The sequence below is a fragment of the Salvelinus sp. IW2-2015 genome, linkage group LG18, assembly GCF_002910315.2.
Source record: "Salvelinus sp. IW2-2015 linkage group LG18, ASM291031v2, whole genome shotgun sequence".
Classification (NCBI taxonomy): domain Eukaryota; kingdom Metazoa; phylum Chordata; class Actinopteri; order Salmoniformes; family Salmonidae; genus Salvelinus; species Salvelinus sp. IW2-2015.
In genome coordinates, this window is record NC_036858.1 from 42696870 (window position 1) to 42837318 (window position 140449).

The following is a 140449-nucleotide window of genomic DNA, read 5'->3' on the forward strand; positions in this document are numbered from 1 at the left end:
CCCCTCTGTATCAGAGAAGTGCAAGGGGCTGCCTTAATTAACATCCACAGCACCTGGGGAACAGTGGGTTGTTAACTGCCTTGCTCAGGGCAGAATGACAGAGTTTTACCTAGTGAGCTCAGGGATTCGATCCAGCAACCTTTCGGTTACTGGCTCAACACTCTAACCACTAGGCTACCTGCCACCCTAAATAACTGTTATTGATCACTTTGTATAATCGGATCCGTTTTATTTCCTTCAAAATCTTAAGCTAACAAGGCATAGGCTTTTTGCCATTTTCTTTAATAAAAGGTAGGCCTATGACATACCCTCTCTTACCCCATCAATTTGAGTCTTGTTTTTAACTTACAGCCCTTCACTGACATGGAGGTCAGGTATTTAAAGAGTGCATGGTGGGTGGCGGAATTGACCTACACATCTATGGATATAGCAGGCTATAGCCTAATTTAATCTGTCAAACAGGCAGATTGATTGTGGCACAGCTGCTGCTGCTTCATGTTTCAGAACCAAAATGTAAGTTACTCGAATCTGGCTTATTGTGAGGTCAATAACGCTGATAAATACATCATGGGCAAGAAACCTATTGATTTTAATCAAATAAATTATAGTAGTAACAAGCTATCAAAGTTGACCTTCGGTCCTCCTCATCTTCAAGCTCTCCTTCTCAAACTGAACATTAGGCAATAGGCTAGTCCGCACGCAAGAGAGTGAATTTTTTGTACTAGCCCTTAATCAAAAATGTTTTTCAGAAGAAGCCTTTGACTCTCCTCCTGAACTGCCACCATAGGCCTACACAGCAGCCAATGGTTAGGCAGCACACCACATCGTTTTTGATCAGCAAGAGCAGAGCAGGGTTTAGAGTTGGAATATTAATTGACTTGTATCATTTACACCATCCCAGCAGCTATAATAGAAATATAATTTTGCTTTGTGCTTTTCCCGAGCATGCACTTCGTAGCCTATTGCATATAGGCAATGAATCACTTGATTGAGAACACACGAAATAGCCTATAGGCGCACTTGATATTGCAGAACCAGCTGAGAATCAGAGATGAGGGGCAACATCGAGCACACATCAATTTATAGCCTAATTAGTAACTGATTCTAAGACACTGAGAATAAATGACAAATTACACGACCCTCCCCTGAACTAGATTGAAAAAAATACTAAATCCTCCCCTTGATTGAAATTGAAAAAGCATGACCCGCCACCATTTTTCTCCAGGTAACCATMCTGTAAATTTCAATTCATCCCTTAGAATTAAATGTGGAGTGGAGCTTTATAGTTAGGGTAGGATACTTGTTGACATCATGTGACCTGCGTACCTTCAAAATTATTCGGCAATCCTAATTTATTCGAAAACACCGTTTACATCATAATTTGTCGCAATGAAAAAAGTTTGTCAAAAGACAATCAACCCCTCGAACGAATACAAATGTTGTCGATCTATAGAACATTCCTCCTATACCTATCTTCCGTTTTCATTACACATTTTCAAACGATTTTTTTTTGTTGCGACGTTGCTTTTGTCGGATAAACCTGGATCAATGGAAAATAAACCTGTTTATTGGGACAAATGAGAGGAAGGAATAGTACATGGTAAAGAAACTACATTTGGGAGGAGTCCCACATCTTCGAGTTGTGTCTGACACCTGAAACTTTACTTGTGTTCTAGACTCCGCAAACCGCCACTCAATGGGGAAAACAGAGGGGCTCGAGGAAACGGTCGAGGAAGAAGTCACTGCGCAACAATGAGTCTGGACAAAATCTCAAAGTGAAAGATAAATAAGGGAAAGTAGGTTTTACAATCCACAACGTGGTAGTTTACATTTTTTTCGAAACGCAGTGGCCATTGGAAACGTTGCTGTGCAGCGCAATGGCTGCCCAGTGCGACTCTCTGAGCGGATACTTGCAACAGTCGGACCAGGGCTCAAATAGCGAGTGTAGTATTGACTCCCCGGTCCCCGGCTCCGAGGATGACTTGAGCGGACCCCATGCCTTACCAGACCCGGAGTGGACGGAGGAGAGATTTCGAGTGGACCGCAAGAAACTGGAAATCATGTTATTAGGTAAAGAAACAAATACAGAAATATTTTTGCCATGTTTTGCAAAATGTTAAAACATTCCTTTGTTTGAGAATGGGAACGATGCCAACATTATGCTTCCAAAAACTGTTTTACCCTTCATATGGTATTTGCAGTTTTTTCCTTCACATTCAGTTGCTTATTTTCGTGTCCAGTAATTTGTAGGCCTATGTTTTACTTTGTAGCGTATCCTGCCGTTAGACTGTCCAGCATATTTTTTTTGTCATCGTTTGAAACATTTCTTTGTACTTTCTTTTGACCACAGAAAGCAACTTGACATTTGTGTTTTCTACTGGGATGGTATTGAGATATAATCAATGTCATATCATAGTTTCCCCCCCCCCCCCCCCCCGATGGGCATATAGTCTAATATAGAACGTTGCCTCAATCAATATTACATGCATTAAAACAAACTTTATAGACACGGTACAATAGTTTGTAGTTTATTTAATTCTGACTGAAGTTTAGTATTGTTACGTGTGGTCACGGTCACCACTATAGCCGCGGGAAGTAGGGGTGCTGAGGGTGCTGCAACACCCCCTGTTAAAAATGATATATTTATTTATTTATTTTTCTTCACAAAAGTAGTGCACTGGGCCTTTACTAGTATTAGCAGACTGATATAGAAGTCTGTAGCAGGAGCAACAAAAAAAATCTGCATATCCACAGTATCTTGCAGGATTCAAAAGGTGGAATTGTAAGAGTTGTTGCCCTGTCCCTGTCCCTTTCTCTGCGATTGAATACCATTAGAATGACAGACAGAATAAAAATAATTCCTCAAACATTTACTTCAAAAGGTGTAAAGTTATGGGCAAAGACACAACATCCACATTAAATTAAATATTTTTCTTGATCAAACAAACACTTTTTGTGCAGTATTAATTTACCATCCTTACAAACCACTTAATGCAAATGTACACTACTGTATGGTCATGTAGGTTTGTACCCATAGACTTTCCATCACCATGAAGAATAACAATGCACAATACAATATTTGAGTACATTGAGACATCAAGTGGTTTGTGACGATGATGTGGCTCATTTGGTAGATCATGGCCCTTGAAATGCTAGGATTGTGGGTTTGATTACCATCGGGGACCAGTACGAAAAAGTATGAAAATGTATGCACTCTACTGTAAGTTTCTCTGGATAAGAGCATCTACAAGTACTATCAGATTAACTGTTTTGTACAGATAATTATCAGACCCAAGTTACAAATGCTGGGGCCTCCCGAGTGGCGCAGTATTCTAAGTCACTGCATCGCAGTGCTAGCTGTGCCACTAGAGATTCTGGGTTCGAGTCCAGGCTCTGTTGCAGCCGGCTGTGACCGGGAGACTCATTGGGCGGCGTACAATTGGCCCAGCTTCGTACTTGTGAGTGCACAACATTTTAGAGAAATAAGCTTTTTGTGTGTATGGAACATTTCTGGGAACTTTTTCAGCTTCAGCTCATGAAACATGGGACCAACACTTTACATGTTGCATTATATATTTTTGTTCAGAATACATTTAGTTTCYATTTTTTTCAAAAAAGTAGTGCACTTGGCCTTTACTAGTCCTGTATTAGCGGACCGATATAGACGTCTTCAGTAATGTTTCTACAGCTCTACCCCACCCCCCCAGAAAAACGATCGCAGCAACCCCGCAACCAAACTACTTCCCACGGCTATGGTCAGCACACATGCATCAATAATGTTTGTGCTGTGGTCAGCAGTTGAGGAGCATGCACACGACTCAACCAATAGGAGTCGCTATGAGCAAGTGTGTGTTATGGTGATGACTCAAGTTTTACCTTCCTCAATAGCTGGCGAAAACACTTCTCTCAGTAAGACCCCTTAATGAGATCAAACTAGCCTAGAAATATTTCCTGGTCATTGGTAGCATCACCATTTTAAAAGCCTACGTTTTTTTTAATGCTTATTAAACCTCATTAAAAGTGTCTATGAAGACCATTTGAGTTAATAGATCATATAGTCTATATTTGCTGTACTGTACTAACCTAGAATCATAGATCTGGCTGAGATACAAAGCGGACCTGCATCCAATGTTATAGTTTTCCAGGTGGTGGTCGTTTTCTTCACTCTCCTATCTAATCATCAATCTCTGTCACTGTCATGTCAGTGAACAGTTAAATGACTGTCAGGTTTGTGTGTGGTCAGTCTCTAATGAGACGTCCCTAGGAGTGTGTAAAGGATGAGATCATCATCCGTTATTGCAACACACAATCTTGTAGAGGAAGATTCCAGCGTTATGTAACTGAAGAAGATTCTTTATCAATCCCACATGAAGATAGTGAGTCGCCATCAGCTGGAGAAACAGCCAAAGGAGACCATACGGGGAACATTAACAAGATATGAGATAATCAACCCAATGAAAACAACCCATGAAAGCTCAAATAATATCATACAAAACAAGGGGGTTCATATTCAGCTTGACACAAGACAACCCATGTCTTAGTGTGTCATGACTGTTCTTTCTTATCCTGTTGGATATGAAGATATCTAGTCAGTGGGATTCTGTTTGCTCTACTATCCCTTGATTATTTTCTTCATTACGGTACTCTTTTGATTATAATGAGTTAATCTCCGATTTAATGTTTCATGCTCTAAGCCTCTCCTCGGTGTATGAGTGTGCCCATTATAATCCAGGTCTGTTTGGGTGGACGTTATAATAAAAATCATTGTTTAATTGGAGCACAGTTATCAAACCTGCTCTTAAATTATGTTTTGAAGTTTAAATAAAAACAGTTTTAGGWTAATTAGGCGAGCCTGAGGATTTTGAGGATGCACTCTTTGTTAATTGAATTTAATGGCCTTGTTTTCTTTTTTTGGTTAAAAGAAAATATGTAGTTTGTCTTTTGTATACAGGAATTATGGCAGCTGGTTTTAAAGTAACCCCCATTTCTCTGTCTCTCACACTCACTCACTCACTCACACACACTCACAGCTAGCTCAACTCCACCTGTTTGTGGCCCCGTTGCTGCTACGCTGCTCTGCATTCCTTAAACTCCATGTCATCCCTGCCAATTCCAGGAAAACAACTTAACAAGAGGCCGTCCCTAAACCCAAGTCTGCCGGACATACTGTATGCAACGTTGTGCGTGTGTGTGCGTGCACAATCTCTTTTAACATGTTGTTTTCTAGTGCCTTCTATGACCATGGCAGGAATTCTCCATGTTAACATTCAGCCCATGGCATGAAGTGAATATTACTCTTTGTTTCCATCTCTGGTCAGTCATTGGCCTTTTCTCAATTGGGAGAAGTCAATCCTCCTCAACTCATCCCTTCTTCTTTTCCTCCTTGACCCGGAAACCYATAAGTGGTCGCCATATGTATGAGCGTGTCAATTAGTTAATAGGTAAACGGAGGAGTTTGCTCCTCTCCTCGAGTGCCGCCTCTGGTGGAATAATTTTGAAATCCGCCACACCCCCTTTGAAACAGCTGTTGTACTCTCAGGAGAAAAGCATGCATACATTAACATTACTTGTTGTTTTATCAATAACATGTCTAGCACAACTAGTTACATTTCTTTTTTTTACCATGTTACACGTGTATTTGAGGATTCCACCTCTAACCATAATTTGCCGTAGTGGAAAAGGATAGTTTTCATTTTATACAAGTGTATTTGTTTCCTCCTTGATTACCTTTCACCTTTTTCAAAAAGGAGGGGAGGAAAGGATGCAAGGAATTAAGGCAATCCAATTGAGAATCTCTAAGTGGTTCAGGGTGAGTGGTCACACAATCTCAACCGTGAAACAGCAATAGTCTTTATCTAGGAGTTCCAGGATGTACTCTATCCCATGGGGCGTGTCAAAATTTTTTAAGACATTCTTTCTTTAACATTAGTAAGATTATCCTTGTGTTTTTTTAAATATATGCACAATTAACCAGTGCATTCGGAAGTATTCAGACCCCGTGACTTTTTCCACATTTTGTTATGCCTCTGCCTTATTCTAAAATTGATTAAATCGTTTCCCCCCCCTCAACACACAATACCCCATAATGACAAAGCAAAAACCTTTTTTTAAATAGAAAACTGAAATGTATTACATTTACATAAGTAATCAGACCCTTTTACTCAGTACTTTGTTGAAGCACCTTTGGCAGCGATTACAGCCTCGAGTCTTCTTGGGTATGATGCTACAAGCTGGGCACATCTGTATTTGGGGAGTTTCTCCCATTCCTCTCGGAAGATTCTCTCAAGCTCTGTCAGGTTGGATGGGGAGCGTTGCTGCACAGCTATTGTCAGGTCTTTCCAGAGAAGTTAGATTGGGTTCAAGTCCGGGCTCTGGCTGGGCCACTCAAGGACATTTAGAGACTTGTCCCGAAGCCACTCCTGCGTTGTCTTGGCTGTGTGCTTAGGGTCATTGTCATGTTGGAAATTGAACCTTCACCACAGTCTGAGGTCTTGAGCGCTCTGGAGCAGGTTTTCGTCAAGGATATCTCTGTACTTTGCTCCGTTCATCTTTCCCTCAATCCTGATTAGTCTCCCAGTCCCTGCTGCTGAAAAACATCCCCACAGCATGATGCTGTCACACCCATGCTTCACCGTAGGGATGGTGCCAGGTTTCCTCCAGATGTGAGGCTTGGCATTCAGGCCAAAGAGTTCAATCTTGGTTTCATCAGATCTTGTTTCCCATGGTCAGAGTCATTTAGGTGCCTTTTGGCAAACTCCAAGCGGGCTGTCATGTGCCTTTTTAATGAGGAGTGGCTTCCGCTGGTCACTCTACCATAGAGGCCTGATTGGTGGAGTGCTGCAGAGATGGTTGTCCTTCTGGAAGGTTCCCCCATCTCCACAGAGGAACTGGAGTTCTGTCAGAGTGACCATAGGGTTCTTGGTCACCTCCCTGAGGAGGCCACCTCCCTGAGGTGACCAAGCCTTCCTCAGATCTGTACCTCGACAATCCTGTCTTGGAGCTCTATGGATAATTCCTTCGACCTCATTGCTCCAATCAAGTTGTAGAAACATTTCAAGGAGAATCAATGCAAACCTGAACTCAATTTCGAGTCTCATAGCAAAGGGTCTGAATATTTTTTTGTTTTGTTGTAATTTTGCAAACATTCAAAAACCTGTTTTCACTTTGTTATTATGGGGTATTGTGATTAGATTGAGGGGGGAGGAAACAATTGAATCAATTTTAGAATAAGGCTGTAATGTAACAAAATGTGGAAAGGGGAAGGMTTCTGAATACTTTTTAAATGCACTGTATATGTACCTCCAAGCCTGTTTAGGATGCTCTGATTGGTCCTTACATGTTATCTTCAGCGTTGTAACATCTGGCTCTGTTTTCATTAGAGGAGAGGGCTTTGTTGATGTGGGACTCTGTCCTGAAGTGGACACAGCCCAGAGTTTGACCCATAATGAAATCATTGTGTGGGAACTTCCAGTATATGTTTACTCCAGGTTTTATTGTCTGTGACCGTATCTCTGGACTCCCTTGCTTTGAAACTTGTGTAACCTGCACTATGCAAAAGGACAAGGATCTGTATAAAGCCTTGCTAATGTTTTAAAGGTGCTCAACAACATTTCCTCCCATCTCAACCTCCAGTCTTGAGAAGTTTTGGAAGTCTTCATTTAGAGTAGTAAAAAAAAAACACCTGTTAGGAATGTGTGTGGGTTTTTATTTTGTGAAGTAATGAGACATCTTATCTGAATAGCTATACATAGGTCTCTCTTGGCTTGCATTGCAGTGTGACTTCTTTCCAATCCTCACTATAAAATCCATTAAGCCAGTATCTGTTGTTCCAGATAGTCATGAGGTGTTGAAATGCATATATTCTCCAACACGTTCACACACATGGATCTACTGTATGTCAAGACTGTTTTTACTATGAGAGGCATTATATCACTTCTAACTGGATTGATACGTGTATACTGTAAGTGGGGCTGAGGATCTATACGTTTTTATAGTGTCCTCTGTTTTGTCTGTTTCCCCTGCTCTCTGTATCAGAGTTTTTGAGCTGAAGGGAGTGTGTAAGATTTTAAGTTGGAGGAGAGTAGGGGTTGTTGTCGGAGAGAAACAGTTACCCAGAAACATCATGATGACTACACTGTACATCACCACATTAGAAGGAAATACCCACTAACACTGTTTAGGCCTATGTGGCATATTTTCCCTACCAGTTTGGAACAGATCCTTTATCCGAAGAATTATGGGAAATAATGAGCTGAATAGAAATTAAGGTCCCCCGACCGTGGAGAACCTCCGTTACAGATTATTACAATTTGTTTTGGTGCCCTACTTCTAAATAAAATTACATGGTCATATTGAAATGCCTCAAATTGCCTGTCAAGGCATTACCCATTTTAAATCCGTTAATGATTGTAAGGTGTCAAACTGTCTGCAGCCCTCAAGTTAGGATGACCAGACATCCCTGATTTCCGGGGTAAGTCCCCGATTTTGGTGGCCTGTCCCGAGTTAGTTGTCCCCGGAAATGTCACTGATTAGCCCTCAGAATGAAAAAAGCAACTCGAAGTTAAATTGAGGCTGCTTTTTAAATAATCTAACCCTGTGTCCAATCAGATTTGCATGTAAAACTCGTTTGCTCAGACCTTATGAGACCTTCTGAGAACGTTTGATCAGTGATGGGCTACAATTGAACCACATGAACAACATGCCCAGCATTGGCTARAAAACATGGGTGATTCTATAATTACTAGAAAGGATAAGATAACGAAAACTGTGGATGGGTTAGTACATATCTGTGCTATAATTAATAAAAGCGAAAATGGATAGCTTTATTGTTCCAAACAACTTTTTTTGCATTTCATTTCCAAAATCTGGTCACCTTACCTCAAGTACTTTGGTGCAGGAAGAACTTGAATGTGGTGTGGAGTAAAAAATAAATAAATGTTTTTATGGTTCTCTGGTCACAAACTACCAATCTACTCTAAATAAAAATATAAAAGCTACATGTAAAGTGGTGGTCCCATGTTTCATGAGCTGAAATAAAAGATAATGTTCCGTATGCACAAAAAGCTTCTTTCTCTCAAATTTTGTGCACAAATTTGTTTACATCCCTGTTAGTGAGCATTTTTGCCAAGATAATCCATCCACCTGACAGGTGTGGCATATGAAGAAGCTGATTAAACAGCATGGTCATTACACAGGTGCACATTGTGCTGGGGACAATAAAAGGCCACTCAAATGTGCAGTTTTGTCACACAACACAATGCCACAGATGTCACGAGAGAGTTCACCGGAGCTGTTGCCAGAGAATTTCATATTAATTTCTCTACCATAAGCTGTCCCTCCAACATTGTTTTAGAGAATTTGGCAGTACTTCCAACCGGCCTCACAACCGCAGACCACATTTAAGGCATTGTGTTGGCGAGCGGTTTGCTGACGTCAACCTTGTGAAAAGAGTACCCCCATGCCGGTGGGGTTATGGTATGGGCAGGCATAACCTACGGACAATGAACACAACTGCATTTTATTGATGGCAATTTGAATGCACAGAGATACCGTGATGAGATCCTGAGGCCCATTGTCGTGCCATTCATCCGCCGCCATCACCTCATGTTTCAGCATGATGTGGCGCAAGGATCTGTACACAATTCCTGCAAGCTGAAAATGTTCCAGTTCTTCCATGTCCTGCAAACTCACCAGATATGTCACAGATTGAGCATGTTTGGGATGCTCTGGAACGAGTGTATCGTGTTCCATTTCCTGCCAATATCCAGCAACGTCGCACAGCCATTGAAGAGGAGTGGGACAACATTCCACAGGCCACAATCAACAGCCTGATCAACTCAATGCGAAAGAGATGTCGTACTGCATGAGGCAAATGGTGGCCACACCAGATACTGACTGGTTTTCTGATCCACACCCCTACCTTTTTTTTAAGGTATCTTTGACCAACAGATGCATATCTGTCTTCCTGGTCATGTGAAATCCCTAGATTATGGCCTAATTGACTGATTTCCTTATGAACTGTAACTTTTTGTTCACTCTTGGGTGTCCACTGAGCGCCCACAAAATTTGCCCAAGAAGAGGCAAACAAAAGAAAAACACAAGTTAAAGACAGGAAGCAAAACGAAACCAGGGGATTTGGATAAAGGATTGTTTGTTTAGAAATCAAAATAGGGAGWGCCAAATAAAGGTGTTGTCCTTCCACATCTCTCAAGACAATTGGAGCACTGGGCCAGCCACTCTTAAACAGCACCTAGGCCAGCACAGGTGAAATACCCTCCCACCAATGAGATGYCAACCAGCACAGGTGTAACACACTGACCAACGAGGTGACACCAGTCGGTGCGCCCCACGGGCCAATGAGCTATACGTGCTAAAGTTCAACCTCAAAACATAAATGGGAAAAAACAAAGCCTGTGACAATAACTAACCGTACAGTGACACCAAGTAGTCCATGCCCTGCAACATTACCCACTCTCGCCCAATAGGAATGGAACAGAGTACGTTGATGCTGAGCTCATATGTAAAACATTCTGTATGGAAAAAGGCAGACTCACAAACTGGGTCAAAATACCGAAAAAGGGTATGTCTCCTCCCTGTTGCACATGTCCACATTCTGTCTTGAAACAGTGTGGAGTGTGCGTGTGTATACAGGCCACCATTCTTGTCTTCCTCCTTGGTGCTGAGTAAGAGCTTTTGACAGGAAGTGAGTGTGGTGTGGGGAATGTGCTCCGGGCTCTCTCTCTACTGCAGGAGAACACAGGCCTGTTGTTTTAACCTCCAGAACCACATACTGTCAGACATTGAAAGGGTCCAAAGTCATATACTATTGAACTAATGGGCTATTTTAAGTGGTGTTTACTGTGGACATTACTGTAATGGATCATGAGGGAGCTCAAAGAAAGTTGTGTAAACCTAAATATACCATAGTAGAATAAAATAATTGGAGCTTTAACAGCATGCTGTGCAGTGCTTCTCAACATTGTGGGGAGCATACATTATGCCAAAATGGTATGTGATTAAAAATGATTTAATTGATTTTCTAATCATACTGTTATTTTATCTGGATCTGTGCCTTTTGTATACTGTAGTTCCCCTCTCTTCCAACCTTTTCTGAAAAATGGTGATACAATTATATTCAACTTTTCTTATGCAGTGAATTCCTTTCTCCAAAGCATAATGAAGCTTTCAAGATCCTCTAATATAATTTAGCTTTGGTCTTGTGGAAAAAACCTGTTTCTTTACTCATGAAAATTAAACATGGAATTGTATTTCAATGGTCTGACTTGACTCGAGCTCTCTGACCCATTTCTTTGCTTCTGAAACTGAAAATGAGGTGAAATGAATYCCTGTTTTTATTTTTACTTCACTCAAAGCCCTTTTTCTTCTGCACCTTCAAAGTGCAGATTTACATTTTGTCTGGTTTACGGCTGCTATAAAATGCAAAACAAGAAGTTTGGGGTGAGACACACTCCTCCAGCCCCTCTGATGGAGCCAGATCTCACACGACATACCAGGTACTAGGGGAATGCTCAGGTTGTGAAATGTTTCTGGAAAGTTTGCAACAACTCGCTCACAATTCACACATGGGGGTGAAATGGGAAAATGCGCAGGATGTGATAACGCATTCCTGCACCTGATTATCTTGCCTTTTATTTAGCAATTAAACCAACAAAACCAACAGACTGACTCAATGGTTGTAGATATGTTATGGGCATTTCCATGGTAATGGAATTACGCTGAAACTCAGATTTTCACTTTAAAATGTATACCAAACAAAAACCATTGATTTTCAAAGTTTAACAAACCATACAACTCTATGGACAAGGAGTACTTTTAACAATTTCCACAGAAGATTTTACAAAAACACATTTACAGGAATAACTGTGCAGATAAAACTTTGATAACAGAATAAAACTGAGGGAGATTTTACTGTAATTCTGTTCGAAAAACATATCTGCAAATTTTTTCCAGTAATTATTTTTCTTACTTTAAATTGTTCAAAGTTGTCATTGTGCATAGAGTTGTATAGTTTGTTAAACTTTTTCAAATCATTGGTTTTTGTTTGGCATACKTTTTTTTTTAAAGTGAAAWGTCAGAGTAATTCCGTCACTGTGGAATTGCCCTTATTTGACTTGTATTTATCGTTGGAAAAAGGAAAAATGTTATCTGTGTGTTTTATTTTTAACTGTTTATGTGGGATGTCTTAAACTGTCTAGTGTTTACGGATGTTGAGTTGTGAGTTGTGTAAGCTCTGTATCATATTATTTTCTCAACCTGAAGACCTTGGTAACTGAGTCCAGTACTGGCACTATGTCAACTCCACTGCAACATTACACATCTGGGAGTTTGTTTATGTATTTATTATTTCACAGTTGCTTGGCAACTGCACATACTTTTTTCCCCTGTGAAAGGAGCCATTTGGAGATGACAGCAGTCTGCGTTCTGGACAGGAACACAATAAGGGCTTGGGTCTTCCTGGGGCATTCGGAAAGAATTCAGATCCCTTTACTTTTTCCAAATGTTGTTACGTTACAACCTTATTTCTAAAATGGATTAAATAAAAAATGTTCCTTCATCAATCTACACACAATACCCCATAATGACAAAGAGAAAACAGATTTTTAGAAATGTTTGCTAAATTCTTTCAAATAAAAATCAGATACCTTATTTACATAACTATTCAGACCCTTATGTTATGAGACTCAAAATTGAGCTCATCCTTGAGATGTCTCTACAACTTGATTGTAGTCCACCTGTGGTAAATTTAAATTGATTGGACATGATTTGGAGAGCAAAAACCAAGCCATGAGGTCGAAGGAATTGTCCATAGAGCTCTGAGACAGGATTGTGTCGAGGCACAGATCTGGGGAAGGGTATGAAAAAATGTCTGCAGCATTGAAGGTCCCCAAGAACACAATGGCCTCCATAATTCTTAAATGGAAGAACGTCCTTGAGTGGCCCAGCCAGAGGCCGGACTTGAACCCGATGAAACATTTCTGGAAAGACCTGAAAATAGCTGTGTAGAACCTGACAGAGCTTGAGAGGATCTGCAGAGAAGAATGGTCAAAATACAGGTGTGCCCAGCTTGTAGCGTCATACCCAAGAAGACTCGAGGCTGTAATCGCTGCCAAAAGTGCTTCAACAAAGTACTGAGTAAAGGGTATGAATAATTATGTACATGTGATTTTTTTTAAATGTTATTTTATTTGTATTAAATTTGAGAGAAAAAAATCCAAAACCCTTTTTTTTCATTATGGGGTATTGTTTGTAGATTGATGAGGGGGAAAAAACGATTTAATCAATTTTAGAATAAGGCTGTAACGTAACAAAATGTGGAAAAAGTCAAGGGGTCTGAATACTTTCTGAGTGCACTGTACATATATTTAAAGGGTTGGCTACACTTCCAGGATTACAGGAGGTTTCTTGGGCGATTCGATGTTGTAACTTGTCACACTGATCTTAAAAGTGCATCTTGCAGCGTTGTGCCGCTGCTAAATAAATATAGGGGAAACACTGCTACTACTTCCCATGGTTCTTCTGTCCTTACTTATGTTAATAGTGTGGGAGTTGAGAGCTACCTTGGAACTGAAGTTTAGTGAATGGATGCAAACCTGTGTGATTGTTTGTCTAAGGACCACAGAAGAAGAGACTAAATAATACTCTATCTGTTTTCATTTTGCTTTCCCACTCAAGTGCTGCCAGCAACCTGTCTGTTATAACGTGATACTGTATACTGGATGAAAATATCAGGTCTTTGATCCTGCTCATTTAGAGTAGATTTATTTGAACAAACTTGTCAGTGACACATCCTTCTGTTTATCGTCCGGCCTAAACATTCCAGTGGTCCTTTATTATAGCTTTACATGTAGATACATCTTAACCCACTGTCATATCATTTCTCAGAGATGGATGGGGATGGCAAGATTGAAACGGCGTAGTATTGCATGCAGCACGTTAATGACTGGTGAATTATTTTTGTCTTAAGCAATAACTGAAGTGTGTGCAGTGTGGGGGAGTGAGCAGTTAGGCATGTATGCAGGTGTGTTTTAAAAATACTCCCCTATATGCGCACTTTGTCGGGTCCATGTTGAATCAGCTGATAGGTACTGAAGTTCATAGTGTTCAGCTTGAGAGCCTCTGGTTGGTGGAGAATCATGGTGAGAAAACAACATCCTGCTCTTTCTATATTCCACTCCATTCTATCTGTGAGTGGTAGTAGTTCGTTCAGACTTGGCCTAAGGACATACAGACAGCTCACAAGTACATACAAGAGAGTTTGGACAGAAATTTTGGAAAACTGAAATTTCAGAGGTTCAGAACTAGAATTTGTTTGCTCCAGCATTTGGCAGATCCAACTCAGTCTTAATATACTGACATTGATTTCCTTGTATCTGTGATATATTAGCTGTTGGTAATTAAGCCACCATAAGCATTCATTTACCTTGTATTAACGGTCCTTCTCTTTTTAAACCGGTGATTACTGGTCATTTAGTATTTTTTTAACTATTTGTGTCAGAGCAAAGAGAGTTTTATGTGTTTCGCTTTAGTTCTAATGTCCATAAACACACTAAGTAGGCTACCAAAGCCTTACTCTTCTAGTCTATACCCCAATGTCATCTGTGCTTAAGTCACTCTGTTACTGCTGCCCGATCAGGATTTGTCTCACTAGGCCTAGTGATTTAGAGTTTTAGCTGGTGCCTTTGGGTTTTCCTTAATTTTCATGCCCCAAAAAATCTCCAAACATAATAATTCCACTGCTAAAGCCTTATGTGACAGTATGACACTTATTTTTCATCCCTGTCCACTTTGACATGTCAAGCCTATGCCTATTCTTACTTAGTTTTTTGTTTTCCATGGTTTTTATCCCAGAAGGTGATGCAACATAATATAGTTTAACACATGCCCTCCTTGTGAACCCTCAGCAATTTTGTGKTTTTTATTTATTGATAAGATCTCAGCTCATAATCTACGTGAATGGGGACTACTGGTAAACTTCCTAGCAAAAAATTGTGACAGGTGAAATGAAGAACGGGATCTTTATCTCCTAACGTATTGCACAAGTTGACAGCAGATATTTACCTAAACTGTACATTTCAATATTTGTACCTAATTTTTTWGTCGAAAGTTTACATACACCTAAGCCAAATACATTTAAACTCAGTTTTTCACAATTCCTGAAATTTAATCCTAGTAAAAATTCCCTGTTTTAGGTCAGTTAGGATCACCACTTTATTTTAAGAATGTGAAATGTCAGAATAATAGAGTGATTTATTTCAGCTTTCATTTCTTTCATCACATTCCCAGTGGGTCAGAAGCTTACATACACTCAATTAGTATTTGGTAGCATTGCCTTTAAATTGTTTAACTTGGGTCAAATGTTTCAGGTAGCCTTCCACAAGCTTCCCACAATAAGTGGGTGAATTTTGGCCCATTCCTCCGACAGAGCGGGTGTAACGGAGTCAGGTTTGTAGGCCTCCTTGCTCGCACACGCTTTTTCAGTTCTGCCACAAATTTTCTATGGATTGAGGTGAGGGCTTTGTGATGGCCACTCCAATACCTTGACTTTGTTGTCCTTAAGCCATTTTTCCACACCTTTGGAAGTATGCATGGGGTCATTGTCCATTTGGAAGACCCATTTGCGACCAAGTTTTAACTTCCTGACTGATGTCTTGATGTTGCTTCAATATATCCACAATTTTCCCGCCTCATGATGCAATCTATTTTATGAGTGCACCAGTCCCTCCTGCAGCAAAGCACCCCACACATGATGCTGTCACCCCCGTGCTTCACGGTTCGGATGGTGTTCTTTGGCTTGCAAGCATGCCATTTTTCCTCCAAAAGAACTATGGTCATTATGGCCAAACAGTTCACCATAGTCCCTCTGCCCAAGAACACAAGGCAACCTGCTTAAATGACTACAGACCCGTAGCACTCACGTCCGTACCATGAAGTGCTTTGAAAGGTTGGTAATGGCTCAAATCAACACCATTATCAGAGAAGCCCTAGACCCACTCAATTTGCATACCGCCCAAACAGATCACAGATGATGCAATCTCTATTGCACTCCACACTGCCCTTTCCCACCTGGATAAAATGAACACTTAGTGAGAATGCTATTCATTGACTACAACTCAGCGTTCAACACCATAGTACCCCCTGAAAACATCACTAAGCTAAGGATCCTGGACTAAACACCTTCCCTCTGCAACTGGATCCTGGACTTGTTGACGGGCCCCCCAGGTGGTGAGGGTAGGTAGCAACACATCTGCCACGCTGATCCTCAACACTGGAGCTTCACAGGGGTGCGTGCTCAGGCCCCTCCTGTACTCCCTGTTCACTCATGACTGCACGACCAGACACGACTCAACTCCATCATTACGTTTGCAGATGACACAACAGTGGTAGGCCTAATCACCGACAACGACGAGACAGCCTACAGGGAGGAGGTCGAGAGACTGGCCAAGTGGTGCCAGAATAACAACCTATCCCTCAATGTAACCAAGACTAAGGAGATGATTGTGGACTACAGGAAAAGGAGGACGAGCACGCCCCATTCTCATCGACGGGCTGTAGTGGAGCAGGTTTGAGAGCTTCAAGTTCCTTGGTGTCCCCACTCAACAACAAACTAGAATGGTCCAAACACACCAAGACAGGCGTGAAGAGGGCACGACAAAGCCTATTCCCCCCCCCCCCCAGGAAACTAAAAAGATTTGGCATGGGTCCTGAGATCCTCGAAAGGTCTACAGTTGCAACACTGAGATCATTCTGACTGGTTGCATCAGCTGGGTACGGCAGAGTCTCGGTCTCTGACCGCAAGGCACTACAGAGGGTAGTGCGTACGGCCCAGTACATCACTGGGGCTAAGCTGCCTGCCATCCAGGACCTCTACACCAGGCGATGTCAGAGGAAGGCCCTAAAAATTGTCAAAGACCCCAGCCACCCCAGTCATAGACTGTTCTCTCTTTTACCGCATGGCAAGCGGTACCGGAGTGGCAAGTCTTGGACAAAAAGGCTTCTCAACAGTTTTTACCCCCAAGTCATAAGACTCCTGAACAGGTAATTAAATGGCTACTCGGAGATGAGTAGCACACTATTTGCATTGTGTTCCCCCCCCCAACCCCTCTTTTTACGCTGCTGCTACTCTCTGTTTATCATATATGCATAGTCACTTTAACTATACATTCATGTACACACTACCTCAATTGGGCTGACCAACCAGTGCTCCCGCACATTGGCTAACCGGGCTATCTGCATTGTGTCCCGCCACCCACCACTCGCCAACCCCTCTTTTACGCTACTGCTACTCTGTTCATCATATATGCATAGTCACTTTAACCATATCTACATGTACATACTACCTCAATCAGCCTGACTAACTGGTGTCTGTATGTAGCCTCGCTACTGTATATAGCCTGTCTTTTTACTGTTGTTTTATGTCTTGACTTACCTATTGTTCACCTAACACCTTTTTTGCACTATTGGTTAGAGCCTGTAAGTAAGCATTTCACTGTAAGGTCTACACCTGTTGTATTCGGCACACATGACAAATACATTTTGATTTGATGTTTCATCAGACCAGAGGACATTTCTACAAAAAGTATGATCTTTGTCCCCATGTACAGTTGCAAACCGTAGTCTGGCTTTTTTATGGCGGTTTGGAGCAGTGGCTTCTTCCTTGCTGAGCAGCCTTTCAGGTTACGTCAATATAGGACTCCGTTTTACTGTGGATATAGATACTTTTGTACCTGTTTCCTCCAGCATCTTCACAAGGTCCTTCGCTGTTTTCCTGGGATTGATTTGCACTTTTCGCACCAAAGTACGTTAATCTCTAGAAGACAGAACGCATCTCCTTCCTGAGCGCTATGATGGCTGTGTTGTCCCATGGTGTTTATACTTGCGTACTATTGTATGTACAGATGAACGTGGTACCTTCAGGTGTTTGGAAATTGCTCCCAAGGATGAACCAGACTTGTGGAGGTCCACAATTTTCTTCTGAGGTCTTGGCTGATTTAGGCCTTGAAATACATCCACAGGTACACCTCCAATTGACTCAAATTATGTCAATTAGCCTATCAGAAGCTTCTAAAGCCATGACATAATTTTCTGGAATTTTCCAAGCTGTTTAAAGGCACAGTCAACTTAGAATGTGTAAACTTCTGACCCACTGGAATTGTGATACAGTGAAATAATCTGTCTAATCAATTGTTGGAAACATGACTTGTCATACACACAGCTGATGTCCTAACCAACCTGCCAAAACTATAGTTTGTAAACAAGAAATGTGTGGAGTGGTTGAAAACGAGTTTTAATGACTCCAATCTAAGTGTATGTAAACGTCCAACTTCAACTGTATTAAAGAAAATAGTTTCAACAGTGTTGACGGTATTGAAAAACCATCCCTTGGCTATTTCCAAACACCCCGCTATACGGTATACTACCCAAGCCTAGTTTGTATGTGGAATGATGCCATAATTATACAGCTCAAACACTGTTACATTCCTCTTACCCCTCAACCCTCCAAAACAAGTGAGAATATCACTCTCTGTACTCATAATGGGTACCAGACTTAATTAATCTGTCCAGGCTCATGATGCATCCTCCATACTGCTCCCTGGAGCTATTTTATAGTGACAGAAATGATGCTTTGGTTTAGCTGGAATGTAGAATATCCACATGTTAAACTAATGGGTGTGTGGGTATGATTAATTTTGATAGCGTTTTTTTCAATGGTGACATAGGCGATTACTAATCATAAATTTACTTAATATTTCACATACACCCCAGACATTTCAATGTTGAATGGTGAAACCCATAGATTCCTCTAAGAAGCTGGAAGCATGAGTCCATGGCTTGTCCTCGTTTAACCTAATCTTCATTTAACCCAGTCACACATTGTTTTGATACACATTGCACTCTGATACACTTGCCTGCTTGCTGCAGTTGCACGCCATGCATCTGCTGTCAGGATGTTTTTCACTCCTCGCATAGCCTTATGTCCTGTACTACACTACTGTCTCCAGTCATACCACCAGCTCCTCTGGCTGGAAATGCTGTGTTGCGTTCCCTATACAGTACATGTGTTATTAATCCTTGACACTCGTGGGAATTGGCCTATATGGATAGGGCTACATTGAAATGTTTCTTACGGAATAAATATGGAATGCATATGCATAGTAGCAAGCAAAAGGGAACAGTTTGGAGATTATGGGGAAATGATTCGAGCAAAGTTGAGTACACAATAATTCACCTGACACAAGACTGAATCCAAACATTACACTGTTGATTTTATGTGCATTTGACATTTACTGATAAAGCTCTGACGAAGGCCGTGTGGCCGATACGTAAGCTTATTAAATATCGGTGATACTATCAAGAGCAGTGTGCGGTTTCCTRTTCCTTCACATTTACTGATAACGAAATCAGAAAATACTCTGGATACATTCAGTAACATGAGAATATTCCTGAAAAATGTGGGGTAGGTGCAACATAACACAAAAAATGGCAAGGGGTTTGAGTGTGATGACTAACTGGTGTCTTCAAGTGGCCGCACACCTCTCCAAAGTGTGCCCGTTCCTAAGTAATTTCAATGTATTTTTATGACTCAGAAGAGACTTCAACTATAAGGTGCTATTTTTAGCTCTCCTAGCTGTGTCGTTGAGGAACTAAGCAAGCACACTTAGTTTTGTTTGGAACACAATCCTGCATCCCCGCCATCACACAATTACTGTTGTTTACGCAATCCAAAAAATGCAATCCATCATTTGAAAGCTTGTCCTATTGCCATGTCTAGCTAAGATATAAAATATGATCTTACAGTTTTTGGATTTCACAGGGAAATTCAGAGAGAACCAATCGTAATTTTGGTGCGCATAGAAAGGAGTCCGYTGCGTGTTCTGCAGCAAATTTTCTTCACAATAGACAAACAGTCTCATTCTGTTCGGAACAACCCAGGGCATGATGCCATGTCAACTTGTCATTGTAGATCAAACATGTGATCATAAATGTTGACGCTATATGACATGAGTTTTATGATATGGAAATGTGAAGCACACATTTGGACTTGTTTGGCTTGCTTGTATGACAAAGCGATATTCATTATAGTCTTCAACATCTACAGTTGAAGTCGGAAGTTTACATACACTTAGGTTTGAGACATTAAAACTCGTTTTTCAAACACTCCATATATTTCTTGTTAACAAACTATAGTTTTGGCAAGTCGGTTAGGACATCTACTTTGTGCATGACGCAGGTAATTTTTCCAACAATTGTTTACAAACAGATTATTTCACTTATCATTCACTGTATCACAATTCCAGTAGGTCAGAAGTTTACATAAACTAAGTTGACTGTGCCTTTTTAAACAGCTTGGAAAATTCCAGAAAATGATGTCATGGATTTAGAAGCTTCTGATAGGCTAATTGACATCATTTGAGTCAATTGGAGGTGTACCTGTGGATGTATTTCAAGGCCTACCTTGACATCATGGGAAAATCAAAAGAAATCAGCTAAGACATTGGGAAAAAATTGTGGACCTCCACAAGTCTGGTTCGTCCTTGGGAGCAATTTCCAAACGCCTGAAGGTACCACGCATACTATTGTTTGTACAGATTAACAAGTGTAAACACCATGGGACCACGCAGCCGTCATACCGCTCAGGAAGGAGACGCGTTCTGTCTCCTATAGATGAACGTACTTTGGTGCGAGAAGTGCAAATCAATCCTAGAACAACAGCAAAGGACCTTGTGAAGATTCTGGAGGAAACGGGTACAAAAGTATCTATATCCACAGTAAAACTAGTCCTATATCGACATAACCTGAAAGGCCGCTCCGCAAGGAAGAAGCCACTGCTCCAAGCCGCCATAAAAAAAGCCAGACTACGGTTTGCAACTGCACATGGGGACAATGATCGAACTTTTTGGAGAAATGTCTTCTGGTCTGATGAAAGAAAATAGAACTGTTTGGCCATAATGACCATCGTTATGTTTGGAGGAAAAAGGGGGAAGCTTGCAAGCCGAAGAACACCATCCCAACCACGAAGCACGGGGGTGGCAGCATCATGTTGTGGGGGTGCTTTGCTGCAGGAGGGACTGGTGCACTTCACAAAATAGATGGCATCATGACAGAGGAACATTTTGTGGATATATTGAAGCAACATCTCAAGACATCAGTCAGGAAGGTAAAGCTTGGTCGCAAATGGGTCTTCCAAATGGACAATGACCCCAAGCATATTTCCAAAGTTGTAGCAAAATGGCTTAAGGACAACAATGTCAAGGTATTGGAGTGGCCATCACAAAGCCCAGACCTCAATCCCATAGAAAATGTGTGGGCAGAACTGAAAAAGCGTGTGTGAGCAAGGACGCCTACAACCCTAACTCAGTTACACCAGCTCTGTCGGGAGGAATGGGCCAAGATTCACCCAACTTATTGTGGGAGGCTACCGGAAAAGTTTGACCCAAGTCAAACAATTTAAAGGCAATGCTACCAAATACTAATTGAGTGCATGTGAACTTTTGACCCACTGGGAATGTGATGAAAGAAATTAAAGCTGAAATAAATAATTCTCACTACTATTATTCTGACATTTCACATTCTTAAAATAAAGTGGTGATCCTAACTGACATAAAATGGATTTCCTGCTAGGATTAAATGTCAGGAATTGTGAAACACTGAGTTTAAATGTATTTGGCTAAGGTGTGTGTAAACTTCTGACTCCAACTGTATTTTTTGAACATACATTGACTCCTCCTAATTTACAGTATTTCCCTCACTCGGACAACAAAAAAATTGCAAAAATTGCCCAATTTAGCGGGAGGGATGGGTGCAGTTTCTTGTTGAGTGCGGTGCTCAAGTTCAGAACGGCTGTCAGTCAAGACCCATACAGCACTGTGAAGTGCAGAGACTGCGCTCTGACGTCATTTGTAGCATGTTGCAGTAGCCAATGCATTCCAAATTAGGCACTTATTAGTAGGGTTGGGCGATATCCAGATTTTCATATTGTCATACTTTATCTCACACCGGGATTTACGTTATTACCGGCTTAGTACACAAGGTGGCGCAAAACAAAATGAAAAAAAAGCCCTTTGTGCTTCTATTACCAGAATGCTAACAAAGTTAGCACATGTGAAATATGCTAACCAGCAGAAATGAAAATAGACAAATTACAGTGTACAGTGTATATAGATAGGTAGGAGCAACCGAATGTCATTTTTGGTGAGTTTGGACACTTACAAGTGAATGTGAACAAGAAAGATTACGATAGGCCTAAACGTTAGAAATATGATGACCATGCATCGTTTTTGCAAAAAACACCTTGCTTTTTCATTGTAAGCTCATTTACTTGTGTGGCTGCCAACAAAATAGCGCAGCACTTATGTTGTCGTCTGATAAATATTAAGCTATTTTCTGCCGAATGTCTTGCACTAATGTATTTTCTGTGAATGAAAACTATAGTTGCTTGTCCATGATCACTCTATTGAAGCATAACAATACTGACTTTCAATATAAAACGCAACCCCTGTCAATACACAGCTGGACTCACCTGCTCCCGTTTTCTCCCGTTGTGCTATTTACAAACAGATACATGACTGGCTCAACTGTTCTGGAGAACTATGTAAGCTTCATAATGTAAAATAATGTCACATAAAGAACGTGATCTGCTTTATCTCCTAATGTATTGAAAATGTTGACTGCAGGTATTTACTTTTAAAAAATTGCTACAAATATGAAAATGTATTGAAAAACTTCAAATAAATAGTTTAAACGATATTGATGGTATTGAAAAACCATCCTGTCGGTGGTATATATTGTACACTGCCCAAGCCTACCCAAATCTGCCATTTTCAACCCGTATACGGGTATGAGTGTAAAAGGCTACGGAATAAGGTATTTTAGAAAACACATTGTATTTGTTTTCCTCCACTGAGGCTGAGTTGAAGAAGTGCAACACATACCCACTTGTGTGATTAGTAAGCCTTTTATCTCAAAGCATCATAATCTGTTTATATTTGCCTGCCAGCATCTTTAGAAAACCCTGATGTTGCACACTGTTTTACAACAGTCTTGCATCATATGCCAGAGAATGTATTTTATTTCTCCCACTTTTTCATAATAGAAGGATGGAGTACATTTGAATGGCCAATAACTTCAAACATGGTGACAGGCCTGTTGATCTAGTGGATTTACGGTGTAGGGGATTCAAAGGCATTTATAGTTGGACTTGGAGTATTTTGGTCTGATGGTCCTTCTTGTGCATTACGGATGGTTGTCATTAGTACTTTAATCATTCGATCTAGTTCACGTTTTATTTCAGACTGTTTTTAATTGGGGTCTGCCGGAGGATGAACATTTTTAGATGAATGTGCTTTTGTTTAAGGGCAATTCCACGGTAACAAATGCGCRGAGACTCAGATTTTTCAGAAACGGAAACCATTTATTTAAAAGTTTAACATACCTAACAACTATGCACAGGGACTACTTTTAACAATTTACACTGAACATTTTACAAAAACGTTTTTACTGGAAGAACTGTTCAGATGCAAAGTTTGGTAACAGAATTTTGGCAATATCTTCCTCAGTTTTTTTTTATGTGACCATGTTTTCCAAAAACTCTTAAATATCTGCTTCGAATTAAGATTAAAATATGTCGGCCTCCAGAGTGGCACAGCAGTCTTAGGCACTGCATCGCTAGAGGCATCACTGAAGACCCGGGTTCGATCCCGGGCTGTATCATAACCGGCCGTGATCGGGAGTCCCATAGGGCGGTGCACAATTGGCCCAGCGTCGTCTGGGTTAGGGGTCGGTTTGGCCGGGGGGGGGGGGGCTTTACTTGGCTCATCGCACTCTAGCAACTCTTTGTGGCGGGCTGGGCGCCTGCAGGCTGGCCTTGGTTGTCAGGTGAACATGTTTCCTCTGACACATTGGTGCTGCTGGCTTCCGGGTTAAGCGGGCCGGTGTTAAGAAGCGTGGTTTGGTGGGTCATGTTTCGACGGAATCATGACTCGACCATTGCCTCCCCAGCCCGTTGGGGAGTTGCAGCGATGAGACAAGATCGAAAATGGGGAGAAAAAAGGGGCTAAAATACAAAAGAATGTGGTGTCAGCTATGAATAATTTTTGGGTTATTGAACTACAGTAAGTGAAGCGGATTTACATCCGGTAATGGGATTTGATCATGGCTCCCTGATCTGTACTGTACAGAAATGCATAATTATGGCTAAGAATGCCATTCTCTTCATGGTGACATATCTTAAGTAGGTACACAAAGCTAAAAGTATGCCATATCCTTTGCATTTGGGGCTATTATTCTACATAATGGCTATTATGGTTGGTGTGGACCGGACAAAATCAAAAACCAGTCGTAGACTTCTATGTTTTACAAGTATGGATATCAAAGTAGGACACACTAAGTAGAGTTTAGTACAGTAAATGTACACTACTGGTAAAAACTCTTGAATGAGTAGAACACCTCATTAAAAGGTTTTTCTTTATTTTTACTATTTTTGTAGAATAATAATGAAGACATCAAAACTATGAAATAACACATATGGAATCATGTAGTAACCAAAAAGGTGTTAAACAAATCAAAATATATTTGAGATTCTTCAAATACCCACCCTTTGCCTTGATGACAGCTTTGCACACTCTTCGGTAAGAGGTTTTTCAACTGTATGGGCACGTTAAGTGTTTTCTTGAGGCAAGCTGGAGTTTCGGAGCTGTAGTCTACACCCCTTCATCTGTGATTGGTCAACGGTAGGAATTCTTCAATAAAGTCTTTGTCATTCAACGAGATATTACTTGTTTTCATGCGCATTTTCTCATTGAGAAATACAGCACCAAACATCTTAGTTAGATTGTAAAATTGCGCGACTAAGGTCTCCTCCGCAAAAACTCAAGAAATCTGTCAAATGTTGACATTATCTTAGATTCATTCTATTTTGAGGAAGTGTACTGGCTATGGCATCTCATTATGGACAAACAGTACTATTGCCTATTTTATTCTCATTCTTCAACCAAATGTCTTTCGAGAGAGTATGTGAGCACACTTGTTTGGCTAGCCGAGTTCGGCTAGGCGCCAGCGGAACTAAAGCATGCTGATGGCTTTAGTCATGCTTGCATACATTTTACGTAGGGGTGGTCCTGGGAATTGAATCCACTATGCTGGCATTACAAGCGCCATGCTCTACCAACTGAGCTACAAAGGACCAGAAGACAGAAAGAGGAAATAAAAAATGTTATCAGCTGAACATAACAGTATGCCATTGGAAGGGAGGATCGTAGCAGGTGACCCAACTGTGGTTTGTGACTACTATGAATTCCCTTTGTATCCAATTTGATTGCAGAAATTGCATTACCAATTTGTCTGAAAATTTGTTAGCGATTTGGTAACAGAATTGAGTTTTTATCACGTAATAATTCATAAACAAAATGTATCTGTAAAAAATACTTTACCTAATTGATAGGTCTACCTTGTTACTTCTATTCTCCTCATGAGGTACATACATTTGAAAATATTTTAAAGATATGTGTGTTTTTGGTAATGGAATCAAGGCACAAGGCAATGTTTRTTACACTTATATTTAGTTCTGCTTTCTGTAAGTTTATTGGCAGGGTTCTTTACTTCAACATTATTGTTTTTTWGTGTATTTGTAATACCTTAACTTTTTCTGGTAGATGTTTTCTAAGACCACTTTTCCATCTGTTTGACAAGTAATCAAAGCCTTTGCTTATTCCACATTTTTAGGATGGAAAATGGTTGAATTGATCGAAAATAGTGCTGAGCGATTACTGCTTTTTGAGGTTGTTTCGGTTCGATTATTAAAAAAGTAATCGTGGTTTTTGGTTTCGAGAATTTTTTAAACATTAAATGTACTTTGAGTTATGTGGATTGAACGCTGTAACAACACAGAATAAAACTATTTAATAAAAGTCCCATGATTGTAGTGTGTCTGCCCATTACTGCTTACACTTAACAATAATTTATTCACATTACTTTACTCTTAGAAAATATTTTAGTTGTGTACATTACATTTGTTTTATTTTTCTGACTTTATTTAATTTCAAGTCATCTATCTATAGAGCTGCTGTCTATGCTCTCTGACAATCACTTTTGTAGTTCTTCAATGTAAATAAGGCATAATTTTATGACTGCTGAATACCAACTATCAATCACTTAGGTCATGTATTTTCAGGTAGAGATACTTCCCGAAGCAACAGCTGCTTTCTATATCACCTCATTATCGGGCATTCTTCTGTCTTTTCTGTAGCAGGCTTAAAAGAAACACAGACTGGACAAGTAGATGCGCAATGGATTATGGTCATTGTAGTTAATTACCACGTTTTATGTGCTAAACTATGTAGAATATTGGCCTGTTAGAAACTCCCTACTACATTGCACAGTTCAGGCTGGATCTGATTCATTTCTAGAGAAACTGTACAATGTGTGCATTGAGCTCTCAGAAAAAAAACGAACAAAATGGAATTCAAATAATTGTACCGACTTTGGTCAAATAGTTGTTTAAAAACTGAAAAATAACAGGATTCTCAGTTAATCGCTCAGCACTACAAAAAAAGGCTTTCATTTGACACCCAATTTGATATTCTCCTATGAACTTCATGTTAGTGCTCATGGGTCCTTTTACATGGAAATTACCTTAAATAATTTACAGTCACTGAGATTTAGTGGCTTTCCTTCACGGGCCTGGTTTTTGACCCCTGTTGTTTAAATTCTCATTCTACCACTTGAATAAAAATGTTATGTTGTGGACATTGAAATTTGATCAACACATTTTCTGCTTGAGAGCCTTACAGAGCGGAGTTTTGTGTGTGTCTTTAAAGAACTGTTGGCTAAACCTGAAAATGCTAAGCTACAGTACACCTGCTGCTATGTCTCCATTGTCTTATAATCTACAGAACTAAGGCAATGTTAGTATTTTGTTGAATCAGAGTGTCTATTGTTTTTACTGAACAGTATTCCTTTCTGTTGGTGTTATTCTGTAATTTGATACTGTATGTTTCCAATAATGCTGGCCCATCCAGTACCAGAGGCTTAATCTTTCCCAAAGTCAGACATGCTAGGCCAGTATCATCCCATCTCCTAGTGTGGCCCTAATAGGCTGTACCATCTACCTCATCCCTTGGACCTCCAATAGTAATACTCCCACCTCCTCTCAACTGTGTGATTCACCACACTCCTCATCTACAATGACCAACAACTCCCACAGGGCATGCTGACCCCAYCCTGCGCTTCTTTTTAAAATTCCAATTTGAGGATTTTAGCCTATTATTCATACACAGCATACTGGCAGCGCCGACATGTCTTACTGGTATATTAGCCAGGCTCCCTGCAGTTAGACACTTTTTTTTAAAACACAGCATTTCCTTACAGCCACTGAACATACCGATTTGGCATGTGTTTGTCTGTTGGACATTAGGAAAATGAGATTCCAGTCTTGGAGGTGTGTTTCTGACCGATTTCGCGGTTTTGTTTAATGATGTTTGACACTGTAGACGCGGAAGCCTATTTCACTTCCTCAAAATCCCCAGAATGAATCTAAGATGACTCAAGAAATCTGTATTTAATTTTGACGTTTTTGCCGAGGATGTTTTAGTTGCGCAATTTTACACTAAGGTGATTGGCGCAGTATTTCTCAAGTAAAAAAATTGTATGACATGTCTTATGTAAACAAAGTTGGAGCTGCTGGACAGGTCTGTCTCTGTCTATGCTATCTGGATAGAGTGCAATCACCGCAGCTGTTCACCCATGTTATTGGGCAAATGGACATTGTCAAATCAAAACCCAACCTTCATTTACCCTTTGAGACGCACGGATGTTACAAACTCCGTTTTAAACGAGACTAACTTTATGACCAATTTTTGACACTAGAATAACTGTTTCTGACTGGAATCGATGCCACATAGGCCGTTTTGTTGCTTTTGATAGGCAGTCGCTCTTTACGTCTGTTAAAATATCAAACCCTTAACTATTGGTACTTTCTTTTAAAAATATTGTTCCCTGTAAGAAAGCTGCCACTTTCAGACTAATCTAGGGACTGTGAGTGTAAAAGTAGTATTTCATGTGAAATTTATGGGCCACATTGTTCTGAATGAAGCAGGCCCTCGTGTGAAATAGCTGCAGAGGTGTTTTTGCGGGGGAGTAAGTACAAGCATGTGTGCAATGTACTTTATGAAGGCATTACTCCATCACCAAGGGCCAGTTTGTGAGGAATAAAAAATAAAAAAAAAACAGTTGGTCATTAGTCTTATTCCTACATTTTTTTTTTCTTACCGAGGAAATGTTATATTGAGAATGAACAGTGAAATATTTGTTTTCTTTCAAATCATGTCAAGCCACTAGTATTGCATTTCACCACTCCTTATGGATCACATGGTGATCATGACTGGACAATTAAGAAGGTACCTTTGCACATGTCTGCATATTTAAGGTTTAAATCTAATGAAACTGGCCATGTTTCAGAGTGGGGAAGCAACTTGGATCAATCTCAGGACCAGATATATTGATACTCAAGTTGTCAAACCCTCCACACCATTATTTACATGTTGATATCAAGAAAGCAAAAGTACTGTATTTCAATAGAAAATCATGGTGACGTATGACTAGGGTTACACAATTCTGGAATCTTTCAGAAAAATCCACAGGTTTAAAGAAATCCTGGTTGGAGTATTCTGGTTAATTTGCTTATTCTGTGAATCTTCCAACTGGTATTTCTGTAAAACCTGGACATTTTGGGAAAGTGGATGTATTTTTTTGTATTTTTTTTGCAACCCTACATATGACATTGTCCTACAGTATTTAGCCAAGGTACATACTGTGTGTTTCCATGGACCAATTATAGCCAGTTAATAATTTTGAATGTTGACATTTTCTGTAATTTTTCTAAAGAAAATGCATTGCAATCCAYAGGTGATACTAAGCAGAACATTACATTAATTCTTGTCATTACATCAAGGCCATTATTTATCACTGTACACCAGTTCTGTGGTGCTCCTCACCCAGTTCCGCTGAAAATGTGGTAAATCCATCAAGTGAATACAGAAACCACCTTAAATGACGGATAAATGCTCTGCGGAGACAGAAAAGCCACAGGCCAGACAAAAGGACTTGCAGAATAATCTGTATCAGAAACAAATGATTGTATATTTACTGTGGTTGGGAGACTGTTCCTTGCCCATATTATATAGTACCAGAAGCAGAGGTCTTTAGTATATTTTCATGGCAAGTCTTTCAAATAATATTTCTTATACTCATGGATATCTTTACAAAATTGTGTGCTCTGCCAGGTATCTGTCAGTTCTCTGGTAGCTAACATTCCTCATGCCAGCCTTATGGCACCATACTAATACAGGAGGAGACCTTGTCTGTCCAAAAGTGTGAATATCCAAAAAAGATGGATCACCCATAATGGTAGTATAGCACTGAGACCTTTTATACAAAGTTCAGCAATTTGTTAAAAGGAAGCTGTATCTAATTATAAGGATTATCAAGAATAAGTTTGACGTCTATCTAAATCCCAAAATTTGATATACTGATGTGCCAATGACAATCCCCAAGGAATGGAGATCCACTGAAAAGTATATTTTGGGATTTAGTCATGGTATCCTCACATTTCCAGGACATTGGATAACCGAAGCGTGATTTGGCTCTGTGAATTTTATACAGTATTGTATATTTAACAGTTAATGGTTTCATGAATTGTTTCTTTTTCCTCTCCTCTACAGCGGCCGCTGGGGGACGGGTCAATGGTGGTGAGGATTTCTTTCAGAAGGTAAATCTCTAATCTGTATTATTAGATTATGTTTGGATTGTGTTCAAATCCAGAGGAGAGCACTTACCTTCAGGTGATGAAAGTGTCTGGTGTTCGTTTAATAGGGTCCTGGTTGCAGATACGTTAGTATAATTTTGACTTGAAACAAATGCAGCTGACACTATCGTGGCCCTTGCACAAGTCAGGCTTGTGCTTGACAGGTTGAGGCTGCACATTTGATAGGCCAATGTTGGACCACTCTCCACACATAGAGCATCTACAGACAGAGATGGATACAACGCATTCATACACACATGCATCCGCTTTGTTGTCATACTTTGTTACCATCAAATATTTTCATTTTTTTCTAAGACTCAGTTGAGTTTGTACTAGTCTGCTCTACGTTATTGCATAGGCATCCAAGTAATTGCCTGAAAGAAAATGGAAAAGTGTTTGAAGACACTGCTCCTGTTTAAAGTGCTGTTTCCTGAAGTGTTTGAACTCCCTCTATAGTATGTTAATATACTTTTAAATTAACTAAGTGATGGACATTGGTTTATTTTAGAATTCTTTGTTTATTTTCCATCTCTGGTTTTGAGGGAAGTTAAATTGCCTACTGCTGTGTCATTTAATTTAACTGTCCCTACAGCCATTTCATGTCCAAGAAATGCAAACCGGGCGCCTTCCCATAATTTTTTTTAACCATAAATTCTAGACATGTGTTTTGTCTCTAAYTACAGTGCCTTCTGAAAGTGTTCAGACCCCTTGACTTTTTCCACATTTTGTTATGTTACAGCCTTATTCTAAAATGGATTAAATAAGTACAAATCCTCAGCAATCTAAACACAATAACCCATAATGACAAAGCAAAAACAGGTTTTTTGAAATGTTAGCAAATGTATTACAAATATTCAGACGCTTTGCTATGAAACTGGAAATTGAGCTCAGGTACATCCTGTTTCCGTCGATCATCCTTGAGATGTTTCTACAGCTTGATTGGAGTCTACCAATGGTAAATTCAATTGATTGGACATGATTTGGAAAGGCACACACCGGTCCCACAGTTGACAGTGCATGTCAGAGCAAAAACCAAGCCATGAGGMGGAGGAATTGTGCGTAGAGCTCCGAGACTGGATTTTGTCAAGTCKCAGATCTGTGGAAGGGTACCAAAACATTTCTGCAGTATTGAACGTCCCAAAGAACACAGTGGCCTCCATCATTTTTAAATGGAAGACATTTGGAACCATCAAGACTCTTCCTAGTCCTGGCCAAACTGAGCAATCAGGGGAGGAGGGCCTTGGTCAGTAAGGTGACCAAGGCAGAGCTCCAGAGCTCTGACAGAGCTCCAGAGTGCTTCTGTGGAGATGGGAGAAGGACAACCATATCTGCAACACTCCACCAATCAGGCCTTTATGGTAGAGTGGCCAGACGGAAGCCACTCTTCAGTAAAAGGCACATGAAAGCCCGCTTGGAGTTTGCCAAAAGGCACCTAAACGACTCTGACCATGAGAAACAAGATCTGATGAAACCAAGATTGAACTCTTTGGCCTGAATGCCAAGTGTCACATCTAGAGGAAACATGGCACCATCCCTAACGGTGAAGCATGGGGGTGGCAGAATCTTGCTGTGGGGATGTTTTTCAGAGCCAGGGACTGGGAGACTAGTCAGGATTGAGGCAAAGATGAGCGGAGAAAAGTACAGAGGGATCCTTGATGAAAACCTGCTCCAAAGCTRTCAGGACCTCAGACTGGGGGCGAAGGTTCACCTTCCAACAGGACAACGACCCTAAGCACACAGCCAAGACAATGCAGGAGTGGCTTCGGGACAAGTCTCTGAATGTCCTTGTGGCCTAGCCAGAGCCCAGACTTGAACCCGATCAAACATCTCTGGAGAGACCTGAAAATAGCTGTACAGCAACGCTTCCCATCCAACCTATTTTTATTTTTTATTATACATTTGCAAACATTTCTACAAACCTGTTTCTTTTTCATTATGGGGTATTGTGTGTAGATTGAGGAGAGAAAAAATATTTAATAAATTTTAGAATAAGGCTGTAAGGTAACAAAATGTGGAAAAAGTCAAGGGGTCTGAATACTTTCCAAATGCACTGTATGTAGCTTATTCAATTAAACTTATCTGACATAATTGTAGGTGGTGCCTTGGCTTGCCAATTATGCTTTTCAAAAGCCACTGCCCCGTCTTCACATGCAATCGTTACTATGCCAATGTTCCATTCCAAACTATGCTGGTCAGAAGTTAAAAGGTCAATAATTGTACATTCATCGTAGTTATGTTTGGCYATAGGAAAAGGCCAATAACACAGACTGAAGTTTTTATTGAAGAATTTCCGTTCAAATGGGTCTGGAATTTCCCTGCGATAGCATGACCACCACACAGACCCAATTAATGTCTGAAAAATAAACATTGTAGACATCTGGAACGGTTTATTCTAAATAAAATGTATGGGGTGTCTGGACTATGTTGAAGTCGATGAAAATGGGAAGTCTTACTTACACCATTTCCTTCCCTCAAACACACCCATGTACCACACACACGTATGCAGTCCCTCATATATCACACAAAATGCACACAATGATTCCCCCTCCACACACACACACACCTGCACATACAGTTTTATAGTGCGGAATGCAGTTCCTTGGAAATGAGCTGCAAGTTTTTGTGAGGTCAGTAAGAGAAAAACAAAACACTCTTGCAGGCATTTCCCTGTGGTAGATCACTCTCTTACTCATTGTCTGTTTGTTTTCCGTTCAGGCCAGCTCTCAGACCAGACCCAACCACATCCATCCCCATTTTCTCTCTCCCCCTCATGCTGCGTCCAAGCATTGTTTCACACTCAGATCAGTGTATTAAACCATTTGTAATGTATTGTGATATGGACCTTTTGGTGTATTTGACTGTTGGACAACATACTTTGTGTAGGCTATTATGTATTGTGGAAACTACTTGACAATTTAACTCAAAGACCATGGACCATTGAACAGTTCGACAGGCTGTTGGACCATACGATGTTTGGACGGTGAATAGTTTGACTGGTAGATCGTGGACCATTAAACCTTTTGGCATGTTGGATTGGTGGGCTATTGGACTGTGAAGAGTTGGACTGGTAGACTATGGACCACAGAGCTTTAGTGGAGGCTTCAGTCACATTCATTTGAGTGCTGAGCCAGTCCCTCCCTCCCTCATCCCTCGGCTGTGGTTTTGTAAACAACGCCAGCTTGATATACGAGCATTGATGCACTCTGATCTGAGGCCAGAAGGATTCTACTTCATTATTTTAGAAGTACAACACCGCCCTGTAGTTTTGTGCTGTCTAGTGGGTGAGAAAGGAAAATCTTTTGATTATTTTGGTAGAGACTTGAGGGATAGCAAGGTAGAGGAAGAAAGTGAAGAAAGGGTGAAAATTAGTCATCACATCGCAATGAAGGAATTAATTGTATGATTATTTAAGTGAAGTTGCTGACTTTGCGAGGTGTCCATTACAGCAAACCATTCTAAATTGGTTGGTTCCTCTAAGTACTTGAAAACGTTTTATGTTTTAAAAAGTAGCAGATATTGTGCAGTTGCTCCTAATTTAGGATAGTCTTTTGAACTATGCACATATTAGTTGAACACCTTAAGGTAAAGGTCTTCTCCCCAAACATAATGGAGCTCGTGAGAGTTAGCACATGGATTGTTGGCACATGTTAAATTCATGCGATCAGTCTCATGGGAAGAAAACAGTGGATGGATCACTAACTAAGACTCTCAGCTGAAACAGGAGAACACCCACCCCATCCCTTTAACCCCTAAACCCTCTGTCTATCTCTCTCTCTCTCTCTCACACACACACACACACACACACACACACACACACACACACACGCACACACGCACACACGCACACACACACACACAGCTGAATCAACAGTGATACAGGAAGACAGTCCACTCCATCCATGTTGATTGCCACCGTGCCTCACACACACACAGAAAACTCTACAGAAAGTCTACACCCTCTTGAACCTTTTTGTTGCATTACGAAGTGGGATTGAAATAGATTTCATTACTCCATGATACACAAATTACTCCATGATGTCAAAGTGAGAAGAACATTCTACAAACGTTTACAAATTAATAACAAATTAAATAACWAAAATATAGTCGTTGCATAAGTATTCACCCCATTTGTTTAGGCAAGCCTAAATTAGTTTAGAAGTAACATTTTGCTTAATAAATCCCATAATAAGGAAGAGTAGCTGCAGCAGCTAATGGGGATCCATAATAAATARAAATAAGTTATATGGACTCACTGTGTGAAATAATAGTGTGTGACATGATTTTGAATGACTACCCCTTCCTCTGTGCCCCATACAGTACATACAACATCTGTAAGGTACCTCAGTCAAGTATTGGATTTCAAGCACAGATTCAACTACAAAGACCAGGGAGATTTTTAAAAGCCTCATAAAGAAGGGCAGTGATGGGTAACAATAACAAATCAGACATTAAATATCTCTTCAAGCATGGTCAAATTAATAATTATGCTGTGGATGATGTATTAAACCACCCAGGCACATCAAAGATGCAGTTGTCCTTCTGAATTGAGTTGCAGGACAGGAACAAAACTGCTTAGGGATGTCACCCGAGGCCATTTTTTAAACAGCTATGGCAGAGTTCAATGGCTGTGATGGGAGAAAACTGAGGATGGATCAACAACATTGTAGTGACTTTACCTTAATGACCTATATGACAGAGTGAAAAGAAGAATACAAATATTCCAAAACATGCATATGTATGCATTAAAATAAAAGGCACTAAAATAAAACTGCAAAAAAACACAACTTTTTGACCTAAATTCAAAGTCTTATGTTTGAGTCAAATCCAACACAACACATCACAGAGTAACGGCCTCCTTATTTTCAAGCATGGTGGTGGCTGCATCATGGTATGTGTAGGGCTGTGGCGGTCACGAAATTTCATCAGTCGGTGATTGTCAAGCAAATAGCTGTCGGTCTCACGGTAATTGACCGTTAATTATCATAAAAACATTTAGCATCTTCTGGCTTCCACACATAGCCTACAAGCCACTGATGCAGATCTACATTTTAAAAAGTCTAATAAATCCATGTAATATAGCCTGCACCTTCACAATAAATCCATTCTTTATTTTCGACAGGTCTAAAGAAGCATGATATGAAGAAAATGTAGTCTATTTCAGAAGAACAGAATAGCATACTCTGAATTGTTCTTACGTTTGGTCCTGATCTGGCTATGCCAAATGGCTGTGGGCTACACTAGTTCAATTAGAGGGATGATAGAGTGCTGAGTACCAGGGAGTTATCAAGTTTGGCAGGCTACTAATGACCATCAGCAGCATCACAGCTTGGAGAAGCCTAATTACCGTGACTAAACGGTCACATGGAATTTGACTGCCTTCATGACTGGTGACCGCCGGTGTGGRGGTAATACGGTCACAACAGCCCTAGGTATGAGTATTCTTGACATCTGCAAAGACTGGAGTTTTTTAAGATGAAAGAAACAGGATGGTTTAGCACAGACAAAATCCTAGGGGAAAACCTGTTTCAGTCTGCTTTTCACCAGATACTGGGAGAGGAATTCACCATCAGCAGGACAATAACCTACAACACAAAGCCAGATCTATACTGGAGTTGCTTACCAAGAAGACAGTGAATGTTCCTGAGTGGCCAAGCTACAGTTTTGACTTAAATCTGGTTGAAAATCTATGGCAAGACTTGAAAATGTCTATCTAGCCATGATCCCCAACATCTTAACASAGCTTGAAGATTTWAAAAAAATCATAATGGGCAAATATTGCACAATGCAGGTGTGTAAAGCTCTTATGAGACTTACCCAAGAAGAATCACAGCTGTATTCGCTGCCAACGGTGATTCTAACATGTATTGGGGGGGTGAAGACTTACCTAATCAAGGCGTATTAGGGTTTTATTTTTCCTTAATCTTTTAAAAATGTGAATTTTTCATCCACTTTGACATTCAAGTATTTTGTGTAGATCGTTGACAAAAAATTACTAAATCAATTTGAATCCCACTTTTTAACACAATAAAATGTGAAGAAATCCAAGGGGAGTGTAGACTTTCTACAGGCATTGTATACTCTCACGTGCACAAAGCACATGTGACTGTTTTTGATGACATTCCCAAAATGACATCCAGTTCGATTTGGGTTATAGCACTACGTATGTATCTGACCCTCCTGAAAGATCCAATCAGTGTAATATGTAATGAAACTGATCACAATGCTAAATGTATGCATTACTTGAAAAGGGCACAGTAGCAGAAAGACTGAAGAGTGGAACGTTAAATGTATAGTTAACCTAATTTGTGCAAATAGCTGACCCATTTGAGAGGTATTTGCTGGGCCCTTCATAAAAATAAACGCTATCCACCCTTAAAATGGTGTGTGGTCTGTCAGAAATCACTCCCATCTGTATGGCCTTGCCAAGAACCGCAACTATGGAAAGGAAGCAAGTTCCTGAACAAGACCCTATAGAGAAGAAATAGAGGGTGGCAAAAAATGTAATTGCCTGTAAAGTTTGGACTTAGGGAATCTATATAATTGCATATATCTATAAACATTTGGTTGTRAGTTTCATCACAATTATTTGACATCCCTTTAATAGGGTTTTGATCTGATTTGTATTAACTGGCTTTCCAAACATGCCTGGCCTTTACTGAGGCATACATTTCCTGATTGGATGCAACAAAGGGCAGTGATCATCTCATAACTTTTGTGTTGCATTGCATGTTGCTATGCTACAGCATACAATCCCTGTATCCATTGTATCATGTGATATCATATCTGATCATAGTCCATTCCCTMGCCTTTCCTGGAATGTGTCTAGTTTTGGAAATGTCTATTTTGGAAGAAATGCATAAATCTGCATACTGTAGTTGCTCTGGTGTACCTGAAGAATTTCAAAGCACCATAGAGAATAAAAAGGCGAGTTGTGTTTCTTCACCGGGACAAAATAATTTTGTGGAATTAAGCAGAAACCCCATTATTGGCCCATGAGACTGATAAAATTGGGGAGGGAAAGAGCCAAAGGGGGGAGGGGCGCAGAGTAAAATTCCTGATGGATATGATGAACAAAATGTTCCAGAGATGTGTTTGTCATACTGTTGAGTGGGAGCACATAGTTTTGTTTATAGAGTGAAAGTCTACTACGGGGGTGGTTCATATAAAATGTATGATAATATGCTCACTTGTATCATGATGGAGAGAATGTGCTAAAAAGACAGTCTCTCTGATGCAGTGCTGGTGTGGAACGTTGGTAAAGGTGGGACTTATCATATATGTGGAATTTGGAAATCCCTGGGGCTAGATTGTAAAATGTTATTTACAGAGTCCTAGATTATTGGAGGTCAACTGTATACCATGTTGTCCTCATAGTTGGAAGCAAAACCGTTTCCACATTTTATTTGAACTGACTTGCCTAGTTAAATAAAGGTAAGGACAAATTCTTATTTTCAATGACGGCCTAGGAACAGTGGGTTAACTGCCTTGTTCAGAGGCAGAACAACAGATTTTTACCTTGTCAGCTCGGGGATTCGATCTTGCAACCTTTCAGTTACTAGTCCAACGCTCTAACCACTAGGCTACCTGACGCATCCCACATGAAGTCCTAGCAGTTTAGAATCCTATACATCAGTATCTGTTCGATTCAGAAAACAAACTGCTCTATTCTGTTCGTTAGATAGGAAGTCCATCCAAAAATATGTAGATTTTTTTTTTCTTCACCCAAAAGACGACCTTCTTGGTTCTCTATTTTATTTGTATTATCTTGTGAAATGGTTAGAAGTGCCACAGCCAAGGGCTTTCATGAGAACTCTAGCTTGGCAGGGCTTTTCTTGCCATTAGACAAAGATAATATCCAAGACCAGTAACATGAGCCAAGGTCTTTAGTGAGAGAATGAAAAATGCAACTCAACAAGACACATTTGTTATACTGTAGGAATGGGTTTTATATCGTTGAAGCATTTTTTGGCTGCCAATACTGTAGTGGATTTGTTTTATTGGTTTCAATGAAGAATGCAGAGACATAGCAACTGGATTAAATTGAGACTTTTTTAATAAAGAAAATAGTAAGTCTTTTTTTTTCTTCCAAAACCTATGTTTGTAAGGTTTGTGGATAGGCCCCACAATCAGTGATGCTACATAGCATAATTATGTGCTTGCATGGCAGTTCATCAGCCCATATGTGGTGTGTAAACAACGGGGATGGATAATTTAGCCTAACTCTGACCAGATATTTGAGTTATGTTGTATAGGCTACATTTTCAAAGGTTCAATAAATCTTATCTTTGCAATTTGAATTGACCAGAGCAGTCAAATGTGCTTATAAATAGATATAATCATTATTCATGTTTACATGGGGCCCTCTAATAACTGCAAAAATATTTATCCTCATCTTCATATTGTTGGCCCAAAGTAAGATTGTGAACTATTCTTTATGCTCCACTTCACTTTCCATATTTGTATTTTGATTATAGTATGTTTGAGACACTCAGTGATGCTTGAAGGGCCATCCACTCAACCATCAGTGGTCTTTAAGAGTCTATCATACTGGAGTGAAAATGCACATGTTCAACTAGCACTGCCCAACAGGTGTTTCAGACTGGCTCTGGAAAGTCTGTCGGTCAGTTTGGAGGATGCCAAGCAGGCCTACACTTCCCAAACATATGGAAGAATTTTGACATTTCCTCTATGAATAATGTACTGGATTAAGATAGAAAATTGCAGAATGAAGGRTGTGTTCTTCATTGAAATAGTGTTCATTAACTAGGATTCAGCCACAATCTTTTTCTTGAGCGGTTGATCAGGGGGCCGGAACATAATTACGAATAATTTGTAGACTGCAAAAAAGCCCAAACTGATATAATATTTGACTAAAACAATCATTTCAAACCTTGCTTACATTTGTATATGATCACGTGAAAAAGCATTTGTCCCTTTTCCCCACTCATATTTTTGATACTGAATTATCAGATCTTCAATTTATTTAAAAAACAAAGTTATGCAACACCCAATGTCCCTGTGTGAAAAGGTAAATGCCCCCTTACACTCAATAACTGGTTGTGCCACCTTTTAGCTGCAATGACTAAAACCAAACGCTTTCTGTAGTTGTTGATCAGTCTCTCACGTCGCTGTGGAGGATTTTTGTCCCACTCTTCCATGCAGAACTGCTGTAACTCAGCGACATTTGTGAGTTTTTAAGTATGAACTTCTCGTTTCAAGTCCTGCTACAACGTCTCAATTGGGATTAGGTCTGGACTTTGACTAGGCCATTCCAAAACTTCAAATGTGTTCATTTTAGCCATTTTAATGTAGACATTAGACATGATTGTGTGTTTTGGATCATTGTCTTGCTGCGTGACCCAGCTGCGCTTCAGCTTCAGCTCCCAGATGGATGACCTGACATTCTCCTGTAGAAGTCTCTGATACGTTGGAGAATTCATGGTTCCTTCTATTTCATGGTTCCTTCTATTAAGGCAAGTCATCCAGGTTCTGAGGCAGCAAAGCATCCCCAAACCATCACACTACAACCACCATACTTGACTCTTGGTATGAGGTTCTTACAGTGGAATGCAGTTTGGTTTTCGCCAGGCATGATGGGACCCACGTCATCCAAAAAGTTATACTTTTGAATCATCTGTCCATAGAATATTCTTCCAAAGGTCTTGATGATCATCCAGGTGCTTTTTGGAAAACTTTGGATGACATGGGCTCCATTATGCCAAAAACCAAACATACTTTTACCACCATGTGAAGTTCATCGTAACTTATTTCATCTTGAGCCTAATAAACTGCATGCTTTCCTGAGTCGTAGTGAGAGGACCACAAAACATATCATTGCGTGAATCTAAGTTCCCATCAGGTCTGTCATTAKATTTTTTTATTAGACTTTATTCACATAACCAGGTTTCCATCCAAACRTTTTATCGACATGGACATCTGCTCAAAGCATATTGTCTCTCTCTGCATGGGTTCCCATGTGAGGTTTGGAGGTCCTTGCATAACCACTGGAGTCAATGAAGAACATGGAGCAGCTTCATACTGTATGAGGGAACATTCATAGGGTGCTCACGTGTCCAAGACAGTCTGAGTTCATTCCTTTTCCACCTAAAAACACGAGCCCCTGGTACGCGTTAAAACAAATAATCACGACAGGACCTTTGTGAAAACAAGGAAATTGAAGGACAAGGACAGATCTCTGTGTTTTGGAGATGGATGGTTTTCTGAGATTTTAGTTTCTAATGTAAACCACCAGTCAGCAGGTCTCCATTAGGCGATGCAGATGGTTCATGTTTCTCATGGCTGAACTGTTTGATCCCCAGTCTATGTTCAGGAAGTTATGTGACGGTGAGCGGCCTCATGAGCGTGTGGACGATGCCTGTAGTACCTCAGAATAACACACTCTTTCCTCTCTGACTTTTTTTTTTTTTGCTCTTTCTTTTTTTGTTTCACATTCATGCATATGCTCCTGGTTACGATGGGTAGCTTTGTCAAAGGGCTCTCACATAGATTGCAGCTGACACTTTTCACGTGTTCCTAAGCCAACAACACCCAGTCCACTTTCAGAAAATATGGAGATGTTGGCTTTTTTTGTCACAGAGTACATTTGTTTCAMTAAGCTTATATCAAAAGCCATGTTTTCGCTGGATCATACCATTTCTGGTTGATTTCTCCCCAAAATGTGTAGATCGTAGACCTCTCTTCATAGGTGCGTGCTCTCCAAAGTCAGCATGGCAAGAGGTTTGAGGAGGTGTAGGGCAGTAGAGGCAATGAGGCATTGTCCAAAGTTTAGACAAGCCTCGAGCCACATTRAATCAGCCATAAACACAGCAGACGTGTGAATTTTTCTGGCTAGTGCTTACTAGWACGTGGTCCTCATTTATACTGTTTATTTGAAGTGAGGCAGGATTTCTGTTATGTTTAAAATGACACGTGTTAAGATTTGTATATATCAATGTGTACCAAGTTATCTGTCATGTAAAATTGGTCATTTAAACGGACTACAGTATAGGCAGTCTCAAGAAGAAGCATTATGGTGTTATTGTTTTCCTGATCTCCATTTTTGTTCAGTATATTAAACATAGATATGTAATGACACTTTCTTTTTCCTTTTATTGAATATGACCAATATCTGTTTCAGGTCATGGATGAAACCAAAACACAGATAGCGTGGCCTTCCAAATTGAAGATCGGAGCCAAGTCCAAAAAAGGTGAATGTTGTCTGTTTTGATTCTACAACAACAGTTCAGCGGTGGTTATATCAAAAGTAACAGAACATCCTTCTTGTTAACTGCTCTACATTTGACTCCAATGTTGCTTTTTCATTACCGGATGTAAGTCTTAAGTTTTGTTTTTGGAAGATATTTGCTGATGTCTGTACATGAAGACTATAAATCAGTTAATTTGCAATGACAACATAGGTTTGTTAGTTTTAGCGCTGAATGACCCCCCTAAGTCATTTTTATAATCGAGAAGAATCAGTGTTTTATTTTTAACTGAAAGAATGTGCTTAGTGAAGTAATCAGTGGTGGAAAAAGTACTCCTTTGTCATACTTGAGTAAAGATGCCATAATAGAAAATGACTCAAGTAAAAGTGAAAGTCACCCAGTAAAATACTACTAGAGTAAAAGTATCTGGTTTTAAATGTACTTAGGTACAGTGGTAGAAAAAGTACTCAATTGTCATACTTGAGTAAAAGTTATACACCAAATGTCTTGTTTTTTAAATTTTATTTATGGACAGACGGGCACACTCTGACACTTGGACATAATTTACAAATGCAGTATTTGTGTTTAGTGAGTCTGCCAGATCAGAGGCAGTAGGGATGACACAGTTATAGGTGCATGAATTGTACCATATTGCTGCCCTGCCTGAGCATTTGAAATGTAACGAGTACTTTTGGGTGTCGGGGAAAGTACATATTTTCTTTAGGAATGTAGTGGAGAAAAAGTTGTCAAAAATATCATAAGTAAAGCACAGATACTATTTTTTTAAATATTTTTATTTTATTTTTAATTTAATTATCCCCRTTTCTCCCCAATTTTTCGTGGTATCCAATCGCTAGTAATTACTATCTTGTCTCATCGCTACAACTCCCGTACGGGCTCGGGAGAGATGAAGGTCGAAAGCCATGCATTGGAAGCCAGCCACACCAATGTGTCGGAGGAAACACCGTGCACCCGCCCCCCCCTCGGTTAGTGTGCACTGCGCCCGGCCCGCCACAGGAGTCGCTGGAGCGCGATGAGACAAGGATATCCCTACCGGCCAAACCCTCCCTAACCCGGACGACGCTATGCCAATTGTGCGTCGCCCCACGGACCTCCCGGTCGCGGCCGCGAACCCAGAGACTCTGGTGGCGCAGCTAGCACTGCGATGCAGTGCTCTAGACCACTGCGCCACCCGGGAGGCCCCGTACAGATACTATTTAAGTTAAAATACTTAAGTACTTAAAGTACTACTTTTAAGTACTTTACACCACTGGAAGTAATTATAGAGGGGACATGTATATCAAAGTCGCAGCAGCATTCATCGTTTCACCACTTACTTTAAAAACATTTATGTTTAAAGATGAAAGCTTCTACTTTTCTCTCTGGTCAGTAATTTCAGAGTTTGCCATTCTGGTCAGAATTTGCACCAATTTGTGAGTTTGTACGAGGGATGTTGAGTTAGGAGTTATCTGCATGTAATGTCTGAAGTTCCAGTGCACTGCCAATAAAATACTACTGCTATTTAAAGCTTGTTTGGGGGGGGGGTTTCGACATGCCCCCTTTGTTGACCCCAATGGAATGCCAGTGTGCATGAAGATGTGAAATCCCAAAACAACTTCCTGAACTTGACCCAGAAGTTGAAGTTTACACTGGAATGTTTTTAGGGCTGACCCCATTTAGTCGATTGTTTCGTCAATAGGCTGTTGGTCGACCCAGATTTTTTTGTTGTCAAGTGTATATATATGTTTTTAAATGATGGCACATGAGACACCTGTCTGATTCACGCCTGTCTCAGTGGACTAATCCATTGTGAAGGCCGCAGGGATGGCACACCAGTATCACCAGTAGTACATTTACCGTTAATTCCCATAATTTCGAATCATCAATGTTTATTTGGTTACTGTAATTTCTGTTAGTGCATTCAATATATTATTATTACCGTCTTACCGTTGTCATTGTACTGTAGGAGTGGACACGTCGTTTGCAGAGCGCACAACCTAGGCTATAAGTTTTGGTTTATTTCATTCCATTTACAATTTGTCAATGTGTTCATTGTCTTTTTGTTTGGAGCGCTCCTGTCCATCTGGAGTAAGGACACGCACCTGATTACGCATATAACTAGGCCTAGGCTACCTGGCCTGCTCACAAATGTAGGCCTATAAATGTGCCCATTTGAGGATCTGATACTATTTCTGATTGTCTTAACTCACCATCACTGTGGAGCTTTTCAAAGTATTTTTTCTTTGCCTCAAACAGCAAGTCAACAAAGCCCGTTTTTATATCCATTGAGAAAGGCTACATTGTAAACTATTGTCAATTTGAAAAGTCTTCATGCTCTGATTTGGTGGAAAGATCATAAAATAGTCCTACCTGATTACTTCGTATCCCTTGCGCAAATAGCCTACAGCTGTGTGTCCGAGCTCACTGGCAGGGAAACTGAGGGCCCAGCATATTTTATAGAATGTTGCAAGTTTGCTAGCATGAGCTTTGGGCTGCACCAATTAATACAATAGTTAATACAATGTTTCAAGTTCCTTGCAGACAGGCCATGCTTAGCTAATGTGATTTAATGGGTATTTATTTTTATCAGGATATTTTCAACCTGCTGGCTGCAATGTTTTTATTTGTTGGCTTTATGTAGACTAATTTACATGTTGGCAATGGCAATAGAAGTTTATTTTAGATTTGTATCGTTTTCATTTCGATAATTTTTWTTGACATCACATTGATTTTGAGATATGAAGACTTTATTAAATGAAATGTAACTGTTCCACGAAAATGTGCATATGAAAATAATAACTGGCATGTAGAAATGGTACAATATTGGCACTCCAAATGGAAAAGTTTGCAGAACGAGGAGGGTCGGGAACAGATTTTTGTTCTTCTGGTTAGGCTATATTGATCTCGGCTCCCTCCCTCTAGTAATTTGTGTGTCTTCATTTTTAATCGCAGTGCTTAAAGCATTAGAAAAACTCAGTAGCCTACAAATAGTTGATTTTATTGAAACACAGGTTGTGTTGTGTCTATGTAACCAGTGTGAAATGGCTAGCTAGTTAGCAGGGTGCGCTAATATCGTTTTCAATCGGTGAAGTCACTTGCTCTTGAGACCTTGAACTAGTGGTTTCCCTTGCTCTGCAAAAGCCGCGGGGCTTTTGTGGAGCGATAGGTAACGATGCTTCGTGGGAGGCAGTTGTTGTGTGCAGAGGGTCCCTGGTTCGAGCCCAGGTAGGGGCGGAAGCAAAACTGTTATATCTATATATTGAAAAATAAACGTTTTTAAAATGTTCACCAATCGATTGGTTGAAAGAACAGACCACTCTCGCTCGACTAAGATTTCTTTGAGTCGGGGACAGCCCTAAATCTTTTTAACAGCTCTTCTACTCCTAGTCAACCTCTTAAGCTCATTCACATTGGAAGAACAGTTTGTCCATTTATATTCAGCCCTATGATTTGTTGGCTATCAGCCTTTTAGTTTTATATATTCCAAAAGGAGGGGTATGAACAATGTCCAATAATATCTTCCAGTTATCTCATGGGTGTATGCACTGCATTTTTGTGCATTTGGAGGAAAAAATACATGTATTTGTGACCCTTTCTGCTTAACAGCTAGAGGGGAGAGAGTACTCTGTCTTCTAGGTACTGTAATCAACCCTGACATCTACCCACAATGACTGGATATCGTACACCTGTGAGTTTGAGCTGAGGTTAGCCATCAACACAACTACAGGAGACAAATTATGGGTACCCATGCCATTCTGCTTCTCCATTACGTTTAAATTTGAATCACCAGCTATCTGAAATTCAATCATTTTTAAATTGGGGGTTGTCAAAACTCAAACTATTTGTACCACTTTCTGGAATCATGAATATTCTGTCAGTGATTCATAGGAGAAACAGTATCTTAGGCTAATATTACACTTTACCAGAACATTTCACCATGAGAATAAATGGTCACTGTCCTTACACATTTATGTATGACCAGTGGGAAATGCTCTAACTATCCATCTTGAATTGACAGCATTGTAATGTATTTAACTCTTCTTTCCTACATTGTTTTATACTAGGTGTTACCCAAATGAACGATCAACTTCCTTCTGTAGAGAATATATGGTATAGTAAGCTTATCTGTGGTATTACAACAGTAGTCTATCAATTGTTCATTAATGACATCCAGGTATGAAAATGGAAGACTTCATTCATGGGTAGCTTTTTAAACACCGTTTTGCCCTTTATTCCTACACTCCACACATAGCCACAGAGTGGTGACTTGTCATACAGCGCCTTCAGAAAGTATTCATACCCCTTGATTTATTCCACATTTTGTTGTTACAGCCTGAATTCAGTAGGGATTAAATCGTTTTTTTCTCACCCATCTACACACACTATTTGACTTGGTGGGAGATTTTTCGACGTGCCCTTGGGCAGGGTGCTTGACCCTGGTTGTTTTAATATTCAATCAACATTATAAAAAAGTAAAGGGGTTTGAATACTTTATGAAGGCACTGTATACACCTGTAAAAAGTTGTCAATATAAAAAACGATAGAGCATATCCGCAGCGCCTAGGTCAGACCAAGCCTTGTGTTCAAGACAAAAGAAAGTATTTGGCCTACTCATTATGAAGTTGCGCAGCGAAATGTCACGCAACATACATCAGAACAACATTTGAAATGGCTACATACAGATTAGTCAACCTCCACACACTTAGGGAGGGTGAGTGTGGGGTTTGCTCAGGTAAGCTAAGTTTCTTGACAAATGAATACTATAAATCTCTCTTCGCGATGATATGACAAATTAAATGTTTCCAAGTTCGCGAAGCAGTGTTTACAATGTCTATGCACGTGTATAACGCTTGGCGCCATTCCTCTCCTGCTGAAGTGGACTATGGTCATGCTTGCACTTAAAGTTTAGGAAAACATATTCGTGTCCTGCCAGAGTGCTCAAAGGCAACACGTAGCCCAATCAAAGGTATAAGTGTAAATATGGCTTTATTCTCTTCTAATCAACACTACTCGGGGGAGTAGTCTAGATTCATGGCATTCGGTCAAGGCGCACGCTCTTTACACGCGGAAATCATTTTGAAAATGTTTCGCTTTTCGGGACAGCAGCACAACGATTAAACAGATATCAACTTCCAACTTTTTACGTTGGTTCAGCCCCCATTCTTTCCCCAATCTTTCTTTGTCATTTTGCGGATATTTTAAAAAGGTGTACCTTGAGCCAAATTCACTTAATTCCAAGCTTTTGAATGGTACTTTAGGGAAATGGGAGGCGAAAGAAACGTCCACCTGTTTAGGCGAGGTGCTGGCTAGCGGAGTAGAAAAGAAGAGAGCCGCATACTCTAGCAGCTCAGATGCAATAATTGAATAACCCAATATCCAACGCTTCGACAGASAAGCTGTCTTCTTCAGGGTATAATGACAAACACTGCGGGTCACTAGTTTTATATAGTGTCAAAGGGCACACACAAGTGTATGTAATCATAGCCGGATGTGGCCTGATATCATTGGTTAATTATAGATATAAAAATAACATACAAAAAGCGTGAATGATCGCATATGATCATAGATACAATTTGGCTACATAGGCCTACAAACATTTACAATGAATAGCAGAATCACAAGAATGGCTTCAGATCAAAGTCTACGTTGAGACCGAAGGGGGTAAGGGTCTTTAAATTACAGATCCAGGCAGCCTCTCGTTTTAACAATAAATTGTCAAGGTCACCACCTCTCCTAGGGAGGGTGACATGTTCAATGCCGATATAACATAGGGACAAAATCGAGTGGTTTGCTCCACTTTAGGCAAGCAGCACAAGTCCTCCCCCTACACAGATGAGATCCTTCTGACTTAGATAAATTGGATGGTAGTTATCTTGCCTTTCCAAAGTTTTAGAATCACAGGCCAACTCTCAGCTAATAACTTCTGAAACTTCCTATTCTGTTTTAAATGTGTACCAGTCAGGTTTTATTTGTTCAAAAGTCTGCTATATGTGTTCTAGATGATGTGTTAACTTACATTTCTTAGATCATAAAAAAACTTTGTGCTGCCTTATTTATAGACCTTTCCAAGGCTTATGACATTGTTGACCATTATGCTCTAATTCAAAGGCTGGCTCAAATAGGCCTGGATCGGGCTTCTTGCAAGTGTTTGAGAGTTATCTGTCAGATAGGACACAATGCGTGTTTTCTGATGGTGCCAAGTCTAGTTTCCTGTATATTGCTAAATGTGTACTGCAGGGGTTGGTATTGGGACCTGTTCGCTTTACTATTTATATAAATAATATTGGTCTATCTATTAAGTCTGTATGCAGACTACACTGTTATGTATGCCATTGCCCCAACTATTGACCATGCTATGTTTGAGCTGCAATCTGACTTTGTTGCCTTACAGAAAGCCCTGGTTGGTTTTAAACGTGTACTTAATGCGGGCAAGACTAAATATATGTATTCTAATTCTCGCAACTAAATATATGTATTCTAATTCTCGCAAAAAATTGCTGGTCTACATATTTATTCATTGCATTGTTCTCTCAACGATCGGATTCCCACCTATAAATATCTGGGCGTTTGGATTGAAAAAGATTTTCTGTTTTAAAAAGCATACGAATGAGCTAGTTAAAAAGCTACGATTTTAAAGTGGGCTTATTTTTTAGAAATAGATCTTGCCTCTCCCTAAATAGCAGGAAGCAGATTGTACAGTCAACTTTCCTGCCAGGTCTTGACTATGGTGACACCATTTACCAGATTGCAGCAGCCACTACTCTTAAACCTTTGGATGCTGTCTACCATAGCGCCCTTTGATTTATCACAGGTGACAGTTTTAATGCTCACCACTCTGTCCTGTATCAAAAGGTTGGCTGCTCCTCATTAAAGTCCTGTACATCACTTCATTATTCCCTTTTTGTTTACAAAGCTCCACTACACAAGCTTCCGACTTCCCTAACTTTGCTGTTAAAATATAAAAACATGAAATACCAAACCCATTCACAAGGTTGGTTTACTCTTGAGGTTCCTCGGGTCTTCACCGAACTAGGTAAATCCACTTTTTTAATTTTAAAGGAGCTCATTGCAGGAACCAACTACAAAATACAATACCATTGGATGTTCTGGTGCCGCTCAGGGAATTTTAAATATTGATTGGGGACCTTGTTATTAAGGAATGTAGTTGTTTTTCTTGAATATTTGTCTTGTGCTGTATTGTGACACAACCCGGGATTGAACACGGGTCTGTAGTGATGCCTCAAGCACTGCGATGCAGAGCCTTAGACCGCTGCACCACTCGGGAGGCCCTGGTCACTCCCTTTTAAGGCTAGGCACCACACCCTAATAGGATAATTTTTCCACTTAATCACAATCAACTTTTACCAGTTGAATGTAGACACAAGTATAATGCTTTTTTGTATATATGTTTTCCTGAAATAGTATACTAATACAGTGGCTTGCGAAAGTATTCACCCCCCCCTGGCATTTTTCTTATTTTGTTGCCTTACAACCTGGAATTAAAATGGATTAAAATATTTTTTTATTGTAAAACAAACAAGACAAAAAAACAGAACTTGAGTGTGCATAACTATTCACCCACCCATAGTCAATACTTTGTAGGGCCACATTTTGCAGCAATTACAGCTGCAAGTCTCTTGGGGTATGTCTCTATAAGCTTGGCATATCTAGCCACTGGGATTTTTGCCCATTCTTCAAGGCAAAACTGCTCCAGCTCCTTCAAGTTGGATGTGTTCCGCTGGTGTACAGCAATCTTTAAGTCATACCACAGATTCTCAATTGGATTGAGGTCAGGGCTTTGACTAGGCCATTCCAAGACATTTAAATGTTTCCCCTTAAACCACTCGAGTGTTGCTTTAGCAGTATGCTTAGGGTCATTGTCCTGCTGGAAGGTGAACCTCCATCCCAGTCTCAAATCACTGGAAGACTGAAACAGGTTTCCCTCAAGAATTTCTCTGTATTTAGCGCCATCCATTATTCCTTCAATTCTGACCAGTTTCCCAGTCCCTGCCGATGGAAGAACATCTCCACAGCATGATGCTGCCACCACCATGCCTCACTGTGGGGATGGTGTTCTCGGGTGATGAGAGGTGTTGGGTTTGCGCCAGACATAGCGTTTTCCTTGATGGCCAAAAAGCTAAATTTTAGTCTCATCTGACCAGAGTACCTTCTTCTATATGTATGGGGGAGTCTCCCACATGCCTTTTGGCGAACACCAAACATGTTTGCTTATTTTTTCTGACTGCTCTGTCATAATGCCCAGCTCTGTGGAGTGTATGGCTTAAATGGTCCTATGGACAGATACTCCAATCTCCACTGTGGAGCTTTGCAGCTCCTTCAGGGTTATCTTTGGTCTCTTTGTTGCCTCTCTGCTTAATTCCCTCCTTGCCTGGTCCATGAGTTTTGGTGGGCGGCCCTCTCTTGGCAGGTTTGTTGTGGTGCCCTATTCTTTAAATGTTTTAATAATGGATTTAATGGTGCTCCGTGGGATGTTCAAAGTTTCAAATATTTTTTTATAACCCAACCCTGATCTGTACTTCTCCACAACTTTGTCCCTGACCTGTTTGGAGAGCTCCTTGGTCATCATAGTACCGCTTGCTTGGTGGTGCCCCTTGCTTAACGGTGTTGCAGACTRTGGGGCCTTTCAGAACAGGTGTATATATARTGAGATCTTGTGACAGATCATGTGACACTTAGATTGCACACAGGTGGACTTTATTTATCTAATTATGTGACTTCTGAAGGTAATTGGTTGCACCAGATCTTATTTAGGGGCTTCATAGGAAAGGGGGTGAATACATATGCACGCACCACCTTTCTGTATTTTTTTTAAACAATAAAAAAAATTCACTTCACCAATTTGGACTATTTTTTGTATGTCCATTACATGAAGTCCAAATAAAAATCTATTTAAATTACAGGTTGTATTGCAACAAAATAGGAAAAATGCCAAGGGGGTGAATACTTCTGCAAGGCACTGTATATGCAATTTAGGTAATCTCATAAAACAGGAGCGTATTTGCATATCATGCAAACACATTTTTCTGGACACTAGATGAATTCAGCCTAAATATTTAGGTTTTATTTTGTTAAGACACTCCAGGACTGGATTTATACATAGCAGATTGTGGAATAGTTTTTTCATTTTTCTATCTGTAAAATAATAAATGTACGCTTTTAAAAAGAAAATGTAATTGCTAAAAGTGTTTTGACAGCATATCAACAATTCCCTTTGTTTACGTCTGGAGAATATGTCTAAGAATAACCACTTAGAAGTTGGTTAATGTAGATGCTTTTGAGACTGAGAAAAATGTTTTGGCATGTGGGAAGAGTGACTTTTGGGAAATGGCAGTTAAAGGGGCAATCTGCAGTTGCTACATCCATTTTTGGTTGCTAAATATTTCGTCAGGGCAAATCTGACATTTTTAAGTGGAAATCACAAATTGTAGAAGCCGTATTTAACCTCTAATACACTACAAGTTTGCATTTCCTGCAGTGCAGGAAAATGATCAGCAACAAAAGAGAGATCAAGCTTTTTACCGAAACAGGGTGAGGGAAAATACTTCATTGTTTCAGCTGCGGTGATTGCTGCTTTAAAGACCAAGTACAATGGATTTACACTACCAAACGCGAAACACCTATTAGACTCAATCAGTCACCATCTCTTCAAAGTAAGTTACTAATTAATGTATGTAGTCCAGTTTGTTACATTCTATGAAATTATGGATGCATGTCCATTTAAAAGTGGTTACAATTCCTGAAAGTTTGACAGTAGTATAAAACTTAAAACTAGTAAAATAAATGTATATTTAACTTTTTGACACTTATTTTTTTCTTCTTGAAAATACTCCTATTAATGGACCAAAATACCCCGCAAAAAAATCAAAATGGATAAGTAGATGCAAAAATGATATTTTAGCCTGTGGTGCCTGGCTTTAAATAATGGAAACCCATTCTGGAAAAAGTCATTAGCGTTGACGGTAGGCAGAGGGGGGTCAAATGTTTTCTTTTGTGTCAAGTGTCAACTTCCAAGACCTTTCTTCTCAGCTGTCATATTGTATGTATTTCTGAGTGTTTTGTGTGCCAAATTAAGACTTAAGGTGTTCATTTTCTATTCCACAATCAATCATAAGCGTACACGCGTCACACTTAAACAATGTGGGGGTGTTTAACATCACACATAGCAACACTAATTTAGCCCCCTAATGTAATGAGTGCCAGATGGGTAGGGGAGCGGAAGGCCAACACCCTCTGCTGGTCTCTAGTCACAGCTGTGTGTTTGGAACGTTTCCTGAAACCAAAGCTGTGAGGGTCTTTTCTAATACTGCTGTGTTTTTACTTTGTTTTTCTGTCTCAGACGGCACCCACTCCTATCGTGATGTAACCCATTGTGGACTTGAGAGGCTTTTGGGTTGTTTTTGTGGGGAACAAAATATCGTCTCACAGCTGTTTTTTCACCCTTCTGTGATCTCACCTCAGRGTTGAAGCCACGAAGGTCCCATGTCACACTGACGAGATCCACACAGCCTTCCACTGCTCCCACAATCCCCCCCATAGGCCCGTAAAACGTGGAGCACAGAGGCTCCTAAACGCTTCCCTGCAGCAGCATTCCAGAGCCTAGCCAACCCAGATCTCTCCTCAGTGGGGATCAGGGCCAGTTCATGTGCTTTCCCCTTACTTTTTGTTTTGTGACTCTTTAAAAAAAAAAAAAAAAAAATCTTACCTTTATTTAATTAGGCAAGTCAGTTAAGAACAAATTCTTATTTTCAATGACGGCCTAGGAACTGCCTTGTTCAAGGGCAGAACGACAGATTTTTACCTTGTCAGCGCCGGGATTCCATCTTGCAACCTTTCGGTTACTAGTCCAACGCTCTAACCACTAGGCTACCTGCCGCCCCAAACTCTATGGAGAGTTTCTGTTTGGTTTATGTAATTGGAGTTTGTTGTGGTGTTAGGCCTATACAGCGCAGTATAACACACTGTTCTGTTTCTTTCAGTGATTACCTACATTTCCATGTACTATTCTGTTTAACAGTATAGGCTTTTATCTGCATTTTCTTGCTCAACAGCTCTAAAATCTCTAAACCCAACAAATGTCAATAGGTTAAAAAATGTCCGTAAGTAAACTCTAAATAGAAATATTTTCTTCTGTAGGAGTACAGTAAATCTGAGCTATTTGTGGGGGGAGGGGGATTCTTGGAAGGAGCTTAACTGACTTCCTGCCCTTCCATACAGTCAACACAGGGGGCTCCTAGGACCTGGCTCGCCGCACGGCCAAATGGACTCTACAGTCATGAGCATTGAGCATACTTCCAGCTGTTTTTATCGACACAAGATAGTTAAACGGAAACGCACCCTAGCAGGCAGTTGTTGTGTCTATTTTCTATGCAAACTTTCTAAATGTCGGGGGGGGGGGATTACACATTTGATCCAACATTGCTGTGTAACAGCCCATAATGAGAGTTGGCACATCTGAAATTAGCATTTACCTCAACAGTGTTTTGTCTGATGTCATAATCATGAATGCCATCAATGCATTCTCCTGATGTATAGTCTTGGGAAAAGGTGATAATATAATCTCTTCATAACCTCTTTCTGTCTCCTTTTGTTCTCTCCGTACCTCAATCTCAACCTCTCCATCACGTCTCTCCCTTCAGATCCGCACATTAAGGTTTGTGGAAAGAGAGACAATGTGAGGGAAGCCAAAGACCGAATCATGTCAGTCCTCGACACAAAGGTGCGTATGAATGATGGAAAGGTGTTTGTTTTGTTCTCATGGCAACACCAACACTGACATCGGTAATTTATCAACTAGGGGATGGTAGTCACAGATGTATCCAGTGAGTGTCTCTGGCTGTCATTTCATGCTCTAGGAAACCTTGGTTTACTTCCTAATTGGTTCTGTTTCAATTTGAGTGGCTTGGTAACACACTGAGAAATGGAGTGATGGAGGCAAAGTGAGATGGATGGAGAGTAAGGGGCCCTGTGGATCTCACTGAGGTGGCAGGGGTCCACCATTTTAGAAAATAACTCCCTTCTACATCTTTCCCAGTCCATTCCTCTCTCTCACACCTTATTTGGCTCACTCACTCCATCTCCAACAGAGTTCAAATGACAGGCGGCTTTCTCAGACGTATGATATGAATTGCCACCAAGATGGCCAGTACTTAATTTCCTGAGTGTGTATTGGCTCGGCATGGTGCATATCCTGTCTCTATGGCAACCAACATCCAAAATGGGCACACCATAGCACCCCCTGTGGGCAGGTTTTATCCTAACACTCTAAACAAGTATTTTCTCTGCACAGTCACACATGATTGCCTACATAAAGGGGATACCTAGTCAGTTGTCCAACTGAATGTATTCACATATTGCACCCCAATGAGTTCAACATGAAACAACCATGATTAGTCGGCATTCTATAGCAATGGATTTGTCGAATGAAACTTTTTGAAATATTTAACATACTTTTAGGCTCATCTGCTTTAGCTCTCTGTGTAATTAGCCATCTGAAAGGGTTTATGTTTGATATGATTGGTTATAGTCCTCATGCCTCTCTAAGTGGAGCTTCTCATGGTGGAACCATCTGCCTGGCAGTGGTGTCGGACCAGAGCCAGGGTCTTGGTGGAAGAGATGCATCCTATTTGTCTTCGGCTTATTACGCGAGGGGCATTCAAGATGTGTCAATATTCACAATATTGCCATGGTTTACATATATGTGGTATAGAATTGAATATTTATGCATGTAAGATTTCTATCGTATCATTCACTAAGTATTATTAAGTACATTGTCTGGCAGGCCATGCTTAAGATGAGTGTCTCCCCCTCCTTCCTCTCCTCCAGCAGACTAACAGGGTAAKCCTTAAGATGAGTGTCTCCCCCTCCTTCCTCTCCAGCAAACTAACAGGTTAACCCTTAAGATGGTCTCCCCCTCCTTCCTCTCCTCCAGCAAACTAACAGGGTAACCCTTAAGATGGTCTCCCCCTCCTTCCTCTCCTCCAGCAAACTAACAGGGTAACCCTTAAGATGAGTGTCTCCCTCTCCTTCCTCTCCTCCAGCAAACTAACAGGGTAACCCTTAAGATGAGTGTCTCCCTCTCCTCCAGCAAACTAACAGGGTAACCCTTAAGATGAGTGTCTCCCCCTTCTTCCTCTCCTCCAGCAGACTAACAGGGTAACCCTTAAGATGGACGTGTCCCACACAGAGCACTCCCACGTCATCGGCAAGGGAGGCAACAACATCAAGAAGGTGATGGAGGACACGGGTTGCCACATCCACTTCCCCGACTCCAACCGCAACAATCAGGCGGAGAAGAGCAACCAGGTACGGAGAGATACACCACTGTATATGTTCAGTTAACAATGTACACAGGATCTGATAGACTGAATACGAATGAATGTGCTGTGCCATCATTAACCACATTTGTGTGGGACTGTCAAAGGTTCTCTATTTGCACAGGCTTTATTCACCTGTATTTACTATTTTAACCACATATTAAACTGGTTTGTTCTCATTTGAGTATGTCCCATTTGTTAGTTGCTAGAGTGGCTTTAAATGACCATGTTGCTGTAATTGGTTGTTTTGATTGGCTGTGCCGTAGGAAGCCAGTGTGTTTGGGCTGGATTGGATAGACAAGCAGTTGGAAGCGGCTGTAATTTCCATTTACATACACCTCTGGAGGAGGCAAGCTGCCAATCTCTTCGCATGTGTCATGCAATCACACACCAAACTTTGCAAGCTATCCCTTACCTTAAACACCTTGTACCTCAAACCCAGTGTGTGGGCATGCATTTGCGTGAGGAGGAAGTGCTGACCCAAACTAGATGGTAACAGCTGGTCTCAAATACTGAGGCTTAATTTGTTCAGAAGTGCTGATTAAAGTTGGCAGAAGTTATGGTTCTTTGGGTCAGCGCTTGCCTTACTCCATTATGGTGAGTTACAGATGAAAGGCTTGAAAAGGAAGAGAGGAGGAGAGAGATTACCGCTCCACTGGCAGGATATCTAATGAAGGCATTTATCTCCTTTTTAGATTTCTGTCGCAATTATTTTAATTGCAGGCACGCATTCAGGATGTGAAGTGTTGAAAGGCAATTTTTGAAATTACGGGTTGGGGTTTTTAAATATGGTAAAAGCCTACAAACCATTTTTCTCTTCATGATGTTATTCTGATTGGGTTTTGATAAAAACATAACATAAGCTATGGAAATTAGAATGACCGGACCAAATGGAAATATTTTTATTTTTCAGTTTTAGATTCCAGTTTTGATGTAACCYTAATAGCTAAACTATAACAATGACTTCTGTCGCTCCTTCTGAACAGGTGTCCATTGCAGGTCAGCCAGGAGGGGTAGAGGCAGCTCGCGCCAAAATCAGGGTAAGTTGGATGTCATTTCTATGAAGGTCTCTGAGGTCTGAACTATAGAACTCGGAACAGGCTGTTATATTGTAAGCCWGTGTCACTACAGTCATCCTTTAGTTGTCCTATAACTGCATGTGATAGCTGTGGAGCCTGTGAACTCGGAGGTAATGCTCTGGCCGTAGCCCATGTGGCACAGGGCACATAGGAAACAGTTCAAACCCAGCACAGGGTGCGTCTGGCCTTGTAGAGTGTGCTCGGCTCGCCTCAGATTCGGCTCCAGCTCAGAGGGCGGTGGGCCATTCCGCTCGTGTGAGCCTCTGCTGTCCAGACCTTCCTTGTGTTTRGCCGCCATCACAATTCTTCACACGCATGTGCTTTTTTTCCAAGTGTACCAAGACAAATAAGCTCAATGAGAGAGGAAAGAAAGAGGGAGAAGAAAGTAGAGCGCAAGAGTGCGAGCACACGTGATTGTGTTTTCACAGACAACAGGGAGCAACCGAGTTCATGCACTTCCTTGATTAAAAAAAGTTAACCAATTGAATTTAGAAGTAATGTTTGAGCATACCATTGTTGTAGGAAGGGGTTTAGAAAATAAGCTGTAATAGCGACATGAATCCTCTCCTCCCAAAGCCAAACACTAGCAGCCATACTCCCAGTCCACCCAATCACTCAGCAACCCTCTTTTCAAACAGCAGCCCAGCTACTGCCCACTACCCAAACCTGTACACTGGACTTACTCATACCACTTAGTACAACTACTCACCAACCATAGGACATCTGTACAGCCACCCCACATACAGTATTAACACCTGCCCAGCGACCCTCCACTCCTTCACCCAAATACAAGCCCTACTTTGTTTCGCACTGATATCCATGTTGGCTGCCATAAGAAATGAATGAAAAGGAACAAATCACTGTCAGTTGCCACTTTGATATAAACCTTTCATAGTTTGTTTGCTCCGGATCTGCCTCTGTACTGTTTGGGTTAAAAGTAAATGGTCCTGGGTGGCCTCACCCCTCTCTGCCTGTGACCAAAACAGTGATTGGATGGGTTTTTACCTTCGCTATAGTTTGTTTGTGCCAGGTCTTTGTTAGAGCTGTTTTGAAGGGAAGGATAAAGTTGAGTTGTACTGCAGCCCTTGAAGACGTGATGGTGTATGATGAAAGTTTTAGTCTGTAGCTTTGTCCGTGATTTATGTAGTCGTTATACAGTCTTTATACAATATTTGCCTTTCTGCCCTTGTCTGCAGAAGTCACGCACACCTTCAGATTGAATAAATATGAAGCTTAAAGTTGCCAGGAAGACCTGTTTTAAAAAGCTTATGTCAGCTCTGTCTGAGCCATTCTTCATTCATAGCCTGGTCGGGCCGTACTGTTTGTCCTCTCTGTGTTTCCCTTCTCACTGACCTAAATATCTCTGCCTTAACAGTGGAACCCCTGAAATGTGATATAAAAGTAGGCCCAGAAACATATGGGATTAATCATGGGCTCATTTCTTTGGTCAGTGTAATTCATGCTGTTTGCCCTTCTCTGGCAGCCTAAGCTATGGCGCACTGCCCAAGACGGAGTGTTTGGATAAGTGTGTGCGTGCGCGTACACGAGTAGACTTAAGTGTATGTATGAACTTTTTGGCAAAATCTGGCCTCTCCAGGCTGTTTGAATGACTTCTGTGATTTGAGTGATGGGGTCCACTTTTAGTCAGGTCTCTTCTCTTTGATGGCGTGACTTGATGTATGATTTAGTGACTTAACCTTAACATTTACAGTCTGAATATCAACAGACCGTCTAGGAGCAGACATGATCTGCTACTACAGCATTGTACTGTATGTTTAATCGGCTCCTAATGGAAGTGTGCTGTAGCATGTGCCTGATGAAGGGCGTAACGCGTTAGGTCCCTTCTGAGTATTGGCACAGTTCAACCCGTTGTGATAGACACCAAGGGGTTTTATTGAGTTAAAACATTTCTATGCCGTGTTTGGCCACAACCCAGCTGAAGTGGGACATGTTATGTCTGTGTAGATGTGCACATGCGTACCCTATGTTAAGAGATGTGTTTTCACTCTTATYTTTTTAATGTTTCACTATTCAAATGGACTCTGTTACTTACTACAGGGCATTTGTGTAAAGATCGCAAAAGAATAGTATGATGATGGTAATAGCAAGATGGCAATAACTGTATGCATGTCTCGCTCTCTCTCTACCTCCCTCTTTGTAATTCTATCTCACAATCTTTATCTTTGTCTATTCGTCGATCTCTCTCAGGAGCTGCTCCCTCTAGTTTTGTCGTTTGAGTTGCCGGCCATCGTGCAGCCTGACCCAGGCTCCCCCACAGTGCAGCACATCTCCCAGACCTACAACCTAACCGTATCCTTCAAGCCCCCCACACGTCTCTACGGGACCACCGGAGTGGTCCGCGGCTCCCAGAACAACTCTAGTGCCGTCAAGGTGAGGCCTGGCCACACCCCACACATCTACCCACCAACACACCACACTACTTACAGAATAACAGGGGTTGGGGCTTTGTGGTTAGAAAAGTGGACTGCTGTGACCAGAGGGTTGCTTGGTCAGCTCCCTAGTGGGAATTACAGTACTGTTGCTTTTAAAGCCAAGCACTGTTCTCTAACCCATGAGCAAGTAAATCTCCCTCCTGAGTAAATGTCTAATATAAGTCGTCTGGAGCGCCCTCTTCCTCTCCCCTTCCTCCACCCTGGGCATTAGAGCTATGGCTGGTGCCTAGCCCCCCCCACCTACCGCTGACCCACCCTCACTATGGCCTTCAGTACAACCCAGCCTAGGGGGAGTTGAGTTAGTGGATGGGTAGAGGGTTCCTTTTGACTTGGGATGCTGGCCAGATCGGGGCTGGGGTTTTGGGGGAGTATGTATGCTATGTGGTTGGAGATCTTGCTCTGTGAAAGGGGTCTGCCAAAACCACTGTGGATTGCTGTGCTGGCCTCAGTGGCTGAAGGCTGGAGTTCCATTGGAAGTCCTTCCAATTCCTCCAGTGATTGTTTGCAGAGGAGGCAGGGAATCCAACAATTCTGTCGGCTGCCTGGTGAAATGGAAAAACAGTGGTTTACTTTGGTGTAAACTATGGTTGAAATGTTGTTTCACTAGCTCGAATAAATATTGCTCTTGGGAGAAGCAAACAGACTGGACAATTTTCATTGGTTTTTCTTCCTGCTCTTCTGCCACATTTGGATGTGCAAATTAATCTAATTTTAGCTGTGTTTTTTTCCTTGCCCCAGAGGGTAACTTTAGTAGATAGTTCTATCCACACAGTCACTCACTCACCTTTGAGCATTTGTCCACACACTGAAAGATTATTTTTCTTATCCTAGTCAAAATATTACTAGATGCTGCAGATTTACTGATTGAATTGATAGATTTGTGATTTTCTTCTCATCCCAGAGGGGCACTGCCATGCTGCTTGAGCACCTGGCGGGAAGCCTTGCCAGTGCCATCTCAGTCAGTACCCACCTGGACATCGCCCCTCAGCACCACCTCTTCATGATGGGCCGTAACGGCAGCAACATCAAACACATCACCCAGAGAACAGGAGCCCAGATCCACTTCCCCGACCCTAACAGCCCCCAGAAGAAATCTACTGTCTACATCCAGGGCACCATCGAGTCTGTCTGCCTGGCGCGCCAGTACCTCATGGTATGTGTCCATGCATGGTTTGTATAGATTAGAATAATTGCCTTGTTTCTGTTGGAAAATTACCCTGCATATGGATTTTTGTTGATTTAAACCACAGTTTTATTTTGTTTTGTCTCTGACCAAGGCACTTTATCAGCTATGCGGGTTGCAAATGTGTAAAATGTTGGTCATTTAATTGTCTTTTGGGTAAAAAACTTTTTGACATCCTGCTTAAACGTTAACCATAATATAGAGCAGCTATGCTAGCCAGTGTTGCCGTTCTTTGTCTGTGGCGTCAGTCTTAACCAAAGTAGAAAAATTTAAAGTTGTTTTGTAAACTTAACTTTTCCCTGTCTGGAAGTGGGACACACAAGAAGAGGCCCCTTTGGGCATTTGACAAGGAGATGAGCCTCCCCCACAGAGAGCCATCTTTAGACCATCTCTCAGACTGTAAATTACAGCTCCGGACCCTGCCTGTCACCACCAGCTTGGCCCAAACTGATTTAATTGCACACGATGGGAAGTCCTCTATCGCCCAGCTGAATATAAAGTAGGAAGGAGTTCGTGGTGGGATCATGCAAAACAGGCTGTTTTGGTCAATTGTTTTGGAATTTCCCAAATAGTGTTGTTTTTCAACTGAGCTTTCTCTCAACCCTTTACACTTGTGACAGTTGGCCTATATGGATGGATAGGGCAACATGGAAATGTTTCAAACAGAGTAAATATGTGAAGCATATGCATAACCATGGTAGCAATTGAAAGGAGAACACTTTGGAGATTATGGGGAAATGATTAGACCAAATGTGAGTATACAACAGTTCACCTGACACGAGACTGATTCCAAACATTACACTGGATTTTTTTGTGCATTTTACATTTACTGTGCTTTTCATAGGCATTTCTCAATAACAAAATCAGAAAATACTCTGGATACATTTAGTAACAAAATAAAAAATATTAGTGGAAATTGTGTGGTAGGTGCAACATAAGACAAACAAATGTCAAGGGTTTGAGTGAGAGGTCTAACTGGTATCTCCAAGAGGCCACAAACCTCTCCAAAGTGTGCACAATTTGTTTGCAGCACAGCCCTGCATCCCCACCATCACACAATTACTGTTGTTTTTTATGCAATCCAAAAACATTCCATTATAAATCGCAGTCTGTGGGCTTCATTTGAAAGCTTATTCTATTGCCAACATGACTAGCTAAGTTATACAATACAATCTTACAGTGTTAGGCTTTCAGAAGCACTTTAGGGAAACGGTTGGTAATTTTGATGCGCATATTATGGAGTACATTCAGGTGCATGTTCCACAGCTAATTTTCACAATACAACAAACATAAGCTCATTCTGTTCAGAACAACCCAGGGTATGACTCCATGTCATCCTTGCAGCTGTACATCAAACATAGTGATCACAAATGATGATACTGTAAATGACGTGAGCTTTATCATTTGGAAATATGAAGCGCAGATTTGGACTCAAGGGTGTGTGGTTTGCTTGTATGACATCAAAGCGGTATTTATTATAATCCTCAATTTCTCATCTTTCAGAAAACATAGTCCTCTTTCTCAGACAAAAAATAAATTGCTATGGGGGCATCTTCTTGTGCTTCGTGCTCACGCTTAGAGCGTCAGTCAGTTGAATCCCATACAGCGCTGTGAAGTGGAGACCCTGAGCTCTGACAACATGTGTATAGCATGTTAATGACTGTACAGCCACTGCGTTCCAATTTAGGTGCTTATCTTATTTTCAACCCCTATTCTGTTTGTGGGGATACTTTTAAATGTCATGTAATTTAAATGTCTGGTCAGGAAAAACTCTGCCCCATGGTGATAGTTCTATAACAAGGGTCTGTTTCATAGGATGTGATGATGTGTGTTCCACAGGGCTGCCTGCCCCTGGTACTGATGTTTGACATTAAAGAGGACATTGAGGTGGAGCCCCAGTGTATCACAGCTCTGATGGAGCAGCTGGATGTCTTCATCAGCATCAAGCCCAAACCAAAGCAGCCCAGCAAGGTACCACACTAAACATGAACATCTAGTTAGCGCTGACCCCAATTAGGTTTTTCTTTATTCATTTTTAATATTTTTTACATTGTTGAATAATCAGAACTATGAAATAACACATATGGAATCATGTAGTAACCAAAAAGGTATTTAACAAATCAAAATATATTTGAGATTGTTCAAAGTAGCTCCCTTTGCCTTGATGACAGCTTTGCACACTCTTGGCATTCTCTCAACCAGCTTCATGTGGTAGTCACCTGAAATGCATTTCAGCTTCTCCTGGAAGGCTTTTCCAACAGTCTTGAAGGAGTTCCCACATATGCTGAGCACTTGTTGGCTGCTTTTCCTTCACTCTCCGGTCCAACTCATCCCAAACCATCTCAATTGGGTTGAGGTCAGGTGAATGTGGAGGCCAGGTCATCTGATGGTCAAATAGCCCTTACACAGCCTGGATGTGTGTTGGGTCATTGTCCTGTTGAAAAACAAATGATAGTCCCACTATGCGCAAACCAGATGGGATGGCGTATCTGCAGAATGCTGTGGTTTGATTTGATTTTGATTTTGTGGTAGCCGTACTAGTTAAGTGTGCCTTCAATTCTAAATAAATCACAGACAGTGTCACCAGCAAAGCACCTCCACACCATAACACCTCCTCCATGCTTCACGGTTGGAAATACACATGTGGAGATCATCCATTCACCTACTCTGCATCTCACAAAGACATGGCGGTTGGAACCAAAAATCTAAAATTTGGACTGATAAGACCAAAGGACAGATTTCCACCAATTTCCACTGCAATTTCTAAGGCTGGTAACTCCTCTGCAGCAGAGGTAACTCTGGGTCTTCCTTTCCTGTTGCGGTCCTCATGAGAGCCAGTTTCATCATAGCTCTTGATGGTTTTTGCGACTGCACTTGAAGAATCTTTCAAAGTTCTTGACATTTTCCAGATTGACTGACCTTCATGTCTTAAAGTAATGATGGACTGGCATTTCTCTTTGCTTCTTTGAGCTGTTCTTGCCATAATATGGACTTGGTCTTTTACAAATAAGGCTTCTGTATACCCCCCCTACCAACAGTGAAGAGGTGACTCCAGGGTGCTGGCCTTCTAGGCAGAGTTGCAAAGAAAATCCATATCTCAGATTGGCCAATTAAAAGAAAAGATTAAGATGTGCAAAATAACACAGACATTGGACAGAGGAACTCTGTCTAGAAGGCCAGCATCCCGAAGTCGCCTCTTCACTGTTGACGTTGAGACTGGTGTTTTGCGGGTACTATTTTAATGAAGCTGCCAGTTGATGACTAGTGAGGCATCTGTTTCTCGAACTAGACACTCTAATGTACTTGTCCCCTTGCTCAGTTGTGCACCGGGGCCTCCCACTCCTCTTTCTATTCTGGTTAGAGCCAGTTTGCTCTGTTCTGTGAAGGGAGTAGTACACAGCATTGTACGAGATGGCAATAAAAGTTACTTTTTAGGTTTGTATCATTTTCATTTAAATTTAAATAGAATTTTGATTAAGCACATAACAATGAATTTGAGATACGAAGACGTTATTATACATTTAAATGAAACCGTTACACAAAAATGTGCATATTTAAACCATAACTGGCACGCAGATTGGTAGAAATTGTAAGATAAATTGGCATATACTGAACAAAAATATAAACGCAACATGCGGCAATTTCAACGATTTTACAGGTTACAGTTCACATTTACAGTTCATATAAGGAAATCAGTCAATTGAAATGAATGAATTAGGCACTAATCTYTGGATTTCACATGACTGGGCAGGGGCGCAGACATGGGTGGGCTTGGGAGGGTATAGGCCCACCCACTTGGGCGCCAGGCCCACCCACTGTGGGGAGCCAGTCCCAGCCAATCAGAATTAGTTTTTCCCCACAACAGMGCTTTACTACAGACAGAAATACTCCTCAGTTTCATTGGCTGTCCTGGTGGCTGGTCCCAGGCGATCCATCAGGTTAAGAAGCTGTATGTGGAGGTCCTGGGCTGGCGTGGGTGCACATGGTCTGCCGTTGTGAGGCCAGTTGGACGTACTGTCAAATTCTCTCAAACGACTTTGGAGGTGGCTTATGGTAGACATAGTGGTCAAATCCAGAGCTACTTTACTAGAGTAATGGTACAGCTAGGGCCCAAGGTGTTTTCTGATCAGGTCAAACGGGCAGGAAAATCTCCTGGCCTTAACTGTAAAGCACTGCACATCATAAGCCAAATCCAAACAATATATTAGCCACATCAAACCTACTTGGCCCCAACCTAAACATTTTAGCCAGGTGCCCTTCCCTCCTTGTGCCCCGGCATGATGCCTAATCCCAGACAGGCCCGTGGGGAACAGTGGTGTGGTGCCAATGTAAACTCAGCCCTACCCAGACCTATACATTAACGAGATCACAGCACTAATCCAAATGGCCTTCCAAACACCGCTCTGCGTCTGGCTATTCGGCTACTCCATTAAGAAGGGTGTGGAGAAAGAAAGATGGTGACTGGACTCAATTTGGCAGGGCCCTCTTTGGAAAATGCAGGTCCAAAGATGACATTTATGTGCATGTTAATTTTTTATTCATCGCTATGTTCTAAGCACTCTATATGGTAATGTTGAAACTGGAGAAAGTTGAATATGCTCCCCAAACTCACATACGCTTTCTCACACTTAAATTGAAATAAAACCACTGTATCAAGATTATGTTTTGAAAATGTACTAATCCCTTTTGATTTCACTGTTAATTGCATTAAAGAAAGACGAATTATGCTACAGAAGTTGAAGAACCAGTATTGTCTCCTATTCTCCTCGCTCATGTTGCTGAAGTACAGTTCATACTGATGACAACCTGCCATGTTGTTGTTTTCTCTGTTCCGCTTGTCTGTCTCTCCATCTCTCTCTTTCTCCCACTCTCCCTTCCTCAGTCTGTGATAGTAAAGAGTGTGGAGCGGAATGCAGTGAACATGTACGAGGCCCGGAAGTTTCTGTTGGGTCTGGAGAGCAACGGGGTGTCATCAGCCATGTCCCCCTCCACCAACAGCCCCACCCTCATCTGTCCTGTCGGCCTGGACATCCTGGCCTCAGCTGGCCTGGGGCTGAGCAGTCTGGGTAATGGAGTTCTCTTTGCATCCACCTCTTACACCATTATGAGAATGCTCAAAGGAAATCTATTGTCTTTCTACAAATGTCATCCCTAGGCCTTTTCCCACACGTTTATAGACCAGTGATTGGAGAAAGAGGCTTGTGTCTTACTGTATGTAATCCAACTGTATTGTTATCTTGCGAAAATAAATAATAAGAAATACAATTGAAAATAACATGAGACAAACTCCTTTACAACGGAATAAATCATGAGTTATGTATCATGGGATAAACTGTTAGGAGGTTTATGTCTGGAAACTGACCACATTGACAGTCCCTTCCTGGGGTGTACAGTATGAACCCAAAGGCCCATGGGTAAGATATGGGCCTCCACATCTCAGCCTATAGTTAATTACTACATCCCTCTCCYTCAGATTACAGCCCAGCCTGCCAAGGAAATCCGAGCCTTATTTCTGGAGTTAAATGATCTGTTTGTAAAACCCACAAACCTGTTTCAGTCTTCTTTGATACATTTGGTTGAAACATAGAGTAGCAGTTTAACATGGAGTTATTGACTGTTGAGTTATATTTGTCAAAGACCAGTTCTCTCAAATGTCTCTCTCTTTATTTTCTGACCACTGATATGAAAGGACTTGATGAGTGATGTGGTAGTATGCAATAATATCTATCACTGGTGTGGGGAGAAAATATTTTTAGAGTGATACTGTATTGAGGTACAGCCTTGTCTGTGTTTTTCTCTCCTCCAGGCTTCCTAGGTGCATCAGTGCCCCATTCTCTCAGTAGCTCCCCAGCTCCAAACTCTGTTCTCAACAGTCTGAACTCTTCCATGAGCCCTATGCAGAACCCCATCCCCAGCACCCCGTCTCCCTCCTCCTCACTGTGGCCTAGCTCTCTCACCAGCACCCAAGGTGAGTACAGACGGCTAGTGCACAATCTCTCTCTGTCTCACACCTTCAGGTTTCGCACCTTGTTCACAAATAGCTATAAGGGATTGATACCCAGCCTCTGGAATGCCCTCCCGGACTACCTGAAGGCACCACAGACTCTGGGCTCTTTAAAACGTCCCTAAATACCTTTCTCTTTAGGAAGGCTTTCTGTTAATAGCTTTGTCCTTTGTAGCATCAGCTGTGCTTTTTTTGTCAGTTGCCATGTCTAGTTGTGTCCATTTAAAATAGTTATGCACTTTGAGATTGTTCTGTATAATGTAATAAATGATTATATGATGAAAATGTTATGATAAAGGTGTAGTATTTTCTCCCTCGTGTATCCAGGCTTCTCGTCTCAGTTGATGATGCACCCTGTAGCCCAGGCCACTCTGAGCAGTATCCTGCTCTCTGGGGTCCAGGGGTACACCCAGAACACCCCCTCCCCTCCCCCCGGGCTTACCCCAATCGACAAGCAGACCAACGGGGTCCCTGACTGCTCCAAAGGCCCCTGTACCATCAATGGACATGTCAAGGTGAATGACTTTCATAGACATATACTCACTAGCTGTTACATTGAATATATACCTTGCCTATAGTGAGTATAATGTATAGAGCTACATTTGTGTTTGTATACAGCATCCTGGCTCAGTCTATGGTAGGATGTCCAGTGCGTCACTGGCAGACACGGTTCTGAACCCCAACCAGTGTGACTCGGTCCAGGAGGCCAGCGGACACAACCCGTCAGAACCCCGCTCCAGCAAGTCCAACCAAGACGAAGGTACCACACACACACACCGCACCTACAGACAACATGGACATGTATAGCTCTTGTAGATATACTATAAAGAGGTTTATAGAACCCACAAGGAAACCTAGGTATTTGGCCTTGTAAACTGCTAAATTAATTTATACCACAATATATTTGTTTTATGCGGTCTAGTCCCCATTATTAAACCACTTTTATTAGGTTGCAATAGGGTGACATTTAATGACTGGTATTCCAGTGGTTGAGGTCCCGAGTTTCCTGCATCTCTAACATGTGTGGTTTGAGTGTAGCCTTGCTCTCACACTCCTCACGTTCCCATGTTGTTGGAGCTGGAGCTCCGTGGACTCCTCAGCCCCAGCTTGGCTGGTGACAGTAGTAACTGTTTCCTCTCCCTGACCACCTCCTGTGTTCTCCAACCTGTCCCAACTGGCTCTGGCTCTGCTCCCCGTTACCATCGAGCCCAGGGTGAATCAACTAAACATAATAGCTTGGAGATGTTAATTAAGATGACTGACATCTTATTATTTTACGCTGTCAAGGCCTAGATACACACACAGATCATGTTATGCAGGCTGGGTTACTGCCTGGAAGAGGGGGAGAAGAAGAAAAAAGCCCCTTCATTATTGACCGCTTTTGTTTTTTAATAACACAGGTGCCTACTGTGATGTTTAGCAGCTACATTTAGTCATGCTCATGCCATCATGCAGAGTGACTTACAGGTGCAAAGAACGTACTGTAATATATGCATGACAGGCAATGGAAAGCTAAGCAATAATGCACTCTAAAGAAGAGGTTGCTATGGAAGTACAAAAACTTGGTTGTCAAACACAGGGATTCTATAAGAATCTAGCAATTCTTTGTATCTTATTTGTCACATGTAAAGGATATAATAGTACATACAGCCCAGATATATAGCCTACTGATCGACATTATTAAATCATGAAGGAAGAAATATAATATCCCACGTTACCGTTTCTTCACAAATGCTCGTTTACGTTCTCTCCACAGGCTCTGACACCTTTGTGGAAGTGGGCATGCCCAGAAGCCCATCTCACTCAGCAAATGGAAACGAGCTGAAACAGATGCTGGCTTCCTGTAAGACGTCAGGGAAACGGCAGGCGGTGGAGCTCCTCCAGGGGACCAAGAACTCCCATCTCCAGTATGTCTGTCCAGAGCTACAGTAAGACACTACCTACATCTAAGTGATGTCCTCACTCTTCCATTCCCATGCCTAAAGGATATGAACATAGGACTAGAACTCATTCTAGTTCAGTGGGTATGACTCCCATACATTCATAGAATAGAAAATAATAGCACTTTGTGACAACTGCTGATGTAGAAAGGACTTACGTTTTCCAGGAGGAACATCAGTGGGGAAAAGGGCTTGAGGAGGGTGCTATTTGGAGACAAAGCAGGGGACTGCACTGTTGTACTGCATTCTGTCATGCTTTGTCTTAATATGCCATACCCTGTTGAGCTGTGCTGTATGTCTTTTCTGTGCTATAGGCTACTCTATTGTGATGGGGTTTGTACCTTGTCTTTTTAATATAGTTGTTCCTCTCTTTTGTGCCCCTCCCACAGCTCAGACTGCCTACTGTCAGACCCAGAGTCGAGTGCTTCAGACAGCCCAGTGACAGATAAGAGGGCACCGGGCAGTGAGCGGGCAGCGGAGAGGGCAGCACAGCAGAATGAGAGGGACAGGATCCGCTTGGCACCACATTCTTCCTTTGCTAACATGCAGGGCCAACTAGAGGTATTCCAACTCCACTTCTCTCTCTCACATACACGCACTCACGTATCAATAAATGACTAATGGGAATTTGACAAGTATTTAAACTGACATTGACCTTCCTCTCCATTTCTTTTTCAGGCGCTTGAATATGAACAGAAAAAGCTGTTAGCAACCAAGGGTAAGTGTCAATCTTTCAGGCGATTCCTGTCTAGTCTCAAGGGATACTGTGTTCCTTCCGAGTGGCGCAGCGGTCTAAGGCACTGCATCACTAGAGGTGTCACTACAGATCCGGGTTCGATCCCAGGCTGCGCTGCAGCCGGGCGTGACCGGGAGACCCATGAGGGAGCACACAATTGGCCCAGTGTCGTCCGTGTTGGGGGAGGGCCGGGCGGGATGTCCTTGTCCCATAGCGCTCTAGCGACTCCTGTGGCGCTCTAGCGACTCCTGTGGCGGGGCCGGGCGCAGTGCACGCTGACACAGTCGCCAGGTGTACYGTGTTTCCTTCGACACATTGGTGCGGCTGGCTTCCGGGTTAAGCGAGCATTGTGGCAAGAAGCAGTGCGGCTTGGCAGGGTTGTGTTTCGGAGGACGCACGTCTCTCGACCTTCGCCTCTCCCGAGTCCGTATGGGAGTTGCAGTGATGGGACAAGACTAACTACCAATTGGATATCACGAAATTGGGGAGGAAAATAAAGGAATACTGTGTCCGTTTTTCTGACCTTTTGCACTAATTGGTGACAGAGGTGTTTTTCTGTGTCTCTGTCCAGCCATGTTGAAGAAGCCTGTTGTGACTGAGGTGCGGACCCCCACTAACACGTGGAGTGGTCTGGGTTTCTCCAAGTCTATGCCAGCAGAGACCATCAAGGAGCTGCGCAGGGCCAACCACGTGCCCTACAAACCCACCATGAGTACCACCTACGAGGTAAACTCCGACTATGAGGTAAACACCAATGGACCAGGTTTTTTCTGCTGTTGAAGAGAACGTGTTTATAGTAACATTCCTGATATGGAGCTTATGCAAAGACTAATATGAAGCATCATCATGGATTGCATTAAAAATGAAAGCCAACATGTAAATTTGTAAAGCAAAAAGTAAATTATTGAAAACTAAACTAAATTGGTACTCTGATTCACAGAACTAAACCAAATAATGAGAAGTTAAAACTACAGCCCAGTATGATCTGATGTCCCCTTTCTGTGCCCCCAGGGCTCCCCCCTGTCTCTTTCCCGCTCCGGCAGCAGAGAGGGGGTGGGCAACGGCAGTGACTCTGACAACTGGAGAGACAGGAATGGGGGTGGGAACGGTCTTCCCAGCCACGCAGAATTCCCAGTGTCTGTTTGCAGTCCCAAGAGGAAGCAGAACAAATCCGGTGAGCTACTCAGCAGATACCCATCTGAACTTTGAATGAAAGGCAAGAAGGCTAGATCATCACACTCCCATGTAATTAAAGTAAACTCTTAAAAGTTTTGATGATAAATAATTCAAAACATCTAACCTTGAACAACAGATGCTGTGTAAAGATTGCCTCATTAATTAAAACGTTAGGGGGTGTGGGAGTAGATGGGTTCATTCCTCCAACACACTTGCACTAGAGACCAGATACTTCTGTTCATATCCGACTCCTGTTTTTGCCCTTGTATCCAATTATTTATCAAAGCCTATCACTACCGATAATGCTGTAGAGAAGCACATTTTATCCACAGTATGTTGGCTTACATTGCACACATTAAAAACAATCAAAAAGCATTCTCTTGCTCTAATTGGATACAAATATTTAGTCACAATGTTTTGGCAGCAAGARACATCAGGGTTTATTTTATGTTGCATACATTCTTTTTTACAATGATAACTTTCTATGAAAGTCTTTAATGATGACTGTCTGACTTGTCTTGTGTTCCTGTGACATATTTTGATTGGCAGCTGCAGAGCACTATCTGAGCAGCAGTAACTACATGGACTGTATCTCCTCGATCACCGGGAGCAACGGGTGCAGTCTCCAGTCCTCTCTGAAAGGGTCGGACCTGCCGGAGCTGTTCAGCAAGCTGGGCCTGGGGAAATACACAGACGTGTTCCAACAGCAGGAGGTACTGGTCTATAGCTGCCGTAGCATGGGATAGCCACATTAACATGGGAGCAGACACCTCCATCCATCCCTGCTTGGCTGACTATATCAGAGAGAGGCTAGAATTTACGGATGGATAGACCAGTGCTTAAGCTAAGATTTTCATGCTGATATTAAACTTTTCGAGTGGAAATTGTCAATAAATAAATGGATTTAAACATTTTTCTGGGAGCTTTGAGTTCCATTTTAGCTGCCCATCGCTTGACCTAGACTAAGCTTTTTTTGCAACATATTTTGGAGTGGTCCTCATGGTCCAGTGACTAGACTATTTATATCCAACTACTTTTATTGAAATCAGAGCACACATATTGCAAATGCTTGATAATGGATAGGCTTCAGGGGCCTCATTTATAACCGTTGTAAATTTCACACTAAATTTCTATGTGCGCCATTTCTGAAAAGTCTGCGCACCTACAAAAATATTGAAATATATAAACTTGGTGCACGCCATTCATATGCATGTTTCCCGTTATAAATCAGACCTGTCGTAAAACTGTGAGTGTGAACAATGCTCGCTATTCACCTTTTAAGGTGACAATAACCACGTTTCCATCCAACCATTTCATGCAGATGAATTAACTGACGCATGAAAAACGTCACGACCGAGCCGACAGACAATTTGTTCGTTAGACATGGTGGGATTTTTTTTGTCTGTAAAATGTAATTATGCGAGAAATGGCAGAGGAAACTCCTTTATGCGCAAATATTAATAGAATAACCCATGTAAACTTGGAGTCACGTGATATGTTGTGTGGTCCTCCCACTACAACTTGGGAAACCATACAGTTTATTAGGCAACAGATTAAATAAATGATGATGAACTTCACAGGGTGGTGAAAGTGCACGGTGATGAGCTTGATGCTGCTTTCCAATAAATAACGAGGGTCTTATTCTGGTGACATGATGATCGATGCTTGGCTGCTGTTTGACAAATACAAATAATATTGTTTTTATCCATAATAATCTCAAAATGTAGGTTTTTATCTTTAGCAGTAATTTATGTTGTATCTGGTAAAGGACTTTGTCAGTTTCTGAAAGAGAAAACAATGGCAAATTGTTGTGGACCTGTCAACAGAACATTTGAATTCAACAATGTTTTGCATCAACGTTTCCCCCAACCTAAATATGATGGAATGCCAGCGATTTCTTAAAGGGAAAAAAAGATTACACGAATGTCCCAAAATGCAATTACAGTACTAACAGTAGAATAAATAGGCCTACTTCAATGTAAAATATCAACTGTTCACCTTTTAAATTCGACTGCATATTATAAACTGTGCTGCCTATGGGATTGCAAAACTTGAAATACATATAGCCCATCTATTTACTTGGCTACTAGGTCCTATGAAATGAGAGATGCACATTGTAATTTGTTGTATGGCTACTTCAGGAATATGAACCAATCACGAACAGAAAAGTTGAGGAATTAATTCTGCAATGGTTATGAAAATAAAATAAATAAGAAAAAGATTTCTGTTTAGTTATTTTAGATTCTAAAAACAAAACACATAGATTTTTTCTCTTCTCATTAATGGCAAATGGCTGCATTCTTGTTAATGTTTTCCTGTTTTTTTTGTTTTTTTTCTGAATAAGCTTATCATATCACCCCAGCTTGCAATACAATATTTCAACTACTAACAGATGTGTGTACACATGGTCTAAAGTTTGCAGGGAGGTGAGAACTTTCTCACATCAAGTTACATTTTTATAAATGACAACTTTTGTGTGTACTGGCGCACAAACATTTTGAGCTATATTCTGTACGTACGCACAGTTTATAAATGAGACCCCAGGTATTTTATGTGGCAAAGGGGGAATTTATTTTGTTATCCCAACAATGGTATTGTGTGCAGTGACATAATAAACATATTGACTGTACACATGCACTCTTTTTCAGATCGATCTCCAGACCTTCCTCACTCTTACAGACCAGGACCTGAAAGAGCTGGGCATCACCACATTTGGTGCACGCAGGAAAATGCTGCTTGCCATCTCTGGTGTGAATGACTACGGTAATGTCCAAACATTGTGTGTTTGTGTGAACCCAGTTCCAATGACATGTGGGAGATCAGGCTGATCCGCTGATAATAGCTCCTGTCAGAAGTCTGTCAGAAGTGTTGAGGGGTGTGTTGGGCGTGCCAGAACCTCTCCTGATGGAGACGGTGTGAAATGGACTTCAATGCTTTTCATTAAATCTCTAATTTCTGGCCCTGCCACATGCCTGAGTATAGCCACGTACTTCCACTGACCCATAGCTGAACATTAATTGCAATCTTCACTGCCATCCATTGGTTTCAGTAGGCCGTGGTGCAAGTCATGTTCCTCTTTTTGGCTGAAAGAGAGGAGCTCGGATCCTCATACGGTTCCAAGGCAATGAATGCCCGACATGTTTGTTGTTCCATGAACGAATCCTTGTTTATAAATGCATGACTACAGGAGTAATACCTTTTGTCTGCCAGGAGTGAACATGATTCAGAAGGGTGGCATTTTGATTGAATATATACTGAGTGTACTGAACATTAGGATCACTTGCTCTTTCCATGACATACAGTGGCTTGCGAAAGTAATCACCCCCCTTGACATTTGTCCTATTTTGCTGCCTTACGACCTGGAATTAAAATAGCTTTTTTGGGGGGTTTGTATCATTTGATTTACACAACATGCCTACCACTTTGAAGATGCAAAATATTTTTTATTGTAAAACAAACAAGAAATAAGACAAAAAAACAGAACTTGAGCGTGCATAACTATTCACCCCCCCAAAGTCAACACTTTGTAGAGCCACCTTTTGCAGCAATTACACTATGTGTGACATTCAGAGGGTGAATGGGCAAAACTAAATATTTAAGTACCTTTGAACAGGGAATGGTAGTAGGTGCCAGGTGCACTGGTTTGTGTCATGAACTGCAACGCTGCTGGGTTTTTCACGCTCAACAGTTTCCTGTGTGTATCAAGAATGGTCCACCACCCAAAGGACATCCAGCCAACTTGACATAACTGTGGGAAGCATTGGAGTCAAAATGATCCCGCATCCTGGTGGAACGCTTTCGACACCTTGTGGAGTCCATGCCCTGCCGAATTGAGAATGTTCCGAGAGTAAAAGGGTCTGCAACTCAATATATCTATTCCTTTAGTTTCTGGGATGTTACATTTATAACATGTTTTGTCCTTCATCTAATCTATTATGTTTTCATGCTTTTGTYGTATTGTTAGTGAAGGGATGATATCTAGAAGGGATCATATCTAAGTCAGTTTGCTGTTATTGGTGCAGTAGGGGGTCACATTGAGGTTGGGAGAGGGAGGTATTCGTGTTCTGTTGTGAGGAGAAGGGCTCTAGGCGTGAGTTAGTTCCACTGATGCGCTCCATTGCAAAGCTCAGATCAGCTCTAATCTCTGTTGAAGGATTCTAAGGGCTTCAAAACAGGAATACACTCCCTTTCCCCCTTCTTTCTTTCCTAAAGGCAACCCCAACTCATTAAGGTCCACTTCCTGTATTTCTGCCAGAGCAATTTTGAAGCTACCAGTCTCAATTATCATATGTCAGGTTTTTGCTGACAGAGGGTGATGATTCAGCCATAAAATGAATAATTAAAAGGATGCTGAACTGTTTTGTTGATGCATTTTGAAAGAATTGTGTCCAATTTAGTTTGGTGATCTGCCCGGCAAACTCATTGGTCACAAAGAGGCGTCTTGTTGATGTGAGCTGTTCTCATTTTTCATTGGCTATTTGAAGCACATTTTCCTGTCATTGTTGATTTTAAGTCTTGACTGCATCGGAAGACCAATTAACTGGAACTTCTCTTCATATGGATTACAGTTTGAATTGACTTGTCGGACTTGTATTTCTTAATGGAAAATCATATGTTATCGAACATTTATATCTTTAAGAATTGCAATTGATATGCAATATGGTGTTCTTTTGTCTTTTCCAGAACTGAACAAGAACCGAAGGAAGCTGTTTGAGGCTCCTATCAGATCCTCCTTCCTGGAAGGGGGAGCCAGCGGTCGTCTGTCTCGTCAGTTCCACGCTGACATGGCTAGTGTCAGCGGTCGGTGGTAGAGCTCCACTCCGCCAGGACCTAACACGACAGAGAACCAGCCTTCAGTCCCTCTCTTTGGGCTTCTGTAGGCCAGTCTCCAGCCTATCTGGGTCTCAGTGGTCCACCCTCCAGCTTATGCTGAACAATGACTATTCAACTCTTTTTTTTTTCTCTCTTTTTTTTAAGGCCATAACAAGAAGCCATAGTTTAACCAGAAGTGCCAAAAATGAGAAGAGCCATCTGTGGTATAGAAAGTCCAGTGTTCACTCCACATAGTGGTTAGATGTTTCTGTGGAGTATCTATGCATGAAGGGTATTTTACTAATTATGAAGGACAGGTACTGCCCAGTAGTTGTCCATTTTTGTTAAAGGGAACAGGCCAAATGATTAGTACAAAATAATTACATTGATACTGCATTCGTAGTATGCTGTGTTATCAATGACATGCACTTTAACAATTTTGCCTGTGAAAGCCTGATTTCTCATATTGGAATACCTATGCATTTTGTATTAACTCAAAGCACAGATGTATTTGTACCAAGCCAAATGTAAGCACTTAGTGAGATGGGGAAATGAAGTCAATGAAGTGACATCAACAACTAAACGCAGAACCTAGTGGATTGACCTTGGACCCCTCAGTGTTTTGATTGATTGACATTCCACGAAGGCCAGTGTTGTATCCACCAGCAGCTGCTGTAGTTGGGCTGCAGTCTGTATGTCATATGTATTTAGAAAAATATTATTTTGTATTCACATTATTTTTTATCTTTCTGGGGTAATAATCAGTTTCATGTATTTTTTTATGTTTTCATTACTTTATACATTCACGAATGAGTTCCTGTGGTTTCTAATTAGTTCATTATTAGTCTCTTTGATAATTACCTTTACCCCATAATCTTTGGTGCCGTCAGGCTGTGTCATGAGACTGCAGCAGAGAAAGAGAGCAGTCTGTCAAAACAGCAGGCCCCTCTCTCTGATTCTGTTTGTTGGCCTCCTGTGGTTTTCTTAGTCATTGTCGTTATGTCTCCTGTAGTCATGTCAATGGTCTTTGTCAGTTAGTCTTTCTGTGTTGAATCCTACTATGTGTTCCTCTATCTATTCAGGAGACATGTCATTATTCCAAGACTGTGTGCTTTTATCTTTCCTTACACTTTAACCGCTTTTAGAGCTGCGGACAGAGAAGCAACCTACTACAGTGTAGAATGCCTCCACACTACTACAGTGTAGAATGCCTCCACACTACTACAGTGTAGAATGCCTCCACACTACTACAGTGTAGAATGCCTTTACTTCTCTCTCTAAGCTGCTCAGCAGGGAATTGTTTCTATTAGAATATAGCTATTTGGACTGACACTACCTCTCACCTAGGAGGGAACTCACACCATAGGTGTAAACTCAACTTTATTTCATATGACAGCCCCTGCCTAGACACATATCTACATTTACCAAGATTGTGTCCTCATAACATGTATTCTAGCTTAAATTAAGAATAGTGGAAATATCCAATTTTCAGTATCAGTTGTGCAATCAGATATCTGGGATTCTTGTAAAGCTATATTTGATGAAGTAACAGGATTAGGTGTGCAGTGGTGCTGCTTATCATCAAAGGACYAAGTCACTCTGATCTCTGTATTATGTTCATGTAAAACAGTATTCTCATACCCTTTTGTTATGCTGTCTGACTCTGGAATGTTTTTGCTGTAACTGTTTAAGATTGAACCCCCATATTAAGCCTGGAAGTTGATAGTCTTTGTGCATTCTATCATATAGACTGTTAGTTTGAAGTACTCATCTTCATTTGCAGAATGTTTGTTGGTAGATGGTACGGTATTTGACGGACAATGCAGTGAACTCTATGTTGAGCCCAAAGTGAAAAACGAAATTCTTGAAGCTAAATGACAGTAGGTACAGAATGCTGAAGCAGATATAGAGAGAACATTTCAAAGTAACTTACATGCCAAAACTTTGTTTCCACACAACAGCAACATCACTGACAGCAGAAGTCTTAGGGTCACCCATTCTGTAATCACGCACAGAGAGAAGTCACTTTCTCTTTTTGCATGCTTTTTCTCATGAAGATCTGTTGTATCTTGTGTTTACGCCATACCACTTCTAACTGATTTGAGCCAATGTCACTATCGTATCAATAAGATATCCTGACTTGGTTGTCATTTCTGACCAGTAGTGTGTCATTTTCTTTGAAATCTTAAAAAGACAGGATATTAAAAGGGATTTGCTCTACCAAAAATATGGGTTGTGTTCAACCCTTTATCATGGTACTATATTGAAGCTGTTCAGCATTGATTATGTCAGTTCAGTTATGTTGAGCCATGGTAGCTACCCTGCAAACCAGACAATGTTTTTTTTTGCTTCTGTAAAGTTAAGCCTGCGGTCATTTGTGTGCTTGGAGGGTAATAGAGATGTTGTCTGTCAAGTGAATGTTGTTAGTGAGGATTATTGATGCTTTTTATCTGGTTTAATGAGTAATTTGCAATCAAAGTTTACCACCAGCCTCCTGTCCCTACACTTATTATGTCTTAAATGTGTGTGTTTAGTTCTTGTTATTCCCAAAGGGATACATTTGAAGGGTCTACTTTATACTGAGTTAGATGAAATGGTACAACATTTATAATGAATGTAAACCACTAAGGAATTTATGTATGTTTTGCTTCTCTTTTGTATCCTGTGCAGCCATGCTTGTTAGCAATTTATCTCCAGTTTTGTGTGAGAGAAAGGTACTATTCCAAAAAAGGTTCTACAGAAGAATTGAGGAACTTTGCCTATAGCTCTTGTTGATACGKTTGTTGAGAAGGACATTGTTTTAGCTATGTTGTTATATCTGTAAATATAGTACAGATGTGTTTTGGAGGAGTTATCAAATGAGCAAAAAAGTTTGTTCAAAACATTGAAGTGTTATTACAAAGGTAATAAATGTATGCAGTAAGATGTTTCCTTTTTGTTTTTGTTCATAGCACATACATTTGACTATTACAGTGAGGAAGAATATTCAGTGGAAAAGTGTGAAGAGTGAAATTGATAGAACACTCTGGTAACCAGAGCTGAGGAAAGCCTCGGTGTGAGACCCAAACGCTCCGATAATCAGTTCTTGATGTCCGATTGGTGCCAGAGCTTTCCACTAATCCCCAGAGGCAGGATCTACTTGATCTAATCACAGAGAATTGATCCACTCCATAGAGGAACCACACTAACCCATACCATCCACGCCATAGAGGAATCACACTAACCCATACCATCCACTCCTGAGAGGAACCACACTAACCCATACCATCCACTCCTGAGAGGCAACCACACTAACCCATACCATCACTCCATAGAGGAACCACACTAACCCATACCATCCACTCTAGAGGAACACACTAACCATCCATCCACTCCTGAGAGGACCACACTAACCCATACCCATCCACCATAGAGGAACCACACTAACCCATACCATCCACTCCTGAGAGGAACACACTAACCCATACCATCCACTCCTAGAGGAACCCATAACCCATACCATCCACTCCTAGAGGAACCACACTAACCCATACCATCCACTCCTGAGAAGGAACCACACTTAACCCATACCATCCACTCCATAGAGGAACTCACACTACCCATACCATCCACTCCATAGAGAACACACTAAACCGCAATACCATCCACTCCATAGAGGACCACACTAACCATACCATCCACTCCTGAGAGGAACCGACACTGCTTAACCCATACCATCCACTCCATAGAGGAACCCATAAACCCAACCATCACTCCTGAGAGGAACTACACTAAACCATACATCCACTCTCATAGAGGAACCACACTAACCCATACATCCACTCCATAGAGGATCACACTAACCCATACCATCCACTCCTGAGAGGAACCACACTAACCCATACCATCCACTCCATAGAGGAACCACACTAACCCATACCATCCACTCCTGAGAGGAACCACACTAACCCATACCATCCACTCCATAGAGGAACCACACTAACCCATACCACCCATCCTGCGTGCATTGACACCGTACTGAACAAGGATGCTGTACTGTTATCTTTCCACTGTATCTGCCCCTCCTCTCTATTTCCCTCTCTTCCCTCAGATGACCTGTAGAGAGGAGGGAGGGAGAGCGGCACCAGCTGGCAGATGTAATCCAGTCCTGTGTAATAGTGACACAAGGGTCAGCGGTGCACTGAGGGTAGCAACGTGTTCTGAATGCATCATCCTTCCACTCAGGTCACAGCTATACCCTTTCCCTTTTTGACTTTGACAATCTATTGTATTTCTCTCTCTCGCTCCAACTGATGTGGGATGAGCTCTCTGGCGTAAAAATGGCGTCCATAGCATTACCCAGGTGGGTGCTACACATTGGTGGTGGATGTGGGGAGTTTCTGCTGCATGCGATGTAAACCCCTATCAGCACCTGGTGGAAAAAACACTATGTAAATCCAATCCATGACTGACTGAATGTTTGTGTTTATCTCCTCCAGGGGGTACTACAGTAACAAAAACACTCCACTTGGCTTACCAATATATTGAGCTAAATTACAAAAAAGCATTTGTAATAATTCAGCCTTAGTGGTTAATATCAGAACATGCTCCTTTAATTATTTATTAGGCTTTTGCAGAAAATAGCTTTTAAGAGGAAATAATAGTTCATCTTTTTACTGGTGTCAAAATGTCAAATTCTTGTATGTAGGACTATCTTTCATGTAGGCCTATTTATGGTATATCTTATTTAACTTACAGAATGATTTAATTATGCTCATTTTATATGAGGTTGTCAAATTTGAGGCCCATTGCAGCCCTCTTTCCCACAGCAGATGTATGGTCTCTGATGTAGAAATCTTTCATCCATTGCAAATGGATCTTCTCCTTTCACGCTAGAAACAGGTGACTTCATTTAACTGTTTTCTAAAGCATAGTGTGTAGACTATAATTCCCCTCATTATCTCACAGAGCATCGTTATCTGAATAGGAGCCATGCTGGGGAGAGAAAGCTGAATGTGTTTATGTTACACAACATAACACTGCATTTATGTGAATCTATAGTTCATGTCCAATGGATGTGGTGGGAAGAAGAAATACCTCCTGGAATTGTTACTCAGTTTGAATTAAGTTATTGAAATAACAATAGAGACATGTTTCATCTGTCCTGTAAACAGTGCTGCCCTTTTGACATCAACGAAGACGGTGTGATGATATCTAAAAATAAGAGTTAAAAACATGGCATTCAAAAATATTTTCTCCTCCCCTGCAAATGTCACTGAGGATAGTTCCAGACAGGGAAGGCTTTCCAGACAGTGTCATCACCTGACCTCTTGTCACCTTAGTAGCTTCACTGTTTTAATGTATGACTTTTGTAGAAATATTCTGTACTTTCTATTCAACTTCTTGACTTGCCTAGTTAACTAAAGGTTAAATAATAAATAAAATAAAAACAATGCATTGATTGAAATTCAAATGGAATTGACTTCGACCCTGGTCTCTACAGTATATTGCTTTTGAGAGGTTTTATTTTTAGAACACTTATGCCTGTTCTTTTGGGCAGCTGCCACATGAATGAAATGTACAGTTGAAGTCGAAAGTTCACATACACCTTAGCCTAATACATTTAAACTCAGTTTTTCACAATTCCTGACATTTTTTTTAAAAATAAATTTTATCCCCTTTTCTCCCCAATTTTTCGTGGTATCCAATCGCTAGTAATTACTATCTTGTCTCATCGCTACAACTCCCGTACGGGCTCGGGAGAGACGAAGGTCGAAAGCCACGCGTCCTCCGAAGCACAACCCAACCAAGCCGCACTGCTTCTTAACACAGCGCGCTGGAAGCCAGCCGCACCAATGTGTCGGAGGAAACACTGTGCACCTGGCCCCCTTGGTTAGCGCGCACTGCGCCCGGCCCGCCACAGGAGTCGCTGGAGCGCGATGAGACAAGGATATCCCTACCGGCCTAACCCGGACGACGCTAACCCAATTGTGCATCGCCCCACGGACCTCCCGGTCGCGGCCGGCTGCGACAGAGCCTGGGCGCGAACCCAGAGACTCTGGTGGCGCAGCTAGCACTGCAGTGCAGTGCCCTAGACCACTGCGCCACCCGGGAGGCTATTCCTGACATTTTAATCCTAGTAAAAATTCCCTGTCTTAGGTAAGTTAGGATCACCACTTTATTTTAAGAATGTGAAATATCAGAATAATAATAGTAGAGAATGATTTATTTCAGATTTTATTTCTTTCATCACATGCCCAGTGGGTCAGAAGTTTACATGCACTCAATTAGTATTTGGTAGCATTGCCTTTAAATTGTTTAACTTGGGTTAAATGTTTCGGGTAGCCTTCCACAAGCTTCCCACAATAAGTTGGGTGAATTTTGTCCCATTCCTCCCGACAGAGCTGGTGTAACTGAGTCAGGTTTATAGGCCTCCTTGCTCGCACACTCTTTTTCAGTTCTGCCCACAAATTTTCTTTAGGGTTGAGGTCAGGGCTTTGTGATGGCCACTCCAATACCTTGACATTGTTGTCCTTAAGACATTTTGCCACGACTTTGGAAGTGTGCTTGYGGTCATTGTCCATTTGGAAGACCCATTTGCGACCAAGCTTTAACTTCCTGACTGATGTCTTGAGATGTTGCTTCAATATATCCACATAATTTTCCTGCCTCATGATGCCATCTATTTTGTGAAGTGCACCAGTCCCTCCTGCAGCAAAGCACCCCCACAACATGATGCTGCCACCCCCGTGCTTCACGGTTGGGATGGTGTTCTTCATCTTGCAAGCCTCCCCCTTTTTCCTCCAAACATAACGATGGTCATTATGGCCAAATAGTTCTATTTTTGTTTCATCAGACCAGAGGACATTTCTCCAAAAAGTATGATATTTGTCCACATGTGCAGTTCGAACCGTAGTCTGGCTTTTCTATGGCGGTTTTGGAGCAGTGGCTTCTTCCTTGCTGAGCGGCCTTTCAGGTTATGTCCATATAGGACTCGTTTTGCTGTGGATATAGATAATTTTGTACCTGTTTCCTCCAGCATCTTCACAAGGTCCTTTGCTGTTGTTCTAGGATTGATTTCCACTTTTCGCACCAAAGTACATTCATCTCTAGGAGACAGAACGCGTCTCCTTCCTGAGCGGTATGACGGCTGCGTTGTCCCATGGTCTTTATACTTGCCTACTATTGTTTGTACAGATGAACGTGGTACCTTCAGGCGTTTGGAAATTGCTCCCAAGGATGAACCAGACTTGTGGAGGTCTACAATATTTTTTCTGAGGTCTTGGCTGATTTGTATTTTATTTTCCCATGATGTCAAGCAAAGAGGCACAGAGTTTGAAGGTAGGCCTTGAAATACATCCACAGGTACACCTCCAATTGACTCAAATGATGTCAATTAGCCTATAAAAAGATTCTAAAGCCATGACATCATTTTCTGGAATTTTCCAAGCTGTTTAAAGGCACAGTCAACTCAGTGTATGTACACTTCTGACCCACTGTAATTGTGATTAAGTGAAATAATCTGTCTGTAAACAATTGTTGGAAAAATGACTTGTGTTATGCACAAAGTAGATGTCCTAACCGACTTGCCAAAACGATAGTTTGTTAACAAGAAATTTGTGGATTGGATGAAAAACGAGTTTTAATGACTCCACCCTAAGTGTATGTAAACTTCTAACTTCAACTGTATATCTAAAATGTAATCATTGAGTATAATGTAATGGAGCAGCAGAAGTTATTTATTTGTGTGAAAATGTATATTTTAAGTGCTGTACCAAAGCGAGAGGCTGCTACTGCTAGTACTACAATAGTGTCACAGAATAAACCATGGAGACTAAAAGGTATTTAATTACAAACTACCCATGCGTTCAATGTTACGAAAACCAGATTGAAATTTAAAAAGAAAAGCATTTTTCAAAATACAATAATGTAGCTGAAGAATCTAGATGACTTTTCTGCAGTGGGGAAAGTGCCTGTGAACAGGCAATGATTAACAATAGCTTGCACTTCTTCTAAAAACTGTTTTGAAGAAGGTGGTGGGGATAGGATCCAGAAGGAAGGTAGAAGGCTTAAGTTATGATATCACTTTCCTGAGCATGTCTGTGTCAACCAGGGAACATAAATAAAAATTCTGAAATTTCCAACCCCAACTTCAAATTTTTCCATCAAGATATAACTGCCAAAGGGGGAGGAGTTGCAATCTACTGCAGAGATAGCATGCAAAGTTCTGTCATACTTTCCAAGTCTATGCCCAAACAGTTCGAGGTTCTAATTTAAAAAATGTATCTCTCCAGAAATAAGTCTCTCACTGTTGCCGCCTGTTATAGACCCCCCTCAGCTCCCAGCTGTGCCCTGGACACCATATGTGAATTGATTGCCCCCATCTATCTTCAGAGTTCGTTCTGTTAGGTGACCAAAACTGGGATATGCTTAACACCCCGGTCGTCCTACAATCTAAGCTAGATGCCCTCAATCTCACACAAATTATCAAGGAACCCACCCTACAACCCTAAACCCGTAAACATGGACACCCTCATAGATATTATCCTGACCAACTTGCCCTCCAAATACACCTCTGCTGTTTTCAATGAGGATCTCAGCGATCACTGCCTCATTGCCTGCATCCATTATGGGTACGCGGTCAAACGACCACCCCTCATCACTGTCAAACGCTCCCTAAAACATTTCTGCGAGTAGAACTTCTAATCGACCTGGCCCGGGTATCCTGGAGTAATTTCCTCACCATCTTAAATAAGCATGTCCCATTCAAAAAATGTAGAACTAAGAACAGATGCAGCCCTGGGTTCACTCTAGACCTGACTGCCCTCGACCAGCACAAAAACATCCTGTGGCGTATTGCACTAGCATCGAATAGTCCCCATGATATGCAACTTTCAGGGAAGTCAGGAACCAATAGTCAGTTAGGAAAGCAAAGGCTAGATTTTTCAAACAGAAATTTGCATCCTGTAGCTCTAACTCCAAACAGTTTTGGAACACTGTAAAGTCCATGGAGAATAAGAGCACCTCCTCCCAGCTGCCCACTGCACTGAGACTAGGAAACACTGTCACCACCGATAAATCCACGATCCTGTACTCCCTGTTCACCCACGACTGCATGGCCAGGCACGACTCCAACACCATCATTAAGTTTGCAGACGACACAACAGTGGTAGGCCTGATCACCGACAACGACGAGACAGCCTATAGGGAGGAGGTCAGAGACCTGGCCAAGTGGTGCAAGAATAACAACCTATCCCTCAACGTAACCAAGACTAAGGAGATGATTGTGGACTACAGGAAAAGGAGGACCGAGCATGCCCCCATTCTCATCGACGGGGCTGTAGTGGAGCAGGTTGAGAGCTTCAAGTTCCTTGGTGTCCATATCAACAACAAACTAGAATGGTCCAAACACACCAAGACAGTCATGAAGAGGGCACGACAAACCCTATTCCCCCTCAGGAAACTAAAAAGATTTGGCATGGGTCCTGAGATCCTCAAAAGGTTCTACAGCTGCAACATCGAGAGCATCCTGACTGGTTGCATCACTGCCTGGTACGGCAATTGCTCGGGCCTCTGACCGAATGGCAAGCGGTCAGAAGCTGTCTGCCATCCAGGACCTCTACACCAGGCGGTGTCAGAGGAAGGCCCTAAAATTTGTCAAAGACCCCAGCCACCACAGTCATAGACTGTTCTCTCTACTACCGCATGGCAAGCGATACCGCTTGCCATGCGGACAAAAAGGAATCTCAACAGTTTTTACCCCCAAGCCATAAGACTCCTGAACAGGTAATCAAATGGCTACACGGACTATTTGCATTGTGTGCCCCCCCAACCCCTCTTTTTTTACGCTGCTGCTACTCTCTGTTTATCGTATATGCATAGTCACTTTAACTATACATTCATGTACATACTACCTCAATTGGGCCGACCAACCAGTGCTCCCGCACATTGGCTAACCGGGCTATCTGCATTGTGTCCAACCCAGCACCCGCCAACCCCCTATTTTACGCTACTGCTACTCTCTGTTCATCATATATGCATAGTCACTTTAACCATATCTACATGTACATACTACCTCAATCAGCCTGACTAACCGGTGTCTTTTATATAGCCTCGCTACTGTATATAGCCTATCTTTTTACTGTTGTTTTATTTATTTACCTACCTATTGTTCACCTAATACCTTTTTTGCACTATTGTTTAGAGCCTGTAGGTAAGCATTTCACTGTAAGGTCTACACCTGTTGTATTCGGCGCACGTGACAAATAAACTTTGATTTGATTTGATCAGACTCACCTGGACTCCATCACCTCCTTGATTACCTGCCCTATATATGTCACTCCGTTTGGTTCCATTCCCAGGCGTCATTGTTTCTATTTCATATTGCTGTCTGTACGTTGTTCATGTTCATTCAATTATGCACTCCCTGAACTTGGTTCCCGACTCCCAGCGCACACGTTACAGAATGACGCCTCACCAAAGGGAAGCATCAGGGTGGGTGTTTTATTTTTTTGTGTTGGAGGGGATGTCAGGTCCGGGTGTCCGAACCAGCACTTTGTCGGGTTCCCCTGCCTCAGCTGGCTTGACGGGTTTCCATGCCTCAGCGGGCTAGACAGGCTCCCATGCCTCAGAGCGCTCGACAGGCTCCCATGCCTCAGCAGGTTCGACAGGCTCCCATGCCTCGACCGAGGCAACCAGGGAGGTCTCAGCCGGCTCATCAGGCTCTCACGCCTCAGCCCGTTCGTCAGGTTTCTGCATCTCAGTGGAGGCAACCGGTCTGCTCCGGATCCGTCAACTGGGTATTTTTGTACATGACCCTAAGCATGCACTGTAAAAAAAAATCTAGTTGATTCAACTAATCATTATATAGTAACTGGTTCCATAGCCTTTGTTTACTAAACTTTTCGATCAAAGTTTTAACTGAATTTAACATTTTTAGTTGGCCCACATTTAGCAAAAACATTAGGGACACCAACACACATTCAAAAGTGTTTTTAACATACAATGTTTTCAACTTACATAAACTCAGCAAAGAAAGAAACGTCCTCTCAAAGTCAACTGCGTTTATTTTCAGCAAACTTAACATGTGTGAATATTTGTATGAACATAAGATTCAACAACTGAGACATAAACTGAACAAGTTCCACAGACACGTGACTAACATAAATTGAATAATGTGTCCCTGAACAAAGGGGGGGTCAAAATCAAAAGTAACCATCAGTATCTGGTGTGGCCTCCAGCTGCATTAAGTACTGCAGGGCATCTCCTCCTCATGGACTGCACCAGATTTGCCAGTTCTTGCTGTGAGATGTTACCCCGCTAATCCACCAAGGCACCTGCAAATTCCCAGATATTTCTGGGGGGAATGGCCTTAGCCCTCACCCTCCGATCCAACAGGTCCAAGACGTGCTCAATGGGATTGAGATCCAGGCTCTTCCCTGGCCATGACAGAACACTGACATTCCTGTCTTGCAGGAAATCACGCACAGAACGAGCAGTATGGCTGGTGGCATTGTCATGCTGGAGGGTCATGTCAGGATGAGCCTGCAGGAAGGGTACCACATGAGGGAGGAAAATGTCTTCCCTGTAACGCACAGCGTTGAGATTGCCTGCAATGACAACAAGCTCAGTCCGATGATGCTGTGACACACCGCCCCAGACCATGARGGACCCTCCACCTCCAAATCGATTCCGCTCCAGAGTACAGGCCTCGGTGTAACGTTCATTCCTTCAATGATAAACGCAAATCCGACCATCACCCCTGGTGAGACAAAACCGTGACTCGTCAGTGAAAAGCATCTTTTGCCAGTCCTGTCTGGTCCAGCGACGGTGGGTTTGTGCCCATTGTTGCTGTGGATGTCTGGTGAGGACCTACCTTACAACAGGCCTACAAGCCCTCAGTCCAGCCTCTCTCAGCCTATTGCAGATAGTGTGAGCAGTGATGGATGGATTGTGCATTCCTGGTGTAACTTGGGCAGTTGTTTTTTCCATCCTGTACCTGTGATGTTCAGATGTACCGATCCTGTGCAGGTGTTGTTACACGTGGTCAGCCACTATGAGGATGATCAGCTGTCTGTCCTGTCTCCCTGTAGTGCTGTCTTAGGCGTCTCATAGTACGGACATTACAATTTATTGCCCTGGCCAAATCTGCAGTCCTCATGCCTCCTTGCAGCATGCCTAAGGCACGTTCACGCAGATGAGCAGGGACCCTGGGCATCTTTCTTTTGGTGTTTTTCAGAGTCAGTAGAAATAATCTTTAATGTCCTAAGTTTTCATAACTGTGACCTTATATGCCTACCGTCTGTAAGCTGTTAGTGTCTTAACGACCGTTCCACAGGTGCATGTTCATTAATTGTTTAAGGTTCATTGAACAAGCATGGGAAACAGTGTTTAAACCCTTTACAATGAAGATCTGTGAGGTTATTTGGATTTTTACGAATTATCTTTTAAAGACTGGGTCCTGAAAAAGGGACGTTTCTTTTTTTGACGAGTTTATTTGACACACGATTACATTGTCTATGTTCATTTCTACAGTAACTATTATCGAACATGTCCTCACCTGCGATTTGAATTCACAACCTCTTGGTTCACAGCATTCCTATCTTACTGCTACGCCACTATGTCTGTATCAATGACTGATTTCACCTGTATTCCTATACTTTGCACTRCACAGTAAATCACAGCTCTGTTAAAAGTGCACTCAAGAAAAACTATTATTTATCATAGTGTTTAAGGAGTAACATTAAAACGGAATCCCCAAAACAAGAAAATAAGTAAATGAAATGAATGATGAGAGAATAGTCAGATTAACTGATAATTTACACAGACATGGTGCCGTAGCAAGGAGATCGGAATGCCGTGAACCAAGAGGTTGTTCAAATCCCAGTTAGTTACATTTACATTTACATTTAAGTCATTTAGCAGACGCTCTTATCCAGAGCGACTTACAAATTGGTGCATTCACCTTATGATATCCAGTGGAACAACCACTTTACAATAGTGCATCTAACTCTTTTAAGGGGGGGGGTTAGAAGGATTACTTTATCCTATCCTAGGTATTCCTTAAAGAGGTGGGGTTTCAGGTGTTGCACCTGAAAATTCCCAGATATTTCTGGGGGGAATGGCTACACACCGCCCCAGACCATGATGGACCCTCCACCTCCAAATCGATTCCGCTCCAGAGTACAGGCTTACAGAGTACCCTCACAACGATCTCAACCTGTGTTAAACACAGACTACCCCATAGTTGAATAATAATTACTGTAGACATGCACAATGTCAATGTGTATCAATTATGTATGTTGAAAACATTGTTAAAAGCACTTTGTGGGTGTTCCTAACCAAATTGTTTTCTCAAGGTGGAGTTTGGGCGAACTAAAATTGTTAAGTTCAGGTAATACTTTGACTGAAAAGTTGAGTAAACACAAAAAGGCTGTCAAATCAGTTACAAAATAATGATTAGATGAATCCACTAGATTTGTTTTTGCAGTGTAATGGGATGTTAATTGCTTAATTAACTCAGGAACCACACCTGTTGGGAAGCACCTGCTTTCAATATACTTTGTATTGCTCATTTACTCAAGTGTTTCCTTTATTTTGGCAGTTTCCTGTATATCGTGTATATGATGAATAAACAAACTTGAACATGATTACATCCACCAAGGTAGTGAATGACTCATACTGTACTCTCATGTGATCAAAGCATTTAAGTGATAACAGCATGGAATCTTCCTTACAACTGTCTTTTTATGCTTATTTATCTATTATAATTATTAGATTTCCACTCATAACTTGGATGGAACGAACAAGTCTTGGTGAGCAGGCTCTGGAAACTCTCTCACTTTGTGCATGGCCATTAATTTAACAGCAAAGGCCGAGTTCAATGCAAATCAAAGGCAAGCTCCATTTCACTCACTGAGACATGCACACACTCAAACACATTACCAAATCAAAGTGTATTTGTCACGTGTGCTGAATAGAACAGGTGTTCACCTTACAGTGAAATGCTTACTTACAGGCTCTAACCAATAGTGCAAAAAAGGTATTAGGTGAACAATAGGTAAGTAAAGAAATAAAACAACAGTAAAAAGACAGGCTATATACAGTAGCGAGGCTATAGAAGTAGCGAGGCTACATAAAAGACACCGGTTAGTCAGGCTGATTGAGGTAGTATGTACATGTAGACATGGTTAAAGTGACTATGCATATATGATGAACAGAGAGTAGCAGTACCGTAAAAGAGGGGGTGGTGTGTGGGACACAATGCAGATAGCCCAGTTAGCCAATGTGTGGGAACACTGGTTGGTCGGCCCAATTGAGGTAGTKTGTACATGAATGTATAGTTAAAGTGACTGCATATATGATAAACAGAGATTAGCAGCAGCGTAAAAGATGAACTGTGAGATGAACTGTGTTGGTAAACTGTAATGGTAATTTCAAAACAACTGGGATCTCTGAAAAAAAACGGGGTCAAATCATGACATCTGTGATCTTAAGGTCGGAAAGTCGGAGCTCTAGAAAGAAGCTTGAGTTCACGGCTTGAAATCCCGAGTTGGATAACCGTTAAAAAAAAAATCCCAGTCGGAGCTAGTTTTTTTCCAAAGTTCCTAGTTGTCTTGAACGCGCTGAAGTCGGAAGTCAGAGATTTCAGCGGCCCATGACGACTGTGACACCATTGCATGTCCAGTGTTCACCCCAGGGGGGCAGTCATCAGTAAGCTAAGTGTTAATCCCTATAAGAGGACTGCTACTGGGCTTCTGCCAGTCTCCACAGTGGCTGTGAAAGGCCAAATTAGCTCTCTGGACCAGATGAGACCAAGATGAGAGTTGTAGATTAGATGGCCACTAAAGGAGTCCATAGACACATACATGTTTAGATACACATTGAATACACATACCGACACTGGTCTATAAAGGTCACACTCCCCCATTAAACTACCCATGTCAGGCTGCCTAAAGCCAACACACACACATCCACCCTTCAATCTGTAGCAAATGTATTTTTATTTAATTTTGACTTGTCAAGTCACTCCCTTTTCCCCCTGTGGGTTTTTCTCCTCTCTCTCCTTCAATCTGTCACCTTGGTCTCACGTGGGCTCTGTGATCTAAGTGGAACAGAGTGAGCAATATGATGAAACTGCCAATACAATATGAAGACATGACACACACACACACACACAAATGGGCCGCATGTGTGCATTTAGTAAGAGCCTTTGCAATGAGAAGAGACGGGAACTAAAGAAATGGACTGGTATGGCCACAGATCAGTGCGGAAGGCGCAGCGACATCCCCTCCCACGGCGGGCTCTGATGCTAATGCAGGGTGACTCCCCCTAGGGTTGAGCATGGGAGGGGGAGAAGGGATACAGAATCAGTCATCCTTATCTTCCTCCTCCCTAGAACCAGATAAGCACAGAGATAATGCTCAAATTGTAAGCAAGGAAAATGATAGAGGTAATAATCATGTTATAAATGATAGAATTTATATTCCTGTTAGTTAGCTAGTAGAGCTTATAGAGGTTATAGAAGTTATATGGCTGTGCGATGACTGTATATGGATTACCTTTCGGTTAATTACATTAAATTGTACTGTAAACAGACCATCCAAAACAGATGCTGTCTTAATCTGTTTTCTCTGCTAATCAAAGCACTGCAATAACACAACAGGGGTCATTACCAAGTCTGTCTCTTCAAAGCTGGCCTGATATAACACTGTGTGCAAACATACACAGAAACGACTCATATTGTCTACAATCCAGAGGCTATTGTAGTAGGTCTACATTTTACATTATACTGTAACAGTTTCCAGACTTTATAAAACATACTGTGTGTATTTGGTTATATTTGGTTATATTTGTTTTAATAGCTTGATTTGAGAGTAATATTGCTCTGGTATCTTTTGTCATACAAATAGCTTTAGAGAAAGCAATAAACATATTGACCTTCAATTTTAGTGAGATATACTTTTGGCCAGGAAATCTCATTACTGAAAGTGAGCACTGGCCTTGGTATGGCAACTGCACCGCCCTCGACCACAAAGTGCCACAGAGGGTGGTCCGGACGGCCCAGTACATCACTGAGACCGAGCTCCCTGCCATCCAGGACCTCTACATCAGGCGGTGTAAGAGGAGGGCCCGAAAAATTGCAAAAGACTTCAGCCACCCAAGCCATAGACTGTTCTCCCTGCTAGTGTCCGGCAAGTGTTACCGGGGCATCGGATCTTCGGACCAACAGGCACCAAAAGACAGCTTCTATCCCCAAGCCATAAGACTGCGGAATTTGTTATCGAATGATTACACAGACTTTCTGCATTGACCCTATTTTGCACTGACCCTATGCATACTCACACGACTCTATCGAAACACTCTCTACACTGACACTCACACTAACACAAACCCACACACACACAAACAAACATACACTACATACTGTACGTACACACACATACACACACATTCATCATATACAGTGGTGCTATAAGACCTTAATCACCATGGCATTCCAAACGCAGCACATTGATCAGATTCTAACTCAAAATCAATGTTGTATTTGTATTTGTATTTATTATGGATCCCCATTCGCTACGGCAGCTATACCATTTTAAAAACATTACATTCATTACAGAATTCACAACACGCTAAGTGTGTGCTGTCAGGCCCATACTCCACTACCATATATGTACAACACAAAATCCATGTGTATGTTATCATGTGTGTGTATGCAATCTTCCGGCGCCGAAAAGAGATGGCCGCTTCGCGTTCCTTGGAAAATATGCAGTATTTTGTTTTTTTATGTGTTATTTCTTACATCGGTACCCCAGGTAATCTTAGGTTTCATTACATACAGTCGGGAGGAACTACTGAATATACGATTAACGTCAACTCATCATCGTTCCTACCAGGAATATGACTTTCCGACAACGATCCAGTGTTTTGCCTTCCACCCAATACAATGGATCTGATCCCAGCCGGCGACCCTGTGCGACGCCGTAAAGGGGCAAACGAGGCGGTCTCGTGGTCAGGCTTCGGAGACGGGCACATCGCGCTCCACTCCCTAGCATACTACTCGCCAATGTCCAGTCTCTTGACATAAGGTTGATGAAATCCGAGCACGGGTAGCATTCCAGAGAGACATCAGGGATTGCAACGTGCTCTGCTTCACGGAAACATGGCTAACTCAGAGACGCTAACGGAGTCGGTGCAGCCAGCTGGTTTCTTCATGCATCGCGCCGACAGAAACAAACATCTTCCGGTAAGAAGAGGGGCGGGGGGGTATGCCTTATGATTAACGAGACGTGGTGTGATCATCATAACACAACAGGAACTCAAGTCATTCTGTTCACCTGATCTAGAACTCCTCACAATCAAATGTCGACCGCATTATCTACCAAGGGAATTCTCTTCAATCATAATCACAGCCGTATATATTCCCCCCAAGCAGACACATCGATGGCCCTGAACGAACTTTATCTGATCTTTTGTAAACTGGAACCACACACCCTGAGGCTGCATTCATCGTAGCTGGGGATTTTAACAAGGCTAATCTAAAAACAAAACTCCCTAAATTCTTCAGCATATCGATTGTGCTACCAGGGCTGGAAAAACCCTAGATCATTGTTATACTACTTCCGCGACGCATATAAGGCTCCCCGCCCCCCTTTCGGAAAAGCTGACCACGACTCCATTTTGTTGATTCCAGCCTACAACAGAAACTAAAACACAAGCTCCCGCGCTCAGGTCTGTTCAACGCTGGTCCGACCAATCTGAATCCACGCTTCAAGACTGCTTCGTCACGCGGATTGGAATATGTTCCGCATTGCGTCCAACAACAATATTGACGATTGCTGATTCGGTGAGCGAGTTCATTAGGAAGTGCATTGACGATGTCGTACCACAGCAACGATTAAAACATTCCAAACCAGAAACCGTGGATTGACGGCAGCATTCGCGTGAAACTGAAAGCCGAACCACTGCTTTTAACCAGGGCAAGGTGACCGGAAGCATGACCGAATACAAACAGTGTAGCTATTCTCTCCGCAAAGCAATCAAACAGGCTAAGTCCCAGTACAGAGACAAAATCGAGTCGCAATTCAACAGCTCAGACACAAGAGGTATGTGGCAGGTTCTACAGTCAATCACGGATTACAAGAAGAAAACCAGCCCCGTCACGGACCAGGATGTCTTGCTCCCAGACAGGCTAAACACTTTTTGCCCGCTTTGAGGACAATACAGTGCCACTGACACGGCCCCCTACCAAAACCTGCGGGCTCTCCTTCACTGCAGCCGAGGTGAGTAAAACATATAACGTGTTAACCTCGCAAGGCTGCAGGCCCAGACGGCATTCCCAGCCGCGTCCTAGAGCATGCGCAGACAGCTGGCTGGGTGGTTACGGACATATTCAATCAATCCTTATCCCAGTCTGCTGTTCCCACATGCTTCAAGAGGGCACCATTGTTCCTGTTCCCAAGAAGCTAAGGTAACTGAGCTAAACGACTACCGCCCCGTAGCACTCACTTCCGTCATCATGAAGTGCTTTGAGAGACTAGTCAAGGACCATATCACCTCCACCCTACCAGACACCCTAGACCCACTCCAATTTGCTTACCGACCCAATAGGTCCACAGACGACGCAATCGCAACCACACTGCAATGCCCTAACCCATCTGGACAAGAGGAATACCCATGTGAGAATGCTGTTCATCGTTACAGCTCAGCATTTAACACCATAGTCCCTCCAAACTCGTCATCAAGCTCGAGACCTGGTCTCGCCCCGCCCTGTGCAACTGGGTCCTGGACTTCCTGACGGGCCGCCCCCAGGTGGTGAGGGTAGGTAACAACATCTCACCCCGCTGATCCTCAACACTGGGCCCCACAAGGGTGCGTTCTGAGCCCTCTCCTGTACTCCTGTTCACCCACGACTGCGTGGCATGCACGCCTCCACTCAATCATCAAGTTTGCGGATGACACTACAGTGGTAGGCTTGATTACCAACAACGACGAGACGGCCTACAGGGAGGAGGTGAGGCCCTCGGAGTGTGGTGTCAGGAAAATACCTCACACTCAACGTCAACAAAACAAAGGAGATGATTGTGGACTTCAGGAACAGCAGAGGGAGCACCCCCTATCCACATCGACGGGTCAGTAGTGGAGAAGGTGGAAAGTTTTAAGTTCCTCGGTGTACACATCACGGAAAAACTGAATTGGTCCACCCACAGACAGCGTTGTGAAGAAGGCGCAGCAGCGCCTCTTCAACTCAGGAGGCTGAAGAAATTGGCTTGTCACCAAAAGCACTCACAAACTTCTACAGATGCACAATCGAGAGCATCCTGTCGGGCTGTATCACCGCTGGTACGGCAACTGCTCCGCCACAACCGTAAGGCTCTCCAGAGGGTAGTGAGGTCTGCAGAAGCATCACCGGGGGCAAACTACCTGCCCTCAGGAACCTACACCACCGATTCACAGGAAGGCCATAAGATCATCAAGGACAACAACCACCCAAGCCACTGCCTGTTCACCCCGCTATCATCCAGAAGGCGAGGTCAGTACAGGTGCATCAAAGCAGGGACCGAGAGACTGAAAAACAGCTTCTATCTCAAGGCCATCAGACTGTTAAACAGCCACCACTAACATTTAGCGGCCGCTGCCAACATACTGACTCAACTCCAGCCACTTTAAAAATGGGAATTGATGGAAATTATGTAAAAATTTACCACTAGCCATTCTTTAAACAATGCCACTAAATATAATGTTTACATACCCTACATTACCATCTCATATGTATATACTGTACTCTACATCATCTACTGCATCTTGCCATCTTTATGTAATACATGTACCACTAGCCACTTTAAACTATGCCACTTTATGTTTACATACCCTACAGTACTCATCTCATATGTATATACCGTACTCTATACCATCTACTGCATCTTGCCATGCCGTTCTGTACCACCACTCATTCATAATCTTTATGTACATATTCTTTATCCCTTTACACTTGTGTGTGTGATAAGGTAGTAGTTGTGGAATTGTTAGGTTAGATTACTTGTTGGTTATTACTGCATTGTCGGAACTAGAACACAAGCATTTCGCTACACTCGCATTAACATCTGCTAACCATGTGTATGTGACTAATAAAATTTGATTTGATTTTGATGTGTCTGTGCCTATGTTTGTGTTGCTTCACAGTCCCCGCTATTCCATAAGGTGTATTTTATCTGTTTTTAAATCTGATTCTACTGCTTGCATCAGTTACCTGATGGGGAATAGAGTTCCATGTAGTCATGACTCTATGTACTATTGTGCGCCTCCCATAGTCTGTCCTGGACTTGGGAGACTATGAAGAGACCTCCTGTGCATGTCTTGTGGGGCATGCATGGGTGTCTGAACTGTGTGCTAGTCGTTTAAACAGACAGCTCGGTGCTTTCAACATGTCAATATCTCTCACAAATCAAGTAGTGATGAAGTCAATCTCTCCTCTACTTTGAGCAAGTAGAGATTAACATTTAATGTTTGTCCCTGTGTACATTCAAGGGCCAGCTGTGCTGCCCTGTCCTAGTCCCTCTTTGTGGCACCTGACCACACGACTGAACAGTAGTCCAGGTGCGACAAAACTAGAGCCTGTAGGACCTGCCTTGTTAATAGTGCTGTTAAGAAGGTAGAGCAGTGCTTATTATAGACAGACTTCTCCCCATCTGAGCTACTGTTGTATCAATATATTTTTACCATGACAGTTTACAAGCCAGGGTTACTCCAAGTGTCACTCCCTGACCTAGAGAGACTTGGGGGGTGTTCCTATCTAGGTGTTTTGTTTCTATGTTGGCCTGATATGGTTCCCAATCAGACGGCAGCTGTTTATCGTTGTCTCTGATTGGGGATCATATTTAGGCAGCCATTTCCCCACTGTGTTTTGTGGGATCTTGTTTTTGTGTTGTTGCCTGTGAGCACTACAGAACGTCACGTTTCGTGTATTCTTTATTGTTTTTTTGTTCGGTTCTCTTATAATAAAAAGATGTCGAACCGATCCCACGCTGCGCTTTGGTCTGAGTATGCTTACAACGACGATCGTGACACCAAGCAGTTTAGTCACTCCAACGCTAAATTTCCACATTAATTTATTACAACATTTAGTTGAAGTTTAGGGTTTTCGTTTTTGAAATATTTAGGACTAACTTCTTCCTTGCCACCTATTCTGAAACTATCTGCAGCTCTTTGTTAAGTGATGCAGCCATTTCAGTTGCTGTAGTAGCTGAAGTGTATAGTGTTGAGTCATTCACATACATAGACACACTGGCTTTACCCAAAGCCATGGATCGTTAGCATGTCGTTAGTAAAGATAGAAAAAAGTAAGGGGCCTAGACAGCTGCATTGGGGAATTCCTTATTGTACCTGGATTAAAGAACACCCTATGTGTTCTGTTAGACAGGTAACTCTTTATCCACAATATAGCAGGGGGTGTAAATCCATAACAGATACGTTTTTCCAGCAGCAGACTATTATTGATAATGTCAAAAGCCACACTAAAGTCTAACAAAACAGCCCCCACAATCTTTTTATCATCAATTTCTCTCAGCCAATCATCAGTCATTTGTGTAAGTGCTGTGCTTGTTGAATGTCCTTCCCTATAAGCATGCTGAAATTCTGTCATCAATTTGTTTACTGTAAAATAACATTGTACCTGGTCAAACACAATTATTTCAACAACTTTACTAAGGGTTGGTAACAGGATGATTGGTCGGCTATTTTAGACACTGAAGGGGGCTTTACTATTCTTAGGTAGCGGAATTACTTTTTCTTCCAGGCCGGAGGGCACACACTTTCTAGTAGGCTTAAATTGAAGATATGGCAAATAGAGTGGCAATATCATCCGCTATTATCCTCAGTAATTTTCTATCCAAGTTGTCAGACCCCGGTGGCTTGTCATTGTTGATAGGCAACAATGATTTTTTCACCTCTTCCACATTCACTTTACGGAATTCAAAATTACAATTCTTGTCTTTCATAATTTGTTCAGATATACTTGGATGTGTAGTGTCAGCATTTGTTGCTGGCATGTCATGCCTAAGTTTGCTAATCTTGCCAATTAATAAAGTATTTAAATTGTTGGCAATATCAGTCAGTTTTGTAATGAATGAGCCATGTGATTCAATGAATGATGGAGCTGAGTTTGCCTTTTTTACCAAAATGTAATTGAAGGTGTTCCAAAGCTTTTAATTATCATTCTTCGTGTCATTTATCTTTGTTTCATAGTGTAGTWTCTTCTTCTTTTTTTGRATTCAGTTTATTCACATAATTTCTCAATTTGCATTATGTTTGCCAATCGATTGTCCAGCCAGACGTATTTGCCATTCCTTTTGCCTCATTGCTCTCAACCATACAATTTGTCAATTCCTCATCAATCCACATGGGTGCATGCTTATTAGTAACTGGGATAAGCAATTTCATAAATGTGTCAAGTGCATCGTCTGTTTGCTCCTCATGACACACCACAGACCAACAAATGTTATTTACTTCAGCAATGTAGTAATCACTACAAAACTTACTGTTTGACCTCTTATAAACTATATTAGGCCCAGTCTTTGGAACTTTGGTTTTCCTAGATATGGCTACTATATTGTGATCACTACATCTGATGGATCAGGATACTGCTTTCAAGCACATTTCTGCAGTATTAGTAAATAGGTGATTAATACATGTTGATGATTTCATTCCTGTGCTGTTTGTAACTACCCTGGTAGGTTGACAGATAACCTGAACCAGGTTGCAGGCACTGGTTACAGTTTGAAGCTTTTTCTTGATTGGGCAGCTTGATAAAAGCCAGTCAATATTTAAATCGCCCAGAAAATATACCTCTCTGTTGATATCACATATATTATCAAACATTTCACACATGCTATCCAGAAACTGACGGGGAGCACTTTGTGGTCTGTAGCAGCTTCCCACAAGAATGGGCGTTAGGTGTGGCAGATGAACATATAGCCATAGTACTTCAACAGTATTTAACATGAGATCCTCGCTAATCTTTACAGGAATGTGGTTCTGAATATAAACAGCACACCTCCACCACTGGCATTTCTGTATTTTCTGTAAATGTTATAACCTTGTATTGCCACCACTGTATCATCAAATGTATTGTCTAAGTGAATTTCAGAGATAGTCAGAATATGAATGTCATCTGTTACTAGCAAGTTATTCATTTCATGACAAGGACATTTCTAAGTGACCCCAAACTTTTGAACGGTAGTGTATATATGAGGATAAATATGATACTGTAAGTTTGTAATATTGATGTGCACCAAAAAATGTTTTGTTTTTCAAGTCCATTTCTGCTTGATACCTGGTATGACAAATTGCAGTTTGTTTTTTTGTAAATGTAAATATTTGTAAATAAACTATCCAATTTCTTGGTGCTTGAGCTTTATTTTCTGAAAATCTTTAGGATGTTCACCCAGATTATATATTCATGAAAACAGAGTGACCCAAGTCTCTCCAGTACGTGAGTACAGTACTGTGCGTGCGTGTGTGTGTGAGTGCGTGCGTGCGAGAGAGAGAGAGCTGCAGTAGTATGTTAAAGAATTCTAGTGAAGTAATCCTTTTGGACCACACTATTTGCCACATTGAAGAACTCTGGGTGAAGTGAACTTTCACTTCTACCGCTAATCAGCAATCATCGGATTCATTCATGCTACTTAGATGCCAGGTTAGTGTTACACACTCATTTTCTGTCATGGTCTATGGACCCCCTGAAGTAGCCTTGGCCACCCCCTGGCCACCCCATGTATAAAACTCTAGTTCCGCCACTGCTTCCACGGCTCGTGACATGCGACCATCGTTGATTGCCATGCTCCTCTTGCTGTGCTCATTTGACTCCGCTATCAGATGGGGGACGAGAGGCAGGAGATGGCTCCCTGGCGAATGAACTCCGGGCAACACCGGCCAGTCGAATAACGACAAACGACAAAACGGAGATGTATTCAGCGCCATTGACAAATACAATTTTAGAGTTAGAATATCATTAGTGTGCTGCATTTGAAAAAGCCATGGTGATCCAGGGGCGAAAATCTGATATCAACCTTGGAGGGGACAATTACATGAAATTTTCTCAGGAGCAATTCCTGAGGGGGACACCAAAAGTAGTGCTGTAACACAGACTATGTTGTAATATGTTAAATGTATATTGAGGGACCATAATCACTACTACTGGATAATTGTTATGTACAGTAGTTAACTGAAGGGTTGTCCCAACTTGTTTAAATCATTATAATACTACTAATAATAATAGTTATAGCAATGTTCCTTATCAGTGCAGTGTTCCTCTCTCTTGAAACGTTTGCAAGAGTTGCGTTCTGATTAAATGTGGGTGTGGCTGATATGGTTTTGTGTCATCACTGAGGTAACTGGACGATGCTGTGCCACTGTCCCTATACTGGTGCTGCTGGCAACAAGGGTGACACCTGGTCCTGCCGGTGGCTGTGACACTGTCCTCTGAAGTCTCTCTCCTTGGTCTTTCCCTTTCACCACCCTCACGACTCAGTCTGTCTCGTAGAAAGAAATAAGGTGTTTGCTGTACTCCTAACTACCGGTACCCAAACTACACAATTAATCACAACAGCATACCATTGCCTTAAACAAATCTTGGTTCAGTCACCAGTTTAAAATGAGAGTGGGTATTCATGGCATTTTACAATTATGTCCCTATTTTACAAACAAAAAAATTGAGAACCTTTCATATGTTGCCAAACAAAGACTCAACAAACTTACCTGAGACTCCCTGTCTCTGCCAGTCTGTCCCTGCATATCTGTCCACAGCTCTGCTGTCTGTGTGCCATCTGTTGCCTGCTCTGCCTAATGACATCATTGTGGAAATATTTCCATTAGCATTTCACTTCTTTCTTTTGAACATTTATCAACTGGTCTTTGAGATATTAGGCTACTTAGAGTTCTTAACTTTGCGTTTTGGTTTGTACTTGAAAATACTCTGATGTCCGTCTTTTTACTTTTTTCTGACATTTTTACCTGCGGTGGCTGCGGTCTAGCTGCACACACACATTTACACAACACATGCTGCAACGTTTTGAAATTTTAACATAGTTTGTTTCATATTGGCAGGCTTCCAACAATAGCTGAATTTGCAAAGCTAGCGAGCACCAATTCCGTTTCTGTGGTGTTTGCTATAATCTTTGCTACCTGGTTAAAGGGAAAAAAATAAAAAATTCACTAGCGACAATTTAGCTTTGCAACGAGACCATTAAATATATTTAAGACAATGGTATAAGAGAGTGTAGTTCTGTTCAGTTTGGACTTCAGTTATCGCTAACCTATCACAGGGACTTTGAAGCACTACAGCTGCATGCTAATCTTGGAATAATTGACGATAGCAAAATATTCCATCTTTGACGACGCCACATAAATGGAATAGGTACTAGCTAGCTTGATAGTTAATGTTGCTTTAGTTTGCGCGCTAGCTCTGCAAATTCAGCTAGTGTGTGAACCCTGCAACATTAAAAAATATATACATTGCTAAGGCGCGATTGACTGGATTACCTCACGTCAGTTACGGAGTGCCTTCGGACAGTAGATACGAGCCCTCTATTACCTTGCAAGCTTTAAGAACTGGCAGTGGATCAAACCATTGGGGCAAAGGGCGGGGGGTCGCAATCTTATGAAACTTAAAAACGCACTATTAAGTTCTATAATCAGCACAAGTGCTTTCATTGCGTATTATTATATTATTGAAATTACATAGTTATGTTTACAGTGATATATTGGGGGGACAAATCATATTTTCCCAGGATGGGGGGTCGTGTCCCCCCTCCCCCTGGATTTCCGCCTATGGGTGATTCATGTTTTATGGATGTTTCAATTCACCCTTTCCCAACTCTGCAGTTTTTTTTTAAGACAAACAATAATAACACAAGGAGAATGAAATTACACAATGAAGCTATATATACAAGGATCACCAGTACCATATCAGCGGCGTCTTCATATTGCCCTGTATTGGACCAAAATTAAGTAGCACACTGATAAAGACACGGTAGCCTAATATGAACAGCAACACATTTCTTAGTTGACATTGAATATGCTGCAGGAATTGGCATTTTCATGTTTTGTGTTTCCATAGTGTGTGTGTGTGTGTGTGTGTGTGTGGTGTGTGTGTGTGTGTGTGTGTGTGGTGTGTGTGGTGTGTGGTGTGCGTGCGTGTTTGTGTGTGCGCACGTGCGCGTCCTTTTTTTAGTGCCTGCGTGTATCTATATAGGCGGGCTTAGGGATTCCCTATTCCCAAGTGTATTAAATCACATATACGCAGCAGTTAGTTACTGCCTCTGCCTTCTCAGCATGATGACTCAGTAGTCCTGTTGGTGCAGTCGCAGACAGAGTGTGGGCCTGCTGAAAAGATAACACACATATTTGTCCAAATACCCTGAGAGTAGCACCTCGTCACTCCAATGTTGCGCTAATGTCGATTGAAGCTGGTTGAATCATCGTGGTTTCGTTGAATCGATGTGGGYAAATGATTAGATTTGCAAAAAAGAATCAACAAAAGGCATTTCCACTTTTTGTCATTAACTTTTAACCTAAATCCAATGACATGATGACATTTGATGATTTCAAGTTGAATTCAAGGTTAGTTGACAACTCGACCAAATGTAAATCAAAATTAGACATTGAACTGAAGTCTGTGCCCAGTGGGAGGGCATCCCGTTTTCTATTGGAATTAAATATTATCATATTGTTCAATTTTAATCCTATTGCCAATAGCATATTTAGTTTTGCTTCAGCACTGAATAAATATTTGACATACAAGGACTGGTCTTTCATTGTTTTGTCTGTGAGTTTGGTTTGACCCTCATGTTTGGACGATCCTGTCATTGTGGCCGAGTGATAGACCTGGTGTGGGGAGAGATAACCGCGACCGACAGACAGAGAGAGAGAGAGAGAGAGAGAGAGAGAGAGAGAGAGAGCTAACTATGAGGTCAGTATTAATCGTCTCAAGGCAATTTCATGGATAAATACATTTATAGTTTGTAGTCTTTCATACGTTTAGAATGAAGCGATCTGTGAAATCTCGCATGTGAATAGACTTTCTGTGTCACGTTAGACTCAAGAAAAGGCCCATGGCTAAAGGATTGTGGCAGAGATAGGCCACAGCTGTTCAAAATACATTATTCTTCTTGTTATGAAAGGTGAGATGGGTCGTTCCCGCTTCATTAATGCGTGGGCCACTTGCACCTGCGCTCCTGTGGAGAGAGCGCGAGACGCGCAGATATCTCCAAATAAGGCTATAGGCCTATGGACCATCTTGTTTGGATGACGTTAGCAGAAACGAAACGCAAAATAAACAATGTGTATGTAGGTTAAAATTGAGTTAAACCGGTGGGGGTGGAAGTTAGGCTACATAAATTGTTGCTCAATCTCGGGTATTCGTGTTCCACTGTCCTGCGGCAGAATAGGGGAAACACTTGTGGCTTACATGGACGATAGCGCGCGCCTGGGACCTATTAAGTAGAAAAGTGTAATATAGACAATACAATATAAGGACTGGCATATCTTCGCAGTATGTATGCCTCTCACGTTGCAGCGTCAAATTGGCAGTGTGCTATGCGCTCGTGACGATTTGCTGACGCGCCTTTAGCCCCACCACCCTGGAGAGAGATGCTGCGAGGGAGCGAAGGGGCTGGGAACCGGTCACTCTATCTCTCTCTTTCTTGATCGAATGTGAAGAAAGCAAGTCCTGCGGCAAAACGAGCGAAATTCCACCGATACCAGGAGAGGCATCCCGGCTCTGTTGTAGAAATGGAGGTTCCAAGATTGGGACACAACTTAACCAGCCCGATGAGTCCGTGTGAGGGCATGATAAAGAACCTCAGCTTGGACGGTATACAGTTATGCGAGCGAGAGGGTAAGCGCACAATAAACTGCATTTTGGATTGTCATGTAGCCTAGGCGTTGAAATTCCAGGGATTACCCCCATCCACTCCACCAATTTCATTTTGTGTGCATTAGAATATTCCCTTCCATCGGCTAATGAAAGATTACAGCCACGCTCTACTAGCCATCTATAGTGGTGTCAGAATGACTGAATAAGGGTCCAAATAGTGGCTAGGGTTTCTGTTTGTCCCTTATTTTATGATGAAAATGTAATAATACGGCAGGTTTACAGTTAATCCGATTTGGACGGCGACTGGTGCGCTGCTGCGTGCGCGGAATAGCTGAGGACATCAATGCATTTTCCTCACATAACCTATCTTTTGTATGCATCATATGCATTTAGGGTTTCACTATGAAACGGGCATAAATTCCACATGATGGCATTTCAGGAAAATGGAGTTTCACCATTTCAGAACCATGGACGTGGACAGCAGCCGGTGGATCGCTTTTGCAAAGGTTTCAATGAAAAGGGGAAACTAACGTTATTCATGCCTGGTGCAGCTCTGAACAAAGCTTGACATTACAAATATATAGTATATATTGAAGTAGCCTACAGTTAGAGCTGTTTTAAGTCAGAAACCACATCCACAAGCCGATACAAAGATAGATTGGAACTACATTATTTAACATGATCTGACTAAGAAAAGCTACTATCTTTGAGGATTCAGCTGCATTTTGAAAATACAACTATTTTGGTAGGCAACAGAGGAATCACTGTACAATGGTTAAAACATTATGGTCTGATCATTAAAAGGTTTTGTTGAAGTTTACATTTCGATTTCAGGCCTATTAAAACATTTGCAACATTAAGATAGTTTTGAGAAATACATGCAAATGGAGACCAGCTGTTCCTAGGCCCAGCCTAGGCTACTCTTTCGATGTATAGCCTATGTTGGCTGATCTGAATGAAAAAATAGCAAGTCATCATCAATGGGGGACTGGGCTCAAAGATGGCTGCACACATCTGCAGACAGAAGCCCCGTTTATACCTGGTGTTAACATGTGTCCTTTGTCCTAATTGTGCCCACATTTGTAGACAGGTGTGGATGTTCAAAAGACACATTGTGATCAGATTGTGACCAGATCTTCTTTCCCCCTCCAGAGGTAGTCAGGCAAACATTGTGTCTGGTTATCTCACAATTGTAGATGGCTCTGGACAGTGAAACTATTTAAATCATCATTATCCATCTTCTAAAATCATTGACAGGTGGTACCATTGACTTATGACATCAATATGTGGCTTAAAATAAATAAATGAATATTATTTTGAAAGAGTATCCATTAAATAATTTGCATACAGGGAGGGACCAGGAAATCTGGTCACAATGTGGAAACAGTTGATGGATAAGAGACACATTTTAATACCAGGTGTAGACACATATCTGAAAATGTGGGCATAATCAGAATGTGGACAAAATCAGGACCAAAGAGGTGCCAGGTATAAACAAAGCTAAAGATGGAGCATCCACACCCTTCACTCTAATTACTCAGATAATTTTACAATAGAGTYAGAGAACATGGACAAATTAATTTGCTACATAATACGCTGGATGACACATACTCAGTGCAATATTGCATTACAGTGCCTTTAGAAAGTATTCAGACCCCTTGACTTTTTTCACATTTTGTTGTGTTACAGCCTTATTCTAAAATTGGTTAAATAAAAAAAACTCCTCAGCAATCTACACACAATACCCCATAATGACAAAGTCAAAACTGTTTAAACATTTTTGCAAATGTATAAAAATAAATAAACAGAAATAGCTTATTTACATAGGTATTCAGACCCTTTGCTATTAGATTCGAAATTGAGCTCAGGTGCATCCTGTTTCCATTGATCATCCTTGAGATGTTTCTACAACTTGATTTGAGTCCACCTGTGGTAAATTCAATTGCTTGGACATGATTTGGGAAGGCACACACCTGTCTATATAAGGTCCACAGTTGACAGTGCATGTTAGAGCAAAAACCAAGCCATGAGGTCGAAGGAATTGTCCGTAGAGCTCAGAGACAGGATTGTGTGAAGGCACAGATCTGGGGAAGAGTACCATGAGGTCCCCAAGAACACAGTGGCCTCCATCATTCCTAAATAAAATATGTTTGGAACCACCAAGACTCTTCTTCCTAGAGCTGGCAACCCGGCCAAACTAAGCAATCGGGGGAGAAGAGCCTTGGTCATGGAGGGGACCAAGAAACCGATGGTCACTCTGACAGAGCTCTAGAGTTCCACTGTGGAGATGGGAGAAACTTCCAGAAGGACAACAATCTCTGCAGAACTCCACCTATCAGGCCTTTATTGTAGAGTGCCCAGACTGAAGCCACTCCTCAGTAAAAGGCACATGACAGCCTGCTTGGAGTTTGCCAAAAGGCACCTAAAGACTCTCAGACAATGAGAAACAAGATTCTCTGGTCTGTTGAAACAAAGATGGAACTCTTTGGTCTGAATGTCAAGCATCACATCTGGAGGAAACCTGGCACCATCCCTATGGTGAAGCATGGTGGTGGCAGCATCATGTTGTGGGGATGTTTTTCAGTGGCAAGGACTGGGAGACTAGTCAGGATCGAGGCAAAGATGAATGGAGCAAAGTATAGGGAGATCCTCGATGGAAACCTGCTCCAGGGTGCTCAGGACCTCAGACTTGGGCGAAGGTTCCCCTTCCAACAGAACAATGACCCTAAACACACAGCCAAGACAGCACAGCAGTAGCTTCGGTGCAAGTCTGCAGAGAAGAATGGGAAAAACTCCCCAAATACAGGTGTGCCAAGCTTGTAGCGTCATACCTAGGAAGACTAGATGCTGTAATCGCTGAAATATCACATGCACATAATGACAAGAACACTCGATGCTGTAATTGTCATTATGAAGCATTTACAGCATTGAGTCTTCTTGGGTATGATGCTGCAGATCCTTTCAAGCTCTGTCAGGTTGGATGGGGAGTGTCTCTGCACAGTAATTTTCAGGTCTCTCATGAGAGTATTATTTAAGTCCACCTGTGGTAAAGGTGCTTCGACAAATGACTGAGTAAAGGATCTGAATACTTATGTAAATGTGATATTTCAGTTTTTTATTTGTAATAAATTGATGAAGATTTTTTTTTTTTTAATCAATTTTAGAATAAAGCTGTAACGTAGCAAAATGTGGGAAAAGTCAAGGGGTCTGAATACTTTCCAAAGGCACTGTACATTCTATTGCAAGACAATAATCAACTAACTATAATCTATGGCCTAGTCACAGAAATATTACAGATGTGCATTTAGAAAGATATTGAAAGTGAATGCTCAAACTGAGCTTGATAATGTGTCTTTTGATTTGTACATAGGGGCTGTTGTCTAGGCCCTATCCAGTCAATGGTGGTCTTCATTAGGCCACACAAGCAGGGCAGTTAGACCCTGCCAACACAGTGCACCAATTGTACCTCTGGTTCTATTTCTCATTTCCTGGGGCGGCTGCCGATCATATAATGGAGTGGGATGCTCTTTATATCCCCTTACGACTCTGGCCTGATTTTAAAACTCTAATTTTAGTATATATAGGTATAGGTATAGGCTGAACTTTCTTATGGATGTTGCTGTTGGTGCCAGCTCTGTGCTTTGTACTGTGGGTTTACTGGGCTTGTATTGGCCCCTTTGCAGCAAACAAGCACTCTCCAATTTGTCAGTCAATACTGGGTAAATAAGGGATAAGTGTGCTTGAGCTGCCCACTGTTTGTAGTACAACAGCACAACAATCTCTGTCATTACTTTACAGATCCTGAGGGGAAATGAAATGACAGGGTAATAAAAAGCGCCTGCATTCTTTACCAAACATTATAATTGTATGTTGAGTATGAATCTCCTTTCCCAAGACAGGCTGATTTGTTCACTAGCTTTGATGATGCTTGATGTAGCCTATGACCATCTGTGTGTGTTTTGGGGTTGAGCACTCCTATTTGCATGTAGATTACAATATATCTGATCCAATGTCATTGATGATAGGTCCAACATCATGATAATAACAATAAAACCATGCCTATTGACAGCCCATCTAAACATGAAATCAGTTTAAACCATGTTTTTAGAATTAATCAAGTGTAGGACAGGATCATCTCCTGAAAATGCATTCTCACTAACACCACAGACAGTTTTCCTCAACTTCACATGTAGGTGTCAGAGGAAGGCCCTAAAAGTTGTCAAAAACTCCAGCCACCCTAGTCAGACCGTTCACTCTGCTACCGCATGGCAAGCGGTACCGGAGGGCCAAGTCTAGGTCCAACTGGCTTCTAAACAAGCCATAAGACTCCTGAACAGCTAATCAAATGGCTACCCAGACTATTTGCACCCCCCCCCCCCCCATTCTACACTGCTGCTACTCTCTGTTATCATCTATGCATAGCCACTTTAATAACCCTACCTGCATGTACATAATTACCTCAACTACCTCGACACCGGTGCCCCCGCACATTGACACATTGACTCTGTACCGGTACCCCCTGTATATAGCCCCGCTATTGTTATTTACTGCTGCTTTTTAATCATTTGTTTTTCTTCTCTCTTACTTTTTTTTGTATTTTCTTAAAACTTGGTTGGTTAAGGGGTTGTAAGTAAGCATTTCACTGTAAGGTCTACACCTGTTGTATTCGGCGCATGTGACAAATACAATTTGATTTGATAGTTTATCCTGCTTTGACAGACTAAAGCTGGCAGCAAGTTGTTTTGATGGGTTGGTGTCACTTTAATTAATGTTCTCTGTGTTTTACTTTTTACGCTGCTAGGCTTGTCGAAATGTAGGGACTGTGCCATTTAACGAATTGTTTGCTGTCTAGGAARACAATACATTTAGTTCTCTTGGAAATGTATTGGATTTTCTCCAATGTATTTATAAAATTGCTAATTTAATGTTAATTTCAGTATCACAACCCTGTCTAAAAATATCTAGCAAATATCAATATTTAATTGTTCACACAAACGTGAGAATTCCCAAGCCAACCCAGACTAGAAAATGGCTTTGTCAGAGGCCCATCAATATTTTAGCATTGTGATGTGTATAAAGTGGTGGGGGTTTTCAGCATTGAGAAGGCACATGTGACTGAGCCTTTCCCCTCTGTCTCAAGAATAGCTCTGGGAACTGCATAGAGAAATAAAATAACTGGAACTGACATCAACATTTGAAGGACCCATTACAATTTTAATGTTTAAGACAGACATCCTATTTAAAAACTGTATAAGAAATTTAGCCACACTTCAAATGTGTGCCAACCAGGACTAATCTCAATATACATGTATCATGTCTATGTCCAGTGGTTACCAGTTCAGTTTAGTTACCATGTTGGCAAGATGGTGCAGACAGACATGACAGCTCTGCTTCTAGCTACTAAGCAACATTGCAGTATAAAAAAAAAAATGGTGTGTTATTTCTGCTTTACTCATCTATATGTATATACTGTATTCTATTCTACTGTATTTTAATCAATGCCACTCTGACATTGCTCGTCCTAATATTTATATATTTCTTTATTCCATTCTTTTACTTTTAGATTTGTGTATTGTTGTGAATTGTTAGATTCTACTGCACTGTTGGAGATAAGAACTCAAACATTGCGCTACACCCGCATTAACATCTGCTAAATATGTATATGTGACCAATAACATTTGATCTGATTTGATAAAATCAAAGTTTATTGCTCGCTTATACAGTTTTGCAGATGTTATAGTGGATGCAGCAAAATGTTTATGTTACTAGCTCCTAACAATGCAGTAAAATGTCAAACAAGTACACAAATAATCCAATAAAGCAATATTACAAGAAATCAAGAAATATCAGAACGATTCCAATTAACAACCCAAATAGCACTTCAACAGTAGCTAGGTTTCTATCCAGATTTTCATGTGAATATTCAAAAATCTGCACTAAACAATATGCACATTTTACCACCAGAGATGGGTTTCCAGCAAACTAACTTATTGTGGATAAAAGTCTGTGCGTGATGACATAGTACACAGAAAAAATGACTTTTGTGGTTACATTTATCTGTACCGAATGAAAAATGCTAGTTAAAAGGGTTTCCATCACATTTTCAACACTGTGATGTTTTTTTCACAAACGTGCCCACTCTGGTCTTGGCACGTGCGCTCTAGCCAACAGCTGGCAGATACAGTGCGGGTAGGCTACCTACATTATGAGATTATTATGGATAAGAGCGATATTATTTATATTTTTCAAACGGCAGCCAAACATCGATCATCATGTCACCAGAATAAGACCCTCAATATTTATTGGATCAAGCATATCAAGTGCACTTTCACCACCCTGTGAAGTTCATGATGACTTATTGAATCTGTTGCCTAATAAACTGCATGGTTTTCCGAGTCGTAGTGGGAGGACAAACCACACTACATGAACTCAGCAAAAAAAGAAACGTCCTCTCAAAGTCAACTGCGTTTATTTTCAGCAAACTTAACATGTGTAAATATTTGTATGAACATAACAAGATTCAACAACTGAGACATAAACTGAACAAGTTCCACAGACATGTGACTAAAATAAATGGAATAATGTGTCCCTGAACAAAGGGGGGGTCAAAATCAAAAGTAACAGTCACTATCTGGTGTGGCATCTCCACGTGGACTGCACCAGATTTGCCAGTTCTTGCTGTGAGATGTTACCCCACTCTTCTACCAAGGCACCTGCAAGTTCAGGGACATTTCTGGGGGGAATGGTCATAGCCCTCACCCTCCGATCCAACAGGTCCCAGACGTGCTCAATGGGATTGAGATCCGGGCTCTTCGCTGGCCATGGCAGAACACTGACATTCCTGCCTAGCAGGAAATCACGCACAGAATGAGCAGTATGGCTGGTGGCATTGTCATGCTGGAGGGTCATGTCAGGATGAGCCTGCAGGAAGGGTACCACATGAGGGAGGAGGATGTCTTCCCTGTAACGCACAGCGTTGAGATTGCCTGCAATGACAACAAGCTCAGTCTGATGATGCTGTGACACACCGCCCCAGACCATGACGAACCCTCCACCTGCAAATCGATCCCGCTCCAGAGTACAGGCCTTGGTGCAACGCTCATTCCTTCGACTATAAACGCAAATCTGACCATCACTCCTGGTGAGACAAAACCGCGACTCGTCAGTGAAGAACACTTTTTGCCAGTCCTCTCTGGTCCAGCGACGGTGGGTTTCTGCCCATAGGCAACGTTGTTGCCGGTGATGTCTGGTGAGGACCTGCCTTACAACAGGCGTACAAGCCCTCAGTCTAGCCTCTCTCAGCCTACACGTGGTCTGCCACTGCGAGGATGATCAGCTGTCTGTCCTGTCTCCTTGTAGCGCTGTCATAGGTGTCTCACAGTACGGACATTGCAATTTATTGCCCTGGCCACATCTGCAGTCCTCATGCCTCCTTGCAGCATGCCTGCGGCACTTTCACACAGATGAGCAGGAACCCTGGGTATCTTTCATTTGGTGTTTTTCAGAGTCAGTAGAAAGGCCTCTTTAGTGTCCTAAGTTTTCATAACTGTGACCTTAATTGCCTACCATCTGTAAGCTGTTAGTGTCTTAACGACCGTTCCACAGGTGCATGGTCATTAATTGTTTACGGTTCATTGAACAAGCTGTCTACATACCACCACAGACTGATGCTGGCACTAAAACCGCACTCAATGTGCCCCACAGTGACTGTATACCGCCATAAGCAAAGAAGAAAACGCTAATCCAGAGGCGACACTCCTAGTGGCCGGGGACTTCAATGCAGGGAAACTTAAATCAATTTAACCCAATTTCTATCAGCATGTTAAATGTGCAACCAGAGGGAAAAAAAACTCTAGACCACCTTTACTCCATACAGAGAGACACGTACAAAGCTCTCCCTCGCCCTCCATTTGGCAAATCTGACCATAATTCTATCCTCCTGATTCCTGCTGACAAACACAAATTAAAGCAGGAAGCACCAGTGACTCGGTCTATAAAAAAGTAGTCAGATGAAGCAGATGCTAAACTACAGGACTGTTTTTCTAGCAGAGACTGGAATATGTTCCGGGATTCTTCCGATGGCATTGAGGAGTACACCACATCAGTCACTGGCTTCATCAATCAGTGCATCGATGACGTCGTCCCCACAGTGACTGTATGTACATACCCCAACCAGAAGCCATGGATTACAGGCGACATTCACACTGAGCTAAAGGGTAGAGCTGCCGCTTTCAAAGTGCGGGACTCTAACCCGGAAGCTTATAAGAAATCCCGCTCTGCCCTCTGACAAACCATTAAGATCGAATCGTACTATACTAACTCTGACGCTCGTCGGATGTGGCAGGGCTTGCAAACTATTATAGACTACACAGGGAAGCACAGCCGAGAGCTACCCAGTGACACGAGCCTACCAGACGAGCTAAATAACTTCTATGCTCGCTTCGAGGCAAGTAACACTGAAACATGCTTGAGAGCATCAGCTCTTCCGGACAACTATGTGATCACGCTCTCCGCAGCCGATGTGAGTAAGACCTTTAAACAGGTCAACATTCACAATGCCGCAGGGCCAGACGAATTACCAGAACGTGTACTCCGAGCATGTGCTGACCAACTGGCAAGTGTCTTCACTGACATTTTCAACCTCTCCCTGTCTGAGTCTCTAATACCAAAATGTTTCAAGCAGACCACCATAGTCCATGTGGCCAAGAACACTAAGGTAACCTGCCTAAATGACTACTGACCCGTAGCACTCACGTCTGTAGCCATGAAATGCTTTGAAAGGCTGGTCATGGCTTACATCAACACCATTATCACAGAAACCCTAGACCCACTCCAATTTGCATACCGTCCCAACAGATCCACAGATGATGCAACGTCTATTTGACTCCACACTGCCCTTTCACACCTGGACAAAAGGAAGAGCTACCCAAACATAGGTGTTCCTCCCACATAGGAACACCTATGTGAGAATGCTATTCATTGACTACAGCTCACCGTTCAACACCATATAGTCCCTTCAAAGCTTATCATGAAGCTAAGGACCCTGGGACTAAACACCTCGCTCTGCAACTGGATCCTGGACTTCCTAACGGGCCGCCCCCCCCCAGGTGGTAAGGGTAGGAACAACACATCCGCCACGCTGATCCTCAACACAGTCGCCCCTCAGGGGTGCGTACTCTGTCCCCTCCTGTACTCCCTTTTTACTCAAGACTGCCCGGCCAGGAATGACTCCAACACCATCATTAAGTTTGCTGATGACACAAAAGTGGTAGGCCTGATCACCGACAACGATGAGACAGCCTATAGGGAGGAGGACAGAGACCTGACCGTGTGGTGCAAGGACAACAACCTCTCCCTCAACGCGATCAAGACAAAGGAGAATATTGTGGACTACAGGAAAAAGAGGACCGCGTACATCCCCATTCTCATCAACGGGGCTGTAGTGGAGCAGGTTGAGAGCTTCAAGTTCTTTGGCGTCCACATCACCAACAAACTAACATGGTCCAAGCACACCAAGACAGTTGTGAAGAGGGCATGACAAAACCTATTCCCCCTCAGGAGACTGAAAAGATTTGGCATGGGTCCTCAGATCCTCAAAAGGTTTTACAGCTGCACCATCGAAAGCATCCTGACGGGTTGCATCACTGCCTGGTATGGCAACTGCTCGACCTCCAACCGCAAGGCTCTACAGAAGGTAGTGCGTCCGGCCCAGTACATCACAGTGGCCAAGTTTCCCGCCATCCAGGACCTCTATACCAGGTGCTGTCATAGGAGGGCCCTAAAAATCGTGAAAGACTCCAGACACCCTTGTCATAGTCTGTTCTCTCTGCTACGGCACGGCAAGTGGTACCGGAGCGCCAAGTCTAGGTCCAAGAGGCTTCTAAACAGCTCCTACTGTCACATTGGTATAAATGATTCGAGAGACAGACGCAGGAATGCGTAATAAGGGTTTTTATTGTACCCAAATTACGGCGTGCCATGTAAAGGCACGGGGACGAAGACCAAACAATAACACAGGGTTGAAACCCAAACAAAATAGCGAGGAGTACCTCAAATAAATGACACATGCTCACAATGATTATCACACGGGACGAGAACCATAATCATCTGTGCAATCCACAAGGACACAAAAGCCCAAACACACAGCACAGGTACTCACACGCACCAACGGACACTGTAACAATAATCAACAATAATTTCCCAATGGAAACCAAAGGGCACACTTATACAAGTACTAATCAGTGGGAATAGGGGACAGGTGTGCGTAATGAAAGATCCGGAGGGATCCGTGACAGTACCCCCTTGACACGCTGCATTAGCAGTGCAACGACACCGGCCTCGAGGGCGATCACAGTAATGCAGTGCAGGTTGATCAGGAACCGATGCAGCTGTCGAAGTTGCGTCGTCGTCGGACGGGCCAGTTGCCGCTGCCAAAGTTGCGGCTGCGTCGAATGGACCAGTTGCAGTGGCGTCGGACAGGCCAGTTGCAGCTGCAGAAGCTGCATCATTGGACGGACCCGTTGTAGCGACCTCGGACGGCCCAGTTGCAGCTGCCGAAGTTGCGGCGGCGTTGGACGGACCAGTCGTAGCGTCGTCGGACGGGCCATTCCCGCTGTCTCACAAAAGGGTTGATTATTCTGTCACGTCGGTATGAAGGGGTCGGGAGACAGGCGRAGGAATGCGTAATAGGGGTTTTTATTTCCCAATTTACAGCGTGCCGTGTAAAGGCACGGGGACGAAGACCAAACAAACACGAATACAAAACACAGGGGAGAAACCCAAACAAAAGAGCGAGGAGTACCTCGAATAAATACACAATTGCACAATGATTATCACACGGGACGAGACCCGTAATCATCTGCACAATATACGTGGCACGAAAGCCAAAACAACATAGCACAGGTACTCACACGACCAACGGACATTGTAACAATAATGGACAGCCCAACGGAAACCAAAGGGCACACTTATACAAGTACTAATCAGTGGAAATAGGGGACAGGTGTGCGTAATGAAAGTTCCGGAGGGATCCGTAACATCTACCCCCAAGCCATAAGACTCCTGAACATCTAATCAAATGCCTACACAGACTATTTGCATTGCCACCCCCCACCCCCATTTTACGTTGCTGCTACTCTCTGTTATTATCTATGCATAGTCACATTAATAACTCTACCTACATGTACATATTACCTAAATTCCCTCGACACAGGGTGCCCCCGCACATTGACTCTGTACCGGTACCCCCTGTATATAACCCCGCTATTGGTATTTACTGCTGCTCTTTAATTATTTATTATTCTTATCTCTTACTTTTTTATGTATTTTCTTAAAATGGCATTGCTAGTTAAGGGCTTGTAAGTAAGCGTTTCAGTGTAAGGACTACACCTGTTGTATTCGGCGCATGTGACAAATAACATTTGATTTGATTTGATTGGCAAACATACACAATCCATGTCTCAATTGACTCAAGGTTTAAAAGTCCTTCTTTAACCCGTCTCCTCCCCTTCATCTACACTGATTGAAGTGGATTTAACACGTGACATCAATAAGGGATCATAGCTTTCACCTGGATCCACCTGGTCAGTCTATGTCATTGAATGAGCAGATGTTCTTAATGTTTTGTACACTCAGTGTATATTAGAGTGAGTTATGTCAAGAATCCAGTATATAAATAAATATGCAGTGTGTATAAACAGTGTAACTAAAATACAATGTACAGTAATAGAAATATTAGAATGAACTTTGTTGTGAAAACAGTATTTAAATGGACAGTACAAAACCACAAGGACAAATGTATAGAATTGCAGAAAATTAGCTTCCGGACCATAGTCCGGAATATAAATATACAGTATATTGTACATATGTGAAGGGTGTGTATAGACAGAATGGGCAGTATGTGAATAGAAAAGGTCTGTACAGCAGCAGTTATATAGGATAAGCCATGACTATAATACAGCATATGCAAATAAAGTGGGTAAAACAGTATGTAAACATTATTAAAGTGGCTAGTGTTCAATGAATCTATGTACATATGGCAGCAGTCTCTAAGGTGCAAGGTAGAGTGCCGAGTATTAGCCAGCTAGTGACAGTGTCTAAGGTTCAGGGAAGGTTACTGGGTGGTCCATGATGGATGGGTGAACTTCATTTAACCAAGTACTGTGTCAGTTTTCTGAGAGACCTCCCAACCGCCATTCCAGCTGTGACACCATCAGAGCCAGCCTCACTGTCGGATACAGGCTGAGTGTGTGAGTTGAGCCTACCATCTGTCTTGCAGTAGCAACAACTACATGAACAGTAACAGTAAAGCCCCTCCCCAAGAGCCCAATTATACCAAACTTTAGCTCAGGCCTGTTGCCATTTGTTTTTCTACAATGTACTAACAAGAGAGGTTTAGACTCAAATCCCCTAAAAGCCAGTGGAAATAATGGAGAAACCTTTTAAGCGATAACTCCAGGAACTTTATGGGGAAATGGAGAGATCAATAGAGATCAGTCATACTCTCCATACCAGTGGTGTAAGCAAATCATATCAAAGATGTGATTTGATTCATTGTCCTGGCTCTCTGACAACTCAGAGACCATATTTTGTGTGGGCAGTTGACCCATGAGTGTGTCTGGCAGGAAGAGTAATCCATGTCAGTTACACTGCTGCTGTCCACCTCATCCAGACCAGACACTGCTCTTAGAGCTCTCTGCAGATTTAACCCTTTCTTGTGAACAGAATGTGTAACCTAGTTGGAGGACAAAATTATGTTGAAATCGAAATGGTTATTTAGGTTAAAGGGTATTATTGATCAAAATTATGATGTATATCAACAATGCTATGTAAAAAGTTCCATAATGGATTGATTTTTAAGCCAAAGTATTCTGTTGAGGGATTTAACATAGGCCTAATTTCATTTCACTCTGGTGTCATTAACAAATTCTATGCTAATGAAACACAATGACTCATCTATTTTTTGACAAGTTAAGAATGAACGCTCTTATCGTCCTTCCCCAAGAGGCATTTTGGATTGAATTAGTTTGCTAGAACAGCTGGTTATATTTACAGCGGACGTCTTTTGTGATATACATGGTTTTATTTAGTCCATCACTCAGAATTCTTAGACATTGTTTTTATGTTGTTTTTTGTTGATCAATTACCCTGTGATTGGAATAATACGTAACACACAGTAACTGTATGGAGCTGTATGAACAGAGCTTTGTTTCGCTACTAGTAGGATGTTATTTCTCTGGCAACGTCTTTCACTCTTAGCTTGTGCTCTCTTGCCAGTGTATAAGGACAAAACAGTGATTTTCAAAGGCCTGCCCTGAATCCCACTTGGTGTTTGTAGTGTTGTGTTGGAGTCTTTTAGAGTAAGAATGGACCAAAAACAAATGGTCCTAGGCAGCACCTACGGATTTACAACAGCATTCAGATTTCCAAATGCTTCGACTTTGTATTCATAGCCTATGGGTCATGTCGACACTCAGGAAAACTCCACTCAAGTCACAAGACACGCCATGTATGTTAACTAGGTTGATATTGATTTTGTTTAACTTCACCCTAGTGCTCAAATTATATTAAACTCGATTAGTTTCATTTGACAAGGTTAAGGTAAAGGACACATTTGCAGCAAACTGCGATTCTTGGCCTTCCCTGTACATACTGTAGCTCGTAAATGATGAGATTGTAAGCCATGAATTCAATCATTGAATGAAACCTGCTATGCCAATGTTTATGTATCATATTTACAAAATATGTTATTTACAGAGCTCACACACATTTCATTGGGAAAGCAATTGCATAAAAACAGCAATGCAGATTTAAGTCAGACCTGTATCATGCCAATGTTTATTTCAAAATGTGACAAGGATAAACACCCCACTGCACCCGTGGGATTGTGTGAATAAGCTAGTTACATAACTGTGAGCTCAGTGTCTTTACACACCAGACAGCTGGCTTAAAGCATGCAGTATGACAAGGCTCATTTCTAATCCTCTGAAATTAAATTGGAATATATTGCATGCCATTTCAGAAATGCAAATAATGTATACAGTATGTACTTCCATGGACTCCCTGTCTCCCACCCAGGCAAAATTCTGTTTTCCACTGCGTCCTTTCTTTTGGGTTTGATGAGCTCTTGAGCTATGTTGCATTGGTAAATGTATTTTTAATGACCTAACATTTACCCTCATTATACGCACTGTTAGTTTACCATAAGTCTGTCAGGGCTGGACCTCACGGCCTCCATTATCTAACGGGCATATTGACAAAAATGCCCTCGAAGCCAATCTAATGGAACAGGCCTTGAACTTGAATTGTCTGTGACCATTGCTTGGTGCTAGTTATGTGAGCCAACACATTCTAGGCCTCAGGCAAGGATCGTCATCACACTAGGTTAGCTTGGGAGAAGACCTACAATACCATGAAAAGCAGTCATGTCTGACTCATACGCATCTACAGTATCACAAGGCCTGGGCCAAACAGGCCAACAGCTCCATTAATGTAAAGCAAACTTTCTATGACTCATACAGTATAGTAAAATGATCACAACAAAACAATGAATGTTCAATGCTCGACTATGTTTTATTAGGTGTGCCATTAAAATATTAACTTGAGCAAACTTTTCTTATTAATAGTGAACACTGAACACAAACAGACAATAGAAAATAAAAAAAACAATCGCATCCATAGAATGAAGGTGGTGCGTCGGCGGTGAGTAGTGGTCTTCTTCCTATAGCAAAAAAAGAGAGAACAGGCAGGTGTACCCATCCCTTGGTTCTTCTTACCCCACCATGCCTTTATTACTATCCATGAAGAACACCTGAAACAAAAAAGTCAGATGCTAAGCAACAGGTCAAGACAGGAAATTAACTACACTTTTACTGACAGATGTGCTCTCACCATGTGATCTCTCACACTCTCTTTATGAGCCTGATGACCCACAGCAAGAGGCAGACAGGGTCTTGGATTTCCAAAAGCGCAAAGTAGTGTGGCTCTGGGCCGGTGGCATGAGGCGACAGGAAATACATACTGCCCCTGAGAAGACAGAGAGAGACACAGGGAAGATAGAAATTAGATGAGTAATGCCTCTTCCTTATGTATATACTGATAGACAGAGCATGTTGCTGATCACAAACTTACACAAAACATATGTTATAGGCCTATTTTAAGTGAGAAGTAGCCATTGGTCTGAAGCCAAAAAACAAAATAAATTCACATGAGCACCGCGTACTTCACCCATGCTCTACCAAGGTTTTCCAGCTCACAGCTTTGACCTACTACAGTAGCTACAGTATGTTGGTCTATTGTACATCAAACAATGTTTGGGCAGGTTGCTTAGGATTCAAACCTTCTCAAACAGCCTAATACWCTTAGAGGTGCTCCCACAATAATGTGATTTGTACCACATACAAGGTAATGTATTGCGTTCTTCCCACCCCCACACTAAGGCATTACCCAATTTTAGTCAGTAGATACACACCACCTTTTACGTTGGGTTCGACAGCTACTCATATAGATAGGTCTATGGAGCCTGTCTGCATTCTTGATTTCTGTAACCGTTAGCTTACCTATGTAATATTGACATAAGCTCAGAAACACTTTTGCAAACATGGTCCTGTTTCAGCAATTGGAGGCTCCTCAGAGGTGGACCATTTTTGATCAATGTACATTCATCAGTAAACTTTGTACATACAATTCAGGGATGGCCATTATATCTCGATGGGCTACAGGGTTATGCAGGCTCTCCTGTTCAAGCCCAGGTCTACCACACCTTCTACTATATAAGGTCTTGATGAGCAGCTGAGGTATTGATGAATAGTTGAGCAGTAAAATCAGGTGTGGTAGCACTGGGCTTGAGCTCATCAATAGCAATTGTGGTAAGTGCTGATACAAACACTGTTTACAAATGACAAACTGCTGAGAAACACCTGTAAAATACAAAGAAATTCAACAAGTACAAAACAKTTAAGAAAACATTCTTATAAATCTGACATTGGATAGGTGCTCTAAATCCTTTAGGTACCAATGTTCTTAATAAAGCTGTACACAGCTGTCCAACTCCAGTAAAAAAAATAAACACATTCCCAAATGTATAAATATGAAAACAGACGGGAGTACTCAGATTTGGAACAGAACATACATAAATGCTACTGATAGTGTGCGATGTACTGTGTGCATATGAATAAGCGTAAGTCATAGCTTCTCAAATGACAGAAAGTTGCGCCTGAAAAGGATAAACGTTTACAACCTGTGCAATTTATCGCATGCATTTGTACGGTAGGGATGGCGTGCATCTGATGAATGAGGGCAACGTCGTCTTGAGAAATTGAGAGCTGGTCTCGCCACGGTTCTCTCCTCCGTAGTAGCAAGACGCGCGCACAACTACTAGTACACGTCACACTCCCTGTTCCTTGCCACTCAACGATTCCTAATGAGCCCAAAGTCTATTTTACATACATCTAAGACATTTAAAAAAATAAGCACACGCCGTGCGTGCATGCGCCGGTGTCCGGAATGGGAGCGGGTGTCAAACTATACACGAAAGAGAATGGTCAAAATATCTTTCAAATCCCAGTGACGCTAACCGTTACACTACGAACCCTTTTACAGATACTTCAAATAGACACCATTTAAATAGGCAGCTTGGTGGCCTACCAAGCTGCCCATTACAAAATATGTTGGTTCATTCACTAAGTAGTGATTGAACGTTTATTTATCTTGTTTSGTTAAACATGCTTTTTTTTTATGAAACAGTTGATATGTTGAAAACAGTTTCATTTGATCACATAGGCAACCAAGTTAGRAAAGAAGGCGCTTTATTTTGACTTGCGCACAGGTCGCACAAGCAAGCAATGATCATTATGATGGCGTTGTTTTAACGTTACCTGGATGCTTCTTGAGCAACCCTGCTGCTTTTTACTTGTGGATGGCGACTTCAGCTTTTCGGAAACACATTGAAAAGTAACTTGACACTTGATCAGTCAGCGCAAATTTGGATTATAATGACAATAAATTTGCATTGACAGAGAATGGAGTGTACTGAATTAATGCATAAGGTAAGGGCTAGAATTTTCTCGGGATCTTCTAACAGCGACACGTCTGTTTTGGTGTTTGCATGTATTATACATTAGCAGCGTGGCAGTGTCCCCAAAGTTCGTTGAATCCAACGGGCCCGTAATAGCAGCCAAGGACGTTAGCTAATTTATTAGCTTGTGCTCTGATTACACGCAAGTGTACGCAGATGACTTCAGCCATATGGAAAACCTTCCATAGCTAAATATACCTAGCTACCTGATATTCAGCACATCATTGGTTTTTACTAGGCAAAAATGTGCATGTGAGCGGTAAATTGTGAATATAATAAAAACTGTTGCACCTACAAACGTATTCAGTCCAAATGGATCTAAATATAAATGGTCACCTAATGGACGCAGTAGCCTGGTTTTAATCTAATGTCTAGAATATGAGCTAGGTTTGGGCAAAACATTTAACAACCCTAATGCTAACGAACTTGCAAAAATCCGGTATAGTTGTTCTCGGTAATGAGGCGGCTAGTGTGTTGTGTACCTCAATTGATTTGCAAATGTTTATCAACATTGGCGTCATATTGGCTTAGACATGATGGTAGGGAGTTTTGAATTTAAAAATTGAGCTTCAACTGTAACTGACAGTTAYACTTACAGGTTATGTCGTTGTTTTTTGTTTGAATTGTTTACGTGTTCGCTTTGCGGGGGAAATGATAAGACGAGCGGAACTACGTAGCTAATAACTGTTGTAACGGGGATCCTTATTGTAGCAACACACTTTTGGAGGGAAGGCAATCCCGCGCTGTGTTAGCTAAATGTTCATGTCATCAGGTGTAGTTCGTAAGTATGTTAGGATGGTAAAGTTATAATAATTAAGAATGAAGTGTGAATTCATGCCAGGAATAATCAGTGTGAAGTTTGATTTCCTCCATTCTGTAATAAGCAGCCAATGAGTTATTTTTCCTTTATTCATGTATTTAATCTGATACTGTTATAGCGCCGGCAAAACTGTTTGTATGTAAGCACTTCAGAGTTATACCAAGCTAATAAGTCACTCGTAAGATAAGGAGGTTGTAAGAGTGTGCTTAACTGTATTTATTTACTTTATAGTTCTCACGGAAGGTGATAATTCTGACTAAATCTACAGAATAAAGCCGCCAGTTAAAATCAAGGAACGGTTGTGCTCGTGGTTACTGGAGGGAGCTACATCAACAAATGTATACTATGCGATATAATCAAATCGTATTATTCACATGCGCCGAATACGTACAGTAATTTTTTTTTTAAACAAATAACTAGAGCAGCAGTAAAATAACAGTAGCGAGGTTATATGCAGTTATCAGACAAGACAGGCAGGTCTATTATTTGGGGTTCTGAAGAAATCCTAGACAGTGTAGCCTATCTTGTTGCACTTATGGGTCTCCTTACCTGGGCAGGGCCACCTCACGTGGGCTGGTATCCCCAGGTGGATAGAAATCCCCAATGGTGGACTTCACACCCCTCTGCCCATGACAGAACCTGAAGGTTTTAAACCAGATTAATGGCTCCTCTTGCCTGATGGAGGTAGATAGGCAGCCTGGTCCATCTCTGCAGAGCCACTCACAACCCAACTGAGATCTTCAGTTTCTTGTTTGTAGTCGAACCCACAACTCTCCAAATACTCAACTAGTCTAAAGAAGGACAGTTTTATTGCTTCTTTAATCAGAACAACAGTTTTCAGCTGTGCTAACATAATTGCAAAAGGGTTTTCTAATGCTCAATTAGCCTTTTAAAATGATCAATTTGGATTAGCTAACACAACGTGCCATTGGAACACAATAGTGATGGTTACTGAAAATGGGCCTCTGTACGCCTATGTATATATTCCATAAAAAATCAGCCGTTTCCATCTACAATTGTCATTTACAACATTAACAATGTCTACACTGTATTTCTGATCAATTTGATGTTATTTTAATGGACAAAAAAATAGCTTTTCTTTCAAAAACAAGGACATTTCTAAGTGACCCCAAACTTTTGAATGGTAGTGTATATAAAAAAAAAAACATCCGATTATATGAAGTGATCTATAACAGCGCATTGGTCCGCGGTGCTAGAAACAGCTAGAAACAAGCTGTAAAATGCTCGGGAAAGACGAGAATATCATTGTTATGTTTCTTTGACATCGAGGCTGAGCCAAAACCTTCTATAGCCGAGGAGACAAACAATTGACTTGCTTGGGAAGTAATCTTATACTGTCACTATTCATTGATTAAGGTATTCACTTTCTGTACAATCGAATATGTTTAAACTCAGACAGCGTTTAGGGACAGGCCATACAAATTCTGAGTTAATGCCTAAACTTAACCTTAAACACTTCGGAATTTGATGTTTGGGTGAATGTTTAATTCTGACATGAGACTGTGAGAGGTTGTTGTTTTGGGAAACACTTGTGACCTCGGAAGAAGAGTAACCAGCTTACATTTTTCTGTGTCGGTAGGCCTAGGAGGCATTGGATAAATATGATAAGATGAACACAGGCCTATCTCTTGATCTATTCTTAGCCTGTAATTTCGGTAATTTGTGTGGTATTAAAAAGCTTATGCTAATATGTAGAATTGCATGATATTTCAATTTTTTCCTCGGAACTYCAAAAACGATGARAGATTCATTCAATGCTTTTACTATAAAATAGATCTTTCCACTTCTACTCTTTTCCACCGTGGTCTGAAAACTCACAAACTTCCGGCCCGCAGCCATGTGCGCTATCAAAATTCCTGCGTTGCCATGTAATGCTTAAAGGACGAAGAACAGTTTCTAAAGAACAGTATCTAAAACTGCATCTCTAATTCTCTGGTCTGTCCAAGAAGTGAGCGTAAACAGTAGACGGTAGATATAGTGGAGGGTCACTTGTTTTTTTTTCAAGTGTTCAGAGAGGATTTAGGTAAAATATATTTTGCTGAAYGAAGGGCAATCCATTTGTAAACATATAAATGCAACCTGTAAAGTGTTCCTCCCGTGTTTCATGAGCTGAAGTAAAAGTTCCTGGAAATGTATTATTTCTCAAAATGTTTGTGCACACATTTGTTTACATCCCTGTTAGTGAGCATATCTGCTATGCCAAGATAATCCATCCACCTGACCAGTGTGGCATATCAAGAAGCTGATTAAACAGCATTATCATTACACAGGTGCACCCTGTGCTGGGGACAATAAAAGGCCACTCTAAAATGTGCAGATCACACAACACATTGCCACAGATGTCTCAAGTTTTGACGGAGCGTGCAATTGGCATGCTGACTGCAGGAATGTACAACAGAGCTGTTGCCAGAGAATTTAATGTTAATTTCTCTACTATAAGCCACCTCCAACGTCATTTTAGAGAATTTGGCAATACGTCCAACCGGCCTCACAACCGCAGACCAAGTGTAACCATGCCAGCCCATCCGGCTTTTTCATCTGTGGGATCGTCTGAGACCAGRCACCTGCACAGCTAGTGAAATGGGTTTGCACAACTGAATCATTTCTGCACAAACTGTCAGAAGCCGTATCAGGGAAGCCCATCTGCGTGCTCTTCGTCCTTACCAGGGTCTTGACCTGAGTGCAATTTGGCAACGTAACCTACCTCAGTGGGAAAATGCTCACCTTCGACGGCCGCTGGCACGCTGGAGAAGAATGCTCTTCACAGATGAATCCTGGTTTCAACTGTACCGGCAGATGACAGACATTGTGTATAGCGTTGTGTGGGCTAGCGATTTGCTGATGTCAACATTGTGTACAGAGTGCCCCCATGGTGGCGTTGGGGTTATGGTATGGGTAGGGTAGGCATAAGCTACGGACAATGAACATAATTGCATTTTATCAATGGCAATTTGAATGCACAGAGATACAGTAACGAGATCTTGAGGCCCATTGTCGTGCCATTTATCCACTGCTATCACCTCATGTTTCAGCATGATAATGCACAACCCCATGTCTTAAGGATCTGTACGCAATTCCTGGAAGCTAAAAATTCCCCAGTTCTTCCATGGCCTGCATATTCACCAGACATGTCACCCATTGAGCTTGTTTGGGATGCTCTTGATCGACGTGTATGACAGAGTGTTCCAGTTGCCACCAATATCCAGCAACTTCGTACAGCCATTGAAGAAGAGTGGACACCATTCCACAGGCCACAATCAACAGCCTGATCAACTTTGTGCGAAGGTGATGTGTCATGCTGCATGAGGCACATAGTGGTCACACCAGGTACTGACTGGGCTTCTGATCCTGATCCACGTCTACTTTTTGTGTGAACAACAGATGCATTTCTGTGAACAACAGATGCATATCTGTGTTCCCGGTCATGTGAAATCCATAAATTAGGGCTTGGAAAGGTGGGCTGGCCTCTCGGTCCAGTTCTAAAATGATTTAGGACCTATTTAACCGGTCAATCGTTTTTTTTGTCACCCTTGGTGAACATAACTCCGAGAAAATGGATATCACGTGGTGTTCCACAAGGTTAGATTTTGAGTCCGGTACTGTTCAGTTTATATATGTTACCCCTTGGGAGCGTTATCAGAAAGCACGGCATTGATTTTCACTGCTACGCAGCTGATACACAACTTTACATTTCTGTGTCATCAGAGGTTTTTAGCTCCACATATAAATTATACTGTATTAGTGAGTTAAATACTTGGATGGTTCACAACTTCCTGTGGATATATTTAAAAGAGATCTTAAAACACACCTCTTTAGCTTTGCTTTTCCTTAGTGCTTTTTAGTCTTTCAGTTTTTATTGTTATTCTTTTGTTTTTTAWCCTCTTTTGTTTGTTGGGTAGTAAATATTTCTATATGTATTTTCATCGTTTTTTCGTTTTTTCCTCTGAAGCGCATTTCATTGCATTCATSTTTGAAATGTGCTATATAAATAAAGCTTGATTTGATTATAATAAACAACGTGCACTCCCTTAGCGCTCTGGATCAATGTTATTGAATGCCAAAGTGTTTTGCTCAAAACATGATTGTGCCACAAGCTTGCTAGCTGCGGGGTAAATTACTGCACTTCTCATTAACAGCCTAGCTAATTCAAGTAGCTATGCAGATGTGTACCTGTGCAAGTGCTTCGATAGCGTATGGCTAGCTAGCTAACAGGCCCGAGCCATCTTTCTTCCAGCTCCCATTTCTCTCTATTTCTCAGGGGAGAGGGCCAGAGAGGGTAAAGAAGCTCCACAGACTGTGAAAATCGCATGAAAATGATCATGCATTTTGGCCTATTATTTGTCAGAAGGAAATGCCCTACGTAGTTTTATGGTTGACTACACATTTGGTAGCCCATTTAGTCTAGCAGGTGTAAAATAATCTAATATGGCTAAGCAAGTACCTACCTACCTACTAGTATCACCCTCTTTGGAAACAAAGATATGATATTTTAACAAGCTGTGTGTGTCCCTTAGACATAGTTGACCATTTAGCACAGCTACAGTATCACAGTTCATTCTAGACCTAGGCCTAATAAATCAAATCAAATCAAATACAACAGGTGACGACCTTACAGTGAAATGCTTACTTACAAACCCTTAACCAACAATGCAGTTTTAAGAAAATACCCCCAGAAAAGTAAGAGATAAGAATAACACATAATTAAAGCGCAGCAGTAAATAACAATAGCGGGGCTATATACAGGGGGTACCGGTAAAGAGTCAATGTGCGAGGGAACCAGTGTCGAGGTAATTGAGGTAATATGTACATGTAGGGAGAGTTATTAAAGTGACTARGCATCGATAATAACAGAGTAGCATGAGCATATGGAGGGGCGGGCAATGCAAATAGTCTGGGTAGCCATTTGATTTGCTGTTCAGGAGTCTTATGGCTTGGGGGTAGAAGCTGTTTAGAAGCCTCTTGGACCTAGACTTGGCGCTCCGGTACCGCTTGCTGTGTGGTAGCAGAGAGAACAGTCTATGACTAGGGTGGCAGGAGTTTTTGACAATTTTTAGGGTCTTCCTCTGACACCGCCTGGTATAGAGGTCCTGGATGGCAGGGTCGGTAGTCATATAGGCAGGTTACCTTAGTGTTCTTGGGCACAGGGACTATGTTGGTCTGCTTGAAACATGTTGGTATTACAGACTCAGATGGGGACWGGTTGAAAATGTCAGTGAAGACACTTGCCAGTTGGTCAGCACATGCTCGCAGTACACGTCCTGGTAATCCGTCTGGCCCTGCGGCCTGTTTAAAGGTCTTACTCCCATCGGCTGCAGAGAGTGTGATCACACAGTTGTCCGGAACAGCTGATGCTCTCATGCATGTTTCAGTGTTACTTGCCTCGAAGCGAGCATAGAAGTTATTTAGCTCGTCTGGTAGGCTCGTGTCACTGGGCAGCTCTCGGCTGTGCTTCCCTTTTGTAGTCTGTAATTGTTTGCAAGCCCTGCCACATCCGACTAGCGTCATAGCCGGTGTAGTATGATTCGATCTTAGTCCTGTATTGACGCTTTGCCTGCTTGATAGTTCGTCGGAGGGCATAGCGGGATTTCTTATAAGCTTGCGGGTTAGAGTCCCACTCCTTGAAAGCGGCAGCTCTACCCTTCTGGTCAGGGCATGTACGTACGGTCATTGTGGGGACAACGTCCTCGATGCACTTATTGATGAAGCCAGTGACTGATGTGGTGTTGTCCTCAATGCCATCGGAAGAATCCCGGGAACATATTCCAGTAGTGATGCACCGATATTACATTTTTGGCCGATACCGATATCTGATATTTTCCTTGCCAAAAAACCCAATACCAATAACTGATATAAAAAATATGTAGCGTCSTTTTAAGCATTCTAGTACAGTTAAATAGTTAACACACACACATGGACGCAYCGGTCTAAGGCACTGCATCTCAGTGCAAGAGGCGTCACTACAGTCTCGCGTTCGAATCCAGGCTGTGTCACATCCGGCCGTGATTGGGAGTCCCATAGGGCGGCGCACAATTGGCCCAGCGTCGTCCGGGGTAGGCCGTCATTGTAAATAAGAATTTGTTCTTAACTGACTTGCCTAGTTAAATAAAGGTTACACACACACACACACCACACTGACCAAAATAAGGATTAGCCACAATAGTGGACTTTGTGGTTAGCCTTTAAAATAAAAGTATGGCATAATTCTACTATTTGTATTTATTTGCATCACTGTCAATGACATACTTTTATTTTGAACGCAAACTGCATATTCCGCTATTGTGCCTAATCCGTATTGTGGCTAGCTTCACAACACARAACCCGGTCCGGTCGAGCCTCACTAGCCAGATGAAGGTAGCTGGCTGCTTATAATGTTAGCTTTGGGCAACAGGGTTAGGTAGCTGGTCAGCTATTTATCATGAACTGAAGTTACATTTCAATAGGCTAACAACAAGTGGCTAACCTAGCTAATACTTACTCACAAGGATTCCAAAATCATTGCTAAGAATAATGAAAATGACTGGAGTTTCTACTGGTCATTGTTTTCAGGCTGGTTGTATTGGGTCTAGCTAGGCACCAAGCTAAAACTAGCTACCCCAGAAGTTGCGGTCGAACAAATTATGCTATATTACCAATGTGGTATTGTAAACACATCGTTTGTGGCTGTTGTTTGCTTGTTTGCAGACTTTTTTGTACACCTTTGACAGTGCTACTGTATCTTTTTTGACACGCAAAGACCCAAACGTATATCTCTATTGCAATCTCTATTGCACTCCACACTGCCCTTTCACACCTGGACAAAAGGAACACCTATGTGAGAATGCTAGTCATTGACTACAGCTCAGCGTTCTACTTATCTATGCTTTAAGGAATGCGTTTGTATATGACCGTTCATTGTGTATCCCTCAACAAGTGTAGGTGAGCAGCCTATAGATAGGCTACAGTACATTTTCTGAAAGCACTCATGATCTTAGTCAATAGATGGATCAGGGATCTGTAACACAGCTGATGAGCCAGGCCAATACAGAGCAGTCAGTCAGGCTGCAGTGACAGAGAAGAGTGAAGAATCAGTAGCAGCAAGGCTGATGTCAGCAGCCTCTCCCAAGAGGCAATAGAAAATATAGGTTTAGAATCCTCGGATGACACAGATATGTGTTGTGTTTCATCTGCGTAGCAGTGAAAATCAATGCTGTGCTTTCTGATAACGCTGCCAAGGGGTAACATATATAAAACTGAACAGTACCGGGCCCACGTGATATCTATTTTCTCTGAGTTATGTTCTCCAAGGGTGACAAAACTCTTGACCGATTTTAAATAGGTCCTAAACCAATTTAGAACTGGACTGGAGGCCAACCCACCTCTCCAGTCTGTCCAGAAGGACAGGTCAACATTCACAAGGCCGCAGGGCCAGACGGATTACCAGGACGTGTACTCCCAGCATGTCCTGACCAACTGGCAGGTGTCTTCACTGACATGTTCAACCTCTCCATGTTTGAGTCTGTAAGTGCCTTGCTGAAGGACACCAACAGATTTTTCACCTTGTTGGCTCAAGTAATCAAACCAGTGACTTCTGGCCCACCGCTATAACTGCTAGGCTACCTGCCACCCACTTTGCTACGTCTACAACCTGTCGCTACTTTACTCTACCTAGGGGCAGGTTCATTCATTTTGTTTGGTACTACTGTACATTCTTTCATTGAGCAGCTTAGGCACTAAGGAAAGGAGACCTCTCTTTTNGCCTCCAACCCGGAAGCCAGCCGCACCAATGTGTCGGAGGAAACACCGTGCACCCGCCCCCCTCGGTTAGCGCGCACTGCGCCCGGCCCGCCACAGGAGTCGCTGGAGCGCGATGAGACAAGGATATCCCTACCGGCCAAACCTTCCCTAACCCGGACGACGCTAGGCCAATTGTGCGTCGCCCCACGGACCTCCCGGTCGCGGCCGGCTGCGACAGAGCCTAGGCGCGAACCCAGAGACTCTGGTGGCGCAGCTAGCACTGCGATGCAGTGCTCTAGACCACTGCGCCACCCGGGAGGCCCAAAGGAGACCTCTCTGTGAGGTAAAGATCACTGTTCCTGTTAATCAGCTAAACACTCTTTAGGACAAAAGTGGGTGGGGCCTACAGGAAAAATAGACAATTGTTTCTACAAGGGTTATTGTGAGTTACACCCCCCTGCTTTCGTTTGTCAAGGGAGTATGTTGTCCCAGTAGTGTGTCTAAGTTTTATTGTAATATGCTACTTTTCTGGAAAATATCTACTCTTCAACTGGCTTGGCAGAAGTTTGTTTAGCACAGAACAGACGACCTAGGTTGAAAGGTGGCCCTTGGCAGAAACACATTTATTCATGCCTAGTTCAATAACCTCAGTATAAATGATTCATTTGACATGATTGTAAATACTCCATATGAATGGTCAATCTAACATGGTGAAACTGTTTCACCCATGGTGTTTGTGTATAGGGAGAAAAACCTGACCCAATTTGTGGAAATACTCAATTATCATCCAGCCTCAGAGCTCATGGTCAGAGATAGGAGTTCCATGGTCTGCTGCTTTTCCCATTGTTTATTGTGTCCTGTGCATTAACCCAGAATTCCACATTCTTGCATCTAGTTATTGTATTTAGAGCTTGCACAGAAAACATATTGTTGCCATGCCAAGAGTGTTTCTTTTTTTGTGTGTAGTAGATTCTAAGCTCATGGCCATGTTACAAAGCTCTTATTCACTCACTTGTTTTGGTGTATAGGGCTATTTGTATTTCTGTGGGTCTTGTGTGTGCGTGCATGCGTGCGTGAGAGAGAGAGAGAGAGAGAGAGGGAGAGTGTGCGCATGCACATCAAGTATTATTGGTCACATACACACAGTATTTAGCAGATGTTATTGTGGGTGTAGCGAAATTATTGTGTTCCTAGCTCCAACAGTGCAGTAATATATAACAATACACACTAAAGAATGGAATTAAGAAATATAGAAGTATTTGTGTTATTACATTTTCATAAACACATAAACATAGCACCAAAAGGTGTCTGACAATACATTTAATTAGGAAATTATGAATTTGTCCAATCCTTGCCACGTACACCTGTGCTGGACTAGAACATGGTCTGACAGACCCTGACTGAAAGGCTTATCAGAGCACCTCTTACTTACGTTTTCTTTGTGACTAAATTAAAATGTCCCCCATGAAAGAAATAAGCAAGGCTTTATTAAGAGATCCATCTGTGTGGGGTTGAGTCACGATAATCACCAGCGTTTGAAATATTTAATACTGTATGTGCTTGTAATCTGGAGGGATTGCAGCATTGCCATGACAACAGATACACGGTGGAGCTCCCTGCTTTATGGTAAGTGCTCCACAGAGCACAGAGGCAGCTGAGTGCTGGAAGTGCACCCTATAGTGCAGGGGACTGTAGGGCCAGCCATATCTGATGTATTTGCTGTCTCAAAAAAATAAACGTCAGTAGTTAAGTAAAATGTGAAAGCATTAAAACCTAACCACTCCTTTTGTCCCTGTGCCACAGGTAATAAATCCCAGGACAGCGGCATCGTAGAGATGGAGGAGCTTCCTGTCCCTCAGAACATCAAGATCAGCAACATCACATGTGACTCCTTCAAGATTTGCTGGGACATGGAGCCCCGTGTCAAGGAGCGCATCACTCACTACTTCATTGATCTCAATAAGAAGGAGAACAAGAACTCCAACAAGTTCAAACACAAGGTAACCTATCACACGACGACAACAACTAGGCTATTTCAAAGGAATAGCTCAGACATTTCCTAATTCTGTAATACAATCAATCAATCAAATGTATTTTATAAAGCCCTTTTCACATCAGCATTTGTCACAAAGTGCTTTAGATACCTGGCCTAAAACCCCCAAAAAGTGAGCAATGCAGAGYCAGAAGCACAGTGGCTAGGGAAAAACTCCCTCGAGCGGGAAGTTGTCTATCAAATTATTTCTACATGATGAGGGYAGTCATTTAGTTAGAGCTAGAACACCAACCAGTATCTACCCACAGCATAACCTTTCTACTCCAAACAAGAAGTGTATCAGGTGTAACCTTTTACCAGTGCTCAGAACTGACACTCCCACACACTCTCTAACACCAGATAGCATTGTGTACTCTACTAGCAGACTTATCTCTGAGCAGTAACGATATCACATAACGCTAGCAGAGACTAATTGCACAAGATGGCTGCTGTTTCAGCCGTTAATCGAATGGATCTAATGTAAAATCTTACAGACCTATTTCATCAGTCTCCCAGCTCACATTATGGGTGTAGTGACCATAAAAGCCCCCCTAAAGGAAGTGTTTTTCTTCCCATTCTCTGTGTGAATATAGACCGCATGCAGTTATTTTCATTACAGCATGCAGGGACGATGTTGTGCATTAATGTACTGCTGTTGTCGCTACACAGGGGCTGGTGTAATACTGCAGGGTGTGCAGGCCCAATCAATGTCCTGCAGCTAATGCATAGATGGAGGAGATAGGAAGTATAATACTAGGTTCCATAGTATACAGTGAATACATTTTGAGGACATGGGGTTAAGGGAATGCTACAGTCAATACATGTGTCGTTTGAGCAGTTTAACACTGAGAGGTGTATTTATGCTGAGTTTCTGTTTTGGTGTGTATGTGGCATTAAAGTGTATATATATATATATATACACACAAGCAACATATCATATGTATCAATGGCAGTAGGGGCCTCCTTATTATTTATATATATATATTATATATACACACACACAGTGGGGCAAAAAAGTATTTAGTCAGCACACCAATTGTGCAAGTTCTCCCACTAAAAAAGATGAGAGAGGCCTATAATTTTCATCATAGGTACACTTCAACTATGACAGACAAAATGAGGAAAAAAATCCAGAAAATCACATTGTAGGATTTTTATGAATTTATTGCAATTATGGTGGAAAATAAGTATTTGGTCATAACAAAAGTTTATCTCAATACTTTGTTATATACCCTTTGTTGGCAATGACAGAGGTCAAACGTTTTCTGTAAGTCTTCACAAGGTTTTCACACACTGTTGCTGGTATTTTGGCCCATTCCTCCATGCAGATCTCCTCTAGAGCAGTGATGTTTTGGGGCTGTTGCTGGGCAACACGGACTTTCAACTCCCTCCAAAGATTTTCTATGGGGTTGAGATCTGGAGACTGGCTAGGCCACTCCAGGACCTTGAAATGCTTCTTACGAAGCCACTCCTTCATTGCCCGGGCGGTGTGTTTGGGATCATTGTCATGCTGAAAGACCCAGCCACGTTTCATCTTCAATGCCCTTGCTGATGGAAGGAGGTTTTTCACTCAAAATCTCACGATACATGGCCCCATTCATTCTGTCCTTTACACGGATCAGTCGTCCTGGTCTTTTTGCAGAAAAACAGCCCCAAAGCATGATGTTTCCACCCCATGCTTCACAGTAGGTATGGTGTTCTTTGGATGCAACTCAGGATTCTTTGTCTCCAAACACGACGTGTTGAGTTTTTACCAAAAGTTCTATTTTGGTTTCATCTGACCATATGACATTCTCCCAATCTTCTCTGGATCATCCAAATGCTCTCTAGCAACTTCAGACGGGCTGAACATGTACTGGTTAAGCAGGGACAAGTCTGGACTGCAGGATTTGAGTCCCTGGCGGCATAGTGTGTTACTGATGGTAGGCTTTGTTACTTTGGTCCCAGCTCTCTGCAGGTCATTCACTAGGTCCCCCGTGTGGTTCTGGGATTTTTGCTCACCGTTCTTGTGATCATTTGACCCACGGGGTGAGATCTAGCGTGGAGCCCCAGATCGAGGGAGATTATCAGTGGTCTTTTATGTCTTCCATTTCCTAATAATTGCTCCCACAGTTGATTTCTTCAAACCAAGCTGCATACCTATTGCAGATTCAGTCTTCCCAGCCTGGTGCAGGTCTACAATTTTGTTTCTGGTGTCCTTTGACAGCTCTTTGGTCTTGGCCATAGTGGAGTTTGGAGTGTGACTGTTTGAGGTTGTGGACAGGTGTCTTTTATACTGATAACAAGTTCAAACAGGTGCCATTAATACAGGTAACGAGTGGAGGACAGAGGAGCCTCTTAAAGAAGAGTTACAGGTCTGTGAGAGCCAGAAATCTTGCTTGTTTGTAGGTGACCAATACTTATTTTCCACCATAATTTGCAAATAAATTCATAAAAAATCCTACAATGTGATTTTCTGGATTTTTTACCCTCATTTTGTCTGTCATAGTTGAAGTGTACCTGTGATGAAAATTACAGGCTTCTCTCATCTTTTTAAGTGGGAGAACTTGCACAATTGGTTGCTGACTAAATAATTTTTTGCCCCACTGTATAATAAGGAGGCCCCGGCCCCGGCCCCGGCCCCGGCCCCTACTGCCATTGATACATATGATATGTTGCTTGTGCAGCTGAACAGTGAACAATGTGTTAATGCAGAGTTTGTGTGTAGAGTTGTAAGCTTTGTGTATGTTAGGTGTAAGCACTCTGTCTGTGTCCCCGTCCAGGATGTCCCCACTAAGCTGGTGGCGAAGGCGGTTCCTCTGCCRATGACGGTGAGGGGTCACTGGTTCCTCAGCCCGCGTACAGAGTACACTGTGGCCGTCCAGACAGCTTCCAAACAGACTGACGGAGACTACGCTGTGTCAGAGTGGAGCGAGATCATAGAGTTCACCACCGCCGGTGAGGCAAGGAGCAGAAGAGGGGCAGGGAAACAGCTCTTTGATAATTTTTTTTTTATTTTTTTTTTAGATCTATCTCTAAAACCTTCTGCCTTTTATATGATGGACATGCTATATTCTCTCTTATATTTGTCTAATGGCTTATCCGAAACCCTGTTTCTAGATTATTCCACGGTACATCTAACCCAACTGCTGGAGAAGGCTGAGGTCATCGCAGGGAGGATGCTGCGCTTCTCTGTGTTCTACAGGAACCAGAACAAAGAGTACTTTGACCAGGCCAGGTACGTATGTCTGCACAACAACCAGAAAATGTATTCTGATGTTATGATACTGTACGTAAAAAATTTCAAGCGGAATCACGTAATATGGAGATAAATAGGGCTGCACATTGCTATTACCGCCTTCCCTTTCAACTGAAATGGTCATATGCTTTCTTCAAAGCTCAAGGGAAAGGGTCCAGATGTTATGGTTTGAAGCATTTTTTATATGCTCAGATCTGCATGTGCAGGGTCCTCCCGAGTGGCACAGCGGTCTAAGGCACTGCATCGCAGTGCTTGAGGCGTCACTACAGACCCGGGTTTGATCCCAGCCTGTGTCACAGCCGGCTGTGACCGGGAGACCCATGAGGCGGTGCACAATTGGCCCAGTGTCGTCCGGGATAGGGGAGGGTTTGGCCGGCCGGGATTTCCTTGTCTCATCTCACTCTAGTGACTCCTTGTGGTGGGCTGAGCGCCTGCTAGCTGACTTCGGTCGCCAGCTGGCTTCCGGGTTAAGCGAGCAGTGTATCAAGAAGCTGTGCAGCTTGGCAGGGTTGTGTTTCGGAGGACCCATGGCTTTCGACCTTCGCCTCTCCCGAGTCCGTAGGGGAGTTGCAGTGATGGGACAAGACTGTAACTACCAATTGGGAAGAAAAAGGGGTAGAAGTACAACAACAAAAAATATCTGCATGTGTAGGGCTAGTTCGGTATTTGGGAAGTTAGGGATGGGCAACTGGCAGCCCCCCCCTTTTGTAGGCCCGTGGATCAATCCCCCTCCCCCCAAAATGGTACAATTGAAATTTGATTGTGAATCAGCAGTTTTTTTATTGTTATGTCACTGACAGTCACTCAATTAGCCCATTTCAGCAAATCCATTTTTGATTGGTAAGTTAGTTTAGCCATACTGTATATCTAAACTTGTAGTAATCATGTTCGAATTACCGACCATGGGCCCCCAATGATTTTTTTTGTTACTGTCACTCAGATATCATATTAAAAACTGCAAAATGAATAGAACTGCATGAAATTAGTTCTAAAGTTGCTAAATCTTCTCTCCTCCCCATGGACAAATGCGTAGAATTGCAGGAAATTAACTCTAAAATGTTTTATTTCTCTCCTCTGTTAAGAGGGGGGCAGCTAAAATGTTTTGCTTGCAAGGTCCCCAAAAGGCTAAGGCCGCCTCTGACTGCGTGTGTGGGTATGGATGTGGGTATGCAGAACCGCGAGCCACTGTGGCCCCTCACGATGAGTTCTGATTTTTTGTGGCCCCCATTAAAGTTGCCCAAGCTCAACAGAAGGGTATTATTGCAAAATAAATGTTGACAGAAATCGTATTAGTTCTCCAAATCCATTCATAAACTCTGCTACATTGCATTATACAAAAAGTAAAGTACCCTGGTTAGCAGATTATAGTTCAGTAACATAACAGTTCTGAAATCTATTTACTTGTAGTTTTTTCTGCATTCTGAACAAATTCTGAACAAATTACCTTCCCAATGACCGCATGCATTGGATTTGGATTAATTTTCCCAAATAATTTCAAACCTACCGCTGTAATTGCTGGAATAAATGAAGAAAAAGCATTGTGCTCGGAGAAGCAAAGCCTTTTAAAGTATATTCTGACGAAAGAGGAATCGGAGTGTGTAGCAAACACCTGGCAGACTAACATGACTGGAAAGCAAGATAGAGAGAGAGAGAAACGGAGTGAACGAGACTGAGAGGAGATGAGTCTGTTGTGTTTTAAAAGGTTTGCTGATGTGTCTTAAGCGATTATGTATTTTTTGGGAGGGGGGAGATAAGAGATATTTCTGCTCTCTAGTTTTATCTTCTCTTATTTTCATTTCTCTGTGGTGTAGCATGGTGAAGGACCGTAAAATGAGGCCTTTGCTATGATGACCCGGGTGGGACCTGAATAATTTGATAATTACCATGACAGAGACAATTATGGTCATCATGATAACCTTTTAAAGTGTTACCAATGTAATTACACCAATAATTGACGCATTTGGAGCTCGGAATTGCATCGTAGGAGATCTGACTGCCAATTTATACGTTCCTCAGGAGCACTGTGCTTTTTTCAAGTTTCTACTATTAATTTGTTGGCATCCAGAGATCTTTCCGAATACAATCCGTGTGTCTGTTGTTTTTTCTGAGTTCTGTCTAGTGCAAAGGAATGTGTCTGTTTACCAAGCAGAAAACTGAGGAGCAATTTTCATTAACTAGGGGCTGGATTCTATCCGTATCACGGATGTATCGTAGAAGATCTGTGTTAAAATGTAAAGGTATTGTCAATTGAGCTGACATATGCAGTGTTTACTGTGAATGCAGTATCCGCGAACGCAGGAACATTGCCTTTAAATTTAAATTGAGCTATAACGCAGATCTTCCGTGATACTTCTGTGATAAGAATTGAATTCAGCCCTAGATTACATTTATCAGGGGCTCGATTCAATCCGTTGTGCTGAAGATCTGAGATACAGCGAGATATACATTTTAAGGAGACTGCATTCAGTAAACACAGCATATGTTGGCTTAAATCTGAAATTACCATGACATTTCATCGTGCTAGAAACACTGAATTTGTATGATATGGATTGAATCAAGCCCTAGCTCTGTCTTTTTACTCATTGTTTCCGAAATGGAGCCTTTCTGAGAAGTTTTAAATTTTTGAATTTTTTATTTCACCTTTATTTAACCAGGTAGGCTAGTTGAGAACAAGTTCTCATTTACAACTGCGACCTGGCCAAGATAAAGCAAAGCAGTGTGACAAAGACAACAACACAGAGTTACACATGGAATAAACAATAAACAAGCCAATATCACAATAAACAAGTCAATGACACAGTAGAAAAAAATATATAGAAAGTCTATATACAGTGTGTGCAAAAGGCATGAGGAGGCAGGCAATAAATAGGCCATAGGAGTGAATAATTACAATTTAGCAGATTAACACTGGAGTGATAAATGAGCAGATGATGTGCAAGTAGAGATACTGGTGTGCAAAAGAGCAGAAAAGTTAATAAAAACAGTAAGGGGATGAGGTAGGTAGAATGGGTGGGCTATTTACAGATGGACTATGTACAGCTGCAGCGATCGGTTAGCTGCTCAGATAGCTGATGTTTAAAGTTGGTGAGGGAAATAAAAGTCTCCAACTTCAGCGATTTTTGCAATTCGTTCCAGTCACTGGCAGCAGAGAACTGGAAGGAAAGGCTGCCAGATGAGGTGTTGGCTTTAGGGATGATCAGTGAGATATACCTGCTGGAACGTGTGCTACGGGTGGGTGTTGTTATCGTGACCAGTGAACTGAGATAAGGCAGAGCTTTACCTAGCAGAGACGTATAGATGATCTGGAGCCAGAGGGTCTGGCGACGAATATGTAGCGAGGGCCAGCCGACTAGAGCATACAGGTCGCAGTGGTGGGTGATATAAGGTGATTTGGTAACCAAACGGATGGCACTGTGATAGACTGCATCCAGTTTGCTGAGTAGAGTATTGGAAGCTATTTTGTAGWTGACATCGCCGAAGTCGAGGATCGGTAGGATAGTCAATTTTACTAGGGTAAGTTTGGCGYCGTGAGTGAAGGAGGCTTTGTTGCGAAATAGAAAGCTGATTCTAGATTTGATTTTGGATTGGAAATGTTTAATATGAGTCTGGGAGGAGAGTTTACAGTCTAACCAGACACCTAGGTATTTATAGTTGTCCACATATTCTAGGTCGGAACCGTCTAAGGTGGTGATGCTAGTCGGGCGGGRGGGTGCGGGCAGCGAACGGTTGAAAAGCATGCATTTGGTTTTACTAGCGTTTAAGAGCAGTTGGAACTTGTTTGCATTATCAAGAGACACATCGACAAGCTTTTCATAGGATCCAATTACTACCCTAATCCCTGGTTGTATTGATGATGCATTGTAATCTATAGTATAGTGAATACTCAGAAAGTTGTCCATGTTTCCTCTCCAGGGAGGTGCATGGAAACCGCATGCTGCCAGCTGTGAAGGACAACAGTGGAAGCCACGGCTCACCTATCAGCGGAAAGCTGGAGGGCCTCTACTTCAGCTGCAACACAGAGTTCAACACAGGCAAGCCCCCCCAGGACTCCCCCTACGGCCGCACACGCTTTGAGATCCAGGCTGAGACCCTGTTCAACCCCAAGACTAATCTCTACTTTGGGGACTTCTACTGCATGTATACAGCTTACCACTACGTCATACTGGTGCTGGCCCCACAGGGCTCGCCCGGCGATGACTTCTGTAAGGCAAGGCTGCAAGCGCTCGACGTCACCAACAACCACTTCCTGACTTGCACGGTGGACGAGGAGGCGGGCGACGGGGCGCTGGTTTTCCGGCACGCCCAGGATGTGATCCTGGAGGTGATCTACACAGAGCCCGTGGACCTGGCGCTGGGCACGGTGGCAGAGATCAGCGGGCACCAGCTCATGAGCCTGTCTACCGTCAACGCCAAGAAGGACCCCAGCTGCAAGACCTGCAACATCAGCGTGGGACGCTAGTGGGAGACTGGACTGGACCTGTGCTACACACACATGTAACCCCAACCTTTACACACCTCTATATCCACAAAGAACCACCCTCCCAAAAGAAGAACAGTGCAAAAGAGGGACCCAGACTGTGAAAGAAATGTAACAACAGGGTGCGGTGCTAGAATTCACAATCCAATAGCATACACACACAAACATACACATAAACAAAACACAAAACACATCATCCATAACCCTTTACATCCTCAAAGGACCACCCTCCCAAAAATGTGGAACTCTATTCCAGCCTCCCGTCAACCCCATGAGAAGAGAAACAATGCAAAAGAGGGAGGAGCCCCAACTGAAAGATCTACAGCTTAAGTGTGGGACCCTAACAACCCTTTGTCAGCATCATCCAAACCGGCTAGCCAACACTGGTCAATTAACTGACTGATCCCTTTAAATGTTCTAACCAAACGTTCATTGTTGCCTGCATTTATTCACACAGCTTTTCTCATAGATTTTCCCTCCTGTTGTTTTTCAAACATCTCCTTCTCCCTTTGACCTTTTCTGTTCACTTCAGTCCAGGTAGACAGGTGGTTGTGTTCCTCTTTTTCTGTCTCTTCTGGAAGGTGTTAGTTTGGTTTCATATCAAACAGATCCAAGTTACTCCATACCTCCCTCCCTCTATTGGCAGAGACTGGTACTAATTTAGGGCTGCATCATCTTTATGCCAAAGGTAACACAAATGGAAATAACTTGCTGTAGAATAACAATACTAATGCAACAGCCACTAAAAAGCAAATTAACTCTGAGATCAACTTGGTAACTACTACTTGGTAGCCTTTAAGAGCATGATGCTGTCAACTGAAATGTTATGTTTTATTTATTCTAGTTATAAGGAAACCATAAACTGTGTTTAGCAAAGTAAATGTGAAAATATTTATTTTTTACTGATATATATAGAAACCAGAAGTGCACAATGTCAAGAGATCTGATCATAGTAAAGATGGGCATTTTGGGATGAAAAACACATTTGGCTGCAGGAGTAACTTTCCCTATGCCAACAATCACACATTTTTTTCAAGGTAATGTATAACTTGAATTGCCACAATGCATCATGTCAACTATTAACTAAAACATATCATAGTACAATGTGGGACTGAAAACGGATTGACATACACAAACATTCTACAGGATTGTCGGATTGTATATTTGGATGACATATCCTCCTTGCCAAGATTGCACTTTTCAAAGTGCCACATTTGAACATAGTACACCACCTGTTATACTGAGAATAGTTTTGCGAGATGAAATTGCAAGTAACAATAGTGTCATAAAATAGCTTAGAAATTGATAACATGTATCTAACATCAACCGTGTTATATTTGTTCTCTTTGTTTCCTTAAAATTAAACTGTTACACTCGCTACATCAGTTGCATAAAATATTATAATTCCATCAGTTGCATAAAATATCATTCGTTATCATAAATAACAAAGTACTTGTTAAGGGACAAAAAATTGCTGGATGTCACCCAGCAACTCTTGAATCATCTTGCCATCACTCTTAACCAAAGTGAGAGTCAGTCAACATCAAAGTAATTTAAAGTGCATCACCATGTAACCATGGCATGAAACATGACAAGAAGTACCGGTATTTCACTTTGAAAATTGTTCTGAAAATAAAGGTCCTATAAATGAGTAAAAAAGTGTTTCAAAATAAAAGTCCCACTGTGAAGGAGGCTTAGACAGTCTTGTAAGTATCCTGTTTACTGAGCAGGGCTTCCAGTAAGTGGAGTTTAGCTTTTAGGTTCTTGTACTCGCAGTACTCCTCTGCCATGGGCCCGCGGTCCTCTTTCTGGGCATTCCTTTAAAGACGAGGAAGAGAAACATACTAACTTAACATTTTAGACAAGCTGCAGCTTCCTTTACTGGTATAGTCCTTGTGTTGCCTTATTCAGATAACATTGTACAGTAAGTATTGTAATTAAAGCATTGTATTTTAGGGCTCTATTCAATCTGCATCATGAAAATTCAGCTTTACAGCGTGATTGAAATTTAAAGGAAATGTTCCCGCTTAAGTGGAGAATGCATTCATGGTAAACGCTGCTTATGTCGGCTCAATCGGAAATGACCTTTACATTTCTATTGGGGAATCTGTAATGCTTCAGTGTTACAGATTGAATAGAGCCCTACTTAAAAGAAACAGCTACATGTACAAAATATGTGTATACTGTAGTTCAGAGCAGTTGTCTATCTCTCCGTCTCTCTCCTGAGTACTTCTATGTGTCGTATTAACGTGAGTGTGCATCACGCTGTTGTATCATTCTGCTGAATTCTTTTGGTGGATGTTTTATTTTATTTTTCACAAGGCATTGTTGAACTATGGATACCAAATGTTCCAGTTTGTTAAAAGAAAATTAAAGAAAAAGCAAACAGTGAAGTGTAACGAGTATTACCTGCCGGTCTGTGTGTAGAAGTGGTCCTCAAAGTCTCGGAGTACTGAACGGAGTCTCTTCTTCTCTGCTCGTGTCACCCTCAGCTGCTCCAGTAACTCTGATCTACAGTACAGTAGGAGGGGTCACAAAGAGGAGTGAGACAAGAATACATACAGCAAGGTCTCGCTCCCAAATTAATCTCTATGCACTAGCAAGAGAAGTTAACCAGGGGCATACCTTGATGCCTCGTGCAGTGTTGCTGTGGTGACGCTGGGTGGCTGTAGACTTTTGATCTCCTCCAGAGGTGACACGAGAGGTGTGTTGGCTACCTCATTATGCGGTAGACACAGTGACTCTTCTGAAGACACACAGTGCAACGCTGTATGAGGTAGACAGGGGCTGTCCTTCACATACTCTTCATCAGAACACTCCTCTTCTTCCTGTAGGGAATCATAGCACAGAGGCTGTAGAATAATAGTGAAGACATCAAAACTATGAAATAACAAATATGGAATTATGTAGTAACCAAAAAGTGATAAACAAATTCTTCAAAGTAGCCACCCTTTGCCTGATGACAGCTTTGCACACTCTTGGCATTCTCTCAACCAGCTTCATGAGGTAGTCACCTGGAATCTATTTCAATTAACACGTGTGCCTTGTTAAGTTCATTTGTGGAATTTCTTTCCTTCTTAATATATTTGAGCCAATCAGTTGTGTTGTGACAAGGTAGGGGTGGTATACAGAAGATAGCCCTATTTGGTAAAAGACCAAGTCCATCTTTTGGCAAGAACAGCTCAAATAAGCAAAAAGAAATGACAGTCCATCATTACTTTAAGACATGGTCTGCCAAATTGACAAGGTCAGTCAATTTCAAGAACTTTGAAAGTTTCTTCAAGTGCAGTCGCTAAAACCATCAAGCGCGGTACACTTAACCAGAATGGCTACCACAGCATTCTGCAGCAATACGCCATCCCATCTGGTTTGGGCTTAGTGGGACTATCGTTTGTTTTTCAACAGGACAATGACCCAACACACCTCAAGGTGTGTAAGGGCTATTTGACCAAGAAGGAGAGTGATGGAGTGCTGCATCAGATGAC

The 140449-nt window shown here is 41.9% G+C and overlaps 3 protein-coding genes and 1 long non-coding RNA gene across 12 annotated transcripts in view; 2 read left to right on the forward strand and 2 right to left on the reverse strand.

Moving 5' to 3' along the window:
- The first annotated feature begins 1329 nt into the window (after positions 1-1329).
- Positions 1330-76665, forward strand: LOC111977842 (protein bicaudal C homolog 1-B). 7 transcript variants are annotated; one of them, XM_024007567.2, is made up of 21 exons: positions 1330-2070; positions 29733-29779; positions 40953-41022; positions 52677-52756; positions 54181-54342; positions 55340-55393; positions 57641-57823; positions 58787-59038; positions 60908-61039; positions 63951-64134; positions 64875-65036; positions 65400-65587; positions 65691-65832; positions 66829-67000; positions 67402-67573; positions 67691-67730; positions 68320-68474; positions 68760-68922; positions 69480-69637; positions 71573-71687; positions 73608-76665. In XM_024007567.2, the coding sequence occupies exons 1-21, from the start codon at positions 1878-1880 to the stop codon at positions 73733-73735; spliced, it is 2952 nt and encodes a 983-aa protein (XP_023863335.1). In that variant the 5' UTR covers positions 1330-1877; the 3' UTR covers positions 73736-76665. The 7 variants fall into 7 exon arrangements, with proteins under 7 accessions (XP_023863335.1, XP_023863337.1, XP_023863332.1 ...); XM_024007569.2 differs by having other exon boundaries at positions 54184-54342; XM_024007564.2 differs by having other exon boundaries at positions 1332-2070; positions 68320-68492.
- A 24679-nt stretch (positions 76666-101344) lies between these two features.
- Positions 101345-139352, forward strand: phyhiplb (phytanoyl-CoA 2-hydroxylase interacting protein-like b). Of its 3 annotated transcripts, none has more exons than XM_024008466.3 (5): positions 101345-101610; positions 129021-129217; positions 132012-132186; positions 132349-132466; positions 136400-139352. In XM_024008466.3, the coding sequence occupies exons 1-5, from the start codon at positions 101505-101507 to the stop codon at positions 136944-136946; spliced, it is 1143 nt and encodes a 380-aa protein (XP_023864234.1). In that variant the 5' UTR covers positions 101345-101504; the 3' UTR covers positions 136947-139352. The 3 variants fall into 3 exon arrangements, with proteins under 3 accessions (XP_023864234.1, XP_023864236.1, XP_023864235.1); XM_024008468.3 differs by lacking the exon at positions 101345-101610 and adding an exon at positions 118396-118634; XM_024008467.3 differs by lacking the exon at positions 101345-101610 and adding an exon at positions 119359-119444.
- On the reverse strand, positions 116142-120248 carry LOC111978410 (uncharacterized). Its single transcript, XR_002879164.1, has 3 exons — positions 120033-120248; positions 116479-116613; positions 116142-116398 (listed from the first exon to the last, which is right to left on the reverse strand). It is a non-coding gene; the product is annotated as an uncharacterized lncRNA (long non-coding RNA).
- Positions 138659-140449, reverse strand: part of LOC111978408 (protein FAM13C-like) — a 19260-nt gene continuing 17469 nt past the window's right edge. Inside the window, exons 8-10 of the mRNA XM_024008465.2 lie at positions 139590-139792; positions 139374-139475; positions 138659-138782 (exon numbers count right to left, since the gene is read on the reverse strand). Of these exons, the coding sequence (XP_023864233.1) occupies positions 138659-138782; positions 139374-139475; positions 139590-139792 (429 nt within the window). The remainder of the gene's footprint in view (positions 138783-139373; positions 139476-139589; positions 139793-140449) is intronic.

What these genes read in the sequence shown, in the direction of transcription:
- LOC111977842 (XM_024007562.2), top strand. Translation starts at nt 1,878, where the DNA reads ATGGCTGCCCAGTGCGACTCTCTGAGCGGATACTTGCAACAGTCGGAC. An exon ending in GTGAGGATTTCTTTCAGAAG is followed by an intron (nt 29,780 to 40,952) that starts GTAAATCTCTAA and finishes TATCTGTTTCAG; the next exon opens with GTCATGGATGAAACCAAAAC. An exon ending in AGGCGGAGAAGAGCAACCAG is followed by an intron (nt 54,343 to 55,339) that starts GTACGGAGAGAT and finishes CCTTCTGAACAG; the next exon opens with GTGTCCATTGCAGGTCAGCC.